The sequence below is a fragment of the Engystomops pustulosus genome, chromosome 1 (genome assembly GCF_040894005.1).
Source record: "Engystomops pustulosus chromosome 1, aEngPut4.maternal, whole genome shotgun sequence".
In the NCBI taxonomy this organism is placed as follows: Eukaryota; Metazoa; Chordata; class Amphibia; order Anura; family Leptodactylidae; genus Engystomops; species Engystomops pustulosus.
The window spans coordinates 92,359,910-92,504,088 of NC_092411.1; the positions used below are offsets into that span (position 1 = coordinate 92,359,910).

At 40.0% G+C, this 144,179-nt stretch overlaps 1 protein-coding gene across 1 annotated transcript; it reads right to left on the bottom strand.

The window, feature by feature from the left end:
* Positions 1 to 52,380: 52,380 nt before the first annotated feature.
* Positions 52,381 to 119,733, bottom strand: FAM222A (family with sequence similarity 222 member A). The gene is made up of 3 exons (XM_072147328.1): positions 118,876 to 119,733; positions 77,921 to 78,041; positions 52,381 to 60,221 (listed from the first exon to the last, which is right to left on the bottom strand). The coding sequence occupies exons 2-3, from the start codon at positions 78,000 to 78,002 to the stop codon at positions 58,981 to 58,983; spliced, it is 1,323 nt and encodes a 440-aa protein (XP_072003429.1). The 5' UTR covers positions 78,003 to 78,041; positions 118,876 to 119,733; the 3' UTR covers positions 52,381 to 58,980.
* Between the last annotated feature and the right edge of the window lie 24,446 nt (positions 119,734 to 144,179).

The window sequence follows — 144,179 nt, forward strand, 5'->3', positions numbered from 1 at the left end:
TGCCATCTACAACTACAAATCCCATGACCCTCCAGTTTTTAGTAACAGCTCCTCCCTCTCATGATCTGCTCCAGTTGATGATGTAACAGACCTTCCTGCTCTGTTACTATAGTAATGATGTGTAACTGCCCTCACTGTACATTGTGCTGGATGTACTGCAACCAACCGACTATAGCCAAACATAGTTATGATCACATGAGATGAGGACAAGTGATGTGGACATGTGACCATCTTCTGACCTGTGTCTCCCCCACAGGGACAAAATCAGAGGACTGATTAAAGGGCCAGTAGCATTTTAATTCTTCATTACAGGGCATGTCAACAGCATTTTTCTGCTAAGGGGAGCAATATTTTAAATAACAACTAATTACATTTGAATATGAATTATGATTCCTGGAATACCCCTTTAAGTTGAATTTGTACAGTATGTAAGACACAAAAGCTATATTTTATAATTGTAACTGCAGAGAATTATTTTTTGTCCCAGTGACGATTGGATTTTAAATAGTTTGTGCTTTGTGATATGAACAGGGAAACAAAACGCCCTGAAACGGGTTTAGAATGAGGTACTGGATACAAATTCATAACTAACAAGCAGCGGTTGTCATTAGAGGAACATCTCTGGTCATTCACCTCAGAGCACTTTATTAGTAAAGACAGATCTCCTCCATTTATATGAGCTGCGCAGCCTTGAACAGCAGAATTGCTTGTCACAGGAACATCTTTGTACATGTAGCGTTCTGATCAATAATTGTCCATCCACCGATAAAAGGCACAATGTCTCGACATATTTCTGAAACAGGTTTTCAATTCCAAACTGAACTGACTTTCTGAAAAGCAGCGAGAGGGCGAGAGCTCAACAGTCTTTGTACAAGTGAAGGATCAGCACTTCTTATCTGTGGATCTGAAGTGTTTGTGATGGTGAAAGAGCATGTCTGACATTCCTTTAATTCCAGACACAACTACGCCTGATATGTCTGCTGCACTCATGTGCGTTTGGTACTTTTACAGTACAGGGTAGTTGGGAACTTGCATGTTATTGTGTTTTTTCCTTCAATAAACATCAACAATATAATCACCTATCTATATAATTTTGCTGTTTTTTATCTTTATTTTTAAAGCACTAACATATTTTACAGTCCAAAGTATTTCTTTATATGCCTCTCTACTATATATATACAGTCAGTCCCCGGGTTACATACAAGATAGGGTCTGGAGGTTTGTTCTTAAGTTGAATTTGTATGTAAGTCGAAACTGTATATTTTATAATGGAAGTTCTAGACAATTTTTTTTCTTTTGCCCCAGTGACAATTGGAGTTTCAAAATTTTTGGTGTAATTGGACCAAGAATTATCAATAAAGCTTCATTACAGACACCTTACAGCTGATTATTGCAGTCTGGGACTATAGTAAAGCATCCAGAGAGCTTCACCAGAGGTCACAGTGGGCAGAGGGGTCCGTCTGTAACTATGGGTTGTCTGTAAGTCGGGTGTCCTTAAGTAGGGGACCGCCTGTATATATCATGAATAACTTTATCCTTTTCTGTTCTTAGGGCCTCACTGTCAAAAACTTCTACTAACCTAGCACAAAGCTACAAATATACAAAAAAGGATCAAAAAGCGATCCTGGAAACTACAGACCTGGGAGTTTATCTTCTGTTGAAGGTAAAATATGTGAGGGGATTGTTAGAGATGATATCCTGGAGTATCTTACTGTACATAGCGTATGTACATACCTAGCATCAGCATGGGTTTACTAGGGATCAGTCCTGTCAGCAGGGCCAGCTCCAGGTTTTGGTGGGCCCTCGGGCAACATGGCCTCAGTGAGCCCCTTTACAGTAAACTTGCGTAGTGGCATTGATTCTTTATAAACAGCCTCTTCATCCAAAACATTAAATAATTAAAATTATATGCAGCCCCCCTCCCCCATATGGATTATATCATCCCTCTCACCGCTCATTATATGCAGTCCCCTTACTCACCCCCCATGCATTATATGCAGCCCCCTCCTCTCCCCCCCAAACATTATATGCAGCCCCCTCCTCTCCCCCCAAACATTATATGCAGCCCCCTCCTCTCCCCCCAAACATTATATGCAGCCCCTTCCTCTCCCCCCAAACATTATATGCAGCCCCCTCCTCTCCCCCCAAACATTATATGCAGCCCCTTCCTCACCCAATACATTATATGGGGAACCCTGCCTCAGCTCCCATTCAATATATACAGCCCCCTCCTCAAACCCCATTCATTTAATACAAGCCCCCTCCTCATCCCCCCCATTCAATATATACATCCATCTCCTCATCTCCCATTCATTATATAAAGCCCCCTCCTCATCCCCCATGTGACCATTCAAAATTAATTAATACTCACCTCTGTCTTCTGTAGAGCTTCCCCTTCACCGACTTCCTCCTCCTGCCGGCATCCGCGCTCACATGCAGAGGCGCACAGCAGCATCCTGCCACAAACGGAGCGCCGCTTTCTGGCACCAGCACCCGGCATGGCCAGGCTGCAAGAGACGGTGATTGTCCACGACTGGGCCCTCCCTTCAGCTGTGGGCCCTGGCACTTGCTCGGGTTTGCCGGGTGCTGACGCCGGCCCTGCCTGTCAGACTAATCTCATAAGGTTCTATGAGGAGGTAAGGTCTAGACTGGACCTGTGGGAGACTGTGGATGTTGTGCAGCTGGACTTTTTCAATGCATTTGATACAGTGCTGCAGAAAAGATTGGTACATAAAATAAGACTCCTGGGACTAAGGCAGTGTTGGCAAACCTATGGCACGGGTGCCAGAAGTGGCACTCAGAGCAATTTCTGGGGGCACTCAGACCATTGCCCCAAAACAGAGCTCACCAAACAGGACCAAATCCGCCAAACCTTTCTGCAGTCCCAGGCACCTTAAGAGATGCTGCTCTCAGCGCTATTTTAAAGTGACACTTTATTGGCTTGGAACTGTTTGGAACTGTGGTAAAAGTGAGAAGGTTTTGATAGAACTGCATTATCTTTGGAACTCATCCTGCAGGACCAACGATTCTTCCTGTACAGAGAGATCCTGGAGAGGAGCTACAATGATAGTCTGAATTTGCCCTCCACTATATTGGTGGATTCAGGGGGCCGATACGATTGAAAGATGTGGAAGAAGAGGAAGCAAGAAGTTCTTAAAATGCCATGTTGGCACTTCACGATAAATAAGTGGATTCAGCTTTTCGTTTGGGCACTCTGTCTCCAAAAGGTTCACCATCACTGGACTAGGGGATTTTGGTTAGCAATTGGCTTAGTGATAGAAAACAGAGGGGCATCATTAATGGCACATTCTAAAATTGGGTTGAAGTTACCAGTGGAGTGCCACAGGGGTCAGTATTGGGGCCACTTCTTTTTAATATTTTTATTAATGACTTCATAGAGGGTATACACAGTAACGTTTCAATATTTGCAGATGATACTAACTGTGAAGTAATTTATGAACTATGTAAAATTATGCACTTGGGCCCATGGAAACACATGGAAGCAAAAAGTATAATTATGTTCTAAACAGTCAATTGCTTGAAAAAGCAGAAGCATAAAAGACTTGGGGGTATTGGTGGATGGTAAACTTAATTTTAGTGATCAGGGCCAGGCAGCTAAATAAAATGATGGGATCAGTGGCGTACTGTCCGCGGTCGCAGTGGTCGCCATTGAGACCGGGCCCATCGGACTGGGGGGGGTCCGGGGCTATCACTAATGCTGCCTCTGTCTCCTGTGGCCCCCCCTGTCCTGCATTGCCAGTTATTAAATGATTTGCTGCGGAAGGTATGTACTTGTGCCCTGTGCCGGCACATCCACCATGACCCCATGTCTCCATGACTGCTTCGGTCCTTCCTCCGACTCCGTCCCCCTCCCCCCTTGGCTCTGGTCCCCGCTCCCCTCGGCTCCAGTCACCCCCCCCCCTCCCGCTTCTGTCAGCACCCACACCCCCCCGGTCCGGTCAGCGACCCCACCCCCCACCCCCGCTTCCCCCCGGCTCCGGTTCCCAGCGGCTCCAGTAACACCCCCCCTCCCCTTTCCCAGTGCTGAACCTGCCAGGACCCTAAAAGAAGAAAAGATGAAGTTAACTTCTATGTATATGTAAGTATGTATAAATATGTATATATGTATAATTGTGTGTGTATATGTATGTATGTATATATGTATAAGTATGTATCATTGTGTGTATGTATATATGTATAGGTATGTATAATTGTGCATATATATTTATGTGTATAAGTATGTATAATTGTGTGTGTATATACATATACACTCACCCTCACCGGCCACTTTATTAGGTACACCTGTCCAACTGCTCGTTAACACTTAATTTCTAATCAGCCAATCACATGGCGGCAACTCAGTGCATTTAGGCATGTAGATATTTAAGAAGACTTGGCACTCCTATTAGTTGCGTTTGAAAATTAGTGAGTTTTATTTCACAAGTGTGTAGGCGTGGCAATCCCAAATTTTTTTTTTTTTACAACGTTTCGGTCTACATACGGACCTTCGTCAGGTACTATATACAGAAAATAAAGTGAATACAAATCCATAACAGTGGAGTGAAAATATATACATAATATATACATAATATACATGAAAGTCGGAGATACATATAAGACGATAATGATGCGTTGTTGCCACCTGGCGCATGATTGAAGTGAATCTTGTCAGAATTGTGCTCTCCTGGAGTTTCTTGCCAGAGTCAGCGAGCATGAACTACAGCTCCTGGATATGCGGGATAAACCTCATAAGTCTACATTTAAAGACCTAGGGATAGGTCCTACCCAATGGTGACCCAGTTGCTGTGGGTGCCTGGGTATGGCCCATCATGTGGTATATACATATAGCAGTATACTAGAGGGTACAGTCTAAAGAGGGCGCAGCGGTATGCAATATAATGATACATATTAGATATACAGAACGGTAAGGCTCAGGCATTGAATACTCTCTAGGTCAATAAAGCTCAGGTTCTCTATACTTACCGGATTGCATGGTATACATATAAGAAGAAAGCGGATAGTTTTAGGCTTTGCGGCACTATGGCCGCTGCAGCGCTGGAGAGGGGGTAGCGGAGGTCCACTGTGGAGAAAAGCGCTGGCGTTCTGGGGCGATCGCTGTGGTATATAAAGCAGCGGACCGGAAACCGGAAGTGACGTTCCGGCTTCAGCTGTCGGTCGCTTGCGTTCCAGAGTGGAACGCGGAAGAATATCAAGACAAGTCAGCGATCGCACGGGGAACGGAGCTGGAGGAAAAGTGAGAAGGTATGGGCTATGTAATTGTATGTTGTATAAAGAAGAACTGTGTATAAAGTGTAGATTGTCTATGAATGATATTTAATGTAAATGTAGAAAAGAAGAGGTAGTATTCTGCATAGATGCTGTAGAGCCAGAGGGAGTGTTCTGCGTGTGGTCAAAGATTATGTTGTCACCAGTGTATGCGTAATGAATATATCTATGTGTCGAGAGTGTGTTCGTGTGTGGTATATAGAGAGAGGGGGAAGGAGAAGAATATATACCTATTGCAATGCGGTCTTCAAGTATTCAGGGAATCTGAAAAGAAACAAAGTATAATTAGTGAGTGTGAGATCACAGAAATTAATGCATATTTTGTATCTCGTATTCCCTGTTGAGCCCATTGGGAGACATTGCATTGAGGCGATGTATCCAAAAGGCTTCTCGTCTCAATAGTTGCTTGATCCTGTTACCGCCTCGTCTGGGTACAGGTACATGTTCTACCACCTGGAATCTTAGTTGGGAGATCTTGTGTTTAGCTTGGGCGAAATGATAAGGAAGGGGTAGTAGGAGCTTGTTACACCGTATGTCAGATTTATGTTTGGATATACGGTCCTTTATGTGTTGGACAGTTTCACCTACATATACTAAGCCGCATGGGCACTTGATAACATAGACTACAAATGATGAGTTACAGGTGTAGTAATCTTTAATGGGGTACGTTGTGCCAGTTCTGGGGTGGGATATTTTATCTCCCCTCAGTACATTATTGCATTGTGAGCAATTGAGGCAAGGAAAGGTGCCATATTTGGGTGTAGACAGGAATCGTTGTCCTGTTTTGTTCTTGGAGGAACCTTCGTCTGCTTTCACCAATCTATCTCTTAGATTGGGCAGACGTTTGAAGCAGGGGCGAAATTGTCGCGTGAATTCAGGTATAGAGGGGTGACTATTGGAAAGTATTGACCAGTGTTTGCGTATACTCTTATGTAATTTGAATATTGTAGGGTGGTATTGGTGGATAAAATTGATACATGGTTCCTTCTTGGTTTCCTGTCTCTCCTTGTGTTCCTGTGTTTTTAGTACGTGTTCAGGATAGACACGTGTTCTGAATTTGTCACGCATCTCTTGGAGACGTGTTTCTCTTTGTGTAGAGTCGGAGACTATCCTGTGGACCCTCTGCATTTGGGAGTTCGGTAAGGATCTTTTACAGGGGTTGGAGTGACAGCTAGAGTAGTGTAGAAGGCTGTTCCTGTCTGTGGGTTTGGTGAACAAATCGCTCGAGAGTCTGCCTAGTGTGTCTTTGATAATGGTGGTGTCCAAGAAATCAATTTTTTGTTGGCTAAAATTGATAGTGAACTGTAACTCTGGCCATATGGAGTTCAAGTAGGTGTGAAAATCATTAAGTGTGTCTAGGGATCCAGTCCATATACATATAATGTCGTCTATAAATCTTTTCCACAAGATGACATGTGTGTGAAAGTTGGCATTGGAATAGACGAACCGCTCTTCAAAGTCTGTCATGTAGCTATTGGCGTACGGGGGGGCCACATTAGAGCCCATGGCCGTACCCCTTACCTGTAAATAGAACGTGTCCTGGAACATGAAATAGTTTTCATGTAAGACAAGGGAGAGTAAGTCGAGGCATAGTTTTCTAACTTCAGGGGGATGTTGTGATTCTTCCAGTAGTTTATTAACCGCCTGGAGACCTTTGTGATGTTGTATGCTCGTATATAAGCTTGATACGTCCCATGTGACCAAAAATGCCTCTGGTGGTATGGTATGTAGGTTGCGGATATGATGCAAGAAGTCATTTGTGTCAAGTAAGAAGGAACGTGATTGTTTAGTTAAGGGGGTAAGTATTTTCTCTATAAAGATGGCTAGTGGAGATAGTATCGAGTCGGTCGAGGCTACTATAGGTCTGCCTGGTGGTTTGTGGAGACGTTTGTGAATCTTGGGTAAAACGTAGAAGACTGGTATGACGGGGTTCTGGTTGAAGAGAAAGTTATGTGTTTTTTGGTCTATTGTTTTCCCTTTGAGGTGTTGGTCGAGGGTATACTTGATCTTAGCGGAGAGTGTAGGAGTAGGGTCATGTGGGAGTTTATGATATACTTGCTCATCAGAGAGTTGTGTGAGGATTTCCTCTGTGTAGTCCTTTCTATCCATGACAACTATAGCTCCCCCCTTATCTGCCGGTTTTACAATGATCTGTTTGTCGTGAACTAGGGACTCCAATGCCTGTTGATCTAAACTGGTGAAGTTACTCGGGTAAAGTAGTGTGCCCCTTTCAATGTCCTTTCTGTATTGGTCAAAATCTTTCTGAACTAGTGTGATGAAGTTTTCCACTGCATGATCGGTCTTGGGGGGCATAAAGGAACTTTTATTAGAGAGTCCCAAATCAGTGGCTCGTATAAGAGCTTGTTGTGGTTCAGAGGGTACCCAAGTATGAGTGTTCTCTGAACTAAAATGAGTTCTGAGTCTTATGGTTCTGTAGAACCGATGTAGATCCAGTTCAAGTTGAAAAGTATCTAGTTTTTGTGTGGGACAGAAAGATAATCCTTTCTGTAATAGGCCCATTTGTGCTGGACTCAGGTTGGTGGAGGAGATATTGACTACTAGCGGGGATGTATTACCTGTGATCTGGTCGTCATCGTGGGTCCTTGTGTAGCGCCGATGTTGTCCTCCCCTCCTCGTCTTGGTCGTCCGCGTCTGCGGTCCCGTTGTCCTAAAAAACGACCTCGTGTTGATGGTGGCCCATAGAAGTCGGAGCCGGAGCTGGAGGATTCCGCTGTGCCTCTGTATCCTCGATAGGGTACTCGTGTAGGGTATACCCTCGACCAACACCTCAAAGGGAAAACAATAGACCAAAAAACACATAACTTTCTCTTCAACCAGAACCCCGTCATACCAGTCTTCTACGTTTTACCCAAGATTCACAAACGTCTCCACAAACCACCAGGCAGACCTATAGTAGCCTCGACCGACTCGATACTATCTCCACTAGCCATCTTTATAGAGAAAATACTTACCCCCTTAACTAAACAATCACGTTCCTTCTTACTTGACACAAATGACTTCTTGCATCATATCCGCAACCTACATACCATACCACCAGAGGCATTTTTGGTCACATGGGACGTATCAAGCTTATATACGAGCATACAACATCACAAAGGTCTCCAGGCGGTTAATAAACTACTGGAAGAATCACAACATCCCCCTGAAGTTAGAAAACTATGCCTCGACTTACTCTCCCTTGTCTTACATGAAAACTATTTCATGTTCCAGGACACGTTCTATTTACAGGTAAGGGGTACGGCCATGGGCTCTAATGTGGCCCCCCCGTACGCCAATAGCTACATGACAGACTTTGAAGAGCGGTTCGTCTATTCCAATGCCAACTTTCACACACATGTCATCTTGTGGAAAAGATTTATAGACGACATTATATGTATATGGACTGGATCCCTAGACACACTTAATGATTTTCACACCTACTTGAACTCCATATGGCCAGAGTTACAGTTCACTATCAATTTTAGCCAACAAAAAATTGATTTCTTGGACACCACCATTATCAAAGACACACTAGGCAGACTCTCGAGCGATTTGTTCACCAAACCCACAGACAGGAACAGCCTTCTACACTACTCTAGCTGTCACTCCAACCCCTGTAAAAGATCCTTACCGAACTCCCAAATGCAGAGGGTCCACAGGATAGTCTCCGACTCTACACAAAGAGAAACACGTCTCCAAGAGATGCGTGACAAATTCAGAACACGTGGCTATCCTGAACACGTACTAAAAACACAGGAACACAAGGAGAGACAGGAAACCAAGAAGGAACCATGTATCAATTTTATCCACCAATACCACCCTACAATATTCAAATTACATAAGAGTATACGCAAACACTGGTCAATACTTTCCAATAGTCACCCCTCTATACCTGAATTCACGCGACAATTTCGCCCCTGCTTCAAACGTCTGCCCAATCTAAGAGATAGATTGGTGAAAGCAGACGAAGGTTCCTCCAAGAACAAAACAGGACAACGATTCCTGTCTACACCCAAATATGGCACCTTTCCTTGCCTCAATTGCTCACAATGCAATAATGTACTGAGGGGAGATAAAATATCCCACCCCAGAACTGGCACAACGTACCCCATTAAAGATTACTACACCTGTAACTCATCATTTGTAGTCTATGTTATCAAGTGCCCATGCGGCTTAGTATATGTAGGTGAAACTGTCCAACACATAAAGGACCGTATATCCAAACATAAATCTGACATACGGTGTAACAAGCTCCTACTACCCCTTCCTTATCATTTCGCCCAAGCTAAACACAAGATCTCCCAACTAAGATTCCAGGTGGTAGAACATGTACCTGTACCCAGACGAGGCGGTAACAGGATCAAGTAACTATTGAGACGAGAAGCCTTTTGGATACATCGCCTCAGTGCAATGTCTCCCAATGGGCTCAACAGGGAATACGAGATACAAAATATGCATTAATTTCTGTGATCTCACACTCACTAATTATACTTTGTTTCTTTTCAGATTCCCTGAATACTTGAAGACCGCATTGCAATAGGTATATATTCTTCTCCTTCCCCCTCTCTCTATATACCACACACGAACACACTCTCGACACATAGATATATTCATTACGCATACACTGGTGACAACATAATCTTTGACCACACGCAGAACACTCCCTCTGGCTCTACAGCATCTATGCAGAATACTACCTCTTCTTTTCTACATTTACATTAAATATCATTCATAGACAATCTACACTTTATACACAGTTCTTCTTTATACAACATACAATTACATAGCCCATACCTTCTCACTTTTCCTCCAGCTCCGTTCCCCGTGCGATCGCTGACTTGTCTTGATATTCTTCCGCGTTCCACTCTGGAACGCAAGCGACCGACAGCTGAAGCCGGAACGTCACTTCCGGTTTCCGGTCCGCTGCTTTATATACCACAGCGATCGCCCCAGAACGCCAGCGCTTTTCTCCACAGCGGACCTCCGCTACCCCCTCTCCAGCGCTGCAGCGGCCATAGTGCCGCAAAGCCTAAAACTATCCGCTTTCTTCTTATATGTATACCATGCAATCCGGTAAGTATAGAGAACCTGAGCTTTATTGACCTAGAGAGTATTCAATGCCTGAGCCTTACCGTTCTGTATATCTAATATGTATCATTATATTGCATACCGCTGCGCCCTCTTTAGACTGTACCCTCTAGTATACTGCTATATGTATATACCACATGATGGGCCATACCCAGGCACCCACAGCAACTGGGTCACCATTGGGTAGGACCTATCCCTAGGTCTTTAAATGTAGACTTATGAGGTTTATCCCGCATATCCAGGAGCTGTAGTTCATGCTCGCTGACTCTGGCAAGAAACTCCAGGAGAGCACAATTCTGACAAGATTCACTTCAATCATGCGCCAGGTGGCAACAACGCATCATTATCGTCTTATATGTATCTCCGACTTTCATGTATATTATGTATATATTATGTATATATTTTCACTCCACTGTTATTGATTTGTATTCACTTTATTTTCTGTATATAGTACCTGACGAAGGTCCGTATGTAGACCGAAACGTTTTAAAAAAAAAAAAAAAAAATTTTGGGATTGCCACGCCTACACACTTGTGAAATAAAACTCACTAATTTTCAAACGCAACTAATAGGAGTGCCAAGTCTCCTTAAATATCTACTCGATGGTCTTGTATCCTACTTGAGCACCCAGACAAGACAACAAAACAGAGAGTGACGTGTATTATCCATAAATATACATTTAGGCATGTAGACATGGTCAAGACAATCTCCTGCAGTTCAAACCGAGCATCAGTATGGGGAAGATAGGTGATTTGAGTGCCTTTGAACGGGGCATGGTTGTTGGTGCCAGAAGGGCTGGTCTGAGTATTTCAGAAACTGCTGATCTACTGGGATTTTCATGCACAACCATCTCTAGGGTTTACAGAGAATGGTCCGAAAAAGAAAAAACATCCAGTGAGCGGCAGTTCTGTGGGCGGAAATGCCTTGTTGATGCCAGATGTCAGAGGAGAATGGGCAGACTGGTTCGAGCTGCTAGAAAGGCAACAGTGACTCAAATCGCCACCCGTTACAACCAAGGTAGGCAGAAGAGCATCTCTGAATGCACAGTACGTCGAACTTTGAGGCAGATGGGCTACAGCAGCAGAAGACCACACCGGGTGCCACTCCTTTCAGCTAAGAACAGGAAACTGAGGCTACAATTTGCACAAGCTCATCGAAATTGGACAGTAGAAGATTGGAAAAACGTTGCCTGGTCTGATGAGTCTCGATTTCTGCTGCGACATTCGGATGGTAGAGTCAGAATTTGGCGTCAACAACATGAAAGCATGGATCCATCCTGCCTTGTATCAACGGTTCAGGCTGGTGGTGGTGGTGTCATGGTGTGGGGAATATTTTCTTGGCACTCTTTGGGCCCCTTGGTACCAATTGAGCATCGTTGCAACGCCACAGCCTACCTGAGTATTGTTGCTGACCATGTCCATCCCTTTATGACCACAATGTACCCAACATCTGATGGCTACTTTCAGCAGGATAATGCGCCATGTCATAAAGCTGGAATCATCTCAGACTGGTTTCTTGAACATGACAATGAGTTCACTGTACTCAAATGGCCTCCACAGTCACCAGATCTCAATCCAATAGAGCATCTTTGGGATGTGGTGGAACGGGAGATTCTCATCATGAATGTGCAGCCGACAAATCTGCGGCAACTGTGTGATGCCATCATGTTAATATGGACCAAAATCTCTGAGGAATGCTTCCAGCACCTTGTTGAATCTATGCCACGAAGAATTGAGGCAGTTCTGAAGGCAAAAGGGGGTCCAACCCGTTACTAGCATGGTGTACCTAATGAAGTGGCCGGTGAGTGTATGTGTATGGTAAATGTATAGATGTGTATATTTGCTGTATATATGTGCAATGTGTGTATATGCCGTATATACTGTTTGTATTTGTGTATTTGCTGTATGTTTACTCAGTATGTGTGTAGATGTTGAATATACTGTATGTGTGTGTATATATGCTGTATATATATGCAGTATTCGTGATATTTAAAAGGGTTTCTGCGCCATGTAATGTCATGGAAGCCCTGAAATAATTACAAATTTTAGTTTTATACTACATGGCGGCAAGCTGTATGCAAAAAATGATACTTTAAAAAGCTCCATAAGTATGAAATAGTCCTTCATATATGTTAGAATATTTGGAATCTCCCTGATGTTATTGACCTAAAGATTAAAGGGGAGATATAATTTAGACTGCACAGTGACAACTGTAAAACAGACCACAAGAAAATGGTGCAATTGCGTTTTTGTTTTTTTTTTGTCAGTTCTGCAAATTAAATTTTTTTCCACTTTTACGATACACAGCATGGAATATTAAATGCTGCCGCTACCAATTTGTACTGCAGATAAGGCTGCTGCTGCTCAAATCATTCCCCCATATGCCCCATGCACTCCTGATGCCCTACTAGCAGGAGGGCATGGGGCATATGGGGGGAAGACAGATTAAATATAAAAGGGGCATTATGGCACCAGGTATAATTTGGAGGGGAAGGCCCATTAGGAATTTTGTCCCGGGGCCCAGTGGACTCTAGTTACGCCACTGGATGGGATGTATCAAGAGAGGAATAGATTCTCATAATAAAGACATAGTTTTGCCCTTATACAAATCACTGGTCAGGCCACACATGGAATATTGTGTACGGTTTTGGGCACCAGTGTATAAAAATAAAAAGGACATAGTAGAACTAGAATGGGTGTAGAGGAGAGCAACCAAGATTATTAGGGGAGCGGGGGGAGACATTTATTATCTTGACCAAGTGACAGTTGGCTGCAACAAGTTGTGAAAAAACTTCATACAGCTTCAAAACTTCATACAGCTTCATTAAAAGAATACAATGAATCAGGATGTTATTCTAGACATGGCATGCTTTCCATATTCTGTAAATAAGGTAGTTTACAGCTCAAATTGCCTTTGGGGGATGAGGTTGAAAAAAAACCCCATGTTGTTCATGTGCTTCATGTTATTTGGTTTATTATTTCTAGCAAAACCATACCCACTCATGTCCCAGCACTCCATACAACAGAAATGCCACTACCCAGCATGTTGGCTGTACATTTAGCAAATTTTGTCCACCAAGCGGCTGAAAACTGAAACAATCATGAATCATGATAAATTCATGTATTGTTTTGGCCACACAGCAATAAAAAAATCATGTTTACAGTAACATGTTAATCTACATGCTCATGGTCTTTATTTATGTCACCAAAATCCACAATTAAATTCTTTTTCATCTTTCCATAAAAAACCCATATTGATCTAATATCTAGGGCCACTTGGGCCATGGAAACAAAAAGTATAATTATGTTCTAAACAATCAATTACTTAGTAAAACTGGAGCTGAAAAGGACTTGGGGGTATTGGTGGATGGTAAACTTAATTTTAGTGACCAGAGCCAGACGGCTGCTAAAGCAAATAAAATTATGGGATGTATCAAGAGAGGAATAGATTCTCATGATAAAGACATAGTTTTGCCCTTATACAAATCCCTGGTCAGGCCACACATGGAATATTGTGTACAGTTTTGGGCACCAGTGTATAAAAAGGATATAGTAGAGCTGGAACGGGTGCAGAGGAGAGCAACCAGGATTATTAGGGGAATGGGGGAACTAGAATACACTGACAGATTACAAAATTTGGGATTATTCAGTTTAGAAAAAAGACGACTGAGGGGAGACCTCATTACAATGTACAAGTACCTGAACGGACAGTACAAGGATCTCTCCAAAGATCTTTTTATACCTAGGACTGTGACCAGGACAAGGGGGCATCCTCTACGCCTAGAGGAGAGGCTATTCTACCATCACCATAGACAAAGGTTCTTTACTGTAAGAGCAGTGAGACTATGGAACTCTCTGCCGCAGGAGGTTGTTATGGTGGACTCTATGTACAAGAGAGGCCTGAATGACTTTCTGGAGAGAAACGCCCAGAGCCCTTTTTCACAGTAGCGTCATTTTAAAAGTTGATTTTAGAAGGCCACAAATAACAAATAGAATAAGTTTACCACAGTTATAGTGCCTGGATCTTTGAGGAAGTGCCCCTGGTTTACCATGCTTGATTTTGAAGGCAGATTTGCTTTAAGTAAAGATTCCACTTCACCACTTATTACTGTAAAGTGAAATATAAATGACATATGTAATTTATCTGTCTTCTTTAATGCATAGTGTGACCTATGAATAAGCATTGGTGAAAAAAATAGCATAAAACATAACTTTAACTGATATTTATCTAAAAAATGGCACCAACCGGTAAACCATCAAGTAAGTTCAATAGATATAACCCTAGAAATATCACACTGGTGAATTATTCTATATTAAACAATATCCATATCAGACTCTGATACATGAAGTGGAGGGTAAGTACAGTTGTATCACTGACATGTATACCACAAACATGTGTGTAACAAAAGAGACAGGAGCAATCTCACCCAATCAGTGGTGCCAGGTGCTGGTCAGGGTTCAGCATGCATGGGCGCTGGGATTTAATGCATAGTGGATGCAAAGGCTGGTTACCTTCTTGGCTGTCTTATGTTATTTTTAGCATGCTAATGAAACAGAAAAGAACTGCTCAAGTAAAGTGGAGGGGGTTTCATTACCAGAGCCCTGCGCGATCCCCGAGGTGCGTTGTCCGACGATCCTCCACAGCTGCCATGATTCACTAATATCGTGCGCCCGATTTCCTGCATGTGTCGCTTCCCCGCTCAGAAGGAGTTCACCTTCTTCTTCCCGGTGCATGTAAGTGCATGGTATTGCGACACAACTTAAATGTTAAATCCTGCGGTTTGTCTGAATCAGCCGGATCTTCTGATGGCCCGCCCCCCAATTTGTGTTGCGTGGAAGCCATCGTGATTGCAACACTATCCGATCATGTGCGACACCATCCCGGTGCGATCCCCGAAAAGTCGGAAAACGACAAAAAATGTGGCCAAGGGGCCCTTAGTAAATAAGCCCCATTGTTCTAACATTGAAAATGATGACAATGTAGTTTTAACCTGGGTCAAATCTTTCTAGCTACACATAATCTGTTTAACTACAACCTATTTCAGTGTTTGATTCACAAGGCAACGGAAATGGTAGGGAGCTTCGATTTCCCTGCATTATTCTCTGATCACTTCTTCTCATAAAGGCAGCAATTCCAATAATAAGTATACATTAGGGGATTACAGAATATACAATTCCCACATATATGAGTGTAAAACGTGTCTGGTTACCAAGTACTTAAGGCTTACATTGTAATATTACAATAATACATTCCCTGACTCTTACAGCACAAGGCTCACAAAGTATTATGACAAGGCATACTCAGCACTTAGTTCACTCAGCACTCAGCTTATAATCTAATGAGGGGAATATTGTTCTTTACCCTTTAATGACAGACAATACCTATTTTAACTGACCACAGAGGGAGTTAGCAGCTTTACCAGTGACAGCATGAGACTTCCGAGATAGGTCATGTGCAGGTTAAAAGAGTTTAAGGCAGGTTTAAAGACAAGTTTATGGTGATATTGGGGTAGATAAAATTTAAAATATATCATAAAAATGTCTAAGTGAGACCAGAAAGTCCTAGTGGTTACTAAGGTAGCATGAATGGTAATGGTCCCTGTGCCAGCTGCAGAAAAAAAAATGCTATGTTTAAAAAAAATAAATGGAGAAATCGAAAGTGCAAATGTTCCAAATTTGAATGTTATATTTGATCCATATAATGGTTGTTTTTTTATTGTTTTTATTTCTGCATGATTTAAATTACAGTTATGTGTTTCACACACATTGGGACAAAATTTCGAAAAATGCATCAACATGAACCCGAAGAGGCTAAACCTGTACCTTTTATGTCTGTACACTATAAAAGGTAGGTACATAAAAGAGGGGTGCTACTACCTCATAAACTACATAAAAACTCTGTAGTTTAATAATAAAGTAGATAATCTTACTTAGAGACAAGGGTGTCTGTGTGATTATTTCCGTGCATGCATTACTGTATATCAATGTCATTGTGTAGTCCTATGTAAATATATCCTAACATGAGTGAAATAACAGTATTCAGATAATTATAAAAGAACACTGATTAAAATTAAAGAACACTTTCGGATACCTACAAGTTATCAGTGTTAATCTGGCAACTGGTGCTAATTCCCTTCATTATCTAACAAACCCTTCTTAACTGGCATTAAAGCTTTATTTTCCTGTTTGCACTGACATGCAAAATAGTGTGCTGTTCTAAAGTGATTGAAACCCTACGGCAACAGGTTATACAGATGAAGGCCAAAGGGTTGATCCAATCAACCAGGGCAAGAATAGTTGCTTGAATCAAGTCTGGGATTTCTAGAATCTTTACAACATCAGAAACTCATTCAAGTGCCCCAAGAAGGCCTGTCACCATATAAAGAACAATTCAAGAGAGGATAGGATAGTGCTGAGAATATGCATGGGTAATCATCTCAATGCTGCAGCTGGAATTGATCGCCAGTACATGGTGAGAACCTAACTCATCATACAGTGTATGATGTACAACGATCAAGAGCATTGAAAATCCCACTCTGCAGTGACCAAACCTCTCATTAGCAGAAAGAATCAAAAGGCTAGAGCATGTTATATGAACAGAGGAGAAGTGGTCCACAGTTCATTTAGTGATGAAAGGAAGTTTAATTTATTTGGGTTTGATTGAAAACATTATTTTCATTGACATACTGGGAAAAGACCAAACCCAAAGAGTGTAAAGAAGTCAGTGAAAGGTGGTGGAAGAAGTGTCATAGTTTGCGGAATGTTTTCTGCAGCAGAAGTTGGACCTTTAATACAGCTACATGGCAAGTGTGTATCAGAATATTCTAATACAATAAATGGTTCCTTCCTTGTCTTCATCACTCAGCCAGAAATTTTCATGTAAGACAATTCTTGGTGACGAAGTGATGGCAAAGAAACCCACAACAGTCACAGAACTGTGGAAGAGATAGGAAGAAGAGTGGACCAAAAATTCCTACTGACAGGGCCGGTTTTAGACAAAGTGGTGCCCTGGGCAAAACTAAAATTGGGGCCCCAAATAAAACTATTTTATTAACAGTCACATTCAGTAAGAGGTTCCTTTTAGCCTTGCACTATAATAACACTTTGTAGTTTACAGTAGTATGGTTAGGCAATCTGTAATAAGGGACTGGAGAAGAATTTTATAGGAGATATAGGAAACAGAAGATAGGTAGATTGATGATAAATATGAAAGATTATTTAAATTTATAGATAGATGATAGATACCGTATGTTATCAGGTATAAGCCGACCCAGGTATAAGCCGAGACCCATAATTTTACCACCAAAAACTGGGAAAACCTATTGACTCAAGTATAAGCCGAGGGTGGGAAATGCATTGGTCACAGACCCCCCCAGTATATAGCCAGCTAGCCCCCTATAATATACAGCCTGCCCCCTGTAGTATAAAGCCTGCCCCCTGCAGTATACAGCCAGCCCAGCTTGCCCCCAGTAGTATATAGCCAGCCCAACTTGCCCACAGTAGTATACAGCCTGCCCCCAGTAGTATACAGCTTGCCCCCAGTAGTATACAGCCAGTCCCAAGTAGTATACGGCCTGCCCCCAGTAGTATACAGCTTGCCCCCAGTAGTATACAGCCAGTCCCCAGTAGTATACAGCTTGCCCCCAGTAGTATACAGCCAGTCCTCAGTAGTATACAGCTTGCCCCCAGTAGTATACAGTCAGTCCCCAGTAGTATACAGTTTGCCCCCAGTAGTATACAGCCTGCCCCCAGTAGTATACAGCCTGCCCCCAGTAGTATACAGCTTGCCCCAGTAGTATAAAGCCAGTACCCAGTAGTATACAGCTTGCCCCCAGTAGTATACAGCTTGCCCCCAGTAGTATACAGCCTGCCCCCAGTAGTATTCAGCCTGCCAAGAATTGAAATAAACTTATATACTCACCCTCCGGTGGCCCCGATGTGCAGCGCTGCTCCCCCGATGTCCACGCGGCTCGTCTTCTGGCTTCTCGGCTCCTCTTCTGTCACATCGTGCTGGGCGCCGCCATTGTTCCCTCCCTGGCTGCAGGCGCATAGTGGCGGCACCCAGCACGATCTTACAGAAGACAGAAGAGGAGCCGGGAAGCCAGAAGACGAACCGCGCGGACATCGGGGGAGCAGAGCTGCACATTGGGGCCACCGGAGGATGAGTATATAAGTTTATTATTTTTTAAGCCCGTTGACTTGTATTGACTCGTGTATAAGTCGAGGGGATGTTTTTCAGCACATTTTTTGTGCTGAAAAACTCGGCTTATACATGAGTATATACGGTAGATTTAAAGATGCATTAATATAAAGTCGATTAGATATAGATAGCGAGATAGAAGAGAGATAGATAGACAGATATGCGAGATAGAAAGATACATTAGAAGAGAGATAGAAGATCAATAGATAGATAGATAGATAGATAGATAGATAGAATATATAGGAGATGGATAGAAAATATATAGCTAGATAAATAGATTAGGGGACATTTATCATTAGGCAGGCTCTGTGCGATAGTTTAACTGCTTATGGAGTTCCGCTGCTTTTCAGATTTATTGCCTTCTTACCGACATGTGATGTAGTATTAAGTCACATGCTGGCTGCAGGTGTATAGAGAGGGTCCGTGGGCTGAGCGCTCTCCATACAAGTGGGAGTTTGCTGCATATTGCAATAGACTAGGTATTGAGCCGAAATGTTCACCCTGTGCTTTCCAAAATACACTTATTAACCACCATATACAGGCTGGGGTCCTGGGTTTGAATCCCACCCAGGTCAACATCTGCAAAGAGTTTGTATGTTCTCTTTGTGTTTGCGTGGGTTTCCTCCAGGTCCTCCGGTTTCCTCCCACACTCCAAAACATACTGTTAGGTATGTACCAATTTGACATGCTTTGTGCAGCGCTGCGTAATCTGTGTGCGCTACATAATTAAAGAATTATTATTATATACATGAGCCATTGTCTGCTGGCTGCTATTGCAGTTAGCAACCAATCACAGCTTAGCTTCTATTTTGCAACAGGTTATTAATATGAGCTCTGAGCTTCGATTGGTTACTAAAGGCAACGAGTATAAGACAGTTTATGTGTGAGATAATATGGATAGAGATAGAGAAAGGAAGAGACAGAGAGAGACAGAAAGAGAGAGGCAGGGAGAGACAGACAAAGCAACAGATAGATACAGTAAGAGGGATAGACAGACACAGAGAGAGACTAAGAGACAGAGAAAGACAGATAGAGAGAAAAAAATGTGGATGCCTATATTACAGTCCTGAGACCATTCATCTGTAGTAATGGTGTGCCTGGTGGCAGGGCAGTGTCATTTACATGCAGGTGAATATACATAGCCCTAAAACTCTTGTGTGAATACCAACCCTTTGAAACAGTAAAGTATAGAACCAATGTGAAAGATTTTACAGGTGTCAGAAGGCCAGTCTACATTCTAGTATTGTGTATCAAATCTACAAAAAATAGAGCATCATAAATAGTAAAGAATTCAGAGCTATAAAAGTACATGTCATTTTTTGTATTTTGCTCATTATAACAATCTCACTGACTGTATAAAAATGTTTCAAGTTGGCAAGTACAGCAAGGTCATATCTAACATATTAACCATCTGTTTAGAATAATAGTCTAACAGAATTACTGTACGAAGAGGCTGCCTATAACAATGCAAGAGCTATTAAAATCAGCACTAACCACAAACTGCTGTGGATGCGCAATAGCAAAATAATAGTTCATCCATAAACTGCTATTGACTGGTGAAAGATTAAGCTAAGGACTTGCTATCCAATAGAGACAATTCATTTCTAGCCATGCAGCATCTCTATGGAAGACATCAGGCATTTGTGAATCAATATCATCCACCGCTGTCCTGTGTATTATTGCTCCATTACAAATGTTAACTTTAAGGCTTTTCAATTTCCGTTGTTGATTTTCCATATCATTGGAAAGAGAAATTTATGGCTTCTTTTTTTGTTTTTTTGTTAGTACATTATTTAAACGTCTTCATGTTTCACGCTTTTTGTAGTGAGCAGCCAACTGATGCCTTATAGGAACCTCTAAACATGTCCTGGGGTTTAGGATCCATCCATTATGTTCAGCAGAAATAGTATTCTGCATCATATTCTGCAATGCTTTACAGATTTTGGGGTACATATACAAACAAAATAAGACATTCTCAGATGAAACAAAAGGAATGAGGGCCTTGCTCTTTTACAGTCTATAAAATGTAAAGTTTATTCTGCCAGGGATAAGCTATGACAGCTTCAGAGCACATGAGTAGTTGCTTGTCTGTCAAGATGGTAGTTGCACGTCTGTCGAGAGCAGCAATGGCTGGAAAGTGTCCATTTCCACTTGGGGAGAACACTTGTTTTTACTGTATGCATTGTGAACCATACATACCTTGAGAATGCTGTAGCTACACTGACGCAGAAACATATCCTATTTAATCCCTGATCTGAGTGGTTTTGCTGAAAGAACAATTATAAAATTCACGACCTTGGGAAAGCTGGATGCAGACTTGCTTCCGCACATAAAAGAGCTGCCTGAACTGTCCAAACAGGACTAATCAACCTGAGCTGGATGACTCATACACCGCAACTGGGGGATGGTGCAGCAATTGATTACTTCTGCCTGTCAGGGACAACATAGTGATGACGTATTCTCGGCTTATGCTGGGGAGGACAAGGGTGAATTAGGGTGAGGAGAGCACCCGGGAAGCCACAGGAGTCACAGAATCTCATTATCATAAATTTATAATAGTTTTTTCAGCAAAATCACTCAATCCAGGGATTAAACAAGATGGGGCTTACTAAGGGTCCTGCAGATCGCACTTTTATTGGCTTTTAGAAATTTTCGTGATTTGCACCACTGTGACAGCTATTTAGAAGGGGATTGTGTCACACACGATCGAATTTGGGGCAATCGCCATCGGACTATCCAATGGATTCGGACTGAGCGCAGGATTTAGCTTTAAAATTGTGTCACAAGACATGCACTTACATACACCAGGAAAAAGAAGGTGAACTCTGGCGGACCTGAGCATGGAAACAATAGATGCAGGAAATCAGGCGCCCGATCTTTGTGAATCGTGGCAAAGTTCATTCTCATCGGACAACGCACTGCAGGGATCACACATGACAGGGTAAGTAAATGTGCCCACGATATGTTTAAGCATCAGTTTAGCTACAGCATTCTCGGTTTATGTTTGGTTCATAATGCATCAAATCAAATGGTAGGTTTCCTTTAAATCACTCAAACTTTTTTATAAACGTGTACCAAAAGTTATGTAAGCTTTAGACCTTTGTATATCAGACATCCCATCCAAACAATTGAATCAAAGATAGCTTATGTCATTTTGTCAGCCGCACAATAAGAGTCAGGCACTAGGATCTCTGAATGCAGTAGGACTTTTGTTTTAAAAAGTCGCAAATTCACGAAAGACCAAATGCCACATGTATCAATAAGGAAAGATCGCTAAGATACATCTAACCAGCAGAAAAGCCAAGAAAAGTCCCAAAAGACAGACAGACAAAGACAGACAGATACACTGTCAATGCGACAGTGGACTAATCAGGGAATAATATATTTAGCACAAATACATAAACTTTAGTTAAAAAAAAAAAACTATGTTGGCCAAAGAATGTGAACTCATAAAAGCATTCTCAATGCCCCCTTGTCATGTCAGAATGGTGTGATCATGAAGTGATGTTACCTCCTAGAGCTTCATTACAAATAAATCCCCATATCTTATTATTTTACATATCCCTACTGGGCTCATTATGGGCAATAACCAAGCATATGGGCAGTGTGCCCTATCTGGAGGTTACCTTCCAAAATGTATGCTTAATACTGCAGCAAACTATATAGTTTGCTGCAGGAGTCTGTATAAATTTTGAAAAGCAATGATATCCTGAGCTGTATTGTATGATGGATTTATGGCAGATCAGATGGCTTTATCATACATGGATCAGCAGTCACCTTGTCCCTGTAATTGCTCCTCTGACTTTTATATCCATCTGTCATGTCCTTGGAACTTTGGCAGCTAAAATCTTAAAGTGAAAGGGCAGAGGATGAAACTTCATGGACAAAAGTAACAGTTCACTGCAGCCATAAGCTGCTAAACATGACATTAGTTAACAGTAGTGACCTTTATTCCATAGGTCAGGTCATGTATTTTAGAAACATAGAATAATACTTTAGTGCAGATGATGAGAAGCGCTTCTAACAATTACTTTTTGCTTCTTTACGCAAAACTTAATATGTAATATTTCTTACCACCATATCGACTTTGTTATATCTAATCATGAGAATATAGACATAAAGTACCACTTGTTATCCTGAACAGCCTGTGCTACATATACTGTACTGCTTTCTACCTGAGCTATATGTCATGTACTGCTTTCTACCTGGGCTATATGTAATATACTGCCTTTGCTTGTGCTGATTTTTTTTTTTTTTTTAGAAAATCTTAGAATTTTGAGACACACAATTACAAATGATGTGTCATTATTTATAAAACAGAAGCTAGGTCAAAATGCAGAAGCAGCGTGTGAAAGATTGAATAAACCCTTAATGCTTCAAAAGGAAAGAAGAGGATTTGTAGAAACAAGGTTCTTCTAAAAACCATTGATTTTACTGATCATCAGCAATTGTGACCACCTACATAAAAGCAGGAATTTTAGCAGTTTCCTTTCCTAGGACTTCAGGCTTGTGTTAACATAAGACCTAGTAGGAAAGTTATCAGCAATGATGACAGAGAAGCCATGGTTGCCAACGATTGATCTGGTAAAGAGATTGCCGAATTGGTTTGCATCCGCTCATCTCTAATTAAGTTAATAATTATTCTAAATAGAACCTTTTTAAAAACTGTTGCACTCAGATATCACAACTGTACAAACTGTGATTGGTGCCCCATGCTGTCATTTCACACTGGGACTCTGCATGTCATTTTAGTGATGATGTGTGTGTCAGGTATGTGTAGTAGAGCTCACTGTTCAGCTGGATCTATCCTAGTATACAGATGCACAGTGTTGTGTGCTGGTCCCTTCTACTACAATAGTAGCAGCTATAGAGGTGGCACTGAAGCTGAAGGTCTTGGGGGACCCAGCAGCAGAGACTAGTTGGCACACAATAGTGATGAGAGAAGTATATATAGTATTACCATATACAGCACTTCTCCACAGTCCTCTTCTTACAGCATAATTATCTATTATGGTGATGTAGAAGGCAACATTGTAGGAACACATGATGTGCTAATAAACAATGGGCAATATTTATCTTATGGTAGCACATAGTGCACCAGTGTATGCTATTCTCTCAGCATCTACTGTGCGCCAGATATATCAGGAGTTTTTGGCCACTTATATATCTGACGGCCACACCAGTTGGCTATTCTATGTCAGGCTCTCCATGGCGTAGAATTTCAACCTGATTCAACCTGAATCCATTCAGGCTATGGCTTATGCATAGGCTCTGTGCCAACCACCAGGCATGCCTCCTTTATACCCCTCCACGCCCATTTAGCATGGAGATAGAAATAAACACAATTCCAAGTACAACCTGACAAAAAATGGCAAGGCTTGTGCTTTTACCACTGTCGAAAAGGCCATGTGTACAGGCGCTGTGTACATGCAACAATAAGCGTTTCACCTGGTGATGTTCCTGGCTAAGTTGTCGTATGTCCAACCACAATTAGTGTATGAGGCCCAGGCTATCCTAGTGAGCCTCATGCCATGTACTAACTTTTCGTACTGCCCTGGAGGCCCAATATGCTCCATTATACATATAACCATAGACCACTGGTGTGTCATAAGGCAACCATAGACTCATCCAAAAGGGACAGATAGGGGATTTATGTTAGTAAAGAGCCCCATGGAGTGTCTAGTTGGAGATAATGCAGCTGCTCTGAAAGGAAAGGGGCTCTTTTTGTATTGTACAAAAACACAGAGTGAAGTCTAAATACATGGTTTACACTTATGGATGCTCCTAGTTATCTCAAAGTGTGGGATAAATAATATATAGCAAGAGTGTCCCTTCATTATTGCAGCAGTAAGAACAATCTAAAGCTTGAAATCTACTATTAGGATTGTTATGGATACTGTAGTGACAGCAGCAATGAGAGATGTTGGCAAGTATGTGTAAAATGGCCCACATAAACTGTTGTGGAACAACACATTTAAGATGGTTGACAATGTTTATAGGCGTGGATCCACCAGAAAATTCAACCTAAGGTCAGACTCTCCAATATTGAGAGAAATTACTTAATAATCAAGTTATGTTTCAGACTCTAAAGGCTTCCGTTAAAGGGAACCTGTCACCAGAGACCTCATTTTCACTTTCATTTTCTGCTTTCTATAATTATAATTATAATGCAAATACAATATAATTATGTGTTATAACTTACCTTGCACCCTGACAGTATCCGATGTGTAGTCCCAGGGGTTGGGCTTTGGTTTGGAGGTATTCAAAAAAACACCATGTGCATTATCTGTGCTGCAGACTTCTCAGCTCTTGGCCTCAACCTTTGTGCTCCTGTACAGCTCCTCCCTCTCCCACTGATGTCAGCTCACCAAGCTGTGAGCTATGTAAAGGAGCAGGAGGTAGCAGCTGTACAGGAGCACAAAGGTGGCGGCCAAGAGCTCAGCAGTCTGCAGTACAGACAAGTTATGTGTTGTTTTTTGAAATGCATCCAAACCAAAGCCAAACCCCTGGGAGAGGGTTTTGTCAAGGTGCAAGGTAAGTTATAACACAAAATTATATTGTAATGCGAATGCTTAGAAAAGGCAGAAAGGCATATTGGCACTGCACGTGTCATAAGCTTCTACAACCTGACTTTAGTGAAAATGAGGTCCCTGGTGACAGGTTTCCTTTTAAGTCTTTCTAATTGCTATATTCAAATGACTTATAAGAAGTAACAGGGGTCAGAAGAGTCTTGCTGGGAAGTCCTCTCCTGGTTTAATTGATGTCACATGTCCATGACAGATCCTGAAGGTATGTAATACTGTAATGATGTACATAACTTATGGGAATTTTTTCCCTCTTTTTTCCAATTGGTTAGATCCAAAAAGTTCTTTTTTTGTTTATTAATGTACACTCTGCACCCCATCTTGACAAAAAAAATGTATTAAGCAAGAAAAACTGAAATATTACATGGTCATAAGTATTCAGACCCTTTGCTCAGTATTAAGTAGAAGCAGCTTTTGAGCTATTTACAGCCATGAGCCTTCGTGTGAATGATGCAACAAGTTTTTCACACCTGGATTTGGGGATCCTCTTCCATTCTTCCTTGCAGATCCTCTCCAGTTCCCTCAGGTTGGATGGTGAATGTCTGTGCACAGCCATTTTTATGTCTCTCCAGAGATTGGGTTTAGGTCAGGGCTCTGGATTGGCCAGCTAAAAAACACCCCCAGCATGATGCTGCTACCACCATGTTTTACTGTTGGGATTGAATTTGGTAGGTGATGAGAAGTTCTTCTTTTTCTCCACACATACTGCTTAGAATTAAGTTCAGTCTTCATCTCATCAGACCAGAGAATCTTATTTCTCATGTGTTTTTTTGAAAACTGTTTGTGGCTTTCACATCTCTTGCACACTCTGCCATAAAGCCCAGCCTGGTGAATTTGCAGAACTTTCTTCCATCTCCCTACTGCATCTCTGGAGCTCAGTCGCAGTGAACTTGGGGTTCTTCTTTACTGCTCTCAACAAGGACCTTCTCCCATGATTGCTTAGTTTGGTTGTCCCAAACTTCTTCCATTTAAGGATTGTGGAGGCCACTGTGCTCTTAGGAGCCTTAAGTGCCTCAAAAATTCTTATGTAACTTTGGCCAGATCTGTACCTTGCCAATTCTGTCTCTGAGCTCCTTGGGCAGTTCCTTAGAACTGATGATTCTCATATACTCTGACATCCACTGTGAGATCTTACATACACAAGTGTGTGCCTTTTCGAATCAAGTCCAATCCTATGAGGGAGTAGAACAATCTGAAGTAGGATCGTAAGGAAATGGACAGAATGCAAGTTAAATATCACATCAAATGGTCTGAATACTTATGGCCATGTGAAAGTTCAGTTTTTCTTGTTTAATAAATTAGCAAAAATATCTACATCTTAGTTTTTTCTCTCAAGATTGGGTGCAGAGTGTATATTAACAACAAAAAAATAACTTTTTGGATTTCAACAATTGGCTGCAATGAAACAAGTGAAAAATTTAAAGGGGTCTGAATACATACCTCACTCACTGTACAATAGACATTCTTAAGCTTTATCCTTGCTTAGTTTATTTGTCATCTGCTTGGGCATTTACTGGGTAATAAATGTGCATTAAAGGAAATCAACCAGTTCAAAAAAAAAAAAATACTCACTTCCGCTCCTCTTGATGTTGATCCCGGTGTTGTCCTTTGGTAGTCTTCACACGCTGGGAAAGACTAGCAGAGTTTAGAAAAGAAACTTATAATTAGCAGCACAGAGCATGGGGACAAGATGTCCGGCACTTCGATTTGCATGAGAGATGACTTCATGTGAGAGGCATAAATTCAAGCCACACATCTTGTCCCCGTGCATCTGGCTGCTAATTATAAGTTTCTTTTTTAGGTGATCCCGACGTGTCAAGATTTACAGGGGACAGCGCTGGGATCAACATCATAAGGAGTGGAGGTGAGTATTTGTATGGTTTTTTCATTTTTGAACTGGTTGATTTCCTTTAAAGACTACAGCGAAAATGGAACATTTGGTGCATTTTAAGATGATTGTTACCACACCACAAGTTAAAGTCATCTTTTAAGTGTGACATTCGTCAAATGCATTTCTTGTAACATTTAAAGGATGTATTTCTAAGTTGTGACATTTGAAAGTTACATTTCTTAGTTTATAATTGATCGATGCTTTGTGGTTTAATCCCAGTTCATTTTTTTATTTCAGTAACAGGAATTTCCATAAACTACCACAACCGGATGGACACTGCACAAATTTGAAAGGGAAAGTCATCAATAATGTATTGCAAATGACTACCTGTACGTACAGTACATTTCCTGCCATTCCTGTCATTTACAAAGTGTGTTTGCATTGATTTCCTTATTACCATATTCCTTGCTTTTAGTCCAATAACAAATACAATTACAAAATTAAGCAACGAAAGAAAAGAAACATATAATATATACCAGTCAATATAACGTAATATAAAATGCCTATTTACAGAATAATAGACATGTAATCACAACTCATTGAGCCCAGCGTCCATAGTAGTCCTAAACCTAATTCAAACCCTGCTGCAATCCCCTAAGTGTTTATGCAAAGTTTAAATAGTCTATAGTTTCAGAATGGTATTTTTCGGTAGATAAGCTTGGATGTACAGTCCCCTAGATTCAGATCACATGATACAGTGGGTAACTATTTAACATGTGGGGGAGGTGCAGAGCAATAGAAGACTTGTTTCCAAAATCCTGCACAGAATAAATATCATTGGGAATCTAGCACTGCTATTCTTGTAACAAAAAAAGGATTGTCTAATATGAAATCTATACTGTCATTTATGAGAAGTCAAACTCCCCAAAGCATTCCAAAAGGCTACCAATATTAGGATTCCAGGCTGTACAGGACACAGGGGTGTAACTACAGCTGTAGCAGCCGGAGCTGCTGATAGGGGGCCCTCAAGGGTCCAGGGGCTCGTGACCTACATGCCACGGGCAAATGATTATCATGTGCAACTTCATTACAGAAGCTAACTGCCTCACAGAGAGGAGGAGGTGCCAGGGCCCTGCCCCTTTGATAAGAGGTCGCGTGTGTATATACTATATGTCTAAGTATATTATGTATATTTACTATATGTGCTTATAATGCATATGCCCTATACAGAATGTGTGTATATGATATGTATTTGCTGTACGTGTGTGTATAAATGTATTGATTTATTAATAGTGAGAAAACTGCACTATGTGCATTTTGCTTCACTAATGTGCAGAATGTGTCATATTATTGAAGACAGTGCATGGTTCCTGCAGGTACCCATCTCGCTGATGATGAATATAGTTAGCTCTTTGAATTACCACAAAGTGGCAAAGTGCCAAAAGGTGTAATGCATTACTAGAAACTTGTTTTTGTTATAAATTACAAAAATACCATCACCAATATCTGATAACTGTGTGTTAATGCCCATAGATAATACAAAGCCAAGGCCAGAAATGAGAAAAAGCCCTAAAAAGGTTCTGCCAAAATTGTCCAATGGTGATATAGGGTTAGGGAGTAAGAGTTTTCCATACGCTTCCTGAAAGTCATGCTTGATGGTAAAGGGGCTGCCTTGCAAGGTAGAAAAAGAGGCGTGGCTTTCCTAGTCCCATCCTGGAAAACTTATTTGCAGATTTCCCAAAGGCAATATAGTATTAAATGGTATTATGGTCTAATCATATCTACTGTACAAACCTGTACCATAAGGAGAACCAATACAACCCCTATGGCTTGTAAAAAGACAGCCTAGTGCTTGTTGTTTCACCATTTACCTACTAGGTGGCAAGAGCCTATGCAATTTTACCCTATCCAGCAGAACAATATTTTTAAGAAAATAAAAGTGTGACTACTGTGATCACATGACGGCATTACAGCAGTGAAACAAACACTAGCAGAGAACAATGGAGACATTGGTGGTTACTTGAATGGCTCCCAGGCTTTCAACTCCAGAAAAATTGTATTTTTACAAACACAATTTCAATTTTTGTTCATTACACTGTGGAGTTGCAATAAAACCAATGGTAGTAATGTGCCATAGAATTACTGTTTCTTAGGTTGCGGGTCCAAATATGGATTAGCCTCAGTCAGGGCCTGTGTGTTAAACCTCTGCAGATTTGCTGTAATATACACGTCAATAAGTGAACCATCACATACTGACTGTTGGCATACCTAATGAAAAATGTGATCCTCATTTATATCCCAGATGTTTAAAAAGACATTGCTGATATAACAACCAGGTTCATCTCAGTTTCCAATTTAAGAAATGTAACCAGTTTAATAGCATTTCATCACATGGTTGCAAATAGATAATTTTATACAAGGAGCTCCATTGTGCCTCCTTATTTTGCTGGGGTTATATACAGTGTTATTGTATTAATCTAGGCAGGGTATACACATACTGATAAATTCTGTAGAGCACTATTTGGCCACAGTCCATATGAAAGCAAAATCTAAAATTCTAGTAAAATTGCAGGTCTGTTCATCTGCAGCTTTCATAATTGCTCTGTCCTTTCAGTGGGTAATTTTTTCCCAGCCATGTACAAAACTTAATGTCCTGACTTAGCAATTTTGTTCTCAATGTGACATTAGCTTTTACTAAGTATTTTACAATGTCTTCATCAATTTAGTAACAATGAGTGACATGCCAAGTCAGGCTACCAGTGTGCTATCGAAAGCATTAACACACATAAAATATCAGACAAAGTGTCATTTAACAGGAACACTTTTTTTGGCGTTTAATTTACTCTGGGAGTTACATATAACTGGTCACCCAAAAGGCTGTATAGTGTAGATATAATTAGATAAAAGCACGAACCACCTCACCTCTCCCCATATTGTCTTGGGCAAGACACCTTTCTGTATAGACAGAGCCACAAAATTAAGAAAAATCCACGGTCCAGCCAATTTCCAAAACACAAATTCTTCTTTATTAAAGCAGAATAGAAATATACAATTCCAGTAAGAGTAAAGAGTAAGCCAAGCATGTATGGCTTACGCATATAAGTCCTTAGTCATGCCAGAGGAAGGTTGTATCGTCTGAAATGCGTAGGTCATACATGTTTGTCTCACTGGAATTGTACATTTCTATTATGCTTTAATAAAGAAGAATTCGTGTTTTGGAAGTTGACTGGACTGTGCATTTTTCTTCATGTATAGTGTAGATATAATGCATATTTTGTTATCTCTAAAAATAATTTTAAAAATCATACATACCTTCCACTTTTGCCTTCATTTTACATTTCCTTAATAATGTATCCAAAACAAGTATCCAACTTAAGGGGGACTAACGAAACATAAGCCCTAGATTTTATACATCATGGATACAGAGCACTGTGTGGGCCAGGTTAATGCAGTGAAAAAGAGCAGGTAATTGAAAAGCCTAATTCTATAAAAGTGAGAATATAATAGAATGTATAGGAAGGAAAATCCATAAACGTGTAGGCATAGCAGAGTTCATGTATCATGGTAATCAGTGTGGAAAAACATCAGCAGAAAAACACAGGTAAATGGTACAAACTTACACCAAAAAAGCAAACCAATTGCATGTACCTTGTTTTTTTCCTTGTGCCTTTCTCACGTCATTACACATCGCCTGTGCTGCCTTCGCCGCATCTACAATCCAAATATAATTTCTTGGGAATTTTGCAACGCTGTGTCTGGGACACCGAAGGTGGATGGGTCACAAATTCCCAGCTAGGTTCTGGTGCTGTAAATATTTATGAACTTGGTTTTAGAGCCTAAGTATTGGGCTTGGTTCTGGTGTTTGGTTATGGGGCTGTATGTATGGTATGATTAAATCATTAAATTTAAATCGTTGAGTTAAATAGAGTATTCAAGAGGACCTGTCACCCACATTTTCGGCACTAGGAGCTGCTTACTAAGCTTTGCCAGCTGTCCGACAATTACACTGCACTCCGCCGCATTGTTAGAGGTTTCCGGTAACGCTATCACTCTAACACTGCGGCGTTTGTTCAAGCACTAGGAGCTTCTTACTTTAGTAAGCAGCTCCTAGTGCCTAAAATTTGGGTGACAGGTCCTCTTTAAGTGGATTTTAAATATTGCAATTGTTGATGAGAGTAAGTAGCAGTTTTTGTTGTCCTGCATGATGGAACAAACTACATCGAGAGCCTGTTGTTAAAAATTAGAATTCCACCCGTGGAAACTTCTAATGTCAATAGAACACAATGGAGCACTCTTCATGTTGGATTCATTAGTTTGAGATGAAGCTATCCTATATCAAAATCATGGCAACCTCACAGTATGCATTTTTCATAAGCTTTATTTACTAAGACCTCTATCAACATTTTATATGCATTTTTTTACGCTCTTTTCCAAACTGCAAAATCCTACAACATCGTGATGTATTTCTCTCACGTCCTCAAGCCGCAGAGAGCCAAGAATTATCTATGCCTGCAGAGGACGTCAAACACAATATGTAAAATAAAAGATTTATACTGCAGTTCTCAAACTGAAACATCTTTATTTCCTCTATCATTCCAGACCACTAAACCTCGTCTGCATTGTATCACTTAGCCATAATTTGTAGATTATGCTCAGCTAATGTTCAATCCAACTATCTACTTCTTACAATAAAAGCCTTAATTACTTCTTCTAGGATTTCCTAAAATGCTTTGGGTTTTTTTTTAAGTTGTACAGCAAAAACGAAAAATTATCTAAAAATGAAAACATATTACCCTTTGGCAGCATTTGCATAAAGTAAAAAGATTTTTTTTATTGTATAGGAGCTTTACAGTGTGCACAATGCTCCTTCCTGTGAATTGCTATGAATATGTAATGATTTTGCTGCGTAGCTCCTAAAAAAGCTTATTTAAAATATATGTACAATATAAAAAAGGATTATAGTACAAGACCTGTAGTGTTCACAATTACATCAGATCAGTGTATCAGATTTTTTCCTCATATGAGGTCACTCAATTGAAAACAGTTATTCAAGGGATTTTCCTACTAAATAAGTTAGGACCCCCACAGATCAGAAGAATGTACCACTCGTTCCCCTCCCCGAGATGACCTTAAATTTTTTTTTTTTAACTCAAAAAAACTAACTAGTGTTAGTCAGTGTTAGTCAGGCTAACACTATTCCCCTTATCAATATCCCGGTACCCACCAATATCAGGGGTGCTGGGAAGAATAAGGCACAATCCAGTACCTGACCATCTAAAGATGAGGTCAGGTACTGGGGTGGCTGTGTGCTGGTATTATTGGGCTGTGATAGCCCAAAAACAGGGGATTTCACACCCCAGTAATGTCAGGGCGGTGCTGATGTATTGTATCTGGCTGGTTATGAAAATTAGGGGGGACCCAACGTAATTTTTTTTTCCAATTAATTATTTTTGAAAAAAGGGTGTTGGATGCCCATTTTCTATAATCAGTCAGATACAATACAGCAGTACCCTGATATTACTGTGGTGTAAGTGCCCACTGTTATTGGGCTTACCAGCCTGCACCAGTGCTTGATTATCTGGATTGTACCCCGGCTGTTCCCAGCACCCCTGGTTCTGATGAATACCGGGGTAATGATAAGGGGGTTAGTGTTAGCCTTTTCTACTGGCTAAGGCTAAGCCCTGGCCTTAGTAATGGGTTACATTGTGACCCCCTCAAATTTTTCCCCCATAGTTCGCCATGATAATGTGGCCCCTCATCTATTTAGGGGACCTGAAAAATAAGTATAACAATTTTGAAAAATTACACCTTTTTCCCTTGAAATATAATTATCCCATACGTCGAACACTGTAATTGAAAATCAGTTCCACATTTCAAAATTGGCCGTGAAAGCCATAAAAAGCCCATTAGTAAATAACAAAACTGCATTCTTTCTGTCAAATCCATTGCATTGTAATTTTTTTGCCAGCTTCTGAGTACTTTGTTCAGAATATTAAATTGTTCAACAAGAATTAGTAAAATCTAAAGAATTATATTAGTAAAAACAGAAACAAAAACACTGAAAAATGATTGTTTCTGAAGGGCTAACTAAAGCTGCAAGGTCTTCATTGAACTACAAAACTGCTTATTTTTGCTACTACAAACATTGAGGGATATTTATTATGGCTTCTGCACCATGTCATATAGCTAGCACTTGCAATTATTTTCCCCAATCCGCCACCTTCATGCCAGTTGGCCGGGCATTGGTTGCGGCCAGCAGGGAGTGGCCAAAGTCTCTTATATCAGGCTGCTCTGGAGCCAGCATATGATAAATAACCATCATTGTATCTATGTTTCCCAAAAATCGAATCGTCATTCATTCAGTTAGTCACCATACAAAAATGTGTTAAAATCAAAAATGTGCTGGATATACTGTAAGTCATCATTTTATGTTATATTAAAATACCCATTTAAAACAAGCTTTAACATTATGTTTGACAACACAAAACTATGTTTTGGGGACATAGGTAACTGCAATAGTGATAAGAAAAGATCAGAAAAGAAGTCAGCATCATTAGGTCTATTTATGAATTAGGATCAACTGTGCATGAACTGGAACTGAGTTCCAATAGTGAGCGTCTACATTACCACTCATAAGTAGTGTTCAGCGGGTTTAGCACCCATGAACCCAAAGTTGAACTACAGCCCGTCATTTAGGCTTCAGAGCAGCTAATCAACCAGCTTTCAGCTCCTTAGTAAACACAGCCATGTTCTGTATAAAAAAAAAAGAAAAATTGGAATGACCCACCTTTTCCCTAGAATGCATTTCTATAAATAAATGAAATGATAAACATCAGTTCAGCATGGAATAAATTATACCCCTCACAGCGCCATATACCAAAGAATGATAATAGTTATGGGTGTCTAAGAGTCTGTTCTGCAATTAATTTAAGAGGACCTGTCATCAGATTTTGACCACCCTGACTAACAATGCCTGCTGATAAATGGTTACAAGTCGTCCCTATATCACCTTAAATTAGCTGCCAGTGGGGCACTGTACCTTAATTACAGACATTTTTCTGATATGCCAACTAGCTTTTCAGACTCATGTCTGGTATCTGACTCTTCTCTGTCGTAGGCTGGCAGTAAGCCATGCCCCAATATTCTGATTGACAGCTCTGTGTCTCTTCAAACCACTGCCTCCTTGTATTTAGGGACTGCCTGCTAATATTCAACTACCGACATATAAAGCTCTATGTACGGATGGGAAATAGTGTGTCAATATTTTTACACAGTGCCTTGTGTTACATTCATGACATGCGACATCATCACAGGTCCTTCAGCCTTCTAAGACTAGCTAGTCCATGGAGGCAGCTGTGACTTCATGTGGTCAGATATATACATGGGGTACTATGCACTATTATTATGAGGCTAAGGGACCTGACATGATGTCACTCTGGTCACATGACATGAACTGTAACCAGTAAGGAGGCACAAGGCATGGGGAGTATTAGAAGGGAGGGGCCAGATGAGCAGGACACACCTCCAGGTAACATAAGATAAAAAGTCATTTTTGTGGATGTAAGCGAAACAATTTTTAGCTAATAAAAGGGTATCAGTCATTTAATAGAGCTCTATAGGAACCTGGCTGTATATGTGCAAATGTGGTGACAGGTTCCCTTTAAGAGGACTACAATTATTTTGGGTGTAGTTTGGGATCTGAATTTAGATGTCCAATCTCAGGTATTTTTTACATATGATTTAAATGTCATAAATACCGGATAAGTGTGGGACTGCACCTGTTGTGAGAATGGCTGTCTATTGCCTATCTAGCACACTCACTTTCCATTATGGAGTGGGGTCGGAGTCTGCGTGGTCCATCTGTCTTTTGCTACATTTAGATCACATTAAGATGGAGATCACAAGACCTCAGTTCAAGGAGAGTGTCACGTGTAAGTACCGTATATACTCGAGTATAAGCCGACCCAAGTATAAGCCGAGGCCCCTAATTTTAACACAAAAACCTGGTAAAACCTATATTATTTTTACTCCAGTATAAGCCGGGTTTGGGTTTTCAGCACATTTTTTTGTGCTGAAAAACTAGGCTTATACTCGAGTATATATGGTAATTGGATTCTTGTGTATGGTCAGTAGTGTGATAATATTCCGCCCGTGATGCCCTGGTATTTAAGTAACATATGGTGGTATAATTGTCGGTATTTGTGTGGTCCCACTATTTGCTGCAATGCTCTTTATCTGTGTGCTAGGGCTCTTGTTTAGTCCCAGTCTGGCCCTGGTTGCTAACTGTAGCCACAGGGTATTCATTTTTGTATTACTTTATATGATCTGGTTGATACCTTGCTCCTTGTTTTTTTTCTGTATTGCAGCCATAGCAGTCTTTCTGGAAAATAATAAAATATTTCTTTCCAATGGTAAACACACATACGGCACACAATAATTGGAAATAAAGAGCTTTACAATTAAACACGTACATCGCTATGCTCAGGATATACTCTATAGTATATTACCCATCAAGCATCTTCATATAAGCAAAATGTTTTTTCAAAAATGTACAAATGGCTTTTCAAGGGCAGTTTTCAGCATCTATCCCACTCAGCCCTGAATGTGCTGCATTAAACGTCCTTATAGAAAAAAGGGGGTCTTCATATTGTTTTGTCTTCTAAGATGTCCTTGACATGTTGATTAAAGAGGAAAAAAAAACCTTCTTGACAAGAATGTGAGAAGTGTCAGAGAAAGCTGATTAGAGTCCCGAAGGATAAGAATAGATAAACAAGAGTTTGTGCGCTATATTCACTCCCTATGGCTGGGCACGAAAAGGACCTTTCTCAAGGTCTTGTTAATTGATAAATGCCTTTTAACAGAATTCCGAAGATTGAGAGTAGAGATATGCACGCGTATAACTGCTTAGGGGAATTATAATGCCTCTTTAATTAAACGCCTTTATTAGGATAGATTTTAACGGCTAACCTTGATCTTATTAGAACAGGGCCTTGGATAATAGTACAAATAACACTGCACTGATAACAATGTGTGCGCACACACAGAAAATAGAATTTACACTTCATGGCCCACATCTAAATGATGAGGGGGTATGAGGAAGCATGCTGTATGTCTAGACTAAGAGCAAAATAAACAGCATGTAACAGTATGGACACATCCATGCACGCGCATCTCCTGTATTCATGTAGAAACATACACATACACAGTACCATTTAGTGTCACAACAAAACATTGGCCTTGATGTAGCTGAAAGCTGAGCTGTCATAGGAGGGTTGTAGACAGGGGCGTAGCTTGTGGGGGTGCAGGGGGTGCGGTCGCAAACGGGCCCAAGAGGTTTTGGGGGCCCATAAGGTCTCACTTTCCCATATGAAAAGCCTTACATTCTAGTCAGGACCCTGGCACAAACTTTGCACTGGGGCCCTTCAGTTTCAACTTACGCCACTGGTTGTAGATTAATATTATATGATTGGTTATTGTTATATGTGCAGCCATCAATAAGCAGTCAATTAACAATCTATTTTTAACAATCTATTTGAAGGCTGGGGTGTCTGTATGGCTTTCCACTGCATCATGGCTGAAACATGTTTGCACCCTAAGGACACCCACACACATAGCCGATTACCTACTCACACATAGCCTATTTCTGCTCAACATTTGTATTGAAAGACTGTATTCAAGTAAGCCTAAGGGGCTCCAAGCTCCATTAACACCTATGGATCCTGGAGCCCCTCAAGCTAATTTGCATACAGTCCTTCATCCTGGTGGTAGATGCAAGTAAATATAGGCAGTCCCCAATTTACGCACAAAGTTTTTTGTCCCTGTGACAATTGAATTTTCAAAATGTTTTGCTGTAATGGGAATAAGGATGATCAACCTTACAGCTGATCATTGCAGCGTGGGACTAAAGTAAACCATCCAGAGAGACTCAGTAGAGATCACAGTGGGCAGAGGTGGTTGTCTGTAACTAGGGTTTGTTTGTAGGTCAAGTGTCATTAAATAGATGCCCGATTGTACACAATATAATATATTAGCAGTGTAATGTGAACAAAATGGCAAAAAAAAATCTGCATCGTAAATGGCTTTATGGAGATGGGATCATGGTGCGGAAGTCAATCTACAACTGACTGTCTATGACTTTGGCCCCAAAGCCAGGTATACATCCCCATAGATGGCTATGGCAGCACCGTACTGTGCACAGAAAAAGATAGAGCATGTCTCCCTATGTAGAGGGGAGTGGTGAGCAGCGCTCACCCATCGTCCTCTCCATCACATGGCTTAATGCTCGCCATGCTACGGCCGTGTGAAAGCAGGCTTATGTGAATGGTTTAATAGGAATCAGTGGTGGCCAAGCTGACCTCCTCTCTCATCGTAGCTAATGGTAGCTGCCTTCCTTTGCTTTATATTGTATCTCTGCTTGATCAGATTAAAATCTAGGTAAATCAAAGATTGGAATGTTGATCACAGCATTAACAGAATGATAATAAACAATAGCCAACTAAAGCCAAGAAAAATAACCACATATACCCTATAAAAATGATTTAGAAGTGAAGAAACGGCCTATAAACACTATGACCTATAAACACTATGGGTAACAAATGTATAATAAAACTACACTTTCACATAGCAGCTCTATATCTGACACCTCAGACCTTCACTATAGCATCTTTCAGCTTGCCCTTATGTCTGGATTTTCCACCCACCGGTGCTGCTTCGTCTCCTCCACTATGTCTTGTCTGCTTTCCTTTGTTTGCTCTTGGTTGTCTCTCGCATTATCTGACCCAAAATATATGCATCTGTTAAGTGCTCCCTGATGTCTACTGTCCTGTCTGCCTCTAAATGTCTGTCCAGATGACTGTGGGCAATCTTAATTCTTCTCATGTGTAGTGTAGGATGGTTCATGGCAAAGAAGTAGGGTCTGTAAAGGGTATTGGTCCCTGTAGGACTGCATAGAGTAATTGTTCTTTTGTTAACTACATGTCATTTGAATCTCAGCAGCGTGACCTATATTCCTATGCCACTGGGCATGTCATGTATAGAAGGCTGAACTTTCTTTACTTACACTGGTGTGCTGCTTGAGACATAATTAACGGACTGATATTTTGGCCTCTGAAGAGCAGAACCTGCAGCAAACAAACACAGTCCTGTGTGGATACAGGAATTAGTTATGAGTAAGATAGAAGAAGCTTATGTAAGCTCTGTTCATACTGGCAGTTATAAAACTCATCCAAACTGACCCTGATTGACAAAAATAGGATCTGTCTAGGTTCCAATACCAGTGTCATGAGCATGATGTACCACTAGTCACCTGTGCACTTGGCTATCCTAGTTCTAGTGATATTTGGGGGGGGGCAGTATTCAGACACTTTACAGACAGGGGTAAGTGTTATTAGCAGAACAAAAAGAAAGAAAAGTACACAATTAAATTGTAGGAAATGACAAAATCCAGTTTCCATATTTGGAAATGTATATGGTGGCAAACTAGCATTTATGCCTGATATAAAGAATAAAAAGGCGGATGTTTGGGGCCTAAAATGATTGCAAGTTCTAGACATGTTTAAGAGATGAAAAGAAACCTCTTCCTGATTGAATTTTATCCTCAAATGAACACAAGCGTCAGCAAAGTGGATCTGTTTGCTTGAGCCTTTCTTGCTCTCAATAGACTGAATCGCCTGTTTAACAAAACAGCAGTAACAAGATGTGAAATGTGGAACAAAGGGTAATTTGCAAGCGACCCTGTTTAAGTCTGATTAACCCTTTGAAAGTTGCCAATCAATGCCAAAAAAGCTGTTTGAAGTATTAATCTATGCTAGAATGTTTATTTTTAAATAACCTTCAAAGCCCTAGTAAGGCTTATTCCATAATGTCCTTATCTGCACACATACAAGAAACCGGCACAAAAACTGCTATCGGGGGAACCTCAGAACATTATAAAACATATGCATTTCCCAAAATAACGTAGGTAATGGTTTTCATAGTTTAGTTAAAGCTACTTTTACAGAACTCAAATTTTCATGAAAACTTCATCATTCAGCATCCACAAAGGGTCTATCTTTTATCTTTGTTAGCAGACTCATGATTCTGCATAGTACTGCAGACTATGTATGAATGCATAGTACTGCTTTCTTACTGATAATGTTGCTATCTGTTACACATAATTAAATGTATCTGTGTCTATCCCAGTGATCATACTGAGCCAAGGATTAAAGAAGAAGTATAAGGAAAAAAGGGGTCATTAAGGGGTTCAAGGAAAATTATTCTTTTTTCCCTCCCTTTTTTCCTGCTTTTACTTGTGTGTATAATCAGTTTTCTCTCCCATACTATCAGACAGCTGATAAAGAACTGGATAGACTTCTCATCAAGTAAACATTTCCTCTCTAGGTAAACTCTATCCTGCTCTGCTTATCTATCTGCTGTGCATGCACTGGATGTGACTGCAGAACTGCTCACTGCAGGACTGTCACGGGCACCCCCGCGATCCATACCACGGATCGCGGGTGCACCCATGCCTCTCTCCGCTGCCCGGTCCCGCTCCCGTGAACTCACCTCTCCTGGCTCCCGCTCCCGTCCGGACTAGGTCCCGCGCGTGGCCCTGCTCCCTAGGGCGCGCGTGCGGCAGTGTCTCCATATTTAAAGGGCCAGCGTGCAGGTGATTGGCGCTGGTCATTTCTTGTTTGGTATTTAACCCTATGTCTCCCATCATTCCCTGCCGGATCTTTGTGCCTCATAGCCTTAGAGAAAGCTTCCAAGCGAGTATTCCTGTGTATTCTTGCATTCCTGTGTATTTCTGCGTTCCTGTGTATTCCTGCGTTCCTGTGTGTCCCTGCTCCTGAGTCCTGTGTTGCCATGTTACCTAAGTTCCTCCGTGTTGCTGTGTTCCGTGTGCCTGTGTTCCCGTTCCCACCTGCCGGGACCTCCTGTTGCTGAACCCGGACTTGACGTTGCATCTCTGCTGCCTGCCCTGACCCTGTGCCTGGACCTGACTACGTGATCGTCATCTGCCTCGACCTCGGCTGCCACCGCGGGCTAGTCACACTTGGGAACATCCTGGTGGTATCCTGCCGCAGCAAGTCCAACCCGCTTTGCGGCGGGCTCTGGTGAATACCAGGTGCCGCTAGGCTCCGGTCCCAGGTGTTTGCTAGTTCCATCTCCCGCGGTGGTCCAGAGGATCCACTGATCCTGACAAGTGCCTCATAGCCTTAGAGAAAGCTTCCAAGCAAGTATTCCTGTGTATTCCTGCGTTCCTGTGTATTCCTGCGTTCCTGTGTATTTCTGCGTTCCTGTGTATTCCTGCGTTCCTGTGTGTCCCTGCTCCTGAGTCCTGTGTTGCTGTGTTACCTAAGTTCCTCCGTGTTGCTGTGTTCCGTGTGCCTGTGTTCCCGTTCCCACCTGCCGGGACCTCCTGTTGCTGAACCCGGACTTGACGTTGCATCTCTGCTGCCTGCCCTGACCCTGTGCCTGGACCTGACTACGTGATCGTCATCTGCCTCCACCTCGGCTGCCACCGCGGGCTAGTCACACTTGGGAACATCCTGGTGGTATACTGCCGCAGCAAGTCCAACCCGCTTTGCGGCGGGCACTGGTGAATACCAGGTGCCGCTAGGCTCCGGTCGCAGGTGTTGGCTAGTTCCATCTCCCGCGGTGGTCCAGAGGATCCACTGATCCTGACAAGGACAAAGCACTTCTTTTAGTTTTTTCCCTAAAGAAATTTCAAAAGATATAATTTTTTTTCCAAGGTGTAACATTCATTTCAATGGGAAGTATGGCCATTTACATTCCATACTGGGAATGAGACATTAAAATATTTAGAGCTTGTCCTATTTTCTCCTGTATTTCTATAGTGTACGCCTCATACAAGTCAATGTGTATATGTGCTGCATATAGTTGTGCGCTGTATGCTTCCGTATATATATTCAGTATCCAGAGAGACCAGAACCAGACCAGAACCAGTGGGAGGTGCATTCTGTCAGCCAGCGAATAGTAAGCTATCCATCTGCTAACTATAATTTGCCAGCTCACCATATTTTATATGGATACGGTAAGGATACAGTGACATACATGTACATACAGATGAAAAACGTCATGTATATACAGATTCATACAGTGCAGAAATACAGGACTGGAGAAATCATACGTTCAAGTGAAAGGGGTCTTAAAATGATTTTAGGTGCAGTTTCTTCATTTAAGAGGCAAAAGACATGAACTGAACAGAATCACATTTATTCGACAGGTTTCCCCTTCAAATTCAAATTCATCTGTTCCAGTCTTTCACCTGTTAAATGAAGAAACTGCACATAAAACCACATCAAGACAATGTTTATGATGCAGTTTGAACCACAATATGTAAAGTTGCCCATAGGGCATGTTTATTGTGGCATAAGATAGCATTTTAATTTCTTTTTAATACATTTTTTGTGGGTGAGGGGGGAATAAACCATTAAAGGACATCTACCATCAGTAAACTGTGTCCTACTAAGAAGTTCCTGAAAAACTATGCTTAAAGTACAACTGTAAAGTAAAAAAAATTTGCCTAGCTCTGCACTAAGCCAAAATAAGTAATTCCCTAATTTACACTCATTAAAAGGCGTTTATTCGCTAGCAGCTAACAGTTACCTCGTCCCTCTGGCTGTCTTTGCTTGGTTGGTTGCCATGTGAATCCATTGCTAGATGGAGCAGAGGATAGGAAGGTGGGTGATTATTGGGAAGGGGTTAGCAGTTCATGCACAATCATAATCAGTAGCTGCACGGTGCAGAATAATATCAGTCCCAACAGCATGTAAAGGCTCCAGGACCTGATGTCATAAGCATGTGACTAATTACATCCGGGTGATCCAATTACATACCAGGAATATTATGTAGCAGTGTTGTTTGTGTTTGAAAGTTTGAATATAGTAGAAATGTGTTTGTATGAAAGTTTGAATACACAAATAAAGACAGAACGCAGGCTACCCATGAGTTCTAATGAATGGAATCTGAACCTGCACACACAGTATATATACAGAGCAACCTCTGTGAGCAGATCTCTGTGTACAGAAAAGGAGAGGCAGCTGCATTGAGTATAATGGCAAAAAAAAAAAAAAAAAAAAAAAAAATTATATATATATATATATATATATATATATATATATATACCGTATATTCCGGCGTATAAGACGACTTTTGAAGACAGAAAAATCTTCTGTCTTGTCTGGGGTCGTCTTATACGCCGGTAATCGCGACCGCCCGCCGTGTATTCACGGCGGCGGTCGGGTCGCGCTGCATGGAGAGGGCTCACGGGCTGAGCCCTCTCCATAGCCGGTAAGTCTTTGCTGCATATTGCTAGCAATCGCGGGTGTTTTCACAGCGATGGCTGCCGGTAAAGCTGCCGGCAGCCTCAAAAAGATAGCGGTGCATGGGCGCCGACATCTTACCTGGGATCGCCGCTCCCCGTGACGTCATCGGGGGCGGCGATCCGTCTCCATGGTAGCCTCGGGTCTTCCGAAGACCCGAGGCTATTTAGTTTTAACCCCTTCATTACAGTGTGCTGATAGCACATTGTAATGAATGAGGAGGAAAATCCCCATATACTGCCATACTGTAGTATGGCAGTATATGATAGGATCGATCAGACAACCTAGGGTTAAAGTACCCTAGGGAGTCTGAAAAATAGTATAAATAAAAATAAAAAAAAGTTTAAAAAAAAAATTATAATAAAAAAACCTAAAATTTAAAATCACCCCCTTTCCCTAGAACTGACATAAATATAAATAAACAGTAAAAATCATAAACACATCAGGTATCGACGCGTCCGAAAATGCCCGATCAATCAAAATATGATAACGGTTTTTCAATGCGTTTAACCCCGTAACGGAAAATTGCGCCCAAAGTCGAAAATGGCACTTTTTTGCCATTTTGAAAAATATTAAAAAATATATAAAAAGTGATCAAAAGGTCGTACAGTCCTAAAAATGATATCATTGAAAATATCAAATTTCGCAAAAAATGACACCACCCACAGCTCCGTACACCAAAGTATAAAAAAGTTATTAGCGCCGGAAGTTGGCAAAATCAAAAAATTAATTTTTGCACAGGAGCTTTTCATTTTTGTAAATGCATGAAAACAGTATAAAACCTATACAAATTTGGTATCCCCTTAATCGTACCGACCCAAAGAATAAAGTAGACATGTCATTTGGGGCGCTCAGTGAAAGACGTAATATCCAAGCCCACAAGAAAATGGCGCAAATGCGTTTTTTCACCATTTTCATTGCATTTGGAATTTTTTTCCCGCTTCTGAGTACATGGCATGGAATATTTAATAAAATAAAAATTTAAGGTACAGTATGGTAACATTTACAGTAAAATGGACGATGGTAATGTTGTTGTTGTATGCCTTATGTTTATGAGCGACAGTTTTCCTGCTATATACCTGCATGTCATAAGAATTTAAATTAAAAAAAGGACCATGTTAAATTCAAATCTGTTTTTTTTACATTTTTACCGGTGTTTTGTATGCGTTGGAAAAGGGGTAGTCTTATACGGCGAATATATCTTAAACTCTATATTTTAAACAGGAAAGTAGGGGGGTCGTCTTATACACCAGGTCGTCTTATACGCCGGAATATACGGTATATATATATATATTCTGTGATTGAATAATAAAACAGTCTTTTAGGGAGAGGGTCCTCTCAGTCTTATGGTGAGGTATCACTTTGTATATATATACAAATACACTCACCGGCCACTTTATTACGTACACCATACTAGTAACGGGTTGGACCCCCTTTTGCCTTCAGAACTGCCTCAATTCTTCGTGGCATAGATTCAACAAGGTGCTGGAAGCATTCCTCAGAGATTTTGGTCCATATTGACATGATGGCATCACACAGTTGCCGCAGATTTGTCGGCTGCACATTCATGATGCGAATCTCCCGTTCCACCACATCCCAAAGATGCTCTATTGGATTGAGATCTGGTGACTGAGGAGGCCATTTGAGTACAGTGAACTCATTGTCATGTTCAAGAAACCAGTCTGAGATGATTCCAGCTTTATGACATGGCTGCATTATCCTGCTGAAAGTAGCCATCAGATGTTGGGTACATTGTGGTCATAAAGGGATGGACATGGTCAGCAACAATACTCCGGTAGGCTGTGGCGTTGCAATGATGCTCAATTGGTACCAAGGGGCCCAAAGAGTGCCAAGAAAATATTCCCCACACCATGACACCACCACCACCAGCCTGAACCGTTGATACAAGGCAGGATGGATCCATGCTTTCATGTTGTTGACGCCAAATTCTGACCCTACCATCCATATGTTGACGCAGAAATAGAGACCTATCTGACCAGGCAACATTTTTCCAATCTTCTACTGTCCAATTTCGATGAGCTTGTGCAAATTGTAGCCTCAGTTTCCTGTTCTTAGCTGAAAGGAGTGGCACCCGGTGTGGTCTTCGGCTGCTGTAGCCCATCTGCCTCAAAGTTCGACATACTGTGCATTCAGAGATGCTCTTCTGCCTACCTTGGTTGTAACGGGTGGCGATTTGAGTCACTGTTGCCTTTCTATCAGCTCGAACCAGTCTGCCCATTCTCCTCTGACCTCTGGCATCAACAAGGTATTTCCGCCCACAGAATTGCCGCTCACTGGATGTTTTTTCTTTTTCGGACCATTCTCTGTAAACCCTAGAGATGGTTGTGTGTGAAAATCCCAGTAGATCAGCAGTTCCTGAAATACTCAGACCAGCCCTTCTGGCACCAACAACCATGCCACGTTCAAAGGCACTCAAATCACCTTTCTTCCCCATACTGATGCTCGGTTTGAACTGCAGGAGATTGTCTTGACCATGTCTACATGCCTAAATGCACTGAGTTGCCGCCATGTGATTGGCTGATTAGAAATTAAGTGTTAACGAGCAGCTGGGCAGGTGTACCTAATAAATAAAGTGGCCAGTGAGTGTATATATATATATATTGTGATGTTACCATGTGTTCATCTTTATATTCCTATGTAGGTGTTTTATAGTGTAGTTGGGCATATTTTAATGTATCTTTTTCTTTTTGATGTAGTAGATTCCTGTATGATGCAGAGCTCCAGTGCTCTATCTTCCCTGCCTTGCTCTGCACTAGATCTCTGTACGAGCAGTAACACTGATTCTATATCCTGATTGGCTGAGCTGTTTGTGCACGTTCATGTGAATCCCCTGAGTGCTGATGTGACAACCAGGAAGTCCTGCCCACTTCAGGAAAAGCTGAGAGGGTTTTATAGAAAGCCTCATATATTTATTACCCCTATATCTAAGGATAGGAAGAAGCAAGAAGCGTGATACAGATATCATTGCAATTGTTGTCAAAGGCTTTCTCTAGCTCCACTAAAACGATTTTTTGTGAGTAACTTTACAGTTACGCTTTAAAGCTCTAGGGGACTTACACTACATTGCAGTACTTCTGTACATTCTATTTTTCACTGACAGTTTACCAATCAGACCCAGTCTTGGAATAGGTTCCTGTACATGGCAATCAGGAAAGCCATAATCTGGTCTCCAGCTACCATGGCAGCCCCCAGCACCATCACGTTCCCTCTATCTCTCTCCTTAGCTGTGGTGATCAGGCCGTGTATGCATGTAGCATTTTGTTTGCATTTTGAGACACAATCCAAGAAGGGTTACCCTTGTTATCACATGTCAAAGTAACATTGAGTTTGCATTGTATTTGCATGGGGGGAGCCCTTTCATTGCTATAAAGTGCTTTACTCCAAGAAGCTTGTTATGTGCTGGCTGGCCTATCTCAGATGTTGTAACATCTAGCTGCAACTAGCTTTGACACATAAATGAAGCATCAAATGACATAAAAAAAGTACATATAGCGATGAATTACATTGGAGGTAGATGTGCAGCAATGCAGTCTGGTTATTAAAGAAGTATATTTCAAACTGCATTTGACAGCAAATGATTGTCTATTTGCTATATGAAGAATTAATTCAAGAACTGACAACATGTGATTATAAATTGGAACTATATAATTACAGCTCACTTAAATCTTAGTGCTAAATTACATTTCACTTTAACCAGAGTTGGAGTAAAGGAGCAGAAAGACTTAAGTGCATGCTTTATAAGACAAGCAGTTTATATCTATCTCACATTTGAACAGAAATGTTTATCAGAATTGGTGTAAAATGAGGAAAAGTAATAATTATTTTGGGAAAACATCTCCCGTATAGTTGAAACACCACATACCACTCATTCTCTATGCAGGATTTGTAGGTGTCCATGTACATGACTGCTGTACATGTATGTGTGCTGTATAAGTGAAGAACAGGCAGACTAAACAGTGATCCATTATAGTGACAAGCAATGGTCAAATGTTCAATATCTTTTACATTAAAGTCCAGGTGTATCTCTGCATTGCATAAAATAAAATTAAAAGTTCATTTTTAACTTACATGGATGGAGGGACATTATACAGTCAGCTGAACAGTAAATGTTTTAATAAAGTTTAGGTCTTTTTTTCCTTTTAATACCATCAAGTAGGGTTGGGCTGAAGTTTTTGGAACCCTGACTAACATACTTAACGGTACTGTTACAGATAAATCCATCAGATGTGGTTAAAGGAGATCTACCAACAGTTTAGTGATGGTAGATGTGTCCTAATATGACTTCTTTTGTTATAACTCTATATCCTATGATCGAGGAAATATGATTGAGTTATAAAAGTTATGCAATTTAGCTTGGGGCGCTCAGGATACGTCACCTGAGCCCCTCAGGGAGCCTAGTTTTTTAATGTATGCACACCCCCTAGCACTAGCAGCCCCAAGCATCACCTATCTATGCGCACCGGGGAAGGGGTGGAACAGTGCAAGGCAGCTAACTGTATGTGGGGAGCACATACATTAAAATACTAGGCTCCCTGAGGCAGGTGCTCGGGTGCCATAGCCGGAGCGCCCCAGGCTAATTTGCATAACTACTGGATATAGGGATATAGCCTGATGGCTAGTTTAATAATTTTCTTACTAGGACACATCTACCAGTAAACTGATGGTAGATGTCGTTTAAGGTGAGAAGCTGGTTGCTGGGCTCACTGCCACCATCAGGGGGGAGATTTGCTCAGGGTGTCCTGACTAGAGAGGGGCCCCCGGAGACCCATAAGAGTAGTGGGGCACCGGCACAGACTCTCCTGCCCAACCTGTGCTCCTTCTGGTATCTATTAGTGATGTGTTGTTTTACGCTAACAACGGGAGTCGGCTCCCTGCCTCTCCATCGTTCCCTCTGTCCTCTTGTTACATTGTTTCTAACAGCGAAAATAGAGCTGAGGTGCATGTCATTTTTGCTGTTATATGTAACCCCTTAACGACCTTTTTAGTTTTTTCACTTCCATTTTTCACTCACCACCTTCAAAACTGTATAACTTTTTCATTTTTCCACATAAAGAGCTGTCTGATGGCTTATTTTTTTCGTAACAAATTGCACTTCGTAGTGACAGTATTTAATATTCCATGCTGTGTAGAGCACATTGCAATAAATGGGTTAAAACGAGACAGCCTCGGGTCTTCAGAAGACCCGAGGCTGTCATGGTGACGGATCGCTGCTCCCAGATGACGTCACGGGGAGCGACCTTCCACGGCAACATGGGCGCTGCCATCCTTTTGAAGCCGCCGGCAGCATTGCCAGCGCCGATCGGCAGGAGAACATCCCGGGATCGTTTTTAGCACAGATCGCGTTACCGGTAAGCCTTTCTGCAATATGCAGCAAAAACTTACCGCTATGGAGAGGGTTCGGCCCGCAAGCCCTCTCCATGCCCCGGGACCCGACTCACGCCGTACTTGTACGGCGCAAGTCGGGAAGGGGTTAAAGGACATCTACCACCAGGATGAAAGTTTAAAAAACCAAGCAAACTGACCTACTTTTATGTGCATCCTCTGGCAGGATTTGCTCCTCTTTTATCTTCTTATGCCCTGGTTGTTAAAAAAAAAACCAACAACCTGTGTATAGAGTCTTGTGTTCATTATCTGTATTTTGGTATTTTCTTTATGCGGTATTGCGTTGCAGTTTGGAGGGATCATTTGGAAATTGTAGCGCAATTTTTTGGAATATTGGTCTGGTAGCATTTATTGGAAACGGCATTGTGGCATTATTTGGTAATGGCACAAATAAAAATAGGATTCACCTCCACTATAAATAGTAAAAGGTAACAAAAATAAAGCCGGCTCACCCCACCTTCAGACCGTCTTGGCCGTACTCTCACTGTGGCAATGTCCTGGTGCTCGGAAAAGGCGAACCATAGCCATGTAGCATAAGTGAAACAACGTGAAACCGGCACGGCAACGAAACACTCCACAGGGATAATATGCCAAATTCTTCTTCTTTATTGAATAAAATTCAAACAACATGAGGAGACAACAACGGTTGACGCGTTTCGACGGTTACCCGTCTTAATCTTAACCTGTTAAGATTAAGACGGGTAACCGTCGAAACGCGTCAACCGTTGTTGTCTCCTCATGTTGTTTGAATTTTATTCAATAAAGAAGAAGAATTTGGCATATTATCCCTGTGGAGTGTTTCGTTGCCGTGCCGGTTTCACGTTGTTTCAATTATTTGGTAATAGTATGGCTGTAGGCTGGCGCTAATATAGTGCATTGGTTTCTGGTTCTCTGTGTATTTCCCAGAAGGGATTGGCAGGGGTAGGGGTATTGATTATTGATTAGGGGTAGTGGGGTGCTGGGTAATATATAATCTAGGCTTAGTACCCTATCTAAAGACCATGGATCCCTGTTAGAAGACCCCAGCTGTCCAACTCTCCTCCCTTTGTTAAAAACAAACATAGATATGGCATTGTATTTGTATTATTGTTATGCATTTGGTCACAGCTTTATCGAAGGGGGTCAGTCACTCATTTGAAAGAAGGGACAAAATGCTTTGTATGTATGATCCACTTATGTATATGGATTATGATAAAGGTATTCGCTAAATTTAATTGTGTCCCCTTATTTAATATATAGCAAAAAATTCTACTTATGTATGGGCCGATGTATATGGATCATGATTAAGAGGCTCTGTGTCGAAAAGTTTTGCTCTCTTGGTGTTGCATTACACTTTCTCTGTATGGAATTTTTATCATTAATAAAAATGGAATCATTTGCAACACTCATGAGCCGTGCCATTTCCTTCCTTTTCCACCAAATTATACTTAGTTACGGTAAGCTGGATTTTGGATCTGAGTGTTTATATGGTTTATGTAAAGTATTATGAAATTTTTATTTTTTTTAGATTTATTCCTTTTTTTGTGACCTCCGTAGAGGACATGTTATAAAAAAAAATTTGCAAAAAAATTTTCAACACAATTTTGAGTCTATGTCGAGTTTGTTTTTTATTTAAATATGTTATATAATATAATGAACTATGGGTCTTTCTATTGTTGAACGGGTTACAGACTGGAACTAAATGCCTTCTTTTCCTAAGCCAGAATAAAAACAAATCTAAACAAATTCCATCTAAGATAAAACATTCCCTCTAATGAGGAGAGAACCTTCAAATACATCTGTTTGTCTTAGTGTTAAGCTTCCTTTATTTTCTGCTAGGCCGCGGGCCCTGGTAATGACACACCATATGCTCCTCTCTTTAAGGCAGCTGAGATAGACAAGCCCCAGAGTGATAGAGGCAGTCAGTATGTGTGGAGTATAATACAATTATACTAATGCAAGCGTCTCTATTGTTCACAGCTGAAATCTGTGTGCTCTGCCAGTGCAGGCCAGGTCAGTATTACCCTGGATTACCCATATTGTGAAGGATATAGTGCAGTCAGCAATTGAAGGGATATTTTTTCATGCAGGGGGTTAGCGCTAGAAAGTTCTCTTCTTTCCCTAAGTATTTCTGAGATTACTGGAGCTTCACATTCTGCCATGTTCTGGTACACACAGGGGAGTAGAATTAGTTAGAATTAACTAGAAGCATTAAGTATAGATGGCCTACAGGTTATTTTAAGTGTCCATGACCCAAAGTGACAATTTTGTAAGTGTTACAGGGTCCATTTGTGACTAGCACTTCTGCAACCTCTGAGAAAAGGTTTTATTTTATCCAATCAAAGTGACAAATAACCTAGATTATAACAAGATAACAAATCTCCTAGATTATTAGATAATTTGATGTTTTGACTTATTTTATGCTGCTGCTTGATGTATTAATAAGTCTTGCATGTGGGACAAACTTTTGTGTACATTTTATAGATGGTTACATAGTACTTCACCACTACAAACTTTCGAATCCTGTCTTAGGATGGCCCCACCATTACCGAGCAATCAGTGGCATTAGTTTGAGCACCCAATATGCTAATTAGATTCTATACTGCCAGGTGTGTGGTTCTGGGTAATTGCTCTGGAATAATTGCTCAGCTGCTTAAGAATCAGTGGAGCAGCACTTATCCAAGGATTCAAAAATTGGAGCTGGTAAAGATAATGGGAGGTCTCTTTTAAGTAACGTGGGCTGATACTCTCACCAGATATATCAGAGCATAGAAAAGATTATCCTTTGTGTTTCTTAAGGTAAACTAGTTTTCTTATCTATAACCATCTTTTCATATTTTAAAATAACAGATACAATATTCATATCCATCTCTGTCATAGGTCAGAACTCTATTTTCTTTAGTAGAGCTTCAACCCCCCTGGTTCTTCCCATCACAATGTGACACCTTAAATGATGTTCACCTTATATTACTAGAGATTTAGCACTACAGGCGGTCCCCTACTTAAGAACACTTGACTTACAGACGACCCTTAGTTACAAACGGACCTCTGGATGTTGGTAATTTACTGTACTTTAGTCCCAGGCCACAATAAACAGCTTTAACAGTTATCAATGGTGCCTGTACTTAAGATTTATTGTTAATCCTGGTTCTTATGACAATCCAACATTTTTAAAATCCTATTGTCAAAGAGACCAAAAAATTTTTGTCTGGGGTTATAATGATAAAGTATACAGTTCCGCCTTACATACAAACTCAACTTAAGAACAAACCTACAGAACCTATCTTGTAAGTAACCCGGGGACTGCATATAACAGATTTGTCATTCACAGCTCACCTTAGTGGTGAATGTAGGTAGCTTTAGAGAGAACCCATTTGGAACAGTAAACTACCCCCAGGTCCTAGTGGCTCAGGTGGGGGAAGGGGAGGGGGGTGAAATTATTATCATCTTTAAAACTGAAAACTGGCAGAAATTGTTTTTTCTCCTTGCTGTGCCTCTAGCGCCTTATTTATTAAGTGTCAGTGCCACAATTTTGGTGCTTTGCGGACACTCAAGACTAGCGCAAAACTGTGGCACTATTGTGGCGCTATTTTTCAGACTCGTTTCGTGGCGCAAAATTAGAGCAGCTAAACGCTGGTCTACGGAGTTCTATGTGGAGACAGTTCTTAAGCTTTTGGTTCCTGCGACAAATCATCAATCCCTTGCGCCACAAACTTACATCACACTGAAAAATATAGCACATTTCCAGCGCCACCATGCACCCAAACTGATAAATGTTCCCCTCAGTGTCTCAAAAAGACCTATCCTCTGTCTATGGCTGCAAGTAAATGTAATCATACTTTTATACTTACCTAGAGATGCAGTTGTTCATCAAACATTTTTTAAAAATTTTAAAGGTCACTACTTTGTCATCCATTCATTTTTTTTTCTTCAATGCTCCAAAATCATACTGGCACATAAACAGATTTCTAACACATTGGCCCTATTAGCGCATATAGCATAATTTTAGATCTGGAACCCCTAAACAACTGTTGGTGATGAGTTTTGAAGAATATACTGATGCTTAATTACCACTGAGAAAGTTAATCAAACTAATGATCATAGAGAATGTAATAATTTATAGTTCAGTAGTCAGTGCTTGTTTATATATATATATATATATATATATATATATATATATATATATATATATATATATATATACACACACACACACACATTTTTGTTGCAGTGCTTTATTAAAATGATATTTTTGAGAGGGAAGTGGTAGGGAGCATTGGAGAGCAAGGTAACATCACGCTAGAGGTGTGAATTCATGATCCTTGTGTGACGTCACCTCCCTGTCCCCGTATGGGAGAGGGAAGCGGCGAGGTTGTGTATAATTAGCAGTCCGGAACATTGGGGAAGGCCTCTTCAGTGCGGCAAAAAAACTCCATGTAATATATTGAAAAATAAAAAAATAGCATCCATGGCTATAAGACTCCACACCCCTACATGTCGGCCTTAATTGGCAGTTTCCGTAGGGAGAACTCTTACCTCCCGACCCTAAAGACTTGGTAAAGCATATTTTGGTTGTAGTGATTTATCAGAGTGACTAGCTCAGGTCAGCATTTCACATGTTACACAATTTGTCAGCAGGCTATTTCATAGCTCTTAGAGTAAAATGATTAAAAAGTAAACATCATTTATAATCTCAGTAGATAAATTGCACTTTTAATAAACTATACAATAAATACAGAAATCTGCAATGAGAGACTTGAGACGCACAGTTCAAATAAAATTTCAGATTTACTCCAGGAAATCAACATTAGAAGGTACATGTCCATTTTTGAGTGTTTGATTTCTTAAACAATTGTAGTGCAGATTGTTGGATTCACAGTGGCATGTTATAGAAGAGTCCAAACCTTTAACCTGCACACTTTTATTCACGTTCAATGCAGTGATAAATTGCCAAACTCTAAATTCTCCGTTATTAAATGCAGGGAAAGTAAATAAATAGAAGGCCTAATATTTATATATAAATTACTCATTGATCATAAATATGTTTTTCTTCTGTTAGAATGAGATGCACAGAGAATAGTCAAAGAAATAGTCAGAGTTATTATTTTCTGATGAATAGATACATGTTGCAAATTTTTCAAAATAAAAATAGTGGAAGAGGAAGGTTTTATTCTAGATGAAATAAAAAATGTGTATGGAAGATGAAGTTAATTTACAAAGCAAAACTCTTTTAATTAAGAATCATTTAGACTACATTCACATATATGTCCCCTCTGCAGATTCTGTTACAGGGAAAAAAAAATCACACAATATTTTTCTTCTTCAAATGACGGTCACCTCTGTAAACTGGAGGTGCTGTGAAACAAGTCTAGTTGTGGATATAGATTGAGACTTAAATGGGTATTCTAATGTTTCACAATGATCTGTAAAGCTGTATGGAATATTATGGTTATAAATAAAGATTATTATGATAAAAATATGATAGACTGCAGGTGCCAAGTCTATTTTGATAACAGGAATGGTGTGCTGACCACTTTCCTGCTGCTGGGCTGAACTGAGAGTTTTCCACATATGCACTACCGTTCTCCACTTAGGTCTTAGGGAGCTCCAAAAATTACCAAGTCTATACACTGAGATATTTTCATCTCTCCCACAGACCTGAATGTAAACGGTTTTCAGGTTGGGTAAACTCTGCATTCGACCCAATTGCTGGAAGGGGGTGAATAGACCCTGGGTTTTAAGCTAGCTGGAATCCTGTGGATATATCAGAAATATTAAACATGAGAACATCTCTTCATCCCTTATGTATCAGAAACAAAATTACAAGTTAGGGCAAAGTGGTATGCATGGACCCTGTACACAGTACAAGGCAACTTATTCTACCATAGATGCAAGGGCATAACTTCAGAGGGTACAGATGGGCTATGATGCCTATATAGCAATGCAAGGATTTTATTTTAGGCTTACTGTTGTCTTAATTTCTTTCAGGTAAAACTTATTAGGGGGGGGATTTATCTAGCCCAATTTTTTTTGCAATCAAACCTCTAAATAGTCTCTCAGGCATGGCTGGAGGGATTGGTTGTGCCAGCGAGCAATAAAGTCCTTCATTATATGTTACCATAGCTTTATTTACCAAAGGTCCGTTCATGATTTTGCAGAATATTTGATCATTTGGCACCTTTAGTTAATTTTCATAATAGATAAAAGTGTTTATGCCTAATTAAATGAATTTTGTAACAATGTATACCACTCTAGGTTTAGAGTCACTCTGTACTTCATATTAAATCAGAGGTTCAGTAGTGTCCGAGTGAATTGTATAAGCACTGTATAAGGTCTCCTTCTGCAAATCAGCTAATAAAGATCTTCTTCGGGCTCTTGCACATAGGTGAAACGCATCTGCTGTAAATGTTGTTCTGTCTAGAACAAGCAAATTGATAATAGGTACATTAGTTATGAAATGCACAGCATACACTAACACACTTATAAGACATAAAAGCTGGTGCATGAAAACATTTAAACTTATTACATGTATTATTTGTGTTTTAGTGCACTCATGTGTGGTATTCAATGACACCCATGTGCATGAGCCCTTAGGAGAGGAAGGGATATTGGGGGCCCAGAAGTGCTACATCAGAGATAAAATCAATAGTACTAAAGCAGCTTTAGAAGCTGTCCTGGGGGCTGATCTAAACAAAATGGAAAAAAAAATTTTCTGTCAATTTTTAAGACTGGACTGAAAACTTTGTGCACCTGTCTATGAACCCAAATGAGATAAAAGTAAGGTTATAAAAGGTGTTGTGTGAGAAGAAATGTGTCTATAACAAAAATATGCAGGACCTTGCACTTCTCTAGGGTTTTCTGTATGTGAGTTTGTACACATTCTGGGTGTTGTTACCAAGGGGGTACCATAAATATGATCAAAAAGATTGCAAATGATGGTCTATAAATGATCTTATTGTCTCATTATGGTCACAGGGAATACATCTGAACCGATGGCCCTCTACTTGGCAAAAATAGCTCATGAGCCAGATCTACAGAAATGACCATCCATGAAACAAATAGAAGTATTATGGCATGTTCACAAAGCAAATTCTGGCTCACATTTTCCATCTCCCCATGTAATGAATTGGAATGCCCAATAGTTAATTCTGATACAGAATGTGATGCAGATTTCCCGGCCTCTGAACATACCCATAGGCTTACCAAAGCGGGGTTTGCTTGCGTTTTCTTATGCATTTAACATTGTTCTCAGATACAAAACTGCTGTAATCACTACTATCCAACTTTAACAATTATTATAACAATTATTGTGCAATCAAGACTGAAATATCCAATTTTCAAAAATATTTCTTTTATGCCCAGTAGAACACGGAGTGGAAAAATGGTAACCAACTGGTGGATGTATAAAGGTTATTTTAATCTGAAAAGAGATCTAAATTCAGAAATACTAAGCACCGCCCCCTTCTCCGATCCTTACTTTTTGACCGCTTAAAACAATATCATATAACAACTGAAAGTAAATATATAGAAAAATAAAATAAACATGAATAATATGAAGACTATTTCAAGCATAGAGAGCGTGGGATATGAGGAAATGTTTTTCAGTATTTTTGTATAGCAGCCAACAAGTAAATTATACAATATTATCACACTACAAAAATTATATTCAAGTTTTCAAGTTTTTTCTTTAATTATTATTGTGTGTGTATTTTAAATATCCTCCTGCATTCACTGTTTACTTCTACTTTTTTTTTTACTAGTGCAAGTAATGGACTAAAAAAACAAAACAAAAAGAAATTCACGTTAATTTTTTTTAATTATCCCATTTTCTGCCAGAGCACTGACAGAACCAAAATTATTTTTTTTTTAATCCGTAAATAATGTGACATTGGTAAGATTATATAGATTATTTTTCTTTTGGATAATACATATAATTTTTTTTATTTTTCTTCAGCAAAAAAAAAAAAAATGTTTCATTTGTTTCCAAAATAGCAGCGACTATGAAGCTTTAACCCTTGTTCACATTCTTTGCACATTTTGTTGTTGTTAACGTTTGAATTTACTGGGCAAAAAGCATCACAGATCCAGTGGAAACATGGTAAAATGTCACACGAAAAAGTATAAATAAATTAATCCTTTCACTGCCACAGATACCTGAAATGCATTGTGGGTACATTATGCAGCAGAGTTAGGGAAAAAAAACACAAAATCAATTAGGTCTGCAGAAAGATAATGATCTAGACACTCTTTTTCCACTGAAGACTATTTTTACCAATTTTGCATTAATGAAATAAGATAACTATTTGAAACTAGGACTAGGTCATTATCTTCATGATCTCCTGGGGTTAGTTGGCTTTGCCTTGTTCTTTAATCCATGCCCTTGGAAATGGAGGTATTGAAATTACACTTATGTAAAATAGATATGAAAGAACTGCATTAAGAAACTGTACAAAAAGAATACTTCTGTAGGATGCACTTTCTACAAAGAGTTAAGGTTCTTTTCTGCACATTACAGATTCAGTATGAAATTGGCTGTTTTTCCTGTTGAAGTAGATCAGGACAAGCTATATGAGTGTAGCAAGAAAAAAAATGAAATCTTATTGTAGCACTTAATCCAGACCCATTGTATTTATTAAGAATGGTCCCACTTATGACAAAATACATTAAATATGCCCTTTAAAGCACCCAATTTTGAAAGGTCAAACAGTGATCTAATGTGTATTCCCCAACAGCAGGGAAAATAGTGATATTGGATTTTGTCATGTGTCCCCAAGAAAGATAAGGCATTGCCAGACACTTATTTTCAATTATGACAAATTTGACAGCCAATGAGCATATGAATGGCTTAAAGAATGTGATATCTGATATAATGGAAGTTATTAGAAGCGTTCAAGGCACTAATATTAGTTTATCCTCGCAGGTAAGTTTTTACTAAATTGGCCTGAGTGTATCATGAATTCAACCTCTGTTTGGAGTAGCACAATTCTCTATTTAAAAGCCCTCCATGCACAGAAAAAAACAAAAAAAAATTTAAAACTGGATCATCCTTTTTTGGTGGAACTAGTGGATTAATTTATGTATGTAGCGAGGCTTTCAAAAATTTCCCCCAAACAAATTATGGGGCATAAAAAGTTTAGGCGTGATCCCTCCCATTGCTTTCGCCAGGAGATACAAGGACATCAAAAGTTTCTGGCAATGGCTTATTCTCCTCTTCCCATTCAGAACACTTGCATTCTCAGCCAAGCTTCGCATACATATGTATGTGTATGAAGGTGTTGAAAAGAATAGCTGTCAGCACATACTTTATGGGCCAGATCTATTAAGCAGGCTGCGCCAGTTTCTGTCATACTTAGCAATGAAAAGAACGTCTTTGGAGGTTGCACGTCTCTTTAAGAACTGCCTGCGCCAGTTGTGTAGTGGCTGCACAGCATTAAAAAGACAGAAAAATGTGCAGCTGAAGGGGCGTATTAGTACTTAGGTTGAATTCACACTGCCGTATGGGGGACGTATATACTGCTGACGTTTATATGGCATATATATGTCCCCCATAGACGGCAATGGGTGCACAGTGCCCTATGGGAGCACCATTCCGTTCCGTAACTCTGTGAAAAGATAGGACATGCCCTATCTTTTCCCGGAGTATGGCGCCATGCATCATGTTCCTCTACTCAGAGGGGCAGGGGTGAGCAGCGCTCCTCCTCCTCTCCCCGGCACTGACATGTGCCCGCTGTGCTACGGGACAGCGGGCACACATCAATGTGAATGTAGCCTTAGAGTTTTGCACCACTTTTAATAAAGACCTTGAACCAATATTCAATTATCTGGCGCACATTGCACAGTCGCAAGGCAAACTGCACATACTTTTGATAAATCTGGCCCTATATGTTTTGTTATTTGCAGCAGGTAAAATGTGAAGTGTTAATCCAGGTCAGCAGCTCCAGCAAGTGCTCTGGGTGGGTCTTTCATCCTTTAGAGCCGCCTGCTCTTCTCACTGAGAAGCTCCACTGCCCCTCCCGTCTGCTATGAGTAAGAGCTGTAGCAGGATTTGGTTGGTTACTACAGTAGTCCCTGATAGAGGAAGGAAGGGCCTGCTCTGTTTAAAGCAGAACATTTCTCACAAAACTGCGGACACATTCTCTTTAAAATATGCTAAAGAAAGAAAAACAACTTGGTGATGGCTGTAAGATGTCTGCTCAATCTGCACCTTTATGTGACAACTAATCTTTATAAGCCTTATGCTGTAAAACTTGTGTTGTTCTAAGTTCAGAAGTCATTGTTATCTTGTTATTCATAGAGCAGTGACCACCACAATGGTAAAACTAGCTGTAGTTGGCTCTACACAGTATTACATTAAAAATGGAGTATCCCATCAGAGCCTGTATTTTAGTTGTAGCATTTCTCTAAGTGTTTCCATTTTAACACTCACTCTACTACATTACATAGTTCTGTAGTTGACTACATTATTGGTCATTTACTATGACGTATATAATAAAAACTTTCAACTGCCCAAGAACTAAAGCATTAGCTTTAAGGATAGTACTCACTCACCATTGGGTCCTTTTCATTTTATGCATGGTAACTACATTGTGCTAGTGTTCTATGAATGATTATATATCGAGTTTAGATAGAGTATCTTCAAATATAACTAAAGTAAGAAGAATAAGCTGACCAAGTAACAAATGCCAAATGTTACTCTGAATTACATGGAAGGGAGACCCTACCTATTATAATGTTAAGCTTTGTCACAATGAGAATAGTTTGTAGTGGGGGTTACAGGAGTAGCATGAGATAGGATGATCACAGACAATATAATAAAGTACATATTCTATGGTTAACCTTCATTTTCTGCCACAATGGTGAGAAATGATGCTGCATTCAGACTCCTTTTGAGATTTTAAATTAAAAAAAATCAAGATGATGATTACAAAAAAAAAAAAAATCAGCAAGAAAATTAGCTTGAGAATTAAATTTGCATTCAGTACAGGTACAGCCAATATCTCTTCCATTGTAACGGCATAAGACATGGAATAAAGAACCTGCATTTTGGACTGAGCCATTCTCTTCCAGTTACTTGCAACATAATAGAAAGTGCAGGAGCAAAGGCAGCATAGTCAGAGCTGAAAACCATAAGCCCTTGTGCTGCCATTACTATGCACTCTGACTGCTAAGGGATGGCTAGCCTCCCCTCTGTCCTCTGCACTGATAAAACATGCCTTCTCATGTAGAATTATCTAGTGTACTCAGCCAGTGTTTGCCACCTTTACATAGAAAAGAGGAAAGAACTTTATCTGTAAATCGGCAGGCGGATGTGGGCATGCTGATGATCCAGAAGCCTTGGCACAGACACTGTTTCATAACCCTTGCCAAGCATCTGCTCTTTAATACAGGGTGGGTGAATGTCATTGATGAGATACTCCAAAGACTGAAGGCTACTGCTAAGAATAGAGGTATTGCAAAGGGTCTTGCTGGGAATGCTGGTTAGTCCATCCGATGGGTGTACCCCCAAATCCCTGTGACCATTAGCAAGTTCCTGTGGATTGTAACAGTCACTGTTGGGTGTGACCAAGATACTGTTCCAAGGAGGGGCAAAATATTGACCAACAGAGAAATTGCCATGCATGCCAACACAGTTCAGTGGGGAGGAGGTGACTTTCTCAACGGCACTAGCAAGAGTATAGGGACGAGACACTCCAGGGCAAACTTCAGGTGACTTGCTGACTGCTCCTCCTCCTCCACTGCCACTGCTGTATATCCGAAGTTGTTGCTGCTGTTTCTGTTGCCAAATAAGGTACTCCATGCTATCCTGGTAGGATCCAGCTTTGGCTACAACTGGGGCAGACCCCAGTGCCAACTCTGTGCCAGGCCTACAGTCTTGAAGAACAGTGCCTGTATAGGCCACAGTGCCACCGGTCATAGCAGTAAAACCACTGGTCATTCCCTGCTTAGCTGGGCTGGAGTTAGTAACTACCACACCTTGACAAGCTTGGTGAGAAGCCTGAGCCTGGCACTGTTGGTTGATCTGGTAAATGATGCTTTGAATAGAGGGTAAGTTGGACTGCTGGAGTGTTAAATTTCTACCTGTTAAAGGAATGACTGAAGTTGCCACTGTCACATTGGGTGGCACTGGTGCATCCATCTGTTTCTGATTTGTAATGTAACTCAATTGTCCATTGCAATGTTGGCCTTGTGTTAAAGTGCTTGACATGGGGTAGGGAGCAACGCCAACCTGTGCAGAAGAAATCTTAGTCCGCTTTCCCTCTACATTCTTTACCACGCTCTTACTAGAAGATTTTACAATAGCAAGAAGGCCTTGGTAGCCATTTGTATGTATTGGGTAGGGGCTATAACGCTGGCCTGTAGTATCATAGCCATTTACAGTCCTATTTAGGTGCTTGTGCTGGGGAACCCTGATGTTGGTGGGGAAGATCTTAATAGACAGTGGACTATTAGCTACTTTTTGTGCGTAGGCATCTAGTTCGGCAGGGCTTGGGTATCTTGTGGTCTGTACTGGTGTAGCCGTTTCACCTGAAAGAAAAGAGAATAGCATCACTAAATACAAAGAAGACAATAAACATACAAAAGTGTTCTGTAAACTACAGTAGTAAATGATTTAGTATACAAAATGTGTATGCATAACATACAGGGTTGTCGAAGTTCGACATGCCAACACTACTAATTTAGAATATAGACCCTTTGTTCTGTGTGGAACATAAGACAGGACACACAATATATAGTATACAATAGCTTACAGGATTTGCAAAAAGTACTAAAAAGAAAACTAGGCAAACAAGCAATAAGACTGGCAGAAGACAAAAACATGAGGATGAATAGAGCTGGATTAAGTATGAGCTCTGCGTTAAGGTCTAATTTCAGTCAATTGAAAACTTCTATCACTCAAACAGATGAAACATTCCCCAACTATTTAAGAAAAGCGTCAAAAAAGGCAAAATGTCGGCTGTTTCACGATGCATTGTTAATGATTATAGCTGTAAATTATGTCTAATGTCTTGTGTCTTCAAAAAGAGCGCATTTTTGATTACTAAAAAAAAGTCCATATTTTGTGAGATGGCAGTTAATAATTTAATGACAGGGGAGGAAAGAGCTGTCAGCTCAGAACACGTTTGTCTCTATTCTTCTGTTAAAACAGACAAAAAGAGCCTTAGAGCTGTGGCATTTGGTTCCACCCAAAGTACTTGGGGAGACAAAAATGACTGAACCGCTGTCGTTAAAAATCCCCTATAATTAATGAAAAATCTGCAATTTAAAATTTAACCTCTTTAAGCCTGCCTATAAAAATATGCAGCAATACTGGGAGGGTTAACAGAGCTTTAGGACCAAACGATAATTTCCATTTACTATGTGTTCTCATAGTCTGTCCACAAGATTACACCAAGGCCTCCAGCACTTTACTGTATTATGGCTCTATGTAACCCCAGAGAACTATAAAGCCATACCACAGCACCCATATAATGTATGTGAGCCCTACTGCTACTCAGTGCAACTCGGAGGTCTTTTCTAACATATTACTCAAAAAAAGATAATATATTCATAACATTGTGCCAAACTGAGACACCACACATTGGGATACCTTAAGCCACCTAATTCAGTGCAACAGACTCCATGTGACAGGATTACTGCCATCGGTAGTGACACAGGTAGTTACTGGCTGCTGCAGTCAGGTGGGGACCACTGAAGTGAATGTGTGGAGCAATGAACTGTGACTCTTGTTTTTTTTATCATTTCATAATTCATCCCCCCCTCCCCCATTTTTTCTTCTTCTGTACATTAATTTGTAAAGCGCTACGGAATTTGATAGCACTATATAAATAAAGATGATTAATATTATTACATTAGTAGAAACCAGATAACAAAATAATTAACTTATTTTTAAACTTGTTTTTATTTACTGATTGTAGATTTTTACATTTTTTCTGCCTATGATTATGGTATCTGCCTTCTTACTTGAGCTGTAACAGATCAATAGTATATAATTATGTTTAATGGTCTGGAGCCCACCAGAATGAAGGATTGTAAACCAAGCACACTGACATACTGGCACTCTGGCAGGTTCTGCTCTTCTTTTAGCTTCTTATGCCACGTTTTTTTTTTTTTTCAACAAAAAATGGCTTCTTAAATTATCCAGAGGAGCCTATTCGGAGGCTTAAAGAAGAGTGGATCCTACTAGAGGGGGCTCACACTAGTAGTATGTCAGTGTGCTTGGTTTACAATCCTTCCTCCTGGTGGTAGATTTCATTTAAGGCTACACATACAAACAAAAAAGAATACATAAAGGGATAGCGATTGCCCTTTGCAACCACCATTTTTGGTTATCCATTTCTTATTGCTTTGTGGTAAAATGCTGTAAATCTATTTCTATAATGTTTTACACATTCTAAATTATCTGTTATAAAGGAAATATTAAATTATACATTAGAAATAGATGTTACTTTAATTAGTACATATTTCATAGAAACAAGATAGGAGGTTGGCCGTAATAATAAAAATAAATATGAAAAGAAGAAGACCAAATAAGAATGGATCCCAACCAAATTTCCAAGAATACAGCGCCTCGCTAGTGTTGTCATCAGTTTCAGGAAGTCTTCTTTTGTTTTCCGCTCTGCTTACGATGCAAAGATGAGTGCTTATTGTTTCTTTATAATACAAGGGAGAATAAAATGCGGCATTAACAATCTCAATCAATCTCATGATTCTTTTGAGATAAAGAAACTGTTTTGGCTTGCTGAATAAAGCCATCTTCCTAGCAACTCTTTATATATTTATAGATTGTCATGTTAGTGAAACTTCTCCAAGGTAAGTCACCAGCAATCCAATGCAACGGGAAAGTAAGAAAAACACAGAAAATTGAAAAAATATCATCTGGATCTACATTCAGTAGAAGCTTTGTCCTAGAAAATAATGATATTTTATTGGACTCCATAAAATCTAAAAATGGCTAGACAGGATAGTAATTTTACATAGTCTTGTACAAAATACAGAACAAAATCTACAAAATCAGGTAAAAAAAATGCAATGAATTACATAAATGTATCCAGGTGGACATTAATGGGATATTTTATTCATGAATATCATGTGAATTTGATTTTACTGTGAATTACCCGTTACCAAATTGTAATTTAAAAGTGTATATGTCAATGTGACCAAGCATGTTCTGTGCAATGAATTCAGTTTTTATCATGGGTCATTAACATTGATGTATTCTCTTGTTTTAACAGTTAATCATTTATGATTTTTTTTGTGTGCCTTTAATAAAATGCCGACATACTGATGACATATTTCCCTGGGGTGCTGACTTGTGATGTGACAACTAAAAACGTGTTGTTACATCTTTTATTTTAACCTATTATTATTTATCTTTTTTTTTTTTACATAGTCATTCGGATAAAGACAAAAGAATAGAGGTTGATAAAAGTTTGACATATTCAGGTACTGCAGTAGACCCAGAGTGGGCATAACATATTACAGACAAGATGTCATGGTGTGACCTTTTTTTGGTGTGTGCCCTTGTACAATTCATAAAAAAATTCCACAATATGAGAAACTACTAGGAAGCACAGGCACCAGTGGCGTAACTACAGGGGTAGCAGCCACTATAGGGCCTGCAGCTTCAGCGGGCCCCAGGCATCTGGGGTATTGGGAATATACTGTGTGTGTATTTGCTGTATGTATATAGTATTAAAGGTATGTGTATATTTGCTGTATGTGTGTGTATATGCTTCGTGGGTCTACATGATACTGTATGTATGTGTGTGTATATGTTGTATGTTTGTATATGTGGTATGTGTATACTACATGTATGTTTAAGCTGTATGTTTGTATACGGCATGTATACAAGTGTATAAATGTGTGCGATTGTAGCTCACATATGTGAGTATACAAATATGTATATTTTTTTTTAAAGAGTGAAGGGGGCCCCATTCAAATGTCTGCTGCGGGCCCTTGCCTCTCCTTGCGCCCCAGGCTGGTACTAGTAAAAAGTACTGGTACTACTTACAGTTGGGCCGTTGACATGTTTCTTTACAGAAAAGCATTGAACCCACAATATACAATAGCATGCACATAGCATAAAACACATTTATACCACTACTAGGTGCAATTTATACACCTACTAGGTGTAAGTGATGCACATGCGCAGTGCCAGACTAGGGCTCACAGGTAACATTTTTCAAGGGGCCACCACTGTATGGACATCTACATGCAAATATCCTTTTGTGAATTGCTAAAACATAGCACATCCATAACTTTTCTAACCCTTGCCTTAGACCGTTATGGTCCCAGGAGCCATGTCAATAACCTGTTGACTGGCATTTGCTTTAACTTAGGTCCTTTTAGCTCTATGAGCCCATAAAGCCTCAGGCAGAAGACTAGGAACCCACCAAGATAAGGGTCCATCAGTGGATTCACCTGTACACCTCTGGGGCAGTCCAAACTTGCACATGCGGTATCATCCCACCTACCACATGGTTCCATAATGAATGGTTTGCAACTTGCAATATAATTTTCAGTCATAATATGATCTGTCTACAAGATGTTTTGTGTATACTGGTGTAACATTTATATACTATTAGAAATGAAGAAAACAACATATATACACAGGCTTGTGGTTTCGAGGGAATGCGGCCCAACACAACACTCATTTTAACCCAGGCAAAATAAATTGAATGTAAAATACATTATAGAACTAATTTCATGGGTGTTTAACCCCCTCCAAAACACACACAAACGCTATTTATGAAGTAAGAAAATCAGCATTTTTATAATAGTCCCAAAAAAGCTCTGTGCATGCGATTTTACAGATGATCAACAAAATTAACACTCAGTTTGTCAAACGCGGTTTCGTTTAGATTTTATGGCCCTCAATGTTTGGCTTTATTGAAAATGTGATTTGTGAAAAGGGGAATACATTTGGTATTTTCTTTATAAAGCATAGAGGCAACCATGTTGTAGTTTAGTAATTCTTTTTTTCCTTAAAGGAAATCTACTATTAAAATCAAGTATGATAAACCAGGGACACTTACTTATAGATCCAGGCACCTACAATGTGGTAATCTTCTTATAAAGGGGGTCACCTCTGTAATCAGTTTTTATAGGCTACACTGTCTCCCCCTACTCCCTCAGCACTTGCGCAGTGAGCACATTTAATGCTTTAAATGTGTCAGTTTTATTCAGGCCAGATGGATTGGATATGTTTCATCTACTAGCATAAGTTTAATAACCATAGCATAGAGGACTTTGATCCACACCTAACTAAAATATACTGCTGGATCATGCCCACCATCTTTCTATCATTGCACAGAACTCCCCCTAAACCATGGATACGGAATTGAGGGTAATGTTGGGTTCACAATGAAGCCTATAAGACATTGGAGCATATTTATCAAAAAAGAGTCTCAAAATAATACTCAATGATAAATTTTGCGTAGTTTAAGAATGCCAGAAGCCTGCGCCAAATGGTGCAATTTTTGGGGCAGTGACTTCTCACAGAACTACAGCTCCTTTTGTCGTACAAGTCATAAAATTGACAATAAAAACCATCTTAAACCTGTGATATATATGGGTCTTCCTTGCCTTGGAGAGATAGGCCAAATGCTGCATCCTATAGTACCATGCTTTAAATTGAGTGAGAGGCTTATGAAGCTGGGCGACTCACGCATGGATGCTTATTGTAGAGTCAGAAGGACAAGTGTTTCTTTTTACTTTATCTTCTTCTTCTGAAAGCTTTCCACAATTGGTATGATGTAGTGTCCTACATTACCTTTTATATTATGCACTACCACTATGCTGCAAGCAAAAGTTATTTCTCATAGTTGTTTGGCTCCTACCTCTTTAAGCTACATACTTATGCTCCAGTATGTACTATAAAGAAAACTATATTGCTACATTTTTCATCTGTCACAATAACCATACTCACAGCCGGTGGCTATATACTGACAGCTTTCTATGAAAGTGCATCCTACATCTTTAGCTGTACTGGTATACTGGCTATATTCATTATTATCCTGCTGTTTGGCCCAAGAAGGAGATTTAGAGTTCAATTCGGCCACATACGTTAAGTGCCAAGTGGATGATATCCTGCTGTTCAGTGTTCAGGGCAAGCAGCAGGATATCTTCCTGCATCAGAAGTTTGTGACGCTAAGCATACAAAGCGATTTTTTTTGTCCGATATAGAAAAGATCAGATAATTCAGAATTATCTTGGATCCTATCAGTAGATTTGTGTAGCTCTGCCTATGCTGATTACAGCATTCTGATACTGTGGGTTTCCATACACCAATATTTGCAGTGAGAATGGCTTCATGGACTCGCTATACTTTATATATACTTTTTAGTCCTCTCAAAATAAATCACACATATGCCTGAAGAGATTTGATAATGGGAAAGCGTTTGCTTTAAATCATTACCCAATAAATATTTATAAGTATCATTTAATAACTTTGTACACCATGTCCCATTAAAATAATCATCATTTGTAAAACATGAGAGGATATTAGGTAACAATAAACACATTTATTAAAAGTTTTGCACCACTTTCTTGAAATATAAAGCAAACTCCTGGTTCACAAATGCCTTTCAACTTATCAGCTGCCAGTCCTGTCCATAAAATGGTGATAAAATGTGATCTTTAACTGACTATAACCAATCCTTCCAGGACCTTTAAACTTGTCTTTATGAATACTATCATAAGGTCATGGAAGGTTGATTGGTCATGGACAGTTAGAGATCACAAAAATGACTAGCTGATAGAGACATTTTACACTTTACACATCAAGAGAATGGTGCAGAACTTTTAATAGATGTACATCATATTGGTAAGTTACCCACTACCTTCCCCGCATACATTACAGAAAACATAAAGTAAAGTGGCCTATCCCTTTACGTCTGCCCTGAGTGAGAGGATTAATGTCTCACTTGATAGATTTAACTTTACAGACCAACTGATCCTAAATTTCAATCCAAACCTTTTTGATGCCAGAATTTTGGGTAAAGGGGTTAATAATTGCCCCCAGCATAACATGAGAAACTCATCAATGCTAATACACAGATTTTACGACAATATTTAGAAAGCAAAAACCTGCCTACAGTTGTGTGACTGTTATTTACATGCTTTTGCACATTAACAGAAAATTTAGTAAATTCAAGCACCAGAAGTTGACATTTATTACACTGCAACTAAATGTAAACGGCAACATTAGGGCATTGAGAGGTAATGGGGGCAATTCAAGCTATAAAGTGATCAAGAAACAAGGAATTTGTGATGCTCCAAAGAGATTCATAGATGAATGAATGGAATCATATAGCAATCGTGCTATATAAATAAATGCTAGAACTGATCATCCACTAGAAGCGTTGCTAATTGAACAGAAAGAATACCATCATGATGGGCCGCAGCACACTCCATTAAATCAATGTTATACGCTAGTTACAGGTGTCTGAAACAGGAACCTCTATTAACCAGTATATTAAACTCATTTAGCTACGGCCTTTAGAGTAAAATTTTATGCTGATGGAAACTGTAATAAGATCTTTCAGTGTGGAAAATAAAATTCAGTCATTTCAATGAGATGTGGCAGACATGGTATAGTCTACCACTGTCAATATATTTCTATTCAAGAATTCTAGTTCTAGTGTAACGATACCAAGAGATTTGGCATGCTCTATCATTTTGTACTCCCTGTAACTCGAGGTGGTGCAGAGGAAGTGTTAGCAACCGGGCCTAAGAGGCATAGGAGGCCCATATGGTGTACCTTTCCTACATAAGACTAGTACTATAAACAATACATTATAATAGGGGGCCTGGTGCATGTTATGAACTGGGGCCCGACAGCTTCAAGTTACGCCACTGCTCCCTGAAGATAAATTGTCATCGAAAAAGGGACTTTATTCCCTCATACCAGTGAAAACAGTGACCGATTTGGCAAGTATTTAAAGGGTATGGGGAAGGCCATGTTTAGTTAGGCAGATAAGTTTATGGCTAATGCCTGTAAAACAATGCATTAAATAAATGGAATTCCGAGAATACTACAAATATTTTTTTGGTGTACTGACATGATATTACATAAAGCAGGTCACATTATAAGGACTATTTTATATGGTTTTCTTAAAAACATATGGTGTTCCTAAAACAGTTACTCTTGAGCCACATATAACATGTTGATCCTTTATAGCTTCAGATATCCTTCTGCTTTACTGATTCTAGGGAGGTCATAGCATAATTATAATGATTAGATCATTGGGTCAAAACCATATCAGTGTTATATATAAATTCAATAAGGGGAGTACTGTATATACAATCAATAAGGAATGACAAAGTATATTAATTCTATAGGCGGGCACTGAATATACCTTCAATAAGTGGGGAACTTTATATATAGTCAATATAGGGGGTGCTGTATATGCATTGAATAAGGAGGTGGGCGCTGTATGTACAAATCAATAAGGAGGGCGCTATATATACATTCAACATAGGGGTGCTGTATATATAGGAGAGCTACCAGTCTTACTAGTCTGGCAACTATTATAGAAAAAGTGTACTAATTGATAGTACAGCTAAAAATAAAAAGCAGACATTTCAATACCACTAAAATGGAAACTAGTTGAGAGAAATTAAACTAATGTTTTCTTAAACTAACCCAGCAAATACAAAATAGGGGTTAAAATTGTAATACCAATTAAAGAATCAAACCAAAATCTAAAAAAAGAGGTCATAATGTGCTATGACCTGCCCTTTACCTTACCTTTCCATGTCTGCTTAACTCAAATACAAAAGCATCTAAGCCTGTAAATCTAATTTTCTAGCTTCCCTCTATAACTATTATGCACATAATGCCATAAATGGATTAACACTTGTCAAATGGAAATACTCATTTTTGGTGGCATGTAGTCAAAAAGAACTCCTCAAAATTTTCACAAAGTAAAATGGTGTATTAAAGGTTTTTCAGAGTTTTTAAAAAAGCTAAATAAGGCTGGATTCACACTGCTGGGCACACATTAGTGTGCTGGGAGAGGAGGAGGTGGTGAGAGCCCCCCCGGCCCTCTCAAAAGGGATATATGGCGCAAGGCAACGTATGGCGCGAAAAGATAGGGCATGTACTGAGCGGTATGGTGCCACACTTGTGCTGCACCGTACCGCTCCCGAAGGGCACCATGCACCCAATGCCGTCTATGGGGGACGTATATCGGCCATATGGACGTCGACCGTATATACGTCCCCCATTCAGCAGTGTGAATGTAGCCTAAGGGGATGACATGGTAGAAACAAATTTGCATGGTGAATTGTCTTTTGTAGTCACATGACTTGGTGCAGCCATATTACATATAGAAACTGTATGTGACGGATTGCACACAAATGGCATATTGCCATTGAGGCGATTGGCTGTAGCGGTCACCTAAAAACAAATGAAGCAAAATCATTACCAGTCTGGATTGAAAAAAAAAGCATTACATTTAGTGAAATATTCCGATACATTCAGAAAAATGTACAGTTTTTGGAGATGTATGTTCTCTCCAAATTTCCATGAGTAACTGTGCATATGAAAAGGCACTCCAAGTGTACCCATTCTATTGGCCACTTTTGTGATGTTTCCATTGTAAGTGGTGTGACATATTACTGACAAATAATATTTCTCCTGACCTGTTATTATCACGTAGCTACAGAGGCAGCACAGGTGACTATTTTCCGGTGAATTCGCCACACAGTGTTTGCATTGTCCTTCATTGTGTAATGGCTGTCCTTGGCTGAATCCCCAAATCTCAATTAATGTGACACTAATTAGCTTTGTGACATTTGCTAAATTTTAATTAAATAAAAATCTCAATTGAGCCTTGTAGTGCGATAAAAATACTTAAAAGGGGGATAAATACACCCTCCTGGACTTCTACCAAATCGTTAATAAGCCATGTGCACAGCACTTATGGGGATTGCACCTGTGAGAGAATAAGAGCATGCTCATATCTCTACAGAAAGACCTTTAACTTAAGTTATTGAGTCATATTTATAACTGGATATGCAATAATTAAGATTGCACTGTCCTATAATAATGAAGGATCGTGTATATAAAAAGTTCTGAGTAGTATTACATACTATGAGGGAGATTCATCACTACTTCTACGACAGTTTTCGGACTTAGAAGCAGTTAAATAATCGCAAATTCTTGTGCATCGCAAACTTGTGATTAAACTAGCGAATACGCCACCTCCACACCATGTGGTTGTGGAGGGGCGCGGCGGCCGATGAAGGTGGCGGACATGGGGAATTCCCGCCCAGTGCCTGTGTTCTTTATCATAATCCTTCCACTACGTGTTTCAAGATTTGACATTAGTGAATGGTAACACAGGGGCTCTGTCAAAAAAAGGCTTTACACATGATATGCTAACCAATATGTGGTGTATGTCTAGACATACCTCTTCAAATAAATGAATATAGCTACGTAGGAATAAAAGCATACATAATAAACAGGTTACTTGTCAACAATTAGACCATTGATTAGTGGGGGACAACCTTGTTTGGAAACTTAGTATAATATTTTTTTTTTAATAGATATAGTTATAGGAAGATGGTAAGTATATCTTCTTGTATTTTTTGTGCAGTACCCCACTATAGATCACAGCTTTGTAATAACCCTTCTTCAAATCATAGTTAGTAAGCAGCACATTTCCATGTGTAAAAGGGTGACTGCTTGCAACAATTACTTAATAAAATGAGGGCAAATAATTTGTTCTATTCTATACAGCGGTGAGGATTGCCCTGTATAAATGCAGCCAATGAAGAGGCATGGACTGGGGACCATCTTTCCGGGGATCTTCCATTCCTGATTATTGTCCATGTGGAAGGACATGGATGATAACGCTGAGGAAGTACAAAGGAGGCTAATATGGTACAATATTGGACCAAGCAATTCTTCTAGCTAGTAAGAAAGCACAAAAGTAGCCGTTTGCAAAAATGTTACTTGAAACACCCTTTTGCATAAGTAGTGTTGTAACGGCATATCTGGAGGCCCAATAAAGATGCAAATATATAGCAAATATTACTTGGAAATATGTGAAATACTACTCCCATATCTGCAAATATAAAATGATTAAAATTGTATAATTAATTATATTGGCCTTTTCACATAGCCCTGATCCTTCTCTACCAGCTGAGCACCTGTTTGACCTTATGATATGGTCACCTGCTGTTGCCTCCACAAAAGAACTTTCTGGTTCAGCAAAGTGGAAAGTCTTGTGTGCGCAGAAATGATTTGCTCTACTGAGCCCATTCTGGAACCATTTACATATAGATTTCCAAATTTTTACCTGAAACGTTTTGGATGAAAGAAAAACCCATTGCTCCTTATTCCACTATTAACGTCTTCCAGTAACTTTATTTTTGCAGAATTATCTTCTTGGAAAGGTTAGTTAGTCAGAAGTAAAACCATATAAATCGTGAGGACAGAGAAGAAAGGCTGCAGACCAAATACATGAGGAAACAGGGACATGAAAGTCACAGTGACCCTGTGTATTACAGATCACAGTGGAAATTAAATAAAGCGGTGAAGGGAGCAGTAAATATTCAAACACACAAAATTCAAGAACTTCTGCTCTGCATAATGGCTTCTGACAAGGAAGGGCTGAGGGCCGAGCTTCTCACTATAGACTACATGATGTTAGAATAAAAGCACTCAGACTTCCTAGCACTTTTACATTGCAGTCTTAATATTGGGACTTGGATCCTGACAACATATTTCTGTTATAACCATATTTGCCAGCATTACTCCAGCCGAAATGAATTCTTCATTGTCCAATATGGGACATTTATGGTTTTGTAATAGAGATCTCACATCCACAAAAAACAAATCTTCACAAAGACTCAGTTGTCATTTATAATGTCTCAGTTATTATTACTGAACATTAATTGGTGTTCCCATCATATGCGTTTATAACATAACATCATAAATTAATCACTAGGCGTAGGTAAGTGGGTGACCGAAGCCTAGAACCCTAGTAGATCAGTTGCTGGAAGAGATTGTGCTGCTTCCATGAATACCACTACAAAGGCCAGTAAAATCATGTCCATTTGTTCTTGTTGCAGCTCCGCTCATTTAAGTGAACAGGGCCGAACTGCAATACTCACTGCAGCCACCATACTATGTGGCAGTAGGTTACAAGACTTCAGGATCAGCTGCTAAATCTGCTATAACTTTATATCACCTACTGTTTGGCTTACAATTTTGGTGAAATTTGTTGCGTTTTAAGAAGGTTTGGATCCCAGAAAACTAAGCATTTTTTTTAATAGGATCCACTCAATACTGGCATTGCCAGCCTTTAGGCATCACTCCGATACAGAAAATCTGCCGAGGGCATCATAGACCCTATTTGCCTGAAGTAGTATTTAAGCATGAGGTCAGGGATACTACTTACTGCCCCAGATATGCGCAGACCTCACAGATCTAGGAGACTAACTATGAGCACATAAAAAGAACTGGAGCTGGATAGAACATGGATATACAAAAAATAAATCCTACAACACTATTAGTATAATATTATTATTGAAATAGTATTCTAGAATGTTTGTTAACTACAGTATTATAATATGTTGATTTTACATATTATAATGCAGTACTAAGCATTTTGTATACTAGGTTTATTTTATATAGAATACATAGTACATAGTATTTTAGAATACTATTATATAATATGTTTCTTGTGTCTAGTAATTCAGAATATTTATATGTTTATAACTGTATAGTGAAAAAATACTGTTAAGTATAACACAATGAGGCGTGTGTATTCCTGTAATGTATGGTGTATATATGTTATTCCAGCACGGGGACTGCACCTTTAAACTGGTCCAGGCAGCAGACTGTGTACACATCATTTTGCATACGTCTGCTCAGCACAAACGAGGCAAGACACGTTATTAGCCCTGACTGGTGCAACAGCACAGCTTGTCATATCGTGTTATAGTCCTAGAGGCCAACACAAATCCTAAGCGAGCAGCTCAACTGACTGGTTATAAGCTTTATTAACCCCTTACATAACCAAGCCCTTGTAAGCATGTAGGATACACAGGGATACAGCATCCCCACATATTAAGCCTACAACATAAAGGACATTTCTGTTCTCCGAGTGGGTGCAGAGAGAGCTTTTCCCTACATATATCTTACATTTAGGTCCAGAATGACTACAATCCACAATAAATGTAATGTTTTAGAAATATGATATAAGTAGTAATCATGAAGAAAGACATGCGTATGACATTTGAGAACACTGCAATAAGCAATGTGCTACAATTTTCCCACTTTGGAATAGCTGATAACAAGGAACAATACGTTGTATTTCAGAACACATGAAAAGAAGTGAGAATACAAGCAGTCCCCGACTTAAGGGCACCTGACTTACAGACGACCCCTCTGCTCACGGTGACCTCTGGTGAAGCTCTCTGGATGCTTTACTTTAGCTGCTATAATCTGATGTAAGGTTACTGTAATGAAGTTTTATTGATAATCCTTGTTCCCATGACAGCACACAATTTTAAAAATCCAATTGTCAGAGGGACAAAAAAAAATTTGTCTGGAGCTACAATTATAAAATATACCAGTTAAGACTTGCATACAAAATCAACTTAAGTACAAATCTAAAGAACCTATCTGGTACATAACCCTGGGCCTGTACTTCAGGTTACCTAGAAATATGTTGACAGCCTAACAGACTGTAAATTTTAGCCTTTTCTATGTTTTTTTTTCAACTGGTCGATTCTCATGCACAACCCTTGACCTTTACAGACCTTATGTTCCGCAGTACAAAAATAAACTTTTCAGGTGCGCTCAACATGGGTGCCAAATCCCCACCTCGCTTTTCTGCTGTGACATCAATTTACTTTGCATTTACTAGAAATCCTGTTATGCAAACATAAGCCATTACAATAAAAGAAACAAAAGATGTATTTTTATCCAGACCTATAACCCCCCTCAACCTCTGTCAGCATTGAACTAACTAATGGTATGTATGCTAAACGCTATCTTTTAAATTACATTCTCTAACACAGGCGTGTGTCTTTAAGAGACAAATGAAATATTAATAGAGAGAATATTTGCAGATCTGTCTCTTAAATGACAGTACAGAGGGGGGTTTAAACCTGCCTCCGGCGAGCCGCAGGGCCCTTCCAATCCATTTAATGCGAGGATTCTTTTTCTCTGTCTGACAGAAGCACTGCTCCTTTCCCTGGTTCTGTAATGCTGACTTGGCTGCTGTCGCCCAGGAAAGAAGTGGTTAAGTGGAAAAAAAAACTTGTTTGTTTCACAAACACTGTTTCACCTTTCACATTTGATACTGATTCTCCCTGTCATTGTGCAATCACACAGCACAATGCGGCTCTCCGTAATACATCCCAAAACATATTTTCTAGTCTTGGCCAAAACTTGTGATTTCTTTCTATTCAATGCATGGAAAGGAGCCACTAAATTAGGCACATATTCAGAAGCAATTATATTACAAGAGACAAGTTTGTGGGAGCGTAGAAAATCAATGATGGGATACAGAAGATTCTCCAATGGCTACAATTCTATTTTATATCTATACGATATATTGGATTTCAGACGCTTCCTGATTCATCAATATACAGAGGCCTGACCAGCCCAGTGGAGGAATAAAGGCATACAGTACATAAGTGACATTTAATTAAACAGAAGCCGCTCCTCTCTGTTGAACAGAGCAATACAGGAATGAATTTGGCCTCACGGATTTGCAGATGATGATTTATATATAATTTAAATACGGCTCCTGCCGTGCAGTCAGCCGCATGAATCAGGAGAGATATGCCAGCTAGGTAGTTTATTACCCTGCATTGCGTGGTCTCTCCTCGTGGTTGCTGAAGGGTTAAACCTGCTCCATCACATGCATACACATAAAAATTGGTTCATGAGTGCTACACATTAAGATTACAATGAAAACATAAAAAGATTAATTTAGCATTTGCCGGGGTACATGGGATTTGGAATGAGTCATGGTCCACAAGTGCGTGCAAAACACGCAATGGAAACGTAATATTACACGCCAGAAGCTAGGTCTCTTTTTAGCTGAAGGTCCTCAGGATGTCCATGTACCTCAATAAAGTTGTACTACTCCTAAATAAATAGGCTAATCATCTATTTCACAACCATTACAATAGGCCATGTGCCCAGTAACATGCACACTGCGCTTTGTCTAGCATTCAAGTTATTTTAGTGTGCTGATGTACAGTATGATGATATATGCTATCGATATAATATTGGTGGGAGTCATACATCCAGCATGGTCACCCATAAGTTGTTTGCCAATGCTTTCACTGCAGAGAATGATGATGGAAGCAAATCTCTCCTTCCAGTGTAAAGGCCTTGTCTAGGTACTGCAGCTCAGCATTTGCTGGATAGGATATCCATGTGAATAACCCTTTTAAAGGGAACCTACCACCACAAATCTACCTATAAAGGTAGATTGGGTGATAGGTGGATCAATGGGACGTGAGGATAGCCCTTTTAAGGGCTAATCCTCACGTCCCTGCACTTTTTTAATAACTTTAATTTGGTATTTATTCAAATTTACTTATGCGGCTACCGGGGCGTGGAGTAGCCGCATATGAGATTACACGAGGCGGCTACTCCACGCCCCGGTAGCCATTTTACCCCTCCTACTCACCCATCTTCGGCCCTCGTCCGGCGATCCTGCCGTCTGCGCATGCGCAGAAGAGCAGGCCCGCGCCTGTTTCGGAGTTGTGACCGCGCAGGCGCGGGCCTGCTCTTCCGCGCATGCGCAGACGGCAGGATCGCCGGACGAGGGCGCGCAGCTACGCGGAGCTGCGCGCCGAAGATGGGTGAGTAGGAGGGGTAAAATGGCTACCGGGGCGTGGAGTAGCCGCCTCGTGTAATCTCATATGCGGCTACTCCACGCCCCGGTAGCCGCATAAGTAAATTTGAATAAATACCAAATTAAAGTTATTAAAAAAGTGCAGGGACGTGAGGATTAGCCCTTAAAGGGCTATCCTCACGTCCCATTGACCCACCTACCACCCAATCTACCTTTATAGGTAGATTTGTGGTGGTAGGTGCCCTTTAAAGGACGTAAAGAGGTTGTCCAGTATCATTAAAGGAGATTTACCACCAGGATGAAGTATTGTAAACCAAGCACACTTACATGCTGGTGTGTGCCCCTTCTGGCAAGATCCACTCTTCTTTTAGCTTATTATGCCCTGGTTGTAAAAAAAAAAAAACGCTTTAAAAATAATGCAAATGAGCCTGAGGGCTCCAGTCTCCTTTAACATCTATGGAGCCTGGAGCCCCTATGCTCATTTGCATAATTGTGAAAGCCTTTTTTTTCTTAAAAACCAGGGCATAAAAAGCCAAAAGAAGAGTGGATCCTGCCAGAGGGGGCACACACCAGTATGTCAGTGTGCTTGGTTTACAACCCTTCATCCTGGAGGTAGATGTCCTTTAATGTTAATAATGTTATTGTTTGTTTAATGAAACGTTATACAATTGTACAATACATTTTCTGAGGTTTTTTAAAACTCTTGCTTTCATTCTATAGGAAGTTTACTTCCGGAGGATACACAACGGTCCATGGTCATGGGATGTCACACAGGTGAACAGCTCATTATAACACAAAGCTCTGATTACATTTAATGAGCCGTGCACCTGTGTGACATCACATGGCCAGAGACAGATTTCTATACAATAGTAGTAAACTATGAAGCTTTTATTAGCATGACAGCAAGCAGAGATCTAGAGATGAATTGATAGAAAAAGTATATTGGAATATTATACAACTTAAACATTCATTTATGGAAACTGGACAACCACATTAAAGTATGGATGAACTCTAGCTTATACATTAACTGTGCTGTACTTTACTAACCCATCCCAGTCTGTTGTGGCCCTAAAATTTTCTTCCTTTTGCAGCTAGGTCCAAGGAGAGGCAGCCATTTTCAATTACTATAGATCTAGCTTCTAGTCAAGACAGATTTTAGAAGATATTAAAATAGACTATAGGCAAGGAGGAACAACAGAGAGACAAAGTTTGATTCTCATGGAAAAGACTGGAGAGTGGTCATTTTTTTATTTGTATTTATAAAATAGTTTTATAGGATTATTTAAAAAAAAACAGAACAACCTCTGTAAATCCAGTATACTGAGTGATGTAGGAAAAACAAGTCAGCAATAACCAAGTGGTTAACCACATCTCCCAGTAACATTACTACTACATTGTTGCATAAAATAAAGCCATTACTGTACTCCCCTCCATTACCATTGCACTTTAATATTTAATGTATTTTCCTTCTCCTTGGCTTGATTTATGGAGAAGTTACATGTGCTATGATTACAACAAGCTAAATAATATCATAGGTGCTTATTTCGCACAGTTTAACCTTCATTAGTAGATGCCTTTCACAGGCTGGTAATAGATGTACTGTAATTCCCAGACACGTGATGAACAGACATTACAATCAAGCCTCTTTAGTCGGGAGTTAATCTGCATTATAAACCCAGCTTGACCCAAACTCTTATTTTCATGCCATTGGAATTGCTCCCTAAATCCGGACAATGATTTACCTAAGAAATGCGAGGGGCATGGGAATAAAGCGATATATTATTTATTAACCAGCAAGACCTTTCCTGGAGAAGACATTATTAACATATATGAGCACTCTGTGTTGATGGTAGACAACCATATTCAGCATGGTGGGAGTTAAAAGGAACACATAATAAAGAGAATTGCATAAGAAGTGAAATCACCCAGAATTTAGACAAAGGAAGCTGTATTAAAATAGAGGCCTATTGAAATAAGTGAAAAGGGCCTTATCAGACCCTGTCATATCTCTCACTGAGCTGGTGCCACTGGATATGGAAGTCTGTTTCAGCTGAAAGCCCCAGTGCTGCGGCTTAACCATTTCAGTACCGGATGTAATAAAACGATAGAGAAAAAAAAAAGCTTAGGCGAAAAATGTCCAATTGTTTTGCTGAACTCTGATCCTGCATTAAATTCTTGCATGTGAGTCATGTTCACACAGATAAGGTATTCCACTGTTGTATTTTACCATAGTTGCAGAATTTTAGTTTAGAATTTTAAAAAAAAAAAAATCCATCACCGATTATAATTCCTGTTTTAATGTTGTCGTGATGCGACAAACTGAATTAAAAAAAATACATTTTGAAAAGGGGAATAAAGTCGAAAAGAAAAGATCTTATTTGTACTTACACTTTCGAGGCTCCAGTCCCTTGTTTGAACATACAAGGTGCTTTACTGGAGGATTTTGGGTTCTTTGAAGACAGGCCAACATGGTTACAGGGACTTATGGTCACCTAGGCAGATGGTCACACTGCAAAAAGAATTAATAACATTAGTTGATAAACTACTGACCGGAGTTAGGATTAAATTCATTCTTTAATATCAAAGGAAAAAAAGAGCATTAGCTGCCTAGAAACATCCATCTTGAAAACACGGAATCGTCCCTAGAAATTAGAAGCTGCTGGCAATTATAAAAAAAAACCGCAAATTGAAATCCCACAATATGAAGACTGCAGCAACATGATCTGTTGACAGGAAAAGTCTGCTGCGTGTTATTCACAGAAAGGGGAGATTGCAGCCATCTACATCCGTGACTGTGAAAAGCCCTCTGTTACTTGCCACATCAATTATGTGGCTGCAATAAAGTCATCCATATTATAAGAACACACAGTTAAAATATTTACACAGGCAAGAAACTTCTCACAGTATTAGAATATATTAAAGAGTGTTACCAGCTCTTCATCTACAAGGGTCCTCTAGATTTCACATACATTATTTTTGTGCCTTAATGTCCCTTAGCCCACGGGTCATCCTCTCCTACCACATTACCAAGTAATTTAAATAATTTTGGTTTCTAGTAAGACTATATTAAAAACAATATTATTGTAACTGCAATTGTAACTTTCTAGTCATAAACAATTGAAGGCTCCATTCTGTATATATTATATTGTATATGTTGTTAAAAAAGTGAATTAGAGTTGCTTGCATTTACTTGATCTGGATGATGATCTGCATCATTTGTAATATTGAGCAAATCCTATGAAAAAATGATATATAAAGATTTTCTTTCAGTATTTGTGTGTAATGCATATTTTAGACCCATCATAACATAAATACTACTTAATTGAAGCCATAAGATGCTGATCTCCATTAAATGTATATTTAAGCCAAACAAGCGCATATGCTGAAGATAAATACATACATTCAGATGATTACATTTGTTATATTAGTGGCCTTTTAAGATTAATGTCAACAGGTTTTCCATCTATTCCCTGACAGTCAAAGCTAAAACAACCCTGAGCAATTTACTTTAAAGTAAACATTTCAAGACTGAAGTAATTGGAGATAAACACTCCTAAGCATCAGTGGGAGGAGGGCATGTGATCTTTACCTTCTTGTATCTGCAACATATATATTCTAACGAGCACTCCCGTGAAAGGGTTAATGAGAGAAGAAAGAAAAGGTGGGATCACAGAACTTTAATATCAATCCATGGTCAGTCATTTTCTGTATTTGCTCCATGGTACAAGAATGAAAAATATTAAAGGAGTCATCGCATCTAGTGTATAAAAGTACTTATCTTTTATACAAAGAGCTATATTTTATCCCATAAAGCTACTAGAAAACTATTTAAACTATTTTATGTTCTAGAATACATATTTTTTTTGTTTACCATTGATTTATGATTTAAAAATAATGCATTTTTGTTATCTAGACCTTCTTGGAAATATATTAATATTTTTATGGAAAACCAATTCTGAAGATAGAAATCTAGCGGGGAGTAGTAAAACATTGAATTTTATGCAAAAATCATAAAACAACATACACATTCGTATCGGTCGTCTCCATGTGTGCTCTTATAAAATTCTATATTTTACTGTATCCCATTGGATGCTTGATTTTTATTTCCATATTTGAATTTCTATGGACACTCAACTACCTCAATGGATATTTCGTACACTTGGCTGCTGATATCTCAATGCTATAACCATCCATCTCCATATACCCTTATCCTCCAGTCTTCCCAACTCTCTCTTCATCCCCTTACCCCTATCCATCTCTCAATCTCCATATCACTCTATATAAATATCTATTTTCTCTATTCCTCTCCTTAAGCCTTTCTCTTTACCTCTATCCCTCCCTATCCATCCATCACCCTATCCCTCTCCTTATTCCTCTTTCTTTACCTCTATCACTCTAACTATCCATTCCTCCCTATCTATCTATCCATCTCTGTATCCCTCTATGGGATAGAGGGAGACGGTCCGGATTGTAACTACAATTGTAAGTACAATTCGCACTATCAAATCATAGGTTATTAATACAGAAGATATCAAATTATGATGGTGTCAAATTAAGATATCATATACAATGTAATACATTTGCCCTTATGGGTAAAACTAACAAATTTTATTTAGTATCCTCTAAAAAAGTGGCCTTCCCCCTTCCATGCAAAGACCTTGGTGGTATGTATTGTTTTATTTTTTACACTGGTATTATATTGCCATATTAGGTGCTGCTAATTTGACTTGTGTTTATCTGTACCTCATTGCACCGTCTTCAACAGCACTTGTGGGGCCAGGTCTATGGAGGGAGTACAAACTGATGGTTATTATGACACGTTTAGGATATTTACACACAAAATAGTGTGGTTTTAATTGATTTTAGAGCATAGTAAATAAAAGGAGTGAGGTTTTACTCTGGTTTAGCCCTCTATTTTACACAAGTTTTGTGTAGTTGCTTCCTGATATGTATTACTGGCATTACAGCAGTCATTTGTTACCAGTTTTCATGTCTTAGAAAACATTTGTTCTCATGGCTCACATCTCCAGGAATGGTATTTTTATCCACAGAAAACGGATAATAAACTTGGTCAAGATACATACATGTTTAATCAGAGGTATGTACAACACAAGGTTAGCAATTGTTTCTATTTAATCCTGTGCTGAACTGCTGCTTTCACAGTTGCTAGAAGTAGATGAATGGCTTCATTATACAAATTTTCACTGCTGCATCCTACCAGAGCAAAACTCTCAAGCAACGCAATATACACAGACTGTTCTCACTTGAAAACGTGACATAAAAAAAAAAAGATGGTTTTCTTCACAGATAAGAGAGCATCTAAAAGATAGAAATGCCACTATACGAAAAACTAGCCACACACAACAAGTCATCATACATATATTAAATACAATTTGACGTTTCCCTATGTAGAAGCCATTTTACTGACATAGATTGTCACAGGTGCCCCCGCAATCCATGTCCCGCAGGCACATAAGTGCCCCTCTGCGTTGCTCTCCACGCTCACACTCTCGTCCGCTCTGGTCCACGCACATTTTAACACTCCCTAGGTTGCGTTCGCACCAGCACTCTAAGATAAAAAGGGCCAGCGCCACGCTGATTGGCGCTGGCACTCCCGGGTTTCCTTATAAGGCCGGCTATTTCCATGATTCCCTGACGGATCTTTGCGCTCATTGCCATAGAGAAAGCTTCCTAGTGTGTTCCCGGTTGTTTCGATCCGCTGCTCCGCTGAATTCCTGTTGAGACCTCGGACCTGACCTCTGCATCTCTGCCTACGCTGACTTTGTGCCTGTTCCAGACGTTGTTCCTGGACTCCAATTCTGTACCACAACCTCGGCTGCCACCGCAGGCCAGTCGCACCTGTGGAATGACCTGGTGGTACCCTGCCGCAGCAAGAACATCCTGCTTTGCGGCGGGCTCTGGTGAAGACCAGGTGCCACTTAGATTCCGGTCCAAGGTGTCGGCTAGTACCATCTCCCGCGATGGTCCGGGGGGTCCACTGACCCAGAACCCTGACATAGATGTTAGATCAGTTTTACCTTAATCTTTATTGTTCAACATTTGTCACTCATTCTTCGTAAGATAAGTTTAAAGGAGAAATGTAATCAAATATGTCTTCTGATAGGTCACAGATACAGTTAATAGGACCACAGAGGAAGTGAATGAAAGGACTTTTTATAGGAATTTGGCAGTGTGGATTTTGTTATTGACAATGCTCTGAAATGTGGTCATCTCTGATAGAAGGCCTGGTGCATGAGTTTGTATACCCATTTTATGTGACACACTATGCAGCTGATGTTGCATTGGAAACTACAACTCCAAATACCAAAAAACAAACTTCATAGCTCCTCTTCATGCAGAATTAGCAGCACAGAGAGCTGGGCATCTTGCCCTAGCACTCTGGCCTGCTAATTGTAAGTCTTTTGTTCAGGTGATCCTAGCGTGTGAACATAAAAGAACAACATAGCCGAGATTGGGATAAAAAGGAGTGCAGGTGAGTATCTGTAGTTTGTTTTTTTGTTATTCCTAGTGGTCGTTTTCCTTTACACTAAGGCATCAAATTACTTGGGGCAGCACGGTGGCTTAGTGGTTAGCATTACAGCCTTGCAGCACTGGGGTCCTGGGTTCATGTCCCAGGGTGAAGTTTGTATGTTCTCTACATGTTTCATGGGTTTCCTCCAGGTGCTCTGATTTCCTCCCACACTCCCAAAACATACTGGTAGGTTAATTAGATTGTGAGCCCCATTGAGGACAGGAACCGATTTGGCAAGCTCTGTGCAGCGCATAATTTGTGTGTTCTATATAAATAAAGGAATTATTATAAATAAAATAAAGGAATCATTACTATACATGTATCCAGTCCATTGTTATGCCATTTGTCAGCTACATTAATAAGGAGATGTCAGGCATCGGGACTTGGAAAAAACAAGTTTCTGATAGATTGGAAAGGCTGAATTGTCTTGAGGCTAGGTCATTTAGAAGTCAGGGGTTCACAATCATCTGTAAAGAAAATTCATTTTACCCCTATAGGTGAAGTGTATAGCCCACATGGATACAATGTCAAGCTTCTTAATTATAATAATAATTTGTATAACTATACTAGCCAGGTCCTAATGATGCAATGACACAGAATCATCCTGAAAGCAATAGTGAAACATTAACTGTAAACTTTGACGCATTTGTTGCCAGTGACTGGCAAGTAGTCTAGGCACATTTACCCATCATCAATTCCTATACTTCCAATTCAATTAAAGTATTCTTAAGGTTCTAACAAGAGGTAACATTAAGTCTTGTATTAAAGTAATGGAGGTTTGCAAGCAGCAGGACTCATTTCACTGTGACATACATTTTTAGAATTACAGACTTTCCACGGTATGCAAAACACAAGCGATTTGTATCACTTAAACAAAGCAGTTCAGCAAAACTGATACAAGTTTTAAAAGGAGAAGGACAAAGCTGTTATTTAAAACCAGGCAGGTGTCTGCCGAGCTCCAATTGTAAACCGTCACTTCCTTTTTTTCCTTTATTCAGATTCTTAATGAGGTATTCATCCTTTGAAAGATATCTGCGCCACCTCCTTAAGATACTAATTTCACAACAAAATCCTCGTTACAGAGTAATTACTCTAAACGCCTGTCTAAATTCCATCTGTCCTCCTGCTCTCTCTCAAAGGCAAATGGAGGAGCTTGCAGTACGGTGCAGAACGCGCTGCTCATTTGTTTCTTTTCATTCATTTTTTGAATTCACTTTTTTATGGAAGTAGAAGTGATCATGTCAGAATTGATCCACTGAATCGGATCCATGGCCCATAGCAAAATAAGTTACTAAACACATTAGAACCCAACCACATATTGCAATAATTAATACAATCTAAAGTGGCCCCCCACTGGTTATACTAAAGGTAGCTTTAGTACCCTACGTATTTTAATTAAAGGGAACCTGTCACCAGGAGACCCATTTTTAGCACTCCCCCAGTCCCCACAGAGCATAGTACATACACTGCCAAAGTGTTTTTGTATTAGAAAAAATGATATGTTATATTGTACCTTTCATTAGCATCTGCTGTGTGACTAGGCAGTGCCAAGTGGGAGGGGCTGGAACGGAGAACAGAGTTCTCTTTAACTGAGAGTTGTTCAACTCTTTTGCTTGCCACTTTAATAACTTTGGCATGCATTACTAACAACCGAATAAGCACCCCCTATTAAATTCATGAATAGCACCATCCAAAACTGATGCTCGCCAGTGGAGTTTCCATTAAAGAGTTAATGAAAGATTTAAAAACAGAGAAAGAAATACTGCCAAAGAAATAATACCAAATTATTTTTCATGTATGACATACATACATACACACATATATATACATATATATACATATACACATACACATACACATATATACATATACACAGAGGTCGCATTAACGCCTCACCACGCGTCATAGACGCGTGATGAGGCGCAATTACCCCCCAAAATAATTGCCATGCGTAAAAGAACGCATGGCAATTATTTCCTGTAGCGCGCAGGCTGAGCGGCCCGGCGCGCGCTGCAATAGAGGGAAATGTTAGTAGCGCGATCACAGCGCGCGCCGGGCCGCTCAGCGGGACACGTGACACAGTGTTCTGTGTCAGCAGCGCTCCAGAGAGACCCGGAGCGGGAGCGCAGGCCCGGGAGACACGTGGACAGCGGGGCTGCGCTCCTCGGCTGTAGGATCCCGGCAGGACCGGAGACCAGCGCCAGGTGAATGCGAGGCCCACCTGTGGAGTGCACCGCGCTCACTGCACTCTGTGTGTGTGAGTGTGCTCTGTGTGTGTGAGTGTGCTCTGTGTGTGTGAGTGTGCTCTGTGTGTGTGTGTGCGCTCTGTGTGTGTGTGTAGTGTGTGCGCTCTGTGTGTGTGTGTAGTGTGTGCGCTCTGTGTGTGTGTGTAGTGAGTGCGCTCTGTGTGTGTGTGTAGTGAGTGCGCTCTGTGTGTGTGTGTGTGTGTGTAGTGAGTGCGCTCTGTGTGTGTGTGTGTGTGTGTGTAGTGAGCGTGCTGCTGTGTGTGTGTGCGTGTGTGTAGTGAGCGTGCTGCTGTGTGTGTGTGCGTGTGTGTAGTGAGCGTGCTGCTGTGTGTGTGCGCGCGTGTGTAGTGAGCGTGCTGCTGTGTGTGTGCGCGTGTGTGTAGTGAGCGTGCTGCTGTGTGTGTGCGTGTGTGTAGTGAGCGTGCTGCTGTGTTTGTATGTATGTGTGTGTAGTGAGCGTGCTGCTCTGTGTGTGTATGTATGTGTGTGTGTGAGCGTGCTGCTCTGTGTGTGAGCGTGCTGCTCTGTGTGTGTGTGAGCGTGCTGCTCTGTGTGTGTGTGAGCGTGCTGCTCTGTGTGTGTGTGAGCGTGCTGCTCTGTGTGTGTGTGAGCGTGCTGCTCTGTGTGTGTGTGAGCGTGCTGCTCTGTGTGTGTGTGAGCGTGCTGCTCTGTGTGTGTGTGAGCGTGCTGCTCTGTGTGTGTGTGAGCGTGCTGCTCTGTGTGTGTGTGAGCGTGCTGCTCTGTGTGTGTATGTGAGCGTGCTGCTCTGTGTGTGTATGTGAGCGTGCTGCTCTGTGTGTGTATGTGAGCGTGCTGCTCTGTGTGTGTATGTGAGCGTGCTGCTCTGTGTGTGTATGTGAGCGTGCTGCTCTGTGTGTGTATGTGAGCGTGCTGCTCTGTGTGTGTGTGTAGTGAGCGTGCTGCTGTGTTTGTGTGTGTGTGTAGTGAGCGTGCTGCTGTGTGTGTGAGCGTGCTGCTCTGTGTGTGTATGTATGTGTGTGTGTGAGCGTGCTGCTCTGTGTGTGAGCGTGCTGCTCTGTGTGTGTGTGAGCGTGCTGCTCTGTGTGTGTGTGAGCGTGCTGCTCTGTGTGTGTGTGAGCGTGCTGCTCTGTGTGTGTATGTGAGCGTGCTGCTCTGTGTGTGTATGTGAGCGTGCTGCTCTGTGTGTGTATGTGAGCGTGCTGCTCTGTGTGTGTATGTGAGCGTGCTGCTCTGTGTGTGTATGTGAGCGTGCTGCTCTGTGTGTGTATGTGAGCGTGCTGCTCTGTGTGTGTATGTGAGCGTGCTGCTCTGTGTGTGTATGTGAGCGTGCTGCTCTGTGTGTGTATGTGAGCGTGCTGCTCTGTGTGTGTATGTGAGCGTGCTGCTCTGTGTGTGTATGTGAGCGTGCTGCTCTGTGTGTGTATGTGAGCGTGCTGCTCTGTGTGTGTATGTGAGCGTGCTGCTCTGTGTGTGTGTGTAGTGAGCGTGCTGCTCTGTGTGTGTGTGTAGTGAGCGTGCTGCTCTGTGTATGTGTGTGTCTGTGTGTAGTGAGCGTGCTGCTGTGTGTGTGTGTAGTGAGCGTGCTGCTGTGTGTGTGTGTAGTGAGCGTGCTGCTGTGTGTGTGTGTAGTGCGCGTGCTGCTGTGTGTGTGTGTAGTGAGCGTGCTGCTGTGTGTGTGTGTAGTGCGCGTGCTGCTGTGTGTGTGTGTAGTGAGCGCGCGGTGAAGATGATTTTCATGTATGAATAGCGTCTGTTAACATTATATACAGCTAGAAGTTTTATATTTTTATTACAAAAAATTTAATACTCCTCCTCGGCTAAAAATACTCCCCAAAAATAGGAGGAGGAGTATTATTACCCTTCTGTAAAAATCTTAGTGCGACCTCTGCATATACATATATACATACATACATATACACATACACATATATACATACATATATACATATATATATACAAATACATATATGATATTAAAAACAAAGTTTGAGCCCTCTGAGAAATAAAATGGGTGTCATGGTGGAGGGAGACTAGGAAATGGTCAATCTATTGAAAGCTGCCTTCTTAACTGTCTCTACCAATAAATATCACACAGCAGATGACATGATCAGGAATAATGTAAATGTTCTGTAAAATGTCAGCCATTTCACTCAGCAACAATTGCAGCCAAGTCTTAAAACCCCTAAAATAGACAAATCACCAGGCACAGATGTCATACACAGCCGTATACTGATGGAATTATGTTTTGTGATATACACGACATTATATTTTTTATCTGAACTATTCTTAAGGAGAGGTTCTGTTCCCCAAATTCTTGTGAATTTGTTCCCCAAGACTGGTGCATATATGTGGAGCCTATATTCAAAAAATTATCAAAAAGCAATCCTGGAAACTATAGACCTGAGAAAATATTTGAGGGGTTTGTTAGAGATGCTATCCTGGAGTATCTCACTGTACATAACCTTACAACCCAGCATCAGCATGGTTTAGGAGGGAGGAGTGACCTCGAAGGGTTTACACAGTAGAGTTTCAATATTTGCAGATGATACTTAGCTCTGCAAAGTAATTACTATAAAGGCAGGTAGTATAATATTACAGAGGGATTTGTGAAAAGCTGGAGGATTGGGCAGAGAAATGGCTAATGAAATTTAATGTAAGTAAATGAAAGGTTATGCACTTGGGCTGAGGAAACAAAGAAGGTTGAAATTATGTTTTAAACAGTGATTACTTGGTAAAACTGCAGCAGAAAAAGTTTTGCGAGTATTGGTGGATGATAATTTCTTATTTTAGTATCCTGTAGCTGCTAATAAGGCAAATAAAATGACGGTATGTATCAAGAGAGGAATAGATGCTCATAAGAAAAAGACATGGATTCTTTACTGTAAGAGACTTACAAAACGATGTTGTGATGAATGATACTTTGTTTATAAGAATAGGCATCCAGGCCCCTCTTGGGCATGTACAAACATATCACATCTTTTGGGAATAAAACAATTTATTAATTGATCCAGGGAGTTATTCTAACTGCCATATTTGAGTCAAGAAGGAACTTTTCCTTTGATTCCGCCAATTGGTGCCTGCCAACGTTTTCTTTTGCCTTGGTCTGGATCAACAATCGATGACTTATAGGTTGAATTTGATGGGCCTGAGTCTTTTCCAAACCATATCTACAATGAACCAATTAAACTATACAAAAACTGCACCACTCTTGTACACGGGTAATGCATTGTATAGAAGCTCAACCCCATACATTACCATACAGCTCAGCTATTTTTAATGTACAGCAGATATGAGTTTTAAATTGTCTAACTCCTATTTGAGGAAAAAAAGTTTTTCCCCCAATAAATTAAATATATTGCAAAGTTTACTATTATCACCTCCATTATTATTTGATGAAATTAATAAAATATGCTCAAAAGTTTAGTTTCAGTGTAAGGCTACATACACATGGCTAGGTACTTGTCTGGACCGGATCCCAGGACGAGCACAGGGCCAGGTGGCACCACAAATGTGCCCAAATATAGGACATGTCCTATGGTATGTGGCTCCCGCCCAGCTTGGTTGTGGTGTGGCGAGACACTGTGGGGGTCAGATCACATCCCCCATTACAGTCTTGTGAATGAGACCTACAGATATTATAACAACCTGTGTAAATTGCAGGAACAACTGAGGAAAACAGGAACCAGTCTACATTAGTTTGAAAAAGACGGACATGGTAAAGATTATGACATATAGTGGGTTTATTATAAAGTCGTAGATAATAAACTTCTACAGTAAATGCAGTCTATGGATAGTGAAATTCTCTCCCCAATAAGTGCTACAATATAACCCTGCCCCTGTAAATTTCTACAGAAATCATATGCAGAAACACAGGACCCCCAGGACAAATCTACAACCATTTCTTTCCCAAATTAAAAAAAAAACATTTGCCAACAATGCAAGTCTGCCTCTGGGCAACCGCTCTTCCACCGTACGCTAGTAAATGAATCTGCTTCCTTACCTCCAAACAAGCATGCATGAACATATATATATCCATTAACTCTGTTGTTTCCACTACCCCATCTGCAAGCAGACTGCAGCCACTCAGTCGGAAACAGCAAATTATTGTGTTCTCAGGACTAATGACTGCCGAATACTTCTGACCTCTAATAGAAGAGAGGTTACAGCATAACGTGGCTTAATAATTAAAAAAAAAAAAGAATGAAAAATAATTCTTAAGTTGACCGAGAGTACATTTCATATGGAAGAGTTTATTTCAGTTTGATATGAAATAAACATATAAACTAAAATCTTCTTTATTTAAACATAAATTACTCTAAATTACTTCTAAATGTCCCAAAAATCTATAGTACCAAAAGATCAATACCTTAAAATTACCATTACTTTCTTTGCTATACGTTAGCTCTCTTTTGGTAGATCCTAGTGGCCTTGTCCTAGGAACCATAAGTACGGTTCATAGTCATAGACTGTCTAATTCTACTTATTCTCATAAGATAAGTCTATCGTGAGGGCAGCTGCTTATCCCCAATACGACCAAATTCCACAAATATTTTCTCATGTTAATTGTGAGATCTTATGGGGGACCCCAGGATATCTGTGGTGAAGAGCTAGTAAACAGTCACACGTCTGATGACTAATATGTAAAGATGATCAGTACACAGATTTCACACTAATGTCTGAACAATCATTTTTAAACATTTTGCCATGAAGTCCAGTGGCCATGCCCATCATGCTCTTAGGCATATGAATGAAGAAGGATTTCTCTGCATTAAGGACCAGGACACTTCATATGGTCATATGTTTTTTGTTTTTTTTTATATGTGAGCAGGGACCTCCCGCAGGCCGTTAAGCATCAGAAGTTTCTGGCACTCATGTTAATCTAGGAATTAGGAGTATCTCATTTCCACTTCTTTGGTATTCACTGAATGCTCAACAAGAGGTATATATTTTTTCCCCCTTACCTTGGCTATTGCCTATAGATATCTACAGAAGACCAGTTATTAAAGAAAAAACAAAAAACATACCGTATGTGTTACCTTTAATTCCTGACATAAGAACACATACGACAACTTTTTTTTTATAAAGCTGTGTATATTACAATACTCAACTCCTTCCAGTCGAGAAAGGACACATCTATATAAAGGCACAACCTTTCTGATAACTTATAGAGGTTGAAGTTATTTTATTTCAGTTATTAACATTTGGTTCTATAGCTCCAAAGAATTTGTTAGAGAAATCAAGGTCACTTCAACACATGAAACATGAATTAGTTAATCAGGGGTTATATTACTACCCGAAAGACTAGAGGTTACTAAGGACATGGTTTCATTTTGCCTGCAATAGCCAGGGCATACTGAAGATACATTGAAGGCTACAATCCGCCCTTAGGGGCAAGTTCATTGCAGCTGTTTTGTGAGAGGGATTAATCAGTGAGAAAGCAGAGAGATAGCATCTCTTGACATGAAGTGATCCTGGCAGTTCTGCTAATCATCAAATTAGATTTTCTGCTACAGTTGTCTATGCATAACTAAATCTGCAGTTGATGGGGTAGTGTGGGGGAGGAACCGGTAAGAATAGAGAGGAAGAGCCACAGGGGGGAGGGAGAGATCAGAGGAAAAACAAGAGCATACAGAGCACTGATGAAGAACACATGACTGCCTTTCTATAGCATCCCTCATATCCGGAGAACATGGAATGAAGAAGCAGGCAATTCATTTTATACAATGATTTCAGATCTGCTGTGGGTGGTGATGGCACGTGAGGAGGCCTCTACATGTCACATGTACATAACTTGGGGTTGCCGAATAGAGGGGATGAAATTTCCCAGCACACAGCAAACTTCCTATTCAATGAATAAACCATCCTGTCCAACAGCCTTTTGATCTACTGTGAGTAATAATACTAGGCATGGCTCACATAATACTAGGCCAAAGATGCAAGTACAGGTAAAAGTTAAACTCAGTAACACCAGGGAGGCAGGGACTCATTCTGCTAGGTTTGTATGTTATAAAACACCTGTCACAACATTAGTTGACCCAAGACCATCAGCGTCTACTAAAGCAGCTGAAGTTTACAGTCACCCAAGCCTAGTGACAGATTCCCTTTGATAGTGTTTTCTTAAATACAAACACATTAACGTGACAGATAAAACTGAAAAATATCCACAACATAATAGTTCAAATTTTGACTTTGCATTAAAAGTTAGAACTTGCCTGACAACCATGCCTAGCAAGCCGTGCCCCTTTATCGTCTGGACAATCCCAAAAAACGGTAATTCAGTAGACATCTATTTCCTTCGATTTCCCATTCAGTTTGATGCAGAATGTGTGTATGTTCTAAATCAGGGAAGAAGCCCATCAGATACAGCTTATCCCTTGACCAAAATTTGTTGAAATTGAACATGCCATATCCTACTTTCCCCTGACATCTGTTCACACCAGCCTGTACACATGAGATATTTAGCCAGTCCCAGTAAAATTGGTGCTAATGTTTATGCAGACATTTAGGTCTCCTTTAAAATCAGGCACAACTATTGAACTTGGAATAGTTTGCCGCTGGAGACCCTGATTTGATACAGAGGACCTATCGTGAGGAGAGGTCTTCAGCATCAAAAAACAACAACCAGATAACAACTTAACCATTAGTAACATCATTTATACTGTAAAGAAAAGTAAATGCCTATCTAGGACAATTGTTTTAATCTAGAAATCCAGGATTCACCCTTTGTCAAGATTGAAGCTGAAGATAGTACACCTCACAATATTTCTATGCGAAATAATGTGATCTGCGCAACCCTGGCTTTCAGAAGGGCAATGCCAATGTGCCTAAAAATGCCAGGTAAAGGTTAAACTATGTTACAAAATACCTGTCATTACTTTAGTTGCCCCTAGGCCACCAGCATCTACTAAAGCAACTGAGGTTTACGCTCACCCAAGCCTACTGACAGATTCCCTTTGATAGTGTTTTCTAAAATACAAGCAGTAACTATAAAGATGACTGTCATTTATAGCACACCTGAACCTAGAACATTTGTCTTTAGAGATAGCATTTTCAGGCTATAAGCCACAAAATTATACCACATTATTTTAACTACTGCTATATAATAATTCCAGTTCCAGAAAGTCTGTATGGAACAAATGAAAAAAATCCGTAACAGGTGCACAAAAACACAAGGACACAATAGTGTAATTGTTAACCGCTGTAATTGTATGCAGCGCTTATCCTTAAAGCTGTGGCAGATTGTACTAAATGGGTCCCTCCTGATCCCAAATTAATCCTAGTGCTGATGACTAATTTAATGCTAAGTACTGGGACATTGCACATCTCACGTCCTGTCAGCTGATGCAAAATGTTGTCCTGAGAGAGTTCAACTAGAATGTCCTTTCCTGGTCCACCTGCCATAACTGAGGAAAAGCCAATCTGCGTCTTTATATCTGGCGCAGCTACGCTTTACATGTATGCAAAACAAATCAACAAACAACCTGTTCTCAACAATCAATCTTTAGCATTTCATGAAAAAAAAAAAAAAACATAAAAGATGACTTCCCTCTGTGACATCAGACTTTCTATGGCAACAAGCTGAGCAGACAAATGAGTTTGCTGCACAGGTGAGTTCAAATAAGTACACGTGTAGCAGAGCAGAGTTTGTCATTTGTCATAATATGTTACCAGAGGCTGGTAAACCTTTCTTTTACAAAAGAGCTAAATGTCACATACAGCTACACAAAAGAACAGAGTTTATGTATTTGCCACCATCTGCAAAATGTCCACAACATAAAGTTTTTCCTGGACAATTACTAGTAGAGCATGTCTGACAATCATGACTAGAAACGACAGCTCCACCAATTTTAGATAAAAATGTCAGAAGGTGCATGCAGACTGTTGATCCATGGATCCCAAGGTAGCATTTCTGCTCAAGATTAGGTGTGTTTATTCACAACCATGTGACGTTTCGACCGCCTAAGCAGTTTTTATCAAGGAAGATATCATGCTTGATACAGCTTGATGCATAATGCCTTGGCGCATTATGGGTGAATAAAGAGAGACTCCAGCTTGTTTATCTAATCTTGAGCTGTGATGCAGTCTTCTACTTCTTCAACAAATGACAATCAGGACTAGATGACCCCGCTCTTTTAAAATTCCATAAATTCTGGAATTTTCCAGGACTATTCTGAATTTTCATAAACAACTCCGGCTAATTTCGACCCTGGCTTGAGAAGGGTGTAGATTATATACCCAGCCAAGAATAGGCACACTGACAGTGGTGGATTTTTTTTAACTAATATTTTTTTAACTACAGTAATTATCAAAAGTCACCAGCATTATGTTTATTAGTACGTGCACATAATGAAATTCAATAGCTCCATCATAAACATACAGAAGATACTAATACTCTGCAAGAATTCTTGTATGTGTTATCCTAAAAATCAACTATCACATCTTTTTTGCTAATTAGCCCAAAGAGCTGGACAAGTCTCAACCAAATCCCAGCTCTCTCTCTTCTCCATCCACCTGGATATGTATAACAAATATAAGAATATTACCACAGTCACGGTGCCTGGATCTATGAGTAAGTGACCCTGGTTTATCATGATGGATTTTGATGGTAAATGGCACATATCATGCTCATAGAACTCCTCATTTGACCTCTATGAGTCAGAAGCAGACATTTGCTGATGATGACCAGGAGACTACTGTAAAGTATATGACTAAATGTATAAAATATATCACTAATCAGAAAATAAAACACAGATTAGAAAAAAGTGATAATTTTGCCATTTAGTTTTATTAAGTCAGAATAAAAATTTGGCAATACATTCCCTTTAAAATTAGGTTCTTACGGTCTTCTAAGGGACCCTTTTTAGCATAAGTTGTGGCTGGCAGATACATAATGTAAAACAAGGTATACACAACAAAGCCATGTGAACCTAGCCTGGATTCACAAAGCATGGTATACACTTCTTTAAGGGAAACAAGTCACCATGAGAATGCAGTGTACTATTTAAGCAGCATGCTATAGATCAAAATGAGCAGAGCTAAACAGTTTAGTTGGAAAAGATTTAGAAGAAATGGCATTTATTTATATCTTTTCATGTAATCAAGTAGCCCTCTGGTCACGTGGGTAGTCCTAACAGTGATGTAGTCCATATTATATAGAGATTAAAATACTGCAGCAAGATGTAATCTTGTAGCATAGAAATGGAAACAATACATGTTATATAGAAAAGATCCCATAGTACTATACACACACACACACACACACACACACACACACAACTCATTCATACTCTATAACAGGGGTAGGGAACCTATGGCTCGGGAGCCAGATATGGCTCTTTTGTTGGCTGCATCTGGCTCTCAGACAGATCTTTAATAAATAGTGATGGCTGCTGTGTGTCTCTTAGACTGATCACTGGACACAGGCAGCGATGTTACCGCTGCCTACGTCCTTTGTACAACCCAAGTGCCATCACCACCATCGTCTAAGCCTGGGTTAAAGAGAAGACCGTCGGAGCGATGAGGAGCTGCCTTCAGGGAGCGCTGGTAAGTGAATATTCTTTTTTTTATGCTGTGACTAAATATCTACTGGGATGCATGTGGAAGAAGTCAGGATGTGGAGTAGTGAACCCCCTGGACCACCGCGGACAATGATGTAAGCAGACACCTGGGACCAGAATCTAAGTGGCACCCGGTCTTCACCAAAGCCCGCCGCAAAGCAGGATGGTCTTGTTGCAGTGTGGTACCACCAGGTCGTTTCACAGGCGCAACTTGTCCACGATGGCAGCCAAGGTCGAGGTAAAGGATCACTAGGCAGTCTCTTGGTCAAGAACAGGCAGATGGTCAAGGCAGGCGGCAATGACGCAAGGTCGGGGATGGAGCAAGAGATCAGGGCTGGCAGCGAAGGAGCAGGTCCGGGGTCACAACGGGAGGTCAACACTTGGGAAGGAAACAATGTGGAAAGCTTCCTCATAGGCATGAAGCACTAAGATTCGGCAGGGAATGCTGGGAGCTGTTGGTCTTTAGAGGAACCCGGGAAGTGGGAAGCGCCAATCAGTGGCGCACTGGCCCTTTTAAACTGCCAGCGAGTGCGGGATGGGAGCCGGAAAGTGGCAAGTTGAGTGAGCTCGGAAAGGGGAGCCGCCATGGAGAGGGGCTCAGGTGTGCCTGCGATCCGAGGCATAGATCACAGGGGCACCCGTGACACTCGGACTACCTATCTACTTGGGGTATGTGCATATTGTACGGCTCTTACAGAATAACATTTTAAAATATGTGGCGTTCAAGGCTCTCTCAGCCAAAAAGGTTCCTGACCCCTGCTCTATAACTTCGTACAACTCATTCATACTCTATAACTTAGTACCTGCAGCTAATTCACTGCATTTTGGCAGGACAGTCTAAAAAAAATTTAGCATCCCCGATATAATACAATGAGAATCTTGTAGATTTTTTTTTACAGTCCATATGCAATAAAAGCCGGTCTTAATAATTGCCTTTGAATGAATGTCAGCTAGTAGATATTAATAGTCATTCTTCCAACCACAGACCTTTTAACAATTGTATCTAGAATTTGTCTTCCCACAACATAGAAAAAGTAACAACTATACATATATAAATTTATTTTTTGTGACATCTGTAGTACAAAATGTTAAAGAAAATTCCAACTCCTCACAATCAATAAGTTATTAAAGTATTTTTCCTACTTACTGGAGAAATGAAAAAAGGGCTGTTTGGACAAGTTAGAGCAAACCTGGCAGGTTAATAATGCTGCCTTGTATGTAAACAGTGGGACAAAAGCTGAGCCTTGTGATAGGTTTGTACAAATGTCCCTAAATGACGTTGAAAGACTCGAGTCTTTCATCATACCTAATAAAACAGCGTAATTGACAAAATCCACTTTGCACCAAATACAGGATGTGTTTTCATGGTCTCCTTTATAAAAAAAAAAAAAAAAAAAAAAAAAAAAAAAAAAGGAGGCGTCAGTACAGCCATTTCCTGCTGCACAAGCAATTATATACCCCTGGAGCACTGAATACAACCCCGCCCCCAACCAGAGCCCGCTGCATCCGCTCTGCCTCCTACTAAACTTTTGGGGATGCTTTGCATTGAAGTCTTTAGTGCACCGCCACAGATCATCCCTGAAGCAAACAGGCACAGCGTTCCAGTGATGTAGGCAGTAGGAGGCACCTAGATTTTGGTAACACTCCCCCCCCCCCCCGAGAACTTGGGAGTTAATTTGCATATTTTTAAAACATCCATTTAGGATTGAAAGGAGTCCATAAAATCGGATTGGAAGGACACATCATGGTGAAAAGAGGATTCTGTCACAGATGTTGCTTTATTAGGCATGAAACAGAAGGTAGATTTAACATTTTTTTCCAGGCTCCAGAGTAGCAAATCTGGAACTAAAATTATTAAAGCAATATAAAAGCTAGTAATATCATTACATCAATAAAAAAAAAGCTACCTTTCCAATGTTGCTACTGCAAGAAATATCCCTGATAATATCCTAATATGCTACTGCAAGAAATAGCCCTAATAATCAGTCAATCACATTTCAACCAGATTTAATTTAAGAGAAGCAAATTGTATGCATGTTTGTCCCAGAAATAAAAAAAATCTATTTCATCAGATTCATAAAAAGAATGTTTCACGGTTTCCATAAATTCCAGATCTACTCATATACTTCCAAAAAATATCTGAGAAGCCTAAATATGCTCAAAGGTGGGAGTACGGTTTTCCACTCTAATGTACCTCTAACAAGTTACAGATCGGGTCGCCCTTCACTTAAACAAAGTGTGTGGTTCACCTCAAGCTGCAGCATAACCTTTTAATTCCATTGACTCGATCCACTTGCCCAGCCTCAATTAAAAATACATAAGGGTATTATTTATTCAATAAGACTTACTTATGTGAAATATAATCATAACGTCTCAGCAGTCCACAGAGGATGAAAAAGGCTTTGTGCCAAGGTGGGAAGGACAGATTGTGGAAGTTTAAAACGACTGCTGCCAACATTTCCACACAACAGTGTGCAATACAGTTCCACAACCAGAACCTGTATCATGCTGTGATAAAAATAAAGTAACGCGTTTTTTATTTTATTTATTTATTTTTTTTTAAAATTGGGATAAATAAAATTTATTGCATTTGTAGATATAATGTAAACACTTTTTGGTTTATTTTTCTAAGCATTTCTTTTAATTCAATGGTATTTTTAGCACTTGTGTTTAGCACTTGATAGGTATCTATCAACATGGAACATTTTACTGCAAGTCACATTGAAGTTGATTGGACAGTGGATGAAAACTAGTGTCATTCATTGCATATGTTTTGCAAATCTGTCATCCCATTGACTTCGGTGTAATTTTAAGTGGCCAGTTTTTCATCAGTTCTGTTTCAAAGAAAAACGTAAAGGAGTTGGGTACAAGATAATACGGGCAATGTCAAAACTGGGTGCCAGGCTTAGCTGATAATGAACACATTAAATCTGCAATATTTTATACTAAAGTAAGCTCAGCGTTCCTTCATGAATATGTGGTACAGGCAATCCCCGGGTTATGTACAAGATAAGTACAAACCTAAAGAACCTAAGTTGAATTTGTAAGTCGGAACTTTATATTTCATAATTGCAACTCCAGATAAAAAAAAAAATAAAAAAAAAAATTGGGGGGGGGATTTTTGAAATTTTGTGCTACCATGGGAACAAGGATGATCAATAAAGCTTCATTATAGACACATTTCAGCTGATCATTGTAGCCTGAGACTAAAGTAAAGCATCCAGTCTGTAACTAGGGGTCGTCTGTGAGTCGAGTGTCGGGGACAACATGTAGTTAGTTTAGGGTCTTCAATATAACCATGGAATTGAGATAGCCATCTCCAATAAAATATTAAGTGATTGAAATCTATACTGCTTAGGAGATGGATGACCCCATCCATCTAAATTATGTCAAGTCTAGTTTTGCCAAAATAATAACCATTTATTTAAAAAGAAATCTTTAATTAATTTATTATTTCTGATACTATAGTCTGTAAATAATGACTTCATAAATGTGTACCCTTTGTAACCTGCACATACATGGATAGTGTTGGTGATGGACACTTTTTCAATAAGTAAATTTAAAAAAGACATTTTGCCTTTCCTCACATGACTCTTTAGTATTCCATAAAATAAGAGGTGTAATTCATCTTTACCTCCATATAAAATTTCTTTTTTTTAATTGCAAACTGTGTGTGATCAGTAGGGAGGTGTCCTAACACAGTTTGTTAGCCCTTCCCATAAATTTCCATTCGGAGCTAAGAGTATCAAAGAAGGAGTACATACAGTCATAAGAAAAGACAATCCGAAGCTAGATGCACATAACAGTGAAAAATGACCGCATTGTCATAACTGACGGCATACAGTTACACTAACAACAATACTTTTTAATAGATCAATGCACACATTCATTATTTTATCGTCCTATTCATCTTTTCCATTAAAAAGTAGATCTTGCCTTACGCCGAAAGATTTTTCGTGGCTCCCTCAGACTATAGATTATGAAAATCCCTTAAAAACAGGACACCAAACTGATAAAAATCAGCAATGATAAACAGAAGAATTTATGGGTTTAAATTACTTACAAAAACAGATCTGTTAGAAGAGAAGACGTGTCTTTTTAATAGAATAGATAAACTTCAAAGATCATAGATTTTATTATGTTCAATAGTTCACCATATATTTATTAGATATCACTCACAATATCCAGCCAAGATGTAAAACCGCAGATTGTCCACAACCACCATTTTTATTAAGTTTCAATACAAAAGAGGAAATTTGGATTTACTTCTAAAATCAGGTTTTTTATTACCAAGTTAAAGGAGTGGGCAACTCTTTTACATAAATTGCCCATGTGGTTTCCTACCCAATCCCTGAATGTTTAATCAAGTGATTCAGCATTCCTGATACTTACTTTTGTGATGTCTTTAAATTCTCTATGAATGGCAGCAGTATAAGTATGAGTGGCAGCAGTATAAGTATGAATAATCCTGCTCCCCGCTCCCCTCTTCCTGTGTGTCATGACGCCATGAGGACGGCCTAGTGAGAGAGGAAGTTGTGTATACATGCAGAGGGCAGCATGGGAAAAGCAGGGAATGGCTGAAGCTCTCAAAGGAGACAAAGGTACACGTACATGCAGAGACATGTATAATGGACAAAATATTTTGAAAAGTGGCCAACAAATTTCCAATTATGTTACAATGAAAAAGAGGACTAATTCTAGAAAGACAGACAACCCGATGCTACAGTACCAGCATAGCTAAAGAGAAGCCCCCTACATGGAAGAAGATATGCCCATAACTAAGGAGCCAGCTGTTTCAGCTCATTCGGTGATCTGTAAATGATAGCGATTATTACATTAAATTGAAAACACTAATTTAATAAAGACTCCAGTGTGCACATTAGAAGCACAGGTCGAGTAGCCTTTTAAATATTCTTTAGAGAAATATACATTAGATCAACAGGATATTCCTTAAACATCTGACAGAGAGAAGGTTACTCATCATTAGTCAATGGAAGATACTGATACATCTAAGTATGCTCATTCAGCTATCTATATGGTATTTCTCTGCTTACAAAGTAAAGAGTATAAATTTGTTCATATTTACCATCTGCCATAAAATTTTTAGCCTACCTTTCACATGAACATTTGCTCAGCCAGGCATAACAAACTTATAGAGAAAGATTTATGTGAATGGAGTATAGTGCTTGGCACTACAATGAAAGGTGACTGATTATTTACACACTGCTAAAGATGTAGCACCCACTACTCCTATAATAAACCCTGCAAAACTTCAGATTCTCAGGAAGCATGTGGAAGTAAATGCTCTATATAAAGTATAACTCGTTCATTAATAGTTCCATATAACAGTTAATAGTTACAATATTCCTGGAAAATCCGCTGGAGCCCTGGTCTGGGTCTTGAGTCGGTCTGGTGCTTCAAGTTTTGGTCTATGTGTACTCTCAAACTCGGGAAGTCACTTCCATTTTGACGGGTGCTTCACTCCCTGTGTTGTTCCATAGTCTAAGGAGGCCAGTCAGGATGATGTAGGTCCTGTGACCCTCTGGAACTTCCAGTTGTTGGGTGCAGGGACTACAAGCACCAAGGGCCTCGAAATACTAAAGCAACCCAGAGCCATAGCAAGGTAAGCATGTGTTTTTTTTTTTATTTCTTACCCCAGTATTGGCCCCCTATATTCATGGGGAACCACTTTAATAGCTAATAGTAACATCATAAGTTCTATAGAATTTAGAAGTGCTGGATCAGGTTGGTTGGCATGTTGCTTCTTTTTTAGGAATGTAATCCGTAATTTACCAAAAAATTTTTTTTTTTCAAATTGGCAACCCAACAATTTCTTTGTTGTCTTTAAAAAAAAAATTATATTTGCACAAGTTTTTGTTTTGATCTCAATGACTAAAAGTTTCCCTTAAAACATTCATTCAACCTGATAAAAATCAATCATAAAAACTTGAAATATGCAACTGAACCACAATCTGCACAATTCTGATAAGATTGCATTACTTAGAGTTTATTTTTTTAGATCAATATTTTCCTCTCCAGTATATGTGAACTGCCATAATACAATAAGAGAAGAATTAGAATTTGTTCCCCTCTCTAAATACTTCTAGAACAGTTCTTTAAAAGAAATAGGTAAGTGAAGAAACAAGTGTGGAATGACTTTCTGTCACAGGGCTTGAAGTGTACTTGGCGATGCCACGTTTAACATTCCTCTGCCCATTTATAAGCACAAAAATGAACAGGCCTCTTAGCGGGGCCTCATTATTAATTAAATGTTAATCTAAAAAGCAATTTACGCTGCTGCTCTTATGACACGCGAGACTACATTAACACATCTAACTTTCATGGCTAGATTTCCCTTACAAGCAAACCTGTTAAATGCTTTTATTTAAACTCACAAACTTCATCTGTCACTTCAGTGTTCACTACATACAATTGCATTTTAAGACAAAGCTGCCAACAATTTCAGATATTTTCTAGAGACAGCTTGCTGTCAAACTGGCAAACAAAGTGTATGGCATACAATAAAGTCTCTGCAGATCCCAGTACATTATTCGTCTTGCTTTATTTACTGCATTTTAACAGTTTTTTTTTCTTTTTTCTACAAAGACCTTTAATGAAATATGAATTGTATTACATTTAGGACAACATCTAGAACAATTGTATTATACAACCTGTAGGTGGGACTGAATTACTGTAGAATTTTATTTTCATAAAAGGCCCTTGATATTGACCAATGCTCGTCAGTATTGAAACAAACATTATTAGGCTACATTCACACTGCTGCAAGGGCGCACAGCACACGTGCGGCACCGTACCGCTCCACACCCCGGAAAAAGATAGGACTTGTCCTATCTTTTCCCGTATTACGGCGCCGTGTGTCATGTATTCCTATGGAGAGGAGTGGGGGTGAGCAGCGCTCACCTCCTCCTCCTCCTCTCCACGCACACTGCTGTGTGCCCGGTGTGCTACGGTACGGCGGGCAACGGCAGTGTGAATCTAGCCTAAGCCACTAGATAATGGACAGGTATGAAAGCACAGCGGACAAAAACACCATCTTGAAACTGTAAATATAAACAGTTTACTTGACAGTTGACATGTGGGTGTTACCATATCTATTACTTGTCAAATAGTGTCCTACCAAGTGTGGCACTAGTCACAATCGGCTGTCTGTTTATTCCAAAATTTCTATTAGGAATTATATAGGAACAATACGACATAAGATGCTTTTACAGAAGTGTAACTAATATTTGTAAGCCTCTCTGACAACCTGCAGTGCTCAACAGGAAAGACCAATACCTATATTACTATTTTACAAAGCAAATTTTAAAAATGGCAGCGGATTCTACAATTCTGTAGTGCTATACTGGCACATCATGCTAACTCCACTCATTCATTATCTCCAATATCTTTCACTCACCAGGCCTTAAAAGGTTACCCAACTGTCTCAACTCAATTATCATATTATTCTCCTGTCATTGCCTGGTATCATTCTTCATTTTCTTCTTGCCTCCAATTCTCCATTCCAGCGATTTCCCACCATCTCAGGTCTCTTTTTTTCTCTCCGCATTCTATTTTCCTTCCTGACATTTCAGCATCTCGGTGGTTCATACCCTTTTTAGAATGTTTATACTTGACAACAATACAGATACATTAGCCGAATTAAACTTCTCCTTCTGAATATTGTATTATTTATTCTGACAGTGCTGTCACTCAGGGAATCCTAGCAGGGGTATGTGCCGAGTAAAATATATAGTTTTACACCATTTAAATTGCTGTTGACCTGTGACATATTTCGACAGCACATTTTATAGTAGAACATCCGATAAGTCACTGGCAAATCATTTTGTCAACTAGTAAGCTAGCTATAGCAATGTAGTCTTCATCTGTCTTTCCAAGGATCATGTGGCTAAAAAAGATTTTTAACCAACGGGCCTTTGTATGGTTCAAATGTGGAATGAACTTGCTTAAATCCACACGTGTCTCCCAGGAGAGTTCATATCCAAGTGGTAGAGTGTTTGTCTAGAGCTGTGTAGAGCCAGCATTATAATTCCTACATCACTAACAAATAAGGTCTCCAAACAAAGCACATTAGCACCTAAGGTTTTTGGGAAAGCACCCTGAAGATGGAGTGAGCTGATCACCATTGATGTGACTGTTCTATTGTAGTTCTAGGAAGATCATCTCTGTTACAGCACCATAGCTACAGGAGACCATACAATGTGAAAGTCCAAGCAGCAAAACGTTGAATGATCTGCAGTTAGGCGCATGCTAAATGAGCCCGGGCTATGGGACCCTCCAAAAATAACAATGGAGAAGAAACAGCACTCCAGAAAAATGTTGTAATTAAAAAAAGTGGACCTTTTATTCCATAACAGGCAAGGTTTTTGCTCTGTGAGCCTTTCTTAAGCTTTCTCAAATGTTGCCTGTTATGGCAACCTGCTTTTCACATTTTTTTTGGTACGGTTTTTCTCCATTGTTATAACAGGAGACCACAGCTACAGCCTAATGGATTATTTTACAGAAAGTACCCATAATTCCCCAGTATTGGTGAGATGTCAGGCAATGGTTCACTCCACCTTCGCCATCAAAATAGCTTGAATATCGGTTCCTAACTTTCACTCTATTCACTTCTAAAGGAGTTATGGGTCAGCCGGGCTGTAAGCTGTTCTGGGAACCCCATAGAAGTGAATGGAACGCAAGCGAAGCTTGTGACACTATGGGGCCCTTTCGGGGAACTTTGACCCATTACATTGTATTGATCATGACAAAATAACTTTGGCTGAATGCAGCTTACAGACAATGTTTGCAAGTAAAGTGTGCTTTATCAAATATTAAAGAGCAGATGTAATTTGCTTTATAGACATTATGGTGGAAATGTCTTGTAACCATTACATTAAACAGAAATAAAGCCTAACCAAGAGAAAAAAGGTGGAATTTCTTTGCTATAATGCCCTATTAAATGAATGAAATGACTTCCCTTATTGAATATTCTGAAATCTATTAGTAAAAACAACGTGTCTTATCAGCCGCTTCAGATGTTTTGCAGAGGTCTGCGGTTTTATTAAACAAGAATAAGCATGTTTTTGATGGACCACTTCTTTCTAAATTGTAACGATTAGCAAATCTCGGTTTAGCAAGCATTTTCTACAGCGTCTGGCAGTTCCTGTACTGCACCGCTATCTAGTAGGATTCGGAGAAATTGTAAGTCCACTGCTTCCACAGTAGCCTCTCTACCCACATTTCGGCTTTCACAAAGAAATGAAAGTAAATCAATGCAATGGATTGGCTTTAATACAGAGACAGCAGACAGGAGCCATCTGCTTATCTACAAGATAGCACACAAGAGACTTCAACTTAACCTGTTTGTCGCCAAAATGGATTTGCATCCCAGAGATGCAACTCAGCAAATTCGAGACAATCTGTCCTAAGCAAATGATGGTACAAAATTCAATTTCATGACATAATGAAAACTGCTTAGAGAAATAATAATAAAAAAAACAAAAACATACATACACATTGTATATTGTTTATATACTTTATATAAATATACATGTGAAAACAATTATGGCACATTTAAAAACAAATCAGAACAGAACAAATTTATTAATATATTTTTTTTAATTGGCCTTTTTACTTCAAATAGGGTCAAGAGCAGGAATCATCTTGCACAGAATACCTTAGTGTACACAGCCTTTGTGTCACATTTCTGCGCCATGCGTTACATAAGAAGTGCATCACTTGTGTTTATCCATAGAGAAGTGTATAAAGTTGATAGTATTGTGTAGTACACAAGCCTGCAGTAAGGTAGACGCACTTCTCCGTACCGTTGCTGCGTTTCCCAGTAAATCCCCTTTGAAATGCAGCTATTTGGTAATTAGGGAAGCCGTGGGTAAGAGTAATAAGGTAGGACACCTGCGGCTTTCCCAGCAGGTCTTTTCAATCAGAGACTGGTAGAGTATGCTGTGCAAATTTCCATGACAGCTCGAAATACACGTGAGGCTTAAAGGCAGGGCCGGTTCTAGACAAAGTGGGGCCCTGGGCAAAACTAAAAGTGGGGCCCCAAAATAAAACTATTTTATGACCAGTCACAGTCAGTAAGAGGCTCCTTTAGTATGGTAAAACAAACTGTAATACGAGAATTTTATAGGAGATAGATAGATGATAGGGAGATTTATGGGCAGCATGGTGGCTCCGTGATTAGCACTACAGCCTTGCAGCGCTAGTCAACATCTGCAAAGATTTTGTATGTTCTCTCTGTGTCTGCGTGGGTTTCCTCCGGGTTCTCCGGTTTCCTCCCACACTCCAAAAAATTACTGGTAGGTTGATTAGACTGTGAGGCCCATTGGGGAGAGGGACCGATATTTTCTGAAAGCAGACACTTGCCCCATTTTCAAAATTGCATCAAAGATTTTATAGACATAGGTGCCTTCATGCAATTTTGATTCAAATTGAAACATTTTATTAAAAATACTTAAAATTTGACTTTGATGGCAAAAAATTTGATCCAAACATGGACATTTGTAGAGTTCACAAATGTGCCCTATTGATATGTTCACATAAATAAATCCACATAATATTACTAACACTGTAATAACTAGAGATCTGCTTTTCAGCTAGACATTTTTAGACAGTCACAACCTGCAAAATATATCAATAAAACAGAATAAAAAGTAAAGGCGCCATAAAACCTATAGAATTTTGAAAGCAGACAACCAGGCAATGCATTTGGCAATTAACATTCAAAATTTCCTCTAAAATATGTACAAATCCAGAATATTTATATAAAGAAAATCTACTTTCCTAAAACAGTAAAATGTGAGATTATACAGACCCCACATGTGTATATTCACCAAAACATACAGCAAAGGGAACTGCAGAAAATTCACACAGATTTATCATTGTCTGTTCCTTACACAATGGTAACCCAAATAAATAACTATATATCCATAAACCGAGCTAATGAGTTAATAAGTCACGTTTAGATGTGCGCCATTGTATTATCCGCACAATAACAGAACCCTCCAAGCTTCATAAGAATGAAAGTGAGAATGTCATAACATAGGAGTAAGTAATGGAGGATAGTGGGAAATACAAACTTTATTCCCGGACATGTGTGTGTTTTTGGTGTTACATATAACTTTATGGACATGTTCTGGTCGCGGTGTAGTCACATTAAGCGAAGAGGATTGAATGGGCCACATTTATCACTTTTGTGCGCCTAAGTGTAGTAGTTGCCTGTATTCTGTCGCACTGTTTTGCCAGAATTATCACAAGCTACAACCATCTGTGATAAGGTAATTTCCTGCCTCTTATTAATCACTTTACTTTAACACAGTTTAGGCGCAATTTTGGCGCAGTTAAGGCGCAATGTTAGATTCGGACACTTACATGTGATCCTGCTACAAGCTCCTCTCTGCTTCTCCCACAGCCCAGAATGAAGATAACACTCACAGCAGCACCCAGGTGTGTGACACCCTGCACCCAGTGACCTCCTCAGCAGTGGCTTCTCCTGGAGGGGATCCCCCCAGTGCTGATCTCCTGCTGCACCCCTGTAATTCTGCACAGTATCCCCCTCAGACACACTGGTGATACTGTGCAGAATTACATGGGGGACACTTGTATGTCGTATCTGCAACATTCTGTAACGTTCTCTTCTCTCTTGCTGTGAGCTCAGTGTTTTGCAGAATATTTAGTAAATAGAAGGTGATGAACTGTAAATAGAGTCTGCAGCTCCTGTCTGCAGAGTATCTCATGTCTGTATTATCTGTACTAGTGTCTGCAGTGTCTGGCTGAGCTTTGCTGCTAGAAATGAGCTGTTCTGCAAAGGGGCTCAGTGCTTTCTTCTCAGTTAACGCCAGCTTCGGGCTGGAGTGTTTTTGCGCCTAAATGAAAAGTCGCAAGTGATGAATATCATTAGGCGCATCAAAACATCTGGATTGGTAAGATAAATGAGGGAAAGCTGCTTATTTTTGCTGCGCAGCTAGTTTGGCATTTAGTCGCAAAAATGGTACAAAAACGGTGCGCCTGAATGAAAAGGCGCAAAAACAACAGAAAAAAACGATTGATACATGTGGCCCAAAGTATGTTCTTAGATTTGCATAGAGAAGGGTTAAAAACATGAATATTAGTTGATATTATCCCTTCTCAAAATGTAGTACTAGTAACATATAAAGTGAATATTTCCATTATCTGTGAGGTGCAGCAGCTCCTGTGTGCAGCAAATGCTCCCTGCAGCTGCCGGCTAAGAATCTGGAGATGGGGGAGACACTTCCGGGGGCTGTATCTCTGGTTCTGTGACTCATAGAAACTCACTTCTTTTTTCCTATGAAAGAAGAGAGTCTCCTCTTTTATATGAATCTAAATTTGTGTTTCTAAAATGTAGGAAAACTGAGATATTTATATATAAAAATGGCACCAGATATTCTCACTTTAAACCTGAATATCTCTGGATCCATAGCACCTAGAAACACAATTCAAGATTCATTTGAAAGAAGAGATTCTACCCTTTCTCCCTGGGGGCCCTGGGCAATTGCCACCTTTGCCTACCCATAGCGCCGGCCCTGCTTAAAGGGACAATAAACCTATCTCAATATACTGTGTAGATGAATGCAATCTATTGTTCTCTGTTATTAGCCATTTTAGGCTTGGGAATAGTCTGATTATTGTGTCCTTCAATCCCTGCCACTATTCCTTCCCATTTCTGAATGATGGTAAATTATTTTAGAATTTCTTGTACTACATGTTATACTTAAATGCTACTGTATTTTATGCTGATATACACCATTTTTTGATTAAAAAATTAATTTTATTTTGAATTATTTACATATTTTTGACATTGCCGTCTTATCTAGTGTGTCCATGTATTCCATATTTAGACTTCGTAGAAGGGTCATTGTAGGTAGAACAACTTCAAGTGCTTCTTTTTTGCCTCCTAGTATAGTATAGTACTAGCTCGCTTTAAAGCAAGTCAATTATGTGATATTGTACATGTTCATGTACCACAACCCTATTAAATCTGCCCCACTGTGTCCCTCCACCAGTGTAAATACACAGATATGAAATCTTTGAGGCCTTGTCTTAAAAAAGGGTTGATCCATAGGAAATTCTAGAGAGCAGCAATGCACATACTATTTATTGCAGCCGTGTAAACAAACTCTCAATGAAAAAAAGTTAATGACCTGTATCTGACAAGAGCCTGCTGGGAATGTTTTAGAGCAGTGAGGATACTTTCACTAAGCACAGAATCTCTTATATTATATACACCCCTGGGCTTCTAACAAAAGGCCCTGCGTGAAGCTCCAACAGGAAATCATAGATTCCAGAGAATTATTTTAAGACAATAATTCTTCAAACACAGTGAGGCACATTTATCATTGTGTCAGAGGTTGCAGGTGACCGGCTCTTTATTTAGTAAATAGCTATGCTACATATGACATTGCAATTATAGACACTTAAAGGCTATGGACACGTTTGGAGGTATTTTCCAATGTAGTGCATTTATTTTTTTTAGCTAAAAATGAATCTTATAGGATTTTTTTTTTTCTAAATTTCACTTTTTCACTTAGTTTCAGCAGTATATCTGTATCACAATACATAGCAAGCTGGAGAATCATTTCCACAATCAAATCCATTAGTGATCATGTCCAATTTTCAGCCCCTCTTGATAATCTAATCTCAGTTTTGATCAAAGCAAAGTCAATCATTTTTTAATTGATCACTATTTAACTTGGATGATAACAGAGAAGAAACGTTAAAAGGAGCTCTTTAGAAGATCTTCTCATGGATGTCATACAGCAGCTTGCTATGTAGTGTAGTACATATGAACTGAAGAAAGCCAAATTATGCTAAATTTATAAGAAGTATACACAAAACTAATTTTCAACTATATAAAACTAATTTCTATACCCTATAAAACACAGGGGAATGAGCTCACTGTGGCTTTTTTTTTTTATAAGTTTGTTCTAAAAATAATTTTGTTTTACCAGGATGAAACAAACATGATATGTCAAACTTTATTAGATCCAATTTGCCAATAGTGAAATGAATGATTTCCGTGTACGTACATGATAGGTTCTTTACGTTTGTTCTTAAGTTGAATTAGTGTGTAAGTCGTATATATATGTTATAATTGTTAATCCAGAAAAAAAAAATTTTGGTCTCAGTGACATCTGGATTTTCACAATTTTTTTCTGTAATGGGAACAAGGATTATCAATAAAGCTTCATTACAGACATAGTGCTGTTCATTGCAGCCCAGGACTGAATTAAAGCATCTAGAGAGCTTAATTAGAGGTCACTTCTGGCAGAGAGGTCCGTCTGTAAATAGGGGTCATCTGTAAGTCGGGTGTCCTTAAGTAGGGGATAGCCTGTATTTAATACTGTGAATAGTGTGTACAAAATAATAATACAGAAGAAAGACCTGAGCAGGAGCATAACCACCATATAATGTAATGCTTAGTAGACAATGGAGTTTGACATATTTTAAGATGAGTTTTGGCTGCATTATGGGGGCTTTTAAGCAAAATCCGAGAGAGGTCCCCTGCTCAGAAGCCTTATCCCATGGCCAGAGTACACTGAAGACCAGCTTCAAAGAGCGCTTCTTCCTTTGGAGGACTTACCCTACCATGCATTACACAATTTCAGATGTGGTGGCGGATCCGGGAAAATGAATACTTACCAGGATAAAACTGATTAACTATGGATTCACAAACCTGAACGTCTTATGGAATAGCAGCTTGAACCTCACTGTACAACCATACAAGCAGGAACATGGTTACTTAAGAGTCACAACCACCACCACCACGAATACAAAGTGCACTCATTCAACTTAAAGAGAACAAGTCAACAGGTTTTACCCCAGTAAACTATTTACCCCCTAAGGCAGGGTATGACATTTCCTTTATAGAATTTCCCCTTCTAATTCAAATGTCACATGTTTACCTATACAAAATCCCCCCCAAAGCCAGGCAAATATGACTATTATCACCTCAATGTCATATGAGATGGTTATTTTTTTTATAGGAAATGGTTTGACATAAAAGAGGGAGTTCTAGAAAGGGCATTTCATACCTTACCTGAGGGGAATAGAGGTTTAGGCTCAATGAGTCTTATATCTATTTTTTTTATCCCAAATACATCACTGTCTAGATCATGTTTATGAGATCAGGGGAAGTTTGACACCTGGAATCCCAGCGTATCAGATGATAGGTCAAAGTTACCACAATCTTGCATGGTCATATGAGCATATCTATAGAGAACATATATAGGAACACAGAATTCTTGGATAGACATTGATCATTGCATTTGTCATTTTGTCTCATACATAACTACAGATTTATAAGCACCACAGTGGCTCAGTGGTTTGTGATGATAACTTGTAGCAAGCGAATTCTAAATATAATTCTGATCATGGATAATGAAAATAATGGATAATAATTTTTGCTTCTTAGTCATCAGCAAAAACCTGTTCGGTTATGGGCCCCATTAGGAACAGGAATATATGTGATTGATATGAATCTGTATCCAACGCTGCAGAATATCTAAACATTATATAAGTAACATGTCATAGGTAACACTTACATGTATAGATATAGATAAAGGAGCTGGAAAACTTCAGTACTCTTGAATAAAACAATACATGCCATTAATGACTTTCCATAGACCTTGATGTTTGCAATGTAGTATGAAGCAAATCTGTTTTTTTCCGCAGAGCTTACAATTAAATTATTTTAACCCAGGTTCAGAGAGATTAAAAGATTTGCCTTAAGGTCATGTAGCTACTGAGTAACTGAAATCCTACCACTTCAAAGGCAGTAAAATCACATTGCCTTAATGAAATATCTTTACCCTATTTACCAAAGGTTAAATGTATCAAAGGGTAAGACACTGAAAACAACATTAGATCAGAGAGCACGCAACAAAAACTGATTTGGAAGATAATCTATCACTTCAAGTTTCATCCCAGTGAAAATATTTAGTTGGTTTGCAAACAATAAGAATTAAAATGGCAAACAGAAGTAAATCTAAGCTAGCGTCATAGTTCATATATCATAAATTCCAGTTGTTTATCTAGGCCCGGTGGATGGATAACAGGTTGCTTACCTATAAAAGTCACCCAACTATCTAATCTGAGTAGGAGGCTTCATGCTCCCCAGACTGATGATGTAGTGGAAAGAAGGCTTGAGCATGTAGAACTTCAAGACTCAAGATATGAAGATAAGTTGTCGACAGAGGTGTCTGGCAATGGCTTATTTGACGCTATCCATTAAAAACACATACCACACTCTTAACCAAACTGAGCATGCATGTGTATGAGTGAATTGCCTGAACAAGCATTTGTCTAAAAGCTACATGTCTGTAGACACCTCATTTAAATTTATGACGTGACAATACTTTATAAATTAAGGCATCTACAGAGTGTTTTATAAAGATACCAGTTCTATAAAGTGATCATTTGGAGGTCCATAATTAGGATGACCACATACCTTTCAGCCAGAGTTGTAGGCTAAAAGTTGTATTCACGTGCTACTGATTTATTGCCACATTTTCCATTTTCTTATTCATCTGAGTGAGACGCGTAGTAAACCATGGAGGTCCTGCTGAAACTACCAGTATGGAAAACATTTTTCACTCTCCATCAACTATGGCAATCGACTAGAATTGTGAAAAACAGTCAGAAAATGAATAGTTTCTAGGGACCTTTCCATTTTTTGATGGTCATGAATATAAACCTACTGGGAATAGATACTATAAAAATAGTAAAAATCCTATAGTGCCATGTATAACAAATAATGGAAAGCAGAACGAAACATATCTGACTCAGACTACTTAAAAAGGGTTTATATAACAATTGATAAGGATGTGTCTCCTCCAGTGTTTATCTAAGTGTCATTGCCTTCCATTACATTGATAATGTAAACAGCGAGTCTGTCCTGGCGTCTTAGCTTTTAACAAATGGGTTAAATTTAGTCTTGTATGTGGCTGGCGGATTTACATAAAGAGTACCAGTTACTGTTGCTTGCACCCGATGACAGAATGAAGGAGTTATGTATCTGTAAGACAGAGGGTTGACATTGCTGTCAGGTTACACACTGAACCAGAGGTAACACTCCAGTTGTTCTGGAACTGAAATCTCAGGTTTTATGAATAACAGAGGGGGTTGGCTGAGGATCTGCTTGGAAATTGCCATCAGCAAAATCAATCCTCAAAAGAAATGTTGCAGTAAAGCAACTGCTTGCCATACTTAGAACTGAGGTGCCAGAAAGGAGCAGGAGGGCAGGAGACACCTATATATATGGATTATCCTGCAGATAATCATTCATGGTAAGAGGTATCATTAAGAAGACTATTTGTGAATTGCTGCACCCATAAACCAGTCTTCATTTGCATAACTATCCAAGAGTACCATAAAACACAAGGTCACAAGCTTTTACTTGTTCTTAAAGTCCCTGACTCGCAGAGAAAAAATTGTGGGAGAATACTTCCATAGGTATTTTACCCCAATATGAGCCATCAGCATTAAATCCATCAAAATTTTACAAAAAAAAAAATACATAATGACATTGGTAATACAGCCTAGTTGTGATAATAGGAAAGAGGAATGCAAAAATAGCTTCAATAAAAATGATTTGTTTTCTTACAAAAATGAAAACTCAGGTTTTTGCCTCACTTGTAGACTGTTGGTGCCAGTGATACCAGCATATGCTTAGTTCACAACCCCTATCTGCAAGGTCAAGATGTATGGTCCTATTTATGGAGGATGGTGAAAGATGGTTGCAAACTTATATGTAAGATTATATAGAAAATGCAAGATTCCTCTCAGTTCTGATAAATGTCTAAGATGGTGACTGAATAAAAGAGCAACAACCTAATCCTTAAGGGGAACCTGTAATCAGCTCCCACTCTTGTAAACCACAAAGTACTTTATATGGCCATTTTCCTTGTTGCTGGCCAAGTCTTTTATAAGCTTCCAATGCTGCCTGCAGCCCAAAAATTGAACTTATATTCTTGTTCAATAATCTAGTCACAAGGGTTGGGTTTTCATCACAACAGTCAAGCATGCACTCCCCGTCATGGCCACCTCATCTCCTAACTACGCCTCCTTATCCTCCTGTACACGCATTGGGACCTCCTGGCTCCTCTTCCACTCCCACGTCTGGACATTGTTTCAATCTAATTCCTCTGCATGCGCAGTTCGTGTCGCGTGCAGTCCACTAGCTGAAAAGTGATGCCGATAATAGAAGCAAAGCAGTAAATGCGCAGTGCGCCGTTTTGCCCTTGGTTCTTAGAGGGCCCCTAGTGGGGATGACCAGCATACTGCGCATGCATGAGACGCTGACCAGAGGGGGAGTGGAAGAGGAGCCAGAAAGCAGGGCCCAATGCGTGTATAGAGAGATAAGAAGGCGAACAAAGGTCCACGTAGTCTGCAGGTTGCATTAAGCCTCAAATATTGGGATCAGGCTGAGGGGAGATAAGTTTGATACACAAGTCTGCATCTTTTTGAGAAGACAGGAGACAGTGAGCTTCTCTACCTCTATCATATCCTACTCCCAGAGTAGCAGAAGTCATAACTTTAAAGGGATTTGCCACACATTTTGAAAAACCTGTGGAGGGTGGGGCAGGGATGCTTAACCTGCTCTAGTTCCTAGCTCCCAAGTCTTCACTAGTACTTCCAGTGTTTGGCAGCTCTGCCCAGTCAAGAGTGATCACGGTACCCACTAATGTCAATCATTGGCCTCTTCACACAGCAGTTGTCACTTGACATCCCAAAATGTGAGGAGCCCACTGATTGACCATAGTGTTTCTAGTACCCCTGAAACACTTCTGGTTCAGCAGATGTGCAGAAGACCAGCAGTACCCTGCCCCAGAATTCCTGAAAAACTCCTTAAAGGGTAAAGAAATTCTCAAATTTCAATCCCCAAGTGATGTTTACACAATAAAGATAATTTTTAACCAGTTACATTACAATTTTACTCAGTTTTATTGCTGTTTTAGCTCCTATCACTCAGTGATGGCCAGTGTAAGATTCCAGGGTGTGGGCGGGGATTCTCTAAACAGACGCTACATGATTCCTCTGTGCTATGAGATGCTGTGTGCAAAGAATGTGCTTAGATTATCAGAGTTAGGTTTATATACACTTTTATTTAGCTTCTGAAAAGTATAGTAGTATCTGACACATAGAAAGAGAAATGAGACAGATTAAAGATGAGAGACGATGATATCCATGAGATGGATATTACAAATGACATTCTGAGCTCTACTATCACAGCCATAACGTACACGGCACTGCTATATGCCTCTCTCACCGGATAAATATCTTATCTGCCGATAGCTTGTTGCTTTACTCTCCTCACAATGTTGTTGTTTGCTGACAGGAAGTCAGTGTGTGTGTCAGTGTGTGTGTCAGTGTGTGTGTCAGTGTGTGTGTCAGTGTGTGTGTGTGTGAGCTTGTCCTGGAATGAATGGGTGCGGGCTACTGCATCAGACAGAAGGAAAATATGTCTGCCAATACTAAACTCGGAAGATCCATGGTCAACCAAAACTGTATACACCAGGACTGATGGAGACAGGTTGGACTTATATCTGTGAGATGCAGTATTTTTGTCAAAAACATTTAATTAGAGAATGTGTTATTTTGTTATCCCGAGTACATTTAAGAAACCTGTCTCATGAGAATAACCCTTTAAAGTAAAAAAATAAGATACACATTTGAGTTCAAATGAAGCACTGGATGTAGGCTTTACTCACCACCTACCAGGAGAAATTCTATGCTAGAATCAGGTAGGTAAGGACTAATACATAAATTAATAACTTTGACAAAAGTTGGTTGCATTTTCCTACATAAACAAAACCATTTACAGATGCTACTTAAAAATATAAAGACATCTCAAGTCTCTTGAGGATTGTTTATTCACTCAAATTCACCCTTAATCTGCACATTGTATCCAACTATGACCATGTTCCTAACACTGTGTCACATGTGCTACACAAAAGACAGGCTTAGTCTTGGCTTCTATACATCTTTTCTCCCAATAGACTTCAATAAGAAAAAAACCTTCAAATTGCTCTCACTATTTAAACAGCGTAATAGGTCATTCAAGCTGAAATACCTAAAGTACCTGCCTATGGCAATCATTTTCACATCATCACACTTATGATCTAGGGGTCAGCCATGTTAATGTGAAAACAAGTGAACTGAGATGCAAATATTAGATTATTCTACTCCCCGTCTACAAACTCATTTCCTTTACTCCTTTATAGCTGCTTTGCCATTGCTTGGTGATCTCCAGATCAGTTTATTACATAACAGAATATAAGCCTGTTCCGCAATTACATCCACATAATGGGGCTGCGGGCTGCACTATCCTCGGATATTCAGACAATTTCTGATTTGCGCTGCATTTAACAGGGGTTTTTGGCGCATGGGATCGGATTTTGCGAATCGGCTCTGGCTTTCATGCGACACAAATTGGGGGGGTGGGCAGTCTGTCAGACGATCCAACTGATTTCGACTGAGCGCGGGATTTAACATTTAAATTGTGTCGCAAGCCATGCACTTACATGCACCGGGAGGAAGAAGGTGAACTCTGGCAGACCTGAGCGGGGAAGCGACACATGCAGGAAATCGGACGCTCGATCTTAGTGAATCGTGGCAGCTGTGCATTCTTGTCGGGGAACGCACAGGGGCGGTTAAATAAATGTGCCCCATTATCTACACTCATAATAAGGACATTGCCTTTTCCTTCATTATCTTATGTACAACTTGTATCCTTGTTTTAGGAATCATGTGAGCTGTGGACTGTAAACATCAGGAGTGACCTTGTTGCAACTTTGCCCTGTCCACAGCCTTTGCACACAAACTTTGTCTTTAGAAATGCGCTAGCTGTTGTTTCGATGGCTAACACACGTCACCATGTATTTCTATAGCCTGTGGTGTGTATGAGCCAACAGCCCGAGCAGTGTCTTCTCCTGTCATCAGCGTGTGAGTGGAACCCAGACACCAATGGTCCATTGTTCACAGCCTGTGAATTTGTGAGCAAGACGCCTTACAGTTACTTAAAGGGGTTATCTGTTAGTTTAAAAAAAATGCCTGCTTTCTACCACAAAGGACACCTCACTTGATCATGGTTGATATTGGTACTGCAGTTGGGCTGTATAGAAATGAATGGAGCTCAGTTGTAATATCAAATAACGATAGTGGATATAGTATATGACTGGGTCCATATATATTTACATATTATTTACTAAAAAGGTCCGTGAAGACCTCACAGACCTTTTTTTGTAAATAACAGTTGTAATATCATGCACCACACATTGTCAGGAGAGGAGCGGTTTTTGCAGGAAAGCAGTGACATTTTTCAACCCCCAGACAACCCTTTTAAATCTTCCCCTTATGATTAACACACAAAATAAAGAATAAATCAAACAACTTTTACTTGTAAAATGCTTTGGCATTAAAACAAGTGTGAACAAGGCCAAAACCAGCATTACTACATGTGTTTATCTACAGATATATCAATTACCGGTATTTTATAATCCAGTGTAAAACTGCTAAAGGTTTAGAAATAGTTGCTTACACTTTATTTTAAAGAGTTGCCATGCTCAGCTTTATGTCCCCATCCTCTCATCATGGCCAATTTCATAAAAATAAAGTATATTGGTGTTCTTAAATTAAATTGCAGAACCAGGGTCAAAACCAAGTAAGAATTGTGTGCACATACAAGCGGATGAAGATGTGGCCCAGGTAAGTCCAAACTCGTCAGCACCTACATGGCATTTATACGATTTCCCTATTATTGTGTGCGTTTTTTCTCTGAATCATAAAACCTTCCATTTCAGACTTAACCAGCAATTACAACTTGCAATGTTAGTTTATTCAGGACTGTAATGCCACCTTTGGAGATACTGCTGGGTAAATACACATACAGCTCACGTTTCACAGTAAAAACATTTAGTCAAACAGTGTATCCTGTAGAAATACAATATACGTTCTATAAATCCCTTATAGCTGTTTACCTTCAGCCCACCATCTATTTTTGTAGGAGTTAATTCACATACCCTCTCCCAGGGTTTTTCAGTCTCCGCTTGTTTGTAAGTGGTTACTAGGCCATATGCCATTAAGCCCTTTCATTTCCTCTCTGCCTTGTTATCTGTTTGGAGGTTGAAAGGCAGAACAGAGTTTTATTGTGTCTACCTTCATAAGCAAAACAGGGACAGACAAAAGAAGGAATGACCCATCTGCAGGCCTGCTCATCAAGATGCCGGCTAATCTGACTGTTCCCATTAAATCTCCAGCTACACAAACACAAACTAAAGCCATCCTGGTACCTATTAGCAGAAGAAACTCGATAACTAGTAGACTGTATACACATGTCACTACTAGACACCTTACTATAGATTATATAGGCAACAAAGACACCATTCACACTAATAAATAAGGCACAGCAGACTCTCTAAATTCTAACTTTGAAATTTCCACTAAAATTGTAGATAACAATATGTCTTAATATCCCAGCCCTAACCACCTTTACCAAAACAACATGGAAAATGGAAGGATTTCAATTTGCTGGATAAAATAGATAAACATTTAGTTACACAGCGCCATCATAGTATGCAGCGCTTTAAAGCTCATGGAAAGTGCTACGGAATATGTTGGCGCTATATAAATAAAGATTATTATTATGGGGTACATGTAGAAACAATATAAGACATTACAGAGCAATAACATTTTAAGATGGAACACTAGGAATGAGGACGCTACCTACAAGAGCTTACAATCTATGAGAAATAACTGAAATATAAATTAACAGATACAAAGCACACACCAACAACTAGATGCACTGTCCTTAAAAGCGACAACAAAAAACACATCCAAAGAATGATTTGAGCCCAAAATTGACCTTTCACTGCCATTCATAACAAGAACATTTATCCCCAACCATAGTTTTTCAGTGACGACCACTAGTGGAGAATAAAAGGCAGAGAGAGTCATGCATAGTTAGGCGTCTCATTAATATCTATATCCCAGGTAACCCCTGTCTTCCTCCACAGCGGGGGAAACTTGCATTGGTTTTAGAATGGCTGCAAAATTCTAAAATACCTGTTGACCTTATCTGTATTACATAAATAATTCTAGATATAAATTAGAGCCATAGGGCAACGATCAAAGCTAGTCCATAGCATTCAATCTAGATAACAATGGATTTCCCCCCCAAGATAATGTAAATCCAGACTGTGCTTTTTAAGAGTTTTGCCACAGCTGGAACAATGACGTTACTTACACTCCATTAGCCTTTTCCCTTTGATGTGCTATGACTACCTGGAGACTGCTCCGACCAAGGTCAAGGCCACCAAAGTAATAAATCCATCCCATTTGTTTTATAGATGCACGGTTTTAAAAGAATGTCCTTTGCCATAAACTAACTTCCTAGCCTTATGTCAGGAAACTACAACACTTCCTTTTACTACTCTCAACAGGTGGGAAAGGGCATTAATGTTCTTAGTCCATCACTGTGCCCCATCATGACATGAGAAGAATACTGATCAAGTGCTGACCAGTAGGGTTGTGCATTACTTATACATCAGACATGCCGGATGGTGAGCTCATATGGAATATTTGAGTGGTAGTGTTTAATATGTTTAATTCACACTAGATTAGGCACCAAACTATAGGGCAATATAATAATAAAAAAAATAATAATATTGATATATAGAACGGAATGATTGAACAATATGAAAGAGAAAAATAAAGGAGAAGATATACCGTAGTTTCGACTAAATATTTACAGTTTGTGTAGATAAAACAAGTTCTAAATTAGAAGGCAAAAAAGAAGTTTAGTAAAAAACGAGAAATATTTATAGGACAGCATAATAGAGTGTAAGAATAACATGAACTGATTACCATCAGCACAGAGACAAAACCAACAATAGGAAGAAAAACATCACAAAGAAATTCTGTTTTAGACAAAACTGTGTGATAAAAACAACACAAGGGTCATACACAGAACCAGCATATAGAAAAACATCTATTCTGTCCTTGAACCTAATGGCATAGACAAAAACAAGCTAATCCTTGTACTTTTGAACAGTATGCTTGTATTCCCATCATATTCATCTGCTCATATATTTATAGACGCACCACAGTATGCACCAGGGAACAATTCATCGCCAACATAATAATAAGATCAATTCTCAGAAAGACCTTCTTACTCATCCTCAAAGATACTGTCTGGCTGTTTTGTGGAAACTAAGTCATCTCAACTTTCCAGAGGAAGGACATTAAATGGCTTGGAGCCACTTTAGAGCAGCTGACAAGCACACAATGACATACAACACCATTGCCTTCGCTTGCAAATATTTACATTTTGTTCTATAGAATAAGAGTTCAGCAAAGATTACAGCAAATCCCCAGCAATAAATCCTATGGGACAAAGGCCTAATGACCTAACCCCCTAGAGCCACAGAGCCCTATTCAACCCGACTAGAAAAGATCCAGATTTTTTTAGATAAGATGCCACATGCCAAGTCTGGGAGATTTCCATTTTAGTGTATACGTCACATACTTACCAAGTCATAATGATTTAGGGGAATAATTGATCATCTCTCTCTCTCTCTCTCTGCTGACATCTAGTAGTAAATAAAGGCAGTGAAGCGCGAGAATAAAGTGTGCAACCCCTGCCAGGACCCTCACCTATATCAATGAGTAGGTCCCCACCTAACACAGGACTAAAATATTCCCAAATTAAACAATATGAAGATCATTAGAAAAGTAGCCAGGCATCCACCTCACATGTACACAAGAAAGCAAATCTAAGCCCTCACAGTTAATCCAGCGAGTTCAGAAGAGAAAGATGTTTCCATTAATTATACACAGATGGGTAACGATTAAGATAAAGTAACTAGTTTAAACCAGCATTCATAAGAAGAAGATAGCTGGGAGGAAAATCCACCATCTGCTGTACCATACACTTAAAATCGAAAAAAATTGAGAAATATTACACATTCTAAATCCAGACCTGAAAATATTTACCATAAATCTTCTTTTTCCTGCTTAACTGCCTTTGATCCAGGAAAAATAAAAGTCTTTGTAGGACTCTAAAACTCAATCCAAGCCATGAGGTCTTCAGAAATATTCCTTTAATCTTCCAGGGATGGGAATCAGCATACAAAGAGTTGAAATGAAATTGTGTCTTTAAGAACCATCAATTGTCTTAAGTGTCATGTAGTGTTTCTGCATTGGCTTGAAGTTGGGACCATTAATCCAAGTGTCAAATAAACCATAAATAGGAAGAAGAAGAATAGGGATCTGCTGGCTTCCAGGACAGTACAGCTGACACTCTAAATCTTGCCAGAACAGGGATCCGAGGAAAGCCTCCGTGTCTTATTAATCTGGATTTTTTTTTCTTCTTAGCAGAGAAAATTCAATTTCTTTTGGAGCCTCGGGGGCAGCGTTTTCATATCAGGATGACAGCAGAAAATCAGGAAAACAATAGAAATATGGATTTAAATATTAACAGGCAAGAAGGGGAAATGTCTTTGTTATCATGATTGGTGTAAACTCCACTCGGAGGACAGGAGGCAGGATCAGCGCAGACACATCCACTGCTGCAGATAATAAATATTACCGAGAGAAGTGCAAAATGTGCTGCAGGAGGAGAGTATGCACCACGCAACATCCACTAAATCCCCTGCTGGATCCGCTCCTGGGTGGCTGGCAGCAGCTGACATCCGCGGCACATGCGGGTGTGCCAGGGTCCCCACCAGGCACAGCCGGGGCATACAGGGAAGCGGAGGGCAGCACCGGTCGTGCACGGAGTGATGGATGAGCCGGGTGGATGTTCGCCCATGCAGCAGCCTCCTGGACACTGCCTCCTCTCTGCTGCTCTGCACGTCAGGAACTGACAGGGAACCAGAACGATGCTCCTGCCTCTCCTCCGGACGACACGCCCCTGGCACGCCCATCCCAGAGCAATGGCCAATTGGAAATGATATGAGGCTGTGGGCGGGTCAGTGGTGGAAGGGGGGGGGGGGGGTGAGAAGTGTCTCAGCACTGGGAACTCATTCTGCTTTGATGCTGAACTGCTGTACAGTACTTATGTACATAACACACATATAATACACAGTATATACACTACACACATATAATACACTGTATATACACTACACACATAATACACAGTATATACACTGCACACATATAATACACAGTATATACACTACACACATATAATACACAGTATATTCACTGCACACATATAATACACAGTATATACACTACACACATATTATACACTGTATATACACTACACAAATATAATACACAGTATATACATTACACACATATAATACACAGTATATACACTACACACATATAATACACAGTATATACATTATACACATATATTATACAGTATTTACACTACACACATATATTATACAGTATATACACTGCACACATATAATACACAGTATATACACTACACACATATATTATACAGTATATACACTGCACACATATAAAACACAGTATATACACTACACACATATATTATACAGTATATAAACTGCACACATATAAAACACAGTATATACACTACACATATATAATACACAGTATATACACTACACACAAATAATAAACCGTATATACACTACACACATATAATACACAATATATACATAACACACATACAATATACAGTATATACACTGCACACATATAATACACAGCATATACACTACACACATATATTATACAGTATATACACTGCACACATATAATACACAGTATATACACTACACACATATATTATACAGTATATACACTGCACACATATAAAACACAGTATATACACTACACACATATATTATACAGTATATAAACTGCACACATATAAAACACAGTATATACACTACACACAAATAATAAACCGTATATACACTACACACATATAATACACAATATATACATTACACACATACAATATACAGTATATACACTGCACACATATAATACACAGCATATACACTACACACATATATTATACAGTATATACACTGCACACACATATTATACAGTATATACACTGCATACATATAATACACAGTATATACACTACACACATATATTATACAGTATATACACTGCACACATATAAAACACAGTATATACACTACACAAATATAATACACAGTATATACACTGCACACATGTAATACACAGTATATACACTACACATGAATTCTAATCCAAAGAAAAAACAAGGTGGCACTCACCAACGTGACGAACTTTCTTTATTAGAGCGAGGTGCAGTACAGAGAAGAGCGGGGCCAGGCGACGGGCCGTTTCGCGCTAAGACGCGCTTTCTCAAGCCGTTAACCATATACACTACACATATATAATACACAGTATATACACTACACACATATAATACACAATATATACATTACACACATACAATATACAGTATATACACTACACACATATAATACACAGTATATACACTACACATATATAATATACAGTGTATACACTACACACATATAATAAACCGTATATACACTACACACATATAATACACAATATATACATTACACACATACTGTACAATACACAGTATATACATTACACACATATAATACACAGTATATACACTGCACACATATAATACACAGTATAGACATTATACACATATATTATACAGTATATACACTGCACACATATAATACACAATATATACACTGCACACATATAATACACAGTATATACATTATACACATATATTATACAGTATATACACTGCACACATATATTATACAGTACATACATTACACACATATAATACACAGTATATACACTACACACATATAATACACAGTATATACATTATACACATATAATATACAGTATATACACCGCACACATATATTATACAGTATATACATTACACACATATAATACACAGTATATACACTACACACATATAATACACAGTATATACATTATACACATATAATATACAGTATATACACTGCACACATATATTATACAGTATATACACTGCACACATATATTACACCGTATATACACCACACATATAATACACCTTATATACACTACACATATATTACACTGTATATACACTTCACACATTACTATCCCATATATACAATACACACATATTTTACACTGTATATACACTACATACATATATTATACCATATATACACAACAGACATATAATACACCTATATACACTTTACAATATATTATACCCTATATACAATACACACATATATTATACCGTATATGCACTACACACATATATTCCACTATATATACAGTACACACATAAATTATACCATATATATATATATATATATATATATATATATTATACACATATATTACACAGTATATCTATATACACTACACATATATTATACCGTATATACACTACACATATATTATACAGTATATCTATATATACTACACCTGTATATTATTACATATATTTATATACACAACACACATATATTATACCTTATATCTATATACACTACACATATTATACTGTATATGCACTACACACATATATTCTGCCGTATATCTATTTACACTACACACTACACATATTATACCGTATATATGCACTACACACATATACTATAATGTATATACACTGCAGTATCTATATACACAGTACACATATATTATTCTGCATATGTATATACACTACACACATATATTATAGCATATATACACTACACAAACAAATGTATTGTACAGCGACTATAGTATCTATATACACAACACAAATATATTATACCGTATATATCTATATACACTACACAACTGTAGTATCTGTATACACAGCACACTTATATTATACCGTATATCTATATATACTACACAACAATAGTATCTATATATGCAACACATATATATTATACCATATATACACTACACCCATATTTATTACCAAATATACACTACATACATTAAACCATATATCTATAAACACTACTATAATAACTTTATACAAAACACATATATATTATACCATATGCACTCACCGGCCACTTTATTAGGTACACCATGCTAGTAACGGGTTGGACCCCCTTTTGCCTTCAGAACTGCCTCAATTCTTCGTGGCATAGATTCAACAAGGTGCTGGAAGCATTCCTCAGAGATTTTGGTCCATATTGACATGATGGCATCACACAGTTGCTGCAGATTTGTTGGCTGCACATCCATGATGCGAATCTCCCGTTCCACCACATCCCAAAGATGCTCTATTGGATTGAGATCTGGTGACTGTGGAGGCCATTTGAGTACAGTGAACTCATTGTCATGTTCAAGAAACCAGTCTTAGATGATTCCAGCTTTATGACATGGCGCATTATCCTGCTGAAAGTAGCCATCAGATGTTGGGTACATTGTGGTCATAAAGGGATGGACATGATCAGCAACAATACTCAGGTAGGCTGTGGCGTTGCAACGATGCTCAATTGGTACCAAGGGGCCCAAAGAGTGCCAAGAAAATATTCCCCACACCATGACACCACCACCACCAGCCTGAACCGTTGATACAAGGCAGGATGGATCCATGCTTTCATGTTGTTGACTCCAAATTCTGACCCTACCATCCGAATGTCGCAGCAGAAATCGAGACTCATCAGACCAGGCAATGTTTTTCCCATCTTCTACTGTCCAATTTCGATGAGCTTGTGCAAATTGTAGCCTCAGTTTCCTGTTCTTAGCTGAAAGGAGTGGCACCCGGTGTGGTCTTCTGCTGCTGTAGCCCATCTGCCTCAAAGTTCGACGTACTGTGCGTTCAGAGATGCTCTTCTGCCTACCTTGGTTGTAATGGGTGGTGATTTGAGTCACTGTTGCCTTTCTATCAGCTCGAACCAGTCTGCCCATTCTCCTCTGACCTCTGGCATCAACAGGGCATTTCCGCCCACAGAACTGCCGCTCACTGGATGTTTTTTCTTTTTCTGTAAACCCTAGAGATGGTTGTGCGTGAAAATCCCAGTAGATCAGCAGTTTTGAAATACTCAGACCAGCCCTTCTGGCACCAACAACCATGCCACGTTCAAAGGCACTCAAATCACCTTTCTTCCCCATACTGATGCTCGGTTTGAACTGCAGGAGATTGTCTTGACCATGTCTACATGCCTAAATGCACTGAGTTGCCGCCATGTGATTGGCTGATTAGAAATTAAGTGTTAACGAGCAGTTGGACAGGTGTATCTAATAAAGTGGCCGGTGAGTGTATATATACAACACACATATATTATACTGTATTTATACACTACACAACTATAGTATCTATATAGATAACACACATATATTATACCGTATTTATACACTACACAACTATAGTATCTATATAGATAACACACATATATTATACCGCATACAGTACAGACCAAAAGTATGGACACATCCTCTCATTCAAAGAGATTTCCATATTTTCATAACTATAAATATCGTATTCACACTGAAGACATCAAAACTATGAATTAACACATGTGAAATTAAATACCTGACAAAAAAAGTGTGAAACAACTGAAAATATGTCTTATATTCTAGGTTCTTCAAAGTAGCCCCTTTTTTCTTCGATTACTGCTTTGTACACTCTTGGCATTCTCTTGATGAGCTTCAAGAGGTAGTCACCTGAAAAGGTTTTCACATCACAGGTAGGTTTTATAAGTGGGATTTCTTGCCTTGTAAAAGGGGTTGGGACCATAAGTTATGTTGTGGAGAAGTCAGGTGGATACAAAGCTGATAGTCCTACTGAATAGACTGTAATTTGTATTATGGCTAGAAAAAAGCAGCTAAATAAAGAAAAACGAGTGACCGTCATTGCTTTAAGAAATTAAGGTCGGTTAGTGAGAAAAATTGGGAAAACTTTGAAAGTGTCCCCAAGGGCTGTTGCAAAAACAATCAAGCTCTACAAAGAAACTGTTTCACATGAGGACTGCCCCAGGAAAGGATGACCAAGGGGGTAATTTATCTCATCTGTCATTTTTCTGTCTGCTTCTTTCGTAATTTATCAATCTCACTTTTTCCTTGTGTTAAATGTGGGGTTTTGTTCAGATCTCTTTTTAAGACATTTGTTACAAATGTTGCAAAAATTTCGCAAGTCACTTCTTTCCATTTTCTAAGTTTTCCATAAGCATGGTTTTGTCTCGAGTTTTTTACACCAAATAATGTTGCAAACATTAGACAATTTGAAATGATAAATGTCACTTGCGACTAGAGATGAGCGAACATACTCGTCCGAGCTTGATGCTCGATCGGGCATTAGCGTACTCGTAACTGCTCGTTGCTCGGACGAGTATTTCGCCCGCTCGAGAAAATGGCAGCTCCCGCCGTTTTGCTTTTTGGCGGCCAGAAACAGAACCAATCACAAGCCAGGAGACTCTGCACTCCACCCAGCATGACGTGGTACCCTTACACGTAGATAGCAGTGGTTGGCTGGCCAGATCAGGTGACCCTGGGATAGACTAGCCGCTGCCCGCGCTGCTCGGATCATTCTCTGTCTGGATGCCGCTAGGGAGAGAGCTGCTGCTGCTCAGGGAAAGCGTTAGGGTGTTCTATTAGCTTACTGTTAGGCAGGAGTGATTCTTAAAGAACCCAACAGCCCTTCTTAGGGCTACAATAACGTTATAATTTTTTTTTTTTTTTATTTGCAGCTAGTACCATATTGTGAGGAATTAGCAGGGGGACTTGCTACCGTTGTGTTTAGCTCTTAGTGACACACATATCCACCTCAAACACCAAAGTGGGAAAATTTATTAGGGGTTTGAGTAGAATTAGGCACAGTCTGCCAGTTTCTTTTTATTTTACGTTTATTTTTTTCATAACTCAGCGTCATCTCATCTGGCATAGTAGTGTGCTGTAATACTTGGCTAGAAAATAGCCATAGGAGAATACAAACGTCTTAATTACGCCTGCAGTAGCGTTATATATATTTGATTTCTGGTTGATCTGCTGGTGGCTGTACTTGCTGCAGTGCATCTACTATCAAATTGGGAGCAATTTGGAGTCAGACTTGCGACCACTGTGTTTTAGTGACGCACATATCCATCGCAAAGACCGAAGTGGGAAAATTTATTAGGGCCCGGGGTTGTATTTCAATTAGGCACAGTCTGCCAGTTTCTTTTTATTTTACGTTTATTTTTTTTTATAACTCAGCGTCATCTCATCTGGCATAGTAGTGTGCTGTAATACTTGGCTAGAAAATAGCCATAGGAGAATACAAACGTCTTAATTACGCCTGCAGTAGCGTTATATATATTTGATTTCTGGTTGATCTGCTGGTGGCTGTACTTGCTGCAGTGCATCTACTATCAAATTGGGAGCAATTTGGAGTCAGACTTGCGACCACTGTGTTTTAGTGACGCACATATCCATCGCAAAGACCGAAGTGGGAAAATTTATTAGGGCCCGGGGTTGTATTTCAATTAGGCACAGTCTGCCAGTTTCTTTTTATTTTACGTTTATTTTTTTCATAACTCAGCGTCATCTCATCTGGCATAGTAGTGTGCTGTAATACTTGGCTAGAAAATAGCCATAGGAGAATACAAACGTCTTAATTACGCCTACAGTAGCGTTATATATATTTGATTTCTGGTTGATCTGCTGGTGGCTGTACTTGCTGCAGTGCATCTACTATCAAATTGGGAGCAATTTGGAGTCAGACTTGCGACCACTGTGTTTTAGTGACGCACATATCCATCGCAAAGACCGAAGTGGGAAAATTTATTAGGGCCCGGGGTTGTATTTCAATTAGGCACAGTCTGCCAGTTTCTTTTTATTTTACGTTAATTTTTTTCATAACTCAGCGTCATCTCATCTGGCATAGTAGTGTGCTGTTATACTTGGCTAGAAAATAGCCATAGGAGAATACAAACGTCTTAATTACGCCTACAGTAGCGTTATATATATTTGATTTCTGGTTGATCTGCTGGTGGCTGTACTTGCTGCAGTGCATCTACTATCAAATTGGGAGCAATTTGGAGTCAGACTTGCGACGACTGTGTTTTAGTGACGCACATATCCATCGCAAAGACCGAAGTGGGAAAATTTATTAGGGCCCGGGGTTGTATTTCAATTAGGCACAGTCTGCCAGTTTCTTTTTATTTTACGTTTATTTTTTTCATAACTCAGCGTCATCTCATCTGGCATAGTAGTGTGCTGTAATACTTGGCTAGAAAATAGCCATAGGAGAATACAAACGTCTTAATTACGCCTACAGTAGCGTTATATATATTTGATTTCTGGTTGATCTGCTGGTGGCTGTACTTGCTGCAGTGCATCTACTATCAAATTGGGAGCAATTTGGAGTCAGACTTGCGACCACTGTGTTTTAGTGACGCACATATCCATCGCAAAGACCGAAGTGGGAAAATTTATTAGGGCCCGGGGTTGTATTTCAACTAGGCACAGTCTGCCATTTCCTTTTTTATTTTACGTTTATTTTTTTCATAACTCAGCGTCATCTCATCTGGCATAGTAGTGTGCTGTAATACTTAGCTAGAAAATAGCCATAGCAATAGGATAGCATCGTTTGGTTTTAAAAACTAAAAAACACAAAAAAAAAAAAAAAAAAAGTTAAAAAAAAAATACAAGTTATAACTCTCATTTTCAAAATGTTTAACCCGAGGGCTAGGGGTAGAGGACGAGGGCGGGGACGTGGGCGTCCAACTACTGCAGGGGTCAGAGGCCGTGGTCCTGGGCGGGGTGAGACACCACCTGCTTATGAGGGAGCAGGGGAACGCCGCAGAGCTACACTCCCTAGGTTCATGTCTGAAGTTACTGGGACTCGTGGTAGAGCACTGTTGAGGCCAGAACAGTGCGAACAGGTGATGTCGTGGATTGCTGACAATGCTTCGAGCAATTTGTCCACCAGTCAGTCTTCCACGCAGTCCACCCATGTCACCGAAATCGGCACTCCTCCAGCTCCTGCACCTCAGCCTCCTCCCCCCCAGTCTGCCCCCTCCCAGCAAAATTTGCCATTTGAACCGGCATACTCTGAGGAACTGTTTTCTGGACCCTTCCCACAGTCACAAACCACTTGTCCGGTTGCTGATGAGCAATTTTCCGATGCCCAGGTTTTCCACCAGTCGCAGTCTGTGGGTGATGATGACCTTGTTGACGTAGTGGAAGAAGTGTGTAAAGAGGTGTCCGACGATGAGGAGACACGGTTGTCAGACAGTGGGGAAGTTGTTGTCAGGGCAGGAAGTCCGAGGGGGGAGCAGACTGAGGGATCGGAGGATGATGAGGTGACAGACCCAAGCTGGGTTGAGAGGCCGGGTGAACACAGTGCTTCTGAGACGGAGGAGAGTCCTCGACCAGAACAGGTTGGAAGAGGCAGTGGTGGGGCCAGACGGAGAGGCAGGGCCAGAGCTGGTGCATCAGCGCCAAATGTGTCAACTAGTGAAGCTCCCGTGGCGAGGGCTCCTGCGGCGAGGGCTAGATTTTCAGAAGTCTGGAGGTTCTTTAAGGAAACACCGGATGACCGACGGACTGTGGTGTGCCACATTTGCCAAACCAGGATCACCAGGGGTTCCACCACTACTAGCTTAACTACCACCAGTATGCGCAGGCATATGAATGCTAAACACCCCACTCAGTGGCAACAAGCGCGTTCACCTCCGGCCGTGCACACCACTGCTCCTTCCCCTGTGTCAGCTGATAGTCAGCCCCCTGCCCAGGACCCTGCCACAAAAACCCCATCGTCACCTCCACGATCCTCCACAGCATCCACCAGCGTTCAGCTCTCCATACCCCAGACGCTGGAGCGGAAACGCAAATATAGTGCAACCCACCCGCACGCCCAAGCCCTTAATGTGCACATTTCCAGATTGCTAAGCCTGGAGATGCTGCCCTATAGGCTAGTAGAGACCGAGGCCTTTCGCAGCCTCATGGCGGCGGCCGCCCCTCGGTATTCGGTCCCCAGCCGCCACTACTTTTCCCGATGTGCCGTCCCAGCCCTGCACCAGCACGTGTCAGACAACATAATCCGTGCCCTGACCAACGCCGTTTCTGACAAGGTCCACCTGACCACGGACACGTGGACGAGTGCTGCCGGGCAGGGCCACTATATATCTCTGACGGCACATTGGGTTAACTTGGTGGAGGCTGGGACCGAGTGTGACCCTGCGGCTGGTCATATACTGCCGACGCCGAGGATTGCGGGGCCTACCTCGGTCCAGGTGTTTGAGGCCTACTATGCCTCCTCCTCCTCCCACCCCTCCTCCACCTCCTCCTCCGAACGACCATCCGTGGGCATGGCGCCATCAGTCGGTAGCTCTAGGCACAGCAGCAGTGCCGTCGCTAAGCGACAGCAGGCGGTGCTCAAACTGCTGAGCCTAGGCGATAAAAGGCACACCGCCCAAGAACTATTACAGGGCATCACGGCGCAGACTGATCTGTGGCTGGCACCGCTGAACCTGAAGCCAGGCATGGTTGTGTGTGACAACGGCCGTAACCTGGTGGCGGCTCTGCAACTCGGCAGACTGACACATGTGCCATGCCTGGCCCATGTGTTAAATCTGATAGTTCAGCGTTTCCTCAAGACATACCCCAATCTGTCTGATTTGCTCACAAAGGTGCGCCGCATCTGTGCGCATTTCAGGAATTCCAGCACAGATGCTGCCACTCTAAGGGCAGCGCAGCGCCGCCTCCAACTGCCCGCTCACCGACTGTTGTGCGACGTGCCCACGAGGTGGAATTCAACACTGACCATGTTATCCAGAGTTTACCAGCAGCGCCGAGCGATTGTAGACTGCCAGATGTCAACTTCCACCAGAACTGGTAGTCAGGTCAGTCAGCTTCCTCAAGTCTACAATGAGGAGTGGACGTGGATGTCTGATATCTGTCAGGTGCTGAGTAACTTTGAGGAGTCAACACAGATGGTCAGTGGCGATGCCGCCATCATCAGCCTCACCATCCCGCTGCTTGGCCTGTTGAAAAACTCTCTGGTCAGCATGAAGTCGGAAGCTTTGCGCTCCTCACAAGAGACAGGAAAGAAGATTCCCTTGTTGATAGCCAAAGCACCCTTAGGTCTGTTTCTCAGCGCATATCGGAGGAGGTGGAGGTGGAGGAGGATGAGGAGGAAGAGGAGGAGAATGTTGGCGAGACACAAGAGGGGACCATTGTTGAGTCCTACACTGTTGAGCGTGTATGGGCAGAAGAAGAGGAGTTGGAGGAGTTGGAGGAGGAGGAAATGGACAGTCAGGCCAGTGAGGGGAGTGAATTCTTACGCGTTGGTACTCTGGCGCATATGGCAGATTTCATGCTAGGCTGCCTATCCCGTGACCCTCGCGTTCAAAGAATTTATTCCAGCACCGATTACTGGGTGTTCACTCTCCTGGACCCACGGTACAAGCAAAATCTTTCCACTCTCATCCCTGGAGAGGAAAGGAGTGTGAGAATGCATGAATACCAGCAGGCCCTGGTGCACAAGCTGAAACAGTATTTCCCTTCTGACAGCGCTAGCGGCAGAGTGCGTAGTTCTGCGGGACAAGTAGCGAGGGAGAGTAGGCGAGCAGGCAGCTTGTCCAGCACTGGCAAGGGTACGCTTTACAAGGCTTTTGCCAGCTTTATGTCACCCCAGCAAGACACTGTCACCTGTCCCCAGTCTCGGCAGAGTAGGGCTGATCTTTACAGAAAGATGGTGAGGGAGTACGTAGCTGACCATACCATCGTCCTAAATAATCACACAGCTCCCTACAACTACTGGGTTTCAAAGCTGGACATGTGGCACGAACTGGCGCTGTACGCCTTGGAGGTTCTTGCCTGCCCTGCCGCTAGCGTCTTGTCAGAGCGGGTTTTCAGTGCAGCTGGTGGCATCATCACCGATAAGCGTACACGCCTGTCGACTGACAGCGCTGACAGGCTGACGCTTATCAAGATGAATAAAGCATGGATTTCTCCTAATTTCAAATCTCCAGCAGGTGAAGGAAGCTCAACCTGAATAATTTATCCACTCCTCCTCCTCCTCATTTTCCTCCTTCTCCTCCTCTTTCTACAGTAAAGCAGAGGAAACTGGCTGTTTTTTGACAGGGCCCACTGGCTCTAGGTATAGTACTTTATGCATTTAATTTTTCTGGAGGGCCACCGACACGGTCCTCTGTTTTAAACAATTTTTGGGAGTGCCACATACAGGCACTCAATCTATTCAATTTTTCTGGAGGGCCACCTTTCCGGTCCTCTGTTTTAAACAATTTTTTGGGACTGCCACATACAGGCACTCAATCTATTCCATTTTTCTGGAGGGCCACCTACCTGCTCCTCTGGTTTAAAAACTTTTTTGGACTGCCACATACAGGCACTCAATCTATTCCATTTTTCTGGAGGGCCACCTACCTGCTCCTCTGGTTTGAAAAATTTTTTGGACTGCCACATACAGGCACTATCCAAATTGAATTGTCTCCATAGCAGCCTCCACACGTTGTCTCCATTGCTACCTCCAAAAGTCGTCCATATAGCTGCCTCCATACATCGTCCCTTTATCAAACGAGGTTTGTCAGGCCGAAATTTGGGTTGTTTTCATGGATTCCACATCAAAGTTGTTAACTTTGTCGCCACCCTGCTGTGTTATCCACAAAATACACTTGCAAACTTTTACCATTTACGGATATTATTTCAGCGCTTCTTGCGCATCTGTTTACATTCCCCTCACCCGCCATATCCTAAACTTATAAGAACGCTACTACACTTGATCTTATACAAAAGGTTCTTAGAAGTGCTGTTTGGGGAGTAGCCTAGAGACAGGGGCTTGGATTGGCGAAAGCTCGCCTGGCAGCGGAGCGCCAGCTCCATGCGCATCATGCGCTTCTTGCGCATCTGTTTACATTCCCCTCACCCGCCATATCCCAAACTTATAAGAACGCTACTACACTTAACTTGGTGCAGGTTGGGACCGAGTCTGACCCTGGGGCTGGTCATATACTGCCGACGCAGAGGATTGCGGGGCCTACCTTGGTCCAGGTCTCAAAGGCCTACTATACCTCCAAATCCTCCCACCCCTCCTCCACCTCCTCCTCCTCCGAATTACCATCCGTGGGCATGGCGCCATCAGTCGGTAGCTCTAGGCACAGCAGCAGTGCCGTTGCTAAGCGACAGCAGGCGGTGCTCAAACTGCTGAGCCTAGGTGATAAAAGGCACACCGCCCAAGAGCTATTGCAGGGCATTCCACATCAAACTTGTTAACTTTGTCGCCACCCTGCTGTGTAAGCCACAAAATATACTGGAAAACTTTTTTCATTTACGGATATTATTTCAGCGCTTCTTGCGCAGATGTTTACATTCCCCTCACCCGCCATATCCCAAACTTATAAGAACGCTACTACACTTGATCTTATCCGAAAGGTTCTTAGAAGTGCTGTTTGGGGAGTAGCCTAGAGACAGGGCTTGGATTGGCGAAAGCTCGCCTGGCAGCGGAGCGCCAGCTCCATGCCAAGAACCAACTAACATAGTTTTAACTGCAGCACCTTTAATCTACTACTAGTTCACTGCCTCCATACATCGTCCCCTTATCAAACGAGCTGTGTCAGGCAGAATTTTGGATTGTTTTCATGGCTTCCATGTTAACTTTGTCGCCACCCTGCTGTGTAATCCACAAAATATACTGGCAAACTTTTATCATGTACCAATATTATTTGAGCGCTTCTTGCTCACCTCCTTTGGTTCCTCTCTGCTACCCATTGGTTTGAAGCCTGAGTCCATTTAGGGTATGTCGCCATGCCACTCTCTAGCCTTCCGCTGCTGCCGCTGCCTCTGCATGCCGTCCCCTATAGTGTCAGGGTCAATTATTGGATGTTTTAGATGCTATCTAGCTTCATTCTGTCACTCTGTCATGGCCATGCTGTTGGCCATAATTTTGGCATAATGGTGCATTTAAGCAGCCTCAGAGGCATCCATGCATGCTGCCCCTGCTGTTTCCTGTCCATTTCCGTGGTGTTTCCATCCTTTTCTGAGGTTCCCAGGTGTTTGGCCAAGCTTCCCTGTGCAGAGCCTTGGTCCCCTTGAAAAATGCTCGAGTCTCCCATTGACTTCAATGGGGCTCGTTACTCGAAACGAGCACTCGAGCATCGGGAAAAGTTCGTCTCGAATAACGAGTACCCGAGCATTTTAGTGCTCGCTCATCTCTACTTGCGACACATCTGGAATAGACGATAAATGTGTCTTACTGACGAAAAACAATTGTCCGGTGGACATTTCAAAATGTAACCAAAAAGGCACAAAAATTGCAATGCACCAAATGTTTCAAAAAAGAAAGAAAAACCAGTAAGAAAAATAATGCTAAATGACCCTCCAAGAGTCACCTCTGTTGCGGAGAATAAGTTCATCTGAGCCACCATCCTCAGAAATCGCAGGTTAACAGGAGCTCAGGTTAGAGACCAGGTCAATGCCACACAGAGTTCTAGCAGCAGACACATCTCTACAACAACTGTTAAGAGGAGACTGTGTGCAGCAGCCTTCATAATAAGATAGCTGCTAGGAGACCACTGCTAAGGACAGGCACCAAGCACAAGAGACTTGTATGGGCTAAAGAACACAAGGAATGGACATTACACCAGTGGAAATCTGTGCTTGGTTCATCTTTGGTTCCAACCACTGTGTCTTTGTGCGACACAGAAAATTTGAACAAATGGACTCTACATGGGACTCTACATGGGAACCAGCACCATGAAGCATGGAGGACTACTATTCCATCCAGTTTGCGGTTAGTTGGACCATCATTTATTTTTCAACAGGACAATGACCCCAAACACACCTCCATGTTGTGTAAAGGCTATTTGACCAAGAAGGAGAGTGATGGGGTGCTACACCAGATGACCTGGCCTCCACAGGCACCAGACCTGAACCCAATCAAGATGGTTTGGGGTGAGCTGGACCGCAGAGCGAAGGCAAAAGGACCAACAAGTGCTAAGCATCTCTGGGAACTCCTTCAAGACTGTTGGAAGACCATTTCAAGTGACTACTTCTTGAAGCTCATCAAGAGAATGCCAAGAGTGTGCAAAGCAGTAATCAAAGCAAAAGGCGGCTACTTTGAAGAACCTAGAATATAAGACATATCTTCAGTTGTTTTACACTTTTTTGTTAAGTATATAATTCCACATGTGTTAATTCATAGTTTCAGTGTGAATCTACACAAAGATTGAAATACAGAAAACTCTTTGAATGAGAAGGTGTGTCCAAACTTTTGGTCTGTACTGTATGTATATACACAACATACAAGTTAGGCTAAATGCACACCTCCACAGTAGCAGATGTGTGTTGCTAGACAAAAGCCTGATGGAGAGAAGAGAGGGGTGAGTGCTCTTCACCCTTCCCCTCTCCATAGTGGGCTGGACAGGCATGGGACCTGTTCTATTTTTCGCAGAAATGTGCACACCGTATGGTGTACATGCATAATGCACGTCTAAGGTGGCCATGAGCTGGCTATCGTCTTTGTTGGTAGCTCGTGCCCGCTATCTGTGTGCGGGTGCCCTAACCTCATAGGGGGAATCATGCTTCTATCATTCCACCCATTTTAAGACTGGTATGATGAATTCCAGGCAAAAGTCTGCATTTCTGTATTCACTTCTTAAGAACCAAGCCATATAGATATATATATTTACAAAGGCTGAGGACTTTTTAGAGTATAGATTTTGGGCACTTTTAATACCATATATGGTAAGCTATAGGTAATATACACGCATGTTGCAGGGTTTTTAGCCTCTGTTTGTTTCTAAGTGGTTACTAGGTCATTTGCCATAAAGCCCTTTCATTTCCTCTCTTTCTTGTTATCTGTGTGGAGGTTGAATGCAGAACAGATTTTATTGTGTCTACCTTCTGCAGCAAAACAGGGACAGACAAAAGAAGGAATGACCCATCTGTGAGGCCTGTCTGTCAAGATGCTGGCTGACTGGACTGTCATCAATAAAAGGCGAACAATCAATTTTGGAAAAAAAGTCACAATTCTATATCCTCTATTTTATTGTTTCATTTTATTTGCTTCCATAAACCTGCATACATTATTGTCTACAGGTACCTATCATGCTGTGTATGTATATTCAAGGTTTTATAGATCAACATTTTTGAATGGTCCACATGGAGAGTTTTTCACCTGGGAATACTTGTCTGCTAACAATATTAAATAGAATGAGTTCCATATGTTGAAGTAACACGTTCATGCATGAACTACTGTAGGGTTTTGAGTAACATTTTAGGATTGTTTTTTAATTTTTAAAGTGTTTTAGTAAGGGTAAAATAAAATGAAAAATACTAAATACAGAATTATGTAATTTACTGAAATAGTTCCACCAATTAAACAGAATTTGTCACTTTAAGTAGTGCAACTTAAACTAGTAGAAACAAAATCCAGCACTTGCTACATTGGTATCTTTTTATAAAACCACTTGTGTGCACCATAGAGGAAACCAGGAGGAGGAAGACTACTTTACACATGCAAAAGTGGAGGTAAATACATCCTCAAAGTGCACTTTGTGATTTTGTGTCTGTTTCATGGGTAGCAGGCATACCAGCTGCCATGGGGCCCATGACCCAAGGGGGAAGAGTTCACCTCATAGGCAGCAATTAGGGATGACAGTGGAAGGATGCACATTTTATAGAAAGTCTACTTAGTTTTATTATGTTTATTTATCATTCCATCACTGCAACTTTATTGCTTTATTTGTTTTTTTTTTCTAATTATTTTGCTTTGAAATAATGATAATTATCTCTGTGGTGTGAAATCTGTTGTAATGGTCATAGTATATTGCAGTATAAAAAGTGCACATTTTTCATTATTCCTGTACTGTAATATCATTGTATGCTTGTACCCAGTACTGTGACATCATTGTGTTCAATACAGTGCAATACAGTGGGTATAGAAAGTATTCAGACCCCTATACATTTATTACTCTTGGATTCATTGCAGCCAAAAAAAACAACAACCCAGGAATGTAGATACATTTGCTAATTTAAAAAAACTTGGAATCACTTGATCATAACTTGATTACTTGAGCTGGTACAGCCATGAGTCTTCTTGGGAAAGATATAACAGGTTTTTCACACCTGTATTTGTAGAGGCATCATGTTGTGGGGTTATTTTGCACTTCACAAAATAGATTGCATGAGGAAAGATAAATACTGCAGCAACATCTCAAGACATCAGCCAGAAAATTAAAGATTGGGTCCAAATTGGTCTTCTAAATGAATAACAAAGCCCTGATCTCAATCATATTGAAAATTAATGTGAAAAACTGAAAAGGCAAGTGAAAAAAAGTCGGCTATAAACATGACTCAGTTATACCAGTTCAAGAAGAATGGGCCAATATTCTTACCAGGCTTGTGGAAGGATATCCAAAATGTTTAACCCAAGTCTTACATTTTGAGGGCAATGTTACCAAATTCTAATGAAATGTCTGTAGACTTTTGACTTTTGCAGAAAGTAATAAAAATGCATTGTAAAAATCTCATATTATTCTGGCATTTGACACATATAAATATTTTGTTAATCCTGATTAAGATAAAATGGGAAAGGTTTACTCTGTATCCATTTCAGATATTAAGAAACACATGTATGTGTGTCTTTTTATATAGTGTATGTAACCTTTAGATTCAACTATACCTGTACACCATCTAGCTTTTGCTGACCTAACTTGTTCTACTGCTTTATTGCTTTTTTATGTTTCTCTATTACTATCCTTATTTGTTATAACAAAAAATGTGTTTATTCTCCTGCTATCTGATGTTCTCTATGACCCCAGTAGTTCTAAATGAAGTCATCTTGGTTACAGAAGTTCTTTTTCAGAGGAGTTTAAGATGGATATGAGAAGGCTTTCTTAGGACAGCACTAGTCCTATAGATGCTCCAAGCATTCTGACCATATACAGTGAGAGAGATTTATCATGCACTGGTGATAGGTGAACCAGCCTATGATGTTGTCCCTGCCAACTGGATTTATTAGGTGGGGCAGTCCTATGGCTCCAGTCTATAGGAATTGTGCAGGCCCACTCGATCATCGGGGATGCTCCTTCTGAAGATCCTTCACACCCACTTGGTGTGGTGGTGGCAAAAGGGGAGAATGGGGCATGACCCAGAATTGCACCTATTTCAGGATTTGTACACCAGTTTTCTGGCATACAAGTCCTGATAAATCTCCCCCACTTCCTTCATTCATTCATGTTTGCCTACCATTAGTCTTATCAACCTTCAGTGTAGTTGCTTCAGTTTCTCATCTGAGTCTTGGAACATACACATAATCCAGCACTATCTTGGCATGGTACAAGTGAAATATTTTATTTTCTGTTCTACAGCTGGCATTTGGGACTTGGGTTTAGAACAAAGCCTAAGATGACTCCGGATAGATCTCTCTGGGCTGTCAGATGCCACTGTCATGCTTTTAAACAGCCTTTTTACTTCCTTCATTGCTCTTTAGAACATCATAGAACAGAGCTCTCTGTTGTGTCTTGTATAGAGCAGGAACTTTGCAGCTCACACTTTCCAGTTTGGGCATTATGTTCCTTTCTTTGGCCACACTGGAAAGCTGTGTAATTAATCTACTAATCTTTTAGTACAGTAGTTCTTTCTGAGATTTCCACTGAGCCTCCCACCCTTTCAGATTTAGAGGATGACCTCTTGGTCTAGCACTTCTCCTCCTTGGAAATATACTTCCATCCTATCTATTCTTTTTTTCCTGCAGGGGAAGCAATTGCTATTAGAAGCCAAACAGCAATAAAACAAAATTACCAGGTTTCCTGTTGTAAACGGAAAGCTAAGAATTTATCTCCAATTCACAATAAAGGGACAATACATTTAAAATCCTTTTCAGCAAGAGATATTTAACCCTTGTACTGCTGCATTGTTCTGAGCTTTGACAGAAAGATAACATTTATACTAAACTACACATGAAAAAATGAGTACATTATGCAAAAAATGTGTTATAAAAGTATATCTGGTTAAATGTAATCACAAGGGTCACAATGTTTAAAATGCGGTTACTAAGACAAAGCTGAAACAAGGCTCACCAGATATGGTTCTGTTATGGATAGGCACAACACTATTTTATGCCTTGGTATGGTACCATAAAGTGCTGTCTTCAGTAGGGTGGATAGTCTGCCTTCAGTTGGCACAGTGATCAGGATCCCTGCTAGAGGAGGAAGTTGACTTAAATATTGATAGCGAATGAATTTTATTGGTTTCAGGGTGACTACACATAAGATTTCTGTGAGTCCGCAGGAAACTGAACTAAGTTTGTATAAATCCCATCCACTGCTAATGTAAATTATTATGACGGATGCTGCATTTTCTAATGTATTATAAGAGACCATTTCCACAATAGACTTTGAGCTAAAATCCCTCCTCTGGCAGAAACTCTGTGGGGCTTATTTACTAAAGGTCCGTAGGTATTTAACTGGGGATTGTGTCGCAAGCGATTGGGGCGCAGCTGCGCTGGCTTTCATGTGACAGATATGGGGGTGGGGGGGTGGCCGTCGGACGATCCGAGTGATTCAGGATTTAACTTTCAAATTGTGTTGCAAGATCAAGAACTTATATACACCGGGTAGAAGATGGTGAAATCCTGCAGACCGGAGCGGGGAAGCAACGCATGCAGGATACTGGGTGCAGGATCATAGTGAATCGCAGCAGAATGCATTCCGGTTGGACAATGCACTTTAGGCGAACACGTCAGGACGGGTAAGTAAATGTGCCCCTGTTTGTCTACAGACCCTAAGAACACTGGAGACACCCAGGGAATTTTAGTGGACGAAGCACAATTTTTCAGTTTAACACTTGTTATTCATCAAAATCCCCTATACTTTGTCAGCAAGAGAAAAATAATAAAAAGTGATATACCAGGATAATGGGACAATGGAAGAGCCATTGCAACATACATATAGTTATAAGATGCATCCTCATCCTGGTAAAGTTTAGCCCTTTGCCCCATCTGGCATTCAAACATCTAAATGGACATGTTTTTTTGCTCCATCATCAGTACAGTAATGTTAAAAAAAAATTTGGGATGTTTTTTATTTTTTTACAGATGGGAATCTAAAAATAGCAAATAAAACTATAATTACCTCACCAGTCAATCTAAAAAGACACCTTTTTTTGGAAAAATAAAGGAAGAAAATTCACACAGCAAAGAAGTTTACAACCGAATTGGAACACACATAAAATGTGCGGATGGGTTCAGTGACTTTGAATTGCCGGACACTCAGTTCTATGCTCCTAGAAATGAACTAAACTAATCTAAAATAGGTTCCCATACAGCACAATATCTAGTCCATGACTCTGATCAAAATGGAATCTGGACGCAAACTCCCATAACCCTACAATTATTTTTTGTTAATGTTCCTGGCACAGAAGCTACTTGTATGAAGCCAGGCAGAACATGAAATACTGCATGAACAATGATAAAAGGAAAGGTCATATAGCAAAAGAAAATGCTTTGATTCCTCATCAGAGAAATACTAACAGTGCTTGCATAATCCTGAATAACAGGTGAGCCCCCATACACTATCTTTATTTTACATTATATTCTTACATGTAAAATTTCATTGAATTTTTCTGCCTGAGGGTTAGTGTATTCAAGTTATGAATGTGAAAAAGTAGATTCCAAAAATAGATTTCAATATCAATATGTGAATATATCAATAATTTTATAATTCCTCTGCTGTTGTAATTGTCAGAGGTTTTACTTTCTTGACCTTCACATCGTCCTCTATATCAGCGCGCCCAAGTAACATGCTGTGCAGGGACCTACAAATTAGCCTATATATGTGATGAACTGTATTAAATTTCACTTTAATAGTGATGCGGCGCCTGCTTCCTACACGAAAAAGTGCTTGGGCTGTGGACTCATGCGCTGGTCAAATCCCACGGATGAAGCACATTGCTATGCACAGGAGTCCATTCATCATGCATGAATATAATGCAAGGATATAATGCAGAGCCGGCACTGTTAAAGGGCACTCTACTGAAGTGTTGATCCACTGTGGTATAAGCTGTTAGGTTGTAAATCTTAGTTCCTTTAATATTGTAAATGAGCAAGAGACAAAGGAGAGCTTGATGGTATGGCAGCTTAAAGAGGACCTGTCAGCTCAATAAAACAATGAATTAAAGAAAGAATCTCCCTGGCCCTCCCCAGTTATCACACTGTTAAATTTTTAGCTCTATCAGAACATACTGAAAAGCTGTGAAACACTGAGGTTACATAGCAATCCAGCATATTGATGAGGGGGAGGTCCTAAGCACTCCCCTCTCTTCTGCTTCTCTCCCGGACCCAGAACTTTTTTGGGTCTCTGTGACAATTGGATTTTAAAAATGTTGGGTTGTCATAAGAATCAGGATTAACAATAAAGCTTCATTACAGACACCTTTGATAACTGTTACAGCTGTTTATTGTAGCTTTGGACTAAAGTACAATAAATTACCAATATCCAGTTTTCCGTTTGTAACTAGGGGTCCTATGTAAGTCGAGTAGGGGACCGCCTGTACTCACTTTTGGTACCAAATGGTATGGGATTACTTTTTATGCTACTCTCCTCGTATCTTTTCCACATGATTTCTAAAGGGCTTTGGAGAATTTCCTATAGAATATGTATGAATCCAGGTAGGTGGCCAGAAAGCTGGGGAGAGCATAGATGTCCCATAAAAATGTGCTGATGCAGTACTATTTGAATAATTATGATAATAGGATTCTATCTCCAAATATTTTGTCTATGCATTTTCCTCACAAATTCTTGTTGTTTAAGTAAATGTAGTCTACACAGGAAGACAGTGAATGTAGAGATAGATGTGTATAACCATACTCTTTTTAGAGCAATTTTACCTTTAAGGACTGGTTTCCAGTGAAGAGCTGTGCCTAAAAGAAGGACCATTCACCTTTACAGATGCTGTCATTCATAAAGTTCTCAAATGGAGAAAGAGTAAAATCTATTGCCAATTTCTAAAGAAAGCTGGACAACATGACAGTATAAAGGACAAGATTAGGTAAAGAGGTCTATGTTTATAAGGGCGGATTTGGTCTTGTATATCTTTCCTACATATAATCCTCAGTACCATAGTATTGCACTGCAATGGTGCCTGCACAATCCTTGTACCATGTGTTATAGAGCTAGCACCAGCTCACCCAGTTACCAGCATCCACCTAGAGATGATAGGGTTATTAGGTAGGGTGAGTGTGGTGGGTTCAGTATTAGGGCTCGCAGTCTGTGTCACCTGTCTGTTCCCAAACCCTGGGCTCACTTACATAAAGAGAGTGATTCTAGAGAGTGCTGACCAAATGGTATAACAGAGAACTGGAATGCAAACATTTTTGACAACAAAACAAATTTGCTATTACTTATTTCAAGTGTTAAAGTATGCGCTTCATCAGCTAATCTTATTTTTAACCATTTCACATTCCTTACTGTGGCGGTATTATGCTACCTGCATGTAATGGAACATCTTGTTCATTAAGTTTACAGTTAACAGGTCTGAAAATAAATGTAATTTATGTTTGGGTCACTTGGGAAGCCAAATGCAATCTTAATCAGATCGACTGTCAGTTTTATTTTTTCTCAGGAGGGATGGTCTATAAAACATCCGTCAAACCATCTGATCATGTGAGTGCTGTGGTTTATGAGTATGTGTAAAATTATACATTTATTATGTGAGTCCCAAGTATATATGACATCTTATATGTGTGTTTTTCAACTGCTGTAATTACCACTCTGTACGCTAATTATATGGCAGCACAAATTGGCTGTTTTCCTATTAAATTTTTTTTCAGGGCTCAGCTCTTCTTGAAGTCTTAAGGGATGATCAGTGCTCTGGAGGTCTGTATCCGTGTGGACTGCTATACCCCAGCACAGGAGCCTATATAATTGACCTGGGAGTTGGGTATAAGAACAGATGTTTCTAGTAATATGTAGGGGATAGCCCTGGAACACAGTCACATATGGTATATTAGGAAGTACAAAAAAAGTTATTACTGCTCTTTAATTTCCCTCTCTTTGTAAAAATAATGTTAAAATAGACCCTTTTCTTACATCCAGTAGGATTAAAACTACACTTTGTATAAATTGTTCATATAATAATAATATTTAAGAAAATGAAGCATGATACACATGGGGAACTTACTCATAGGAATAGGGAGTGGGGTAATTTTTAACTTTAAGAATTGATTTTAGAAGGAAGGAGGCCATGGATGACAAATACAAGAGGATAACCACAGTCACGATGCCAGGATCTGTGAGTAAGTGTCCCGGGTTTATCATGCTGGATTTGTAGGGTATATTTCCTTTCAAGTTCCTTTTGCCTACATTTGGGGAGCAATATGCATGGTCAAGTTCTAGGAATATTTTAAGCTGATATTTTCAAATTGCTTGTGTCTACCCGATTCTGGATATCGTAAAGATTTCTTAACCAACCTAGTGTTGAGCTGTCTGCAGATGAGTGTTTTCCATCCTAAACCAGTAGCAATGCTTGCTAAAGATCTGTTCATTGAATTGAACTGACTTGAAATGGCTGTCTTGCATGAGTTGGCATTACATTGGCATACCTTTTACCCATGGCCTACAAGGAGGCCCTGCATGAAATAACTAGGATCTATACATAGATAATCAGTTCACACAGGATGAGTCAGATGAGCATTTGTCTTCTATTTCTAATTCATATATAATACATTTCCTTCAGATTAAAATGAAGATAATTTTCATGTTGGAGTCCTGATGTCTGCAGTAGTACACAGCTTTGGTGAATGCTCTTGAACAAAATGGAGGGTGCAGATAAAAGTCCAGAATATAGACGAAAAATCACTTCATTAATTGTCCTCTCCATGTTTATGTGGTTTTCTCCCAGCACTCAGGTTTCCTTCCATACTCCTAACCATTCTGATGTACTGAGGCTAATTGGTTTTGTGTTTGTGTTCCTGAGGTAGGGAAATTAGATTTATATGCTTCAAAGGAGGCTGGGACTAATGTGAATGAATGTATCTATACAACACCGTGGAATATGTTAGTGCTAAATAAATTAAGAATAATCAATCAATCAATGTCCCTCTATTCTTAACTGAGAACAGACCATCAGGAGATTGGTTTTAGGTAATCACTAGTATGAGGTCAAACATAACAAGACAATTGTAGTAACTAAAGTCCCTTTCCAAATATTAATGAAATCCCACTAATTTGGATGTTGCTGGACTTCCAACAAATGTTTATTGAAATACTTTTAATTCATTAATATGTACTTATAAATTAAATGGTACAGCTCTACAGTAAAAGTGCTTTATTAGGAGCTACAGTATATGGAAAGCATTTCTGATAGAGAAAGTCCCACACACATTAAAAAACAATTCTTACTATTGGAACAAACAAGTATTTTTTGTCATCCCTGCACTCCTTACATGTCTGCTCTGATTAGATTTTGCCTTGACTGTTAGATTTCCATGTCTCTGTTATGTCTGTAACTAAATAAAGTAATACTGCAGTACTGGGGAGGGATATAGGGACAATATAATATGAGTTTTATTGAAGTGGTTCTGTAAATTGATGGCTCATTCTCAGGATAGGACACCAATAAATAATCTGTAGGAGAGGGGCACCCAGTCCCCACGCCAATCATCTGTTTAGCACTAAATAAGCAGAGTGTAGAAGGCCAGAATGAGTTGGCACCATGTCCATTTAGCTTCCTGCCATCTTTACTGCAGTGATAGTTGCCTTTTAACTTCATAGGGTGCTATGCTACCTCTGTCTGTAATCATATAATTGCTGTGGAAAATGGGTTTCGGACATTCCGTAAAAATCACTTTAACACAATTGCCACTTCATGGCTGTCTCTTTTAAATACCCCTCTTACATTTTAAAACAGTAGTAGACAGCAGTAACATAGTACCTGCAAGGGGAGCTGTTCAGGGCCACAACATATTTTCTGCTTAGAGATGTACAACTTAAATGTCCTTGGCCCCAAAGCAAAATAAACTCAAAAATAGGAACTGCTCAGGTGCACATCCCAGGACCTAGACCAGGGTCCATCCACATCTAACCAAAAAGTAAAAATGGTAGCACCCCGAGACTTCAATGTGAGAAAAAGTGTACTGGTTTATTCACACATGTGTCCAAACACTACGTTTCAGCTCCTCAGACCTGGAGCCTTCTTGGCCAGAGTTATCAAACTAGAAACTAGAAAATATTTGGGGACGCCATCTTTCAGGCACTGCCTTCAGGCATCTCTGGGGTCCCGATCGGACCCCAGTGATGACACAGCAACGATCTGCGCCCCCCTGAAAGCGGTTTGGGGGGTGATCGTGGGGAAAAGACCCCCCAAAGGCATGTTAACGC

Excerpts from the sequence above, each read along its gene's own strand:
- FAM222A (XM_072147328.1), bottom strand. The coding sequence starts at position 78,002 with ATGTTGGCCTGTCTTCAAAGAACCCAAAATCCTCCAGTAAAGCACCTT. Across the intron at positions 60,222-77,920 it reads GGGACTGGAGCCTCGAAAGT|GTGAAACGGCTACACCAGTA; the intron begins GTAAGTACAAAT and ends CTTTTCTTTCAG.